The following is a 144179-nucleotide window of genomic DNA, read 5'->3' on the forward strand; positions in this document are numbered from 1 at the left end:
CAGGGGTATAATGAGACGTGCACCTGTGTAACATCACATGAACAGGGATATAATGAGCCGTGCATCTGTGTGACATCACATGATCAGGGATATTACCAGCTATGCACCTGTCTGATATCACATGATCAGAGATATAACGAGCTGTGCACCAGTGTGACATCACATGACTAGGGATACTACGAGCTGTGCACCTATATGACATTACATGAACAGGGATATAATGAGCCATGACCAGGGACAGATTTCTATCCACCAGAAGTAAACAATGTTGCTTCATACAAACAGCACGCGGAGTTCTAGAAAACTGTTAAGAATTTATATAAAGTATATAAGGAAATTGTATAACTTTTCATTACACAAACAAACTATCAGTTGCAGAAAGTGGACAACCCCTTTAAGCTACCAATAGTGAACAATCAGAGCAATAGTTTGTACAAAACTTTTTTGCATCCCACGGCCCGAACGCTGCACACGGGGAGTGAACTCAGCATGTCAGTTCAGTCCCGGTGTGCGGCGTTCGGGCCGTGCGTTCCCGGCAGCATGCGTTGCGAGTGTGATGCGAGTTCATCGCATCACACTCGCAAGTGTGGAACGGCCCTTATTCCATAATTTAAAGGCAATGCATGATAGTGCTAAATTCACATCTATGCTAGAGACTCTGTCCCATATTATCCTTTTTCATACAACAAAATAATGTACAGCACATAAGAAGCGTAGCGGATCGCGATTTAGTCAATGGCGCGGTTGAGTGTCCTTTATGTCCTCTGTTATAACCGCCATAATTTCTGCTGCTGTAACAGAGCGGAATAACAGTAGCCTCTGTCGGAGATGTGAACTAATCCCTCAGAGTTCAGAGAATCACCTGGTATTTCATGGTACAGGCAGGGATTATGTAGATCCTTCAGATACTTCGGTCTAAATATGTAAAGGGTAATGAGGTGTCTCTGATAGCTACATCATAACAAGTGCATTCTGTGGTTCCCAGTGCAAGGAACAATTTCAAATCTGAGAAAATGAAAAATGGTGAGTCGTGTGATAACATCTGGGTTAGGTAGGATGGCGGGGTCTTAAGAGTTAAATCTGTATGAAGGCAATCCCTTTTGGCAGGGTTCCCGGAAACAGCAGGTTTCCAGCAACAACATAAGGAAAATGGAAAGGCTGAAGCCATAAATGTGTTTATTCCTGAACTCTGCCTAGTGAATCGGAATCCCAGAGCAGGTCTGGCCCCTCTGACTAATGTTTGTATTATGCAGAGATAAGGCAAGAGGAGAGTATTTGCAATGGGAGAGCCCAAAGTGGGAGATCACACATTCCAATGGTGGAAAAAATGAAGGAGAGTTTTTATCCTACTCAACTGAATTACCCAAAGGGTGTTCAAGAGTTCTGTATGTTTACACAAATGACACCGGGGTAAGTGCAAAAATGTGAAAGAGCGCACTCTAATTACTTATGTGCGTGCATATATACAGTATATATAAGGTTTCCGAATTGTACACCCTGTATATATCCCACATCAATGGATTTTTTGTTGGATAACCTTTTATGCAGGTTGATGTTTGGTTGAATAAAAATACATTCCTGCCCACTGAAGAATGGATATATGCCCATAAATTTCATACTGTCAGGCATCCGGGTTCTAGTGTAGCCACTCGACCACTGCACATGATGACGTAAGCCGACACCTGGGAGCGGAGTCCAAGTGGCACCCAATTTTCACCAGAGCCCGTCGCAATACAGGTTGGACTTGCTGCGGCGCGGTACCACCAGGTTGCTCCATAGGCGCGACTTTGTCCGCGGTGCAGCTTAGGCGAGGTGCAGAATCGTTAGGCAGAGACAGAGTCGTGGACAGGCAGCAGGGAATCAAAGATGGGGACTAAGCAGAAAGTCAGGACAGGCAACATGGGATGGAAGTAAGGATCGGAATCGAGGTCACAATGGGAAATCACAATAAATGCAGAGAACATAGGGAACAAGCTTTCTCTATGGCACACGGCATGAAGATCCGGCAGGGGACACAGGAAGTGAGGCCGAGGCAGAGGCAGCCGTGACACATATTCTGTGCCCTGTACTGGGAATGTCAAAAAATTACAAATATGGTGGAATTGGCAAAACCAATGCAATTTCGCTTTTTTGATGAATTTTTTTTTTTTTTACAGATTTCACTTTGCAGTCCATGAGTCAGTACAATCATGATAGAAAATTTATATAGTTTTGTGTTAAAAAAATTTTAAAAATTTGCAAGAAAAAAAAAAGACAGAGCAGATGCACAGCAGTGCCATCTTGACCTTGACAAAACTAATGAAGACATGTGCCAGGATCTGGAAGATGATGCAGACAGATAAGTATTTTTTGTTTAAATGGCTACCACCCAAGTGATAAGTGCACTTTTTAAATTTTTCACTAATTGCATTTCAAGTCACTGGGCTACTTTGGGCTACAGAAGTTAAGGTAATTTTTGGAGATTTTATTGCTTAACTCTTACTGGGAGTGAACACATGTAATGCTTTTGTTTAGCAATGGACAATAAGTTGGAAAACTAAAGGACAGACATCAACAGTGCGCCCTACAGCTAGACCACCCCAGCTGTCCCTACCTACTTGCCTATCCTACCCTACATGATAGGTGATAACTAGTTGATGTCCCCTCACTGCACCAAAGTGAAAACACAGAGACAAAAACAGGACAAAATAAACACAAATACGGTTCAAAACCAAGAGGACAATGCGGTACTGAATCAAGTGACAAACAGATGATCAGAAGATCAAAAAATACGGAAGTCTAAGCAAGCTCCAAAGAAGATGTATGTACTGATTATATAGAGTATATGGAGTATATATCTGTGCGCCGGCATATGTTAGCTCTGCCACCGCATTTTCACAGCACAATACATCAAGAGGCTCCTGTATCTTGATGTATTGGGCAGGGTGCTGCGCAGCGCAGCGGAATAAACACAGCCGGCGACTTTTCACATGTGAAAATTCGCCAGCAGCAGCGAGTGCGCCGGCGCGGGGCAAGTAACGCGACACGCTGACCCACTCCTGACCGTCCGCACCCGCTGCTCGGCTGGTGGCACCCCCCCTTCATGCCCACGCCCTGACGTGGTGCAGAGGCCCTGATAAATATGCCCCTTTATGTGTATACATATATTATATATCTTATCAGACCTATTACAGCTCAACAGGTGGCTGCTGCCCCCCACAAGGCTATTGTATCCCCTTGTAAATGAGGTACAAAAGTTTACAATAAAAATTAAATACATAAAGAAGGTAAAAAAGGGTAGGTTCTTTAATAAAATACAAAAGCTGTATAAAATTAATCAAATCCTGTATCAATGGGGCCAGATATTTTCTGCATTCAGATACAGTCAAAGAAACTGTCCTTACACACTTAGGCTACCATTACACTAAAAAAAATCTATGCTTGGCATCAACAAGAGCCCATGATTCAGTCATTCCATTTCCTTTTTATTGTTTCGGCTAAATTTGAAAACAGGCCACAGCCCTCTGGATGTGATTGCAAATAGGACTGTGAATAATACCCCTTGCTGCCTTTCATTGTTAAGAAGCTCATGCTGTGATAAGTAAGGGTATGTTCACACATGGATAATACATGTTGGAAAATTCTGTTGTGTACTTTGCAGTAGAAACAGCTAATATTGAGTTTACATTAAAATAAGGTATTTTCTATGCTAATTCTGATGCAGAAAACACATTAAAATCAAATTATCCTACTCAACTAATCATCAATAATTAAAGCTTTATCATAATATCACCATTCCAGTAAGTAGGGTGCGATCCAGGCTGAATTGCACCCTACTTATTGGAATGGTGATATTACACTTTTAAGCCAACAGCCAGTGTATCATAAGGCACATGTAATATACTCCCACAATCGCTGTGTTTTATTAGCTGCCTGCAGGGTATACTGACAGCTATACTCAACGGAAATACTTAATGGAAATCTATCATGATAACCCAGGGACTCATAGATCCAGACACTGTGACTGTGATAATCGTTTTATATTTGTTATATGTTGCCTCCTTCTTTCTAAAATCAACTTTTAAAATTATGCCAATGAGCAGTTTTACAGGCTGTTATACTGTCCCACTATCTCTTCTGCTCCATCAGCACTTCCTGCTTGCTCACATAGTGGGAGGGGGAGCACTGCCAAACAGTGTAACAGCCTCTGAAGCTGCAGGAAGGATGGGCTCTGGTAATGCCCCCCGGAGCATTTCTGGCTCATTTTAGAAGGAAGAAGACAATGGATAAGAAATATAAGATTACCACAGTCATGGTGCAAGGGTCTATGAGTAAGAATGCCTGGGTTATCATGCTTGATGTAAATGAAATGTTAAAACAAAAAATAATTATTATTATTTTATTTATATAGCACCTACAGATTACGCAGCACTGCACAGAGCTGGCCAAATCAGTCTCTGTCTCCATGGAGGTCACAATCTAATCAACCTACCAGTATGTTTTGGAGTGTGGGAGGAAACTGGAGGACCCGGAGGAAACCCACACAAACATGGAGAGAACATACAACATCTTTGCAGATGTTGACCCTGGGACTTGAACCCAGGTCCTTAGCACTGCAAGGTTGTAATACTAACCACTAAGCCACCGTGCTGCCGCTGAAACACTCTTTTCATACTATTTGTGTCGGTCACATTATTTATTATCATGTTATGCATACCACATATTTTTTATGTTTACATTGTCTATCAAAAAAAAAGTTGCCTGTTTCTGAAAAGAAGATCATTAAACAAAAAATAAGTCGGAAAAAAAAGGCTTTGGCTCCTAAAATATGGCGACACAAAATTTGGAAGTATTTCTAATGTATAAAAGTAGTAATAAAAACATTATAAATACATGAAAGTATGAAAATTTGGGGATCACTGGGAGGAAAATTAAAAGATGATTTTCCTGATAATGGTCTTCATTCAGCTACAGTAGTGGTGACAATAGGGTTAATATATGATGTGTTGTACTTTGTATAAACAGAATGGCCCTGTGGGGAAAGCTGATTTACGGAACAATCATTACATCCATTGTGTGAGCTGTCCGAGGAACCACCATAACAATGAGATTAGCAGGGATGTGATCTCCGTCATATGGCTCCAGCTTCCTGCATCTTCTATTCAAAAATGTCCTTAGCATCTTGGATCAGTGAAGTTTTTGCACATCTGTGATTATTAGCAAGCCTTGTCTAGTTACTTGTGATAACCAGTCATGTTATTAATACCAAACCTGTCCTTTATATAATAAGTACCAACAAAGATACCCTCTGCAATTTACAACGATCCCTATACCAATCAAGAGATGAATACCAAAAAACAGTATACAAGATCCAAATAGTCAATAATTGTCAGGGGACAAGAATGTTATATGACTATGAAATCAGTTTAAACTTTATTATAACGAATCAACACTCCAAAGATATGTTAAAAACATGATAAAACCACAAAAACAACAAAAAACACAAAGGGTGGTGGTCACAAATACAATGCAGTACATTCCACAATGGGATGTCCTTTATATAGGTCCGTGATAACTTGTCAAGTCAAACGTTAAGCGCACAACTCTCTTCAATGAGAAGAACGCTATTAATAAATGGCTTTGCCCATGAAAAAAGCTCTCAAATGTTAATCCCATGATGATGTTTACCCAATGAAGATCATTTTTAACTCCATACTTTACAATTTTACTCAGTTTTATTGCTGTTTTAGCTCCTATCACTCAGTGATGGTCAGTGTAAGATCCGAGAGTGTGGTCGGGACTCTCTAAGCAGACACTGCATGATCCCTCTAGTGCTGTGTGATTCTGTGTGCTGACAATGTACTTAGATGATCAGGGTACAGAGTTTATCTACACTTTTATTTAGCTTCTGAACATTCACTGACACATAGAAAGAGAGATGAGACAGATCGAAGATGGGAGACGATGAGATCCATGAGATAGATATAACACACAATGACACTCTCAGCTCTGATAGCTCATCTATAACACACACAGTCATATCTGCTATATGCCTCCCTCCCGGATAAAGACCTTATCTGTCTGTAGCTTGTAAAGTAAGTCTCTGCCTGTGTCTGAGGTGGTTTTTTAATGCAGGAGGGAGGGGCAGGATGCAAAAAGCACTGCAGCTGACAAGAGAGAATCCAACCATAGTTAGAAGATTTAAGGTCATATCCAGGGGCAACCAAAATTGTATACACCAGGACTGATAGAGACAGGTTGGAATTATATCTGTGATATTCTGTATGTTTACTAATAACAGCGAATAAGAGAATGTGTTATTTTTCTATCCTGAATATATTTAAGAACCTTGTCTTTGTGGGAATACCCCATTAAGAAGACCAAAGATCTTGAATTTGGTCAATAGCTATCCTTGGCATAGTTTACACTAGAAAAAATTTCGTATTAGGAGGATCTGAAAACGGATAGGTGACTTGGACAAAGACAGTGGGTCCTGACACTAAACCCCCTTTCCAGCTGTCCCTGCCTGTTTGCCTCAAAAAATGGTTTTTTCGAATCCGAGTCAAAGCCAAGAGGCTAAACGCAGTACAAACTTATAAGCCAAAAGACCAGTCAGAACACAAGCAAAGGGTCAAAATACAGAATAACAGGATAACCAGGAGCTTAGCAACTGCTAGCCCTATAGCAGGCAAAGAACCTAGGGCAGGCAGACCTCTTACCTGACGTCAGGGTCCTGGCCCCAGGTAATGATTGGACCAGAACAGGCAGTAACAGCAAGTTAACTATTGATGAGCCGGAGAATGGCTGCAGGAGACTGATGGGTGTGGTAAAATTCAATTAATACTGTCAATGAATGGAATGCACCACTGTTCATATAACCAAAAATAACATTAACAAACTGACATATCAGCTCATCCTTTGTCGTACTCTATGGACAGAGAAACAGAGAATGACATAGGCACAGGTTCAATTTGCATATTTTTGCCCCACCCCTTTTCTGTGAAATCAGTACCCCTGATCTCATCTTAGGCATTTATGGCTCAGTTGCCACAAAAAATCAAAATACTTGATAGCTGCAGGTTCAACCTTTGGGACGCCTGTTCTCAGGAGAGGTACGAGATCTAGAGGTGGAACCTGCAACTATCAAGTGTTTATGGAATATTCTGTGCATATGTCTTATATATGGGAATAAGTTCTTAATAAACACAAGTTAAAAATGTTGACCAAGATACATAATGTGTTCTGAATACTTTTTCACCTCTTAGCAGAGATGGAAATTTTCATGGGAAGTAAGAGATCACACTTTCTACACAAGATGGAAAAATAACAAATTGATAGCTGGAAATTATGACTTTCGGTACTTTACACTAAAAAAGAAAGAGGCTTTGTAGGCAATCTCCGGCTAGGAGGTACTTAACATAATAGAGACCTGAATAAACAGAAACTTCCTAATAAGTTTGTGGATGATGAAATGTTGTAAAATATGTAAATGTCTTGAAAACCGAGTAGGGCTGGTAAATAAATACTTGACAGCAATCTGGTGCAGTTTAGAGTTGTCACATCCACCCGAAAAACAAGAGATAAGGATCCTTATCAATGCTTTGCCCATGCAGGGGCTGATAAGGATTTGAAGAGATAGGCTTTGGGAGTTAATTATTAATATTATATTTTATAGGGCTTCTTGTGCTTTGAGATGGGGAAAGGTGGAGTATAATCTATCTATAACTATGGTGAGCAGGGCTGTGGAGTCAAACTCAGGGAGTCCATTTTGGAGGATTTAGCGTAAATTGGAGCAACTCCAAAAATATATGATAAATTGTTAGAGTTAGTTCCCTGCAGTATGTGCTGAATATTTTTTTCAACAGATTTTGGGGAATTTATGGAATATCCTATAAATATCTATCCTATTCCTGATCTAAGGATGTAGGCTTCTAATTGAGATAAATATGGATGCACTTTTTGCTCATGTTTCGTAGTGAAGTGTCTACACTTATTTTAGAACTACTAGAGTGATCAGGAAAACTGGATGAAGGCAGGATTGTCCAGTGTATGTTCTCTCTGTATACAGCTTTATGTTTTAATTTGCAGTTCATGTTTACTATAGGTATAGAAGCCAAGCCTTCATAAAAGGGTACATTCAATCGGTCCCGCAATCATGATTTTCACATGACTTGCGACCAGATTACAGCCCCCATAGATTGCAATGGCCCCTGGTCATGGCGCGGTAAGCACACGGTGCATCACCGTGACTGTGTGCCGGTGGCCTTGACGTAGAGTATAGGACATGTCCTATATATGCGACGCAGCCGATCTTCTCCCCATGGAGGGAAGAGGGGTGACGAGGGCTCACCTTTCCCCCTCCAGGCCCTGTGTTCATCCGGTATACGGACCGGGTGAACACAGGGCCGTGTTAATGAGGCCTTATCTAGCTAGACTACTACTACTACTAGACTACTGTGCAGTGATGTGAAACACTGAGTAAGATGTTCCCAGAGAAAAGTCTGACATTGAAAGTTCAACTGTTCATTAAAAACTGACTGTTCATCAGGCCATACCTCTATATCCGGAAATTGTTAGAGATGTTGCCTGTGTGGTTACTGCATTGCCACCAACCCAAGCTAGTGTAGAGAGGCTGTTCTGTAGGTATAAAATAATTAGGTCAGACTGAGGTCATCTGTGAAGGAGGATCTGATGGAGGCAATACTGTTTCTTAGAATAAATTCATAGTCTCACTAAACAAATATTATACAGTATATTTTTGTTGAAAACAACATATAGGGGCACATTTTTTTCCCTGGTCCGTGGAGTTCACCGAAAGTGCGTTGTCCGACGTTAATGCACTAATTCACTAAGATCGCGTGCCCGATATCCTGCATGTGTCTCTTCCCCGCTCAGGTCTGACAGAGTTCACCGACTTCTTCCTGGTGCATGTAAGTGCATTGTCTTGCGAAACAATTTGAATTTTAAATCCTGCACTCAGTCCGAATCAGTCGGATCATCCGATGGCTCGCCCCTCAATTTGTGTCACATGGAAGCCAGCACAGCTGCAACAGCAAACGATCGCGTGTGACACAATCCCATAGCAGACATAGCGTGCAAACCCTGAAAACGGCGAACAGTCCGACAAAAGTGCATGCAAAGACCCTTAGTAAGTTAGCACCATAATGTTATAGTTCTAATGTTGTAGTCCAAAAATTTTTTTTTATGCTCCACCTAAATAACTTTATCATAATGGTGATGAAAAAAAACCTTATTATTACTGTAAATTTATCACTTAAACATGCCCCATGTATGTCGGAGCCCTCTCCATGCCCCCGCAGTCGACGCGTGACGTGCTATTACATCCTGGCTCGCGAAAAGGTTAAAGGAAACCTGTGATCATGATTTCACGTTCGAGAGGTTCCCATATGCTTGTTTAATATTAATTACAAAGCTTCTTTTATAATTCTATAATTCTTTTTATCATTCTTGTTTCCATTGAGTTTTTAAGAATACCTGGCTCACTGCCATCATAGAAGACCTAGTCATGGGGGCCATCTGTGCAAGGCAGTCAGTCCCTGTGTCAAATTGGAAATAAGTATTTAAAAACATATGGGGACCTGTCATTAGGTCAAAATATAAAATCCCAATGACAGGTTCCCTTTAAGCTCTGAGCATGGGAGAGCGAGGTGATGTTGCAAGAGCATGGGAGAGGGAGGTGGCGATGGCGGGCATCAATGGTGGATCTTCATATTGGCGGTATATAGGGCCGTTGGCTTCCGAGGGGCTCACGCCCACCCATACCTGGGGGCTATATGAAGACCCACCTTCAGTCTTAAAGAAAAACAATCTATGCTCACCTTCCGGCTTCTTCTTTCTGGGACCAAGGCTCTGTCTTCTCCTAGGGCGCATCACTATGAAGTGCCAGTGTCGTGGCCGTGTGACGTCATAGTGCATGTGCTGTGCAGGCAGTAGGAGGAGAAGATGGAGCCACGGGGCTGGGGAGAAGAAGCTGAGCATAGATGTTTTTTTTTTTGCAAGAGGGGCCTGCTGTGGACATTTCGGTAATAGGGGGGGATTTGGACATTTATGTAAAGAGGGCATCTTCTGTGGTCATTTTTTTAAAGCGGGCATCTGTGGTGGACATTTTATTTAAGGGGGGCATTTGTTGTGGACATTTTATTAAAGAGGGGCTCTGCTGGGGACATTTTATTAAAGGGGGTATCTGCTGTGAACATTTTATTAAAGGGGGGCTCTGCTGTGGACATTTTATTAAAGGGGCATCTGTTGTGGACATTTTATTGAAGGGGCTATCTGCTGTGGACATTTTATTAAAGGGGGGCTCTGTTGTGGACATTTATGTATAGGGGGCATCTGCCATGGACATTTTATTAAAGGGGTATCTGCTGTGAACATTTTATTAAAGATGAGCTCTGTTGTGGGCATTTTATTAAAGGGGGCATCTGCTGTGAACAATTCATTAAAGAGGGCCATCTTCTGTGGACATTTATTTTTAAAAGGGGGGATCTGCTGTGGACATTTTTGTGGTAGAATTAGAGGCCTCGGCTTACACACAAGTATTTAAAGTATGAGGGGGAGTTCAGCTGGGCACAAGGCTGGGTCAGCTATAGGTAGCAGTACAGATCTCCTGCACTGTCTGGGAGATCTGGTCTGGGCGGTAGTCTGTGTGGATTGTTTCATGTAGTTAGGGAATGTGATTTGCTTTCCTAAATAGATGGGTTATAAGAGTATGTCTGAAGTGCATCATTAAATTATTGTTAAGAACAGTTCAAGATTAAGGATATAGACGATATAGATTAGTCCCAATATACAGGCACATGTTGGTTTGGATGCTAGGGGGTCCCTAATAGTGTGGACAGCCCTGGCCCATTGGACACTTAATCCACCACTGGCATTCATAATTAGCAGCCTCGTAATTGTCCCCTCGCTCCGTGCTGCTTTGCTAGCAATGGGAGTGCCAGGATCAAGGCGAAGGGGCACGGAGAATTTATAGGGTGTTTTATGTTTTTTCAGTGATTGATTTCCATGTGTTCTAAATGAAACAAACTACACAGCAAGCCCTTAGCAGTGAGGATTGTGCTCCCATGTAGTATGTAGAGGAGATGTGTGACATTCCACTCCAGGGTTTGAAGACTAAACAAGTAAATATATCTTCAATGTTCATTAGTGGAAATCCCACGGCAAACACAGAACCAGCACAGGATCATCTGAAAATATTTTTATGGCTAATAATAATAATCGGTGTCACAGAGAACGGTCATAAACACCTTGCTGCAATGTTACTGCTACGTAACTGCTGCCTACCATTGTCGCTCATGTGTGATCTGTAGGGCTGCCACATGCAGTAGTGATGTCCTGCCAGCAGGGGAGACTAGAGACACAAAAAAAGAGAACATTAAAAGGAGAAAAGTGCCTGATATAGAAAAAAAAGACCAAACTAAATAAATATAAAATAAATTATATAGACTTATTTTTTTTAATTAATCTATCCCATTATCCCTTTATTGGAGGAGAGGATCGGAGGTGAATATTTCTTTTCTTCTTTCCTCCTGGCCACATGTTTTATTGAAATTAACATGGAGCTGTATTATTAAACTACATATCTGGCAGATTCTTATTAAACTATGGTGGGTGGGTTTTATATAATAAAACTATGAGGGGGCTGTATATTGGTGCTGCATTTTAATTTAAAAAAAATCTACCTTCAAAATCCATCATGTTAAACCAGAGACACTTACTCATAGATCCAAGCACCTTGACTGTGGTAATCTTCTTATATTTGTTATCTATGGCCTCCTTCCTTTTATAATCAGCTTTTAAAATTAGGATAATGAGCCTGAGGGTCTCACCCCCCCTTCCCCCTGCTCCCACAGCACTTGTGCAGTGAGCAAGAATTAGTCAATAGTGTATTGGCTTATCATCCTGAGACAGTAGGTAAAAGTGGGTTGTGCTCGTTGTTGGCTTTTCAATCCGGTATGCTAAAAGTTATTTTCTTACATTTTATTTTGTATAAAGAGTTAAATTAAAATATTCGCCTTCACTGAAATCTGTGCTATATACCTTATTTGCTATATATATGTTGCAACTGGTTTTGGTCATACGAACCTTGTCAAGCTGATCTTTATACGTTAGTCCTTTAGAGTTTGTAGGTGAGGCATTTTATCTAATGCAGCATCTAATGCAGCAAAAACACTAGAATCATCCCTGACAGGGACTAAGGGAGATTTATTAAATTTACCAAATTTTAGAGGGAGGAGCTGTACAGGAGCACAAAGGTGGGGGCCAAGATCTGAGGAGAGAGTAACACAGACAAGTCACATTTTTTTTAAATGCATCCAAACCAAAGTCCAACCCTGTGACTACCTCAGGATTTTGTCAGGATGCAAGAGTAAGTTATAACACACAATTATACTGTCATGCAAATGCTTAGAAAAGGCAGAGAGGCAGATTTGCACTACAGGTGTCATGGGCTTCTGCAGCCTGTCTTTAGAGAAAATGAGGTCCCTGGTGACAGGCTCCCTTTAATGATAAGTCCTCACCTATTATAATCCTCACCTGCTTTTAGCTTCAAAAACCTCATCTGAAAAACTGAACCTTTGGCTGCATAATAAATGCAGATAAATATTTATTTTTTTAAAACATTTCATTAATGTGATGTATGACAACCATAATTATCAAATAGGGCAATTGGACAACACCTTTAAGACCCTGGCCAATATCATCCCTATCATTTGCTTAAAACCTAATCGATGTCATTTCTCACAATCACTACAGCTCCTTCCCATTCCCATTTACAATATTCCACATTTTACACCGTCCGTCTACCCGGACGAGACTACGCCGCGAGCAGAGAGTGAGTCATGTGATCCCCGCCCTCCTCACTGCGGCATATTCCCTTCCCCCATAGCGCCGGGATAACAGGATCACGTGATCGCCAGATGGCGTCCTCAGCGGCCATCTTATTTATGGGCAGCTTAGTTTACATTATTACACGCAAGTAAAGTCAGAATAATGACGGCTTTTAGACGTAAGTAGAAGAAACCCGTGACTTCTTTCATTATACTAAATAGGAAAACGTCTTGAGGAGACGCTGGAGAAACGCAGCTTTCCCTGAACGCTCCTGGCGGTGACGTTTGGGTGACGTCACGGGGCCGAGCTCCTGGCAGAAGGAGGAGGAAGGGGCAGCTGATGCTGGGCTCTCATCTACAAGGTAAGGGGATCGTGGAATAAATGGAGGAAAATGGTGAATATTTGGGGAGATATGAGCGGGTTATATGTGTGGTGTTATATGGAGGCTGTTGTATAGATGTGTGAGGTGTTATATATAGATATACACGCAGGACTGGGACACACCTTCCCTGCTGTAATGTATAGTGACAGATAACAATGGTTACATGGTGTCATCATGTTTCTATGTTGTATCTTATTATACACGGGTTATGATGGATCCATCATACATATTTTATTTAGCATTTTTCTACATTAATCACTTATTTTATAGAATGTAGCGGCCATGATATTTATTCTTTAAGCACGGCAGATTCCTATAGGTGGGAGCTGAGACCCTTTTTTATGCTTCCTTATTGGACATCATTAGGATTCTCTCCTCCATCCATCCATCCATACATACATACACACACAGCAGTAGGGAGCATGGAATTTCATTAATCTTGTAGAAATAAGGGGCACTGCTTCATTCAAACTGGAAACCTAAGACCCTTGTTCTTAGACTACATGCACAGGAACATTGTTCATCTGTGTGCTCATCCATATCAATGGACCCTTGCACATGAACATGGTTTTGAAAGATCTGCCCGGAGATTGTAGAAAACTCAGATTAAGTCCTATTCCTGCCCATGTTTGCGGCTTGACCCTTCCCACAGGAAAAAGCCCGGATGCCACACGGATAACACACAGGTGTCATCTTCAAGTGCTTTGTACAAGCAAAACTATTTCCAGATAACACCTCATCTGTCCCTTTGGACAAGATAGTGACATCAATTTCTAGTCTCCGTTTTTTCCTTGCGGAACTGCAGAATTGTATGACATACGATTGACCTACAAACCGTTTTAGTGGATTACGCACTACTGGCCGCAACAACTGACCCTGGATCCATTGTTTCCAGCCCAATAACAGCACAAAATCTTCCAGTCACCTTATGATCAGCATGGATCTTCATTGGTTTTGCTCCAACAATTGAACGTTTAGCACTTATTTTATCTTCAGATGGTAAATTGTTTCAGGAGGGAAATCTATTTCAGACAGATAATTTCTGGTGTAAAGGGTTAGGCTGTACACAGTAGCAAATCAATAAAATAGCTGCCTTTCAATGGCGGACCTATAGCAGCAATCATCTTTAATCCTAAGGGCGCCGTCACACTATAGCATTTTGATTCCGTTAAGCCTTACCAAACACAGCACTTTACATTGCCATACAGGTCTCCACCACTTCAAGCAGCAGATGTTTGATGCTTGAAGTGTGGTTTATGATGTCACTAACCTCAGAGGGGGTTTTTCCTCAAGCTTCAATTCAGTGTTGAACTCTCTGCCTCCACGACTGGTCCATGAATAGATGATGTCACCACACTGGTCCATCAAAGAAATATAACCGGAAGATGTTAATCTGCTTCGTAACGTACGGAAAGTGGTTTAAAGGTTCCCTTTAAGGATAGGTCATCAATATTAAAATAATGTGCACATGTGTGACCTTCACTATACAGAAACTCATTGTGACCTCCCACCCTTCTAGAGATTGTGTGGGTCCCATTTGTTGGAGTCACAAGTGGGTCTTAAATTATTTCTGTAGATTTTCAGGGGATAAGTGAGAATGTACCATATTTACACAAGTAGAAGCCAAGTTTTTCAGGACAACTTTATAGCACCACTCGGTTTATACTCGGGTATATAAAAAAATAAACTCACTTTTCCGACGCCCCCACACAGGTCGTCCTCTTGATCCCTGCCTGCCGGCGGCACCAGGTCTGTGCGCAGACTATGACGTCCGCAAGCCGCTGACGTCATAGTCTGTGCCCCCCAGCGCACATGGACCTGTCATTGTCGGTGGGACTGGATCAAGAAGAGGACCTGCAGGGGGTGTTGGAAAGGGGAGTTATTATTATAATTTTTTATTTGCTGGGCAGGGGGCTGGCTGGCTGGCTATATACCGGTGGCTGGCTATATACAGGGGGGGGGGGAAGGGAGCTGGCTGGCTATATACTGGAGGCATGGGCTGGCTATATACTTGGGTACTGACTAGCTGTATCCTGGGGGCAGGGGGTTGGCTAGCTATATAACAGGGGGGAAGCTGTTACCAATGCATTTCTCACCCTAGGCTTATACTCAAATCAATAGGTTTTTGTGGTTAAAATTCGGGGTCTTGGCTTATATTCGGGACGGCTTATACTGGAGTATATAAGGTTAATCACCTTACATGCTCGCTTCTAGAGATACTTGCTCCATATAGATTATATATATTCTGTGACCTCCACGACCTTTTGATATGATGTGCCCTTGTAGATCGGGGAAATGGGACGCTTCAGTTGGTCCCAGATTAATAATGAAATGGTATAATAGCATAACGAAATAGTATATGGAATCTTTGAAGTCTTCCACAGAACAGTTTATCTGATAAATCTATGAGATCTTGTATTTAATTTTCTGGATACATGAAATTTACGGCCAAGCATTCAGCGACTGGTCCCCTCCTCCATGGAGAGGCTATAGGAGGGGTCATAAAGCATCTGTCATCTAGTGATCAGTACTGTAGCAATAGTAATGCATTAGTAGAGAGACTGCAGCAGAGGTAAGGTATAAGGTATAATTTTATATATAAAATTATATATAACTAAATGCACAGTATTAAGTTACTGGGTGAAGGAGGCCCATGAATAATTTGTGAGCCGGATACAATGACACCACCGGTAGGACACATATTGCTGCCGCTATTGTTACATTTTGCAAGCTTGTAAATCATTGCAGGTCAGGTCCACCATGATCCGACCCTTCTGTACTCAGGTCAAAGTATACTGTGCTGTAATTATTTCATGTGAGTTTAGGCTTTTAAGGAATAAAGATGAAGAAGAAATGTCCAGTTTGAGGGGAAAGAAAAAAACAAACAAACCGCCGTGTATGCACTTTGTATGCATTTATTTGGAGAGTTTTTCCTCATATCATATCAAGTCTTTTCAGCTATTGATTTATTAATAGACCATACAGGAAAATATATGGAAGACTGAATATCAGACTTTTATCCTTTACTTATTATTTTTCTTTTCTGTGACCTGACTCTTTAGGTAGTATGAAATTGACCTGTGCTGGGAAAAGAGGGATGGATGGGGTTTTTTTTTTTTTCCTTATGGGTCTCTAAAGGAATTGGAAAAAAACTTTTATGTGCCCCCGTAGCATGCCAATCCTAATCTAAGGCCATGACAGTGTATGATGTACCAAAGTATGATTGTATGTTCTAGTCACTCACATACATTTAGGCCACTTTTAAAAAAACTAGCAAATGAAGCACAAATGGGGGAAAATATTGGAAATTGTTGTGCCGAAATATTTCACTAAAAAAGAAAAGCTTTATTCCATAATACAAACTGAGTTTACGTGTTATGAAATGCAATAAAAAGAACATGAAATCTGGTTCGGCATAGATCATGTCTGTCATTATAAAGTCAATACTGGAGTATGTATTGTTTTAGTAACGCCAATGAAAATCAACGGATTTGTGCCAAAATATTTGACCTATTTGAGCTTGCGTTAGGCTTCTTTCACACGTGGTTGCTCAAATCGTCCAGAGTTTTACCACAGTTTGGACTGACAATTTTCCATCAGCTTTTCTGTCAGATTTTGGTCAATGTTTCAGTTTTTCAACCGTCTTTTTGACAAATTTTACTGCAATTTTTAGGCACGTGAATAATAAAATGGATGAGATCTATGTTTTTTACAGCAATGGATGAACGCATTGCACCTGCATATATCTTGGCACTCAATGGCCCACATTTATTGAAGTGTCTGCGCCAGTATCGCATTGTGGCTACACTGTGACCACCGCACCACAAAATTCTGCACCTAAAGGGGTGTTACGATGCCGAGTTGGACCGTGCACCACATTTATTACAACAATTCGACAGAATGGTTTTGCACGCTCTTTGTTAGTGCACATTTCCATAGCAGTGCAGGGGGCATCATATTCATAAGGAATGTGCGCCAGTATTCAATAATCTGCCGCACTCTGCACATAGTGTAGTTTTTGCTACTTTTCATAAATGTGGGCCAATAAGTTTTGATGTGTCTACATGGACTGGTATAGGGTCTTTTTAATGTGTGTCACTTGCAAAAGTAGAGCAGGTCATGAGTTTTACATGAGTTAAAACATGTCTGATAAAAGTCATTGGGGCTTATTTACTAAGGGATTGCACAGCTTGCACAGGTATTTAAGAAGTGTGTGCGCTGCGATCCTTTTGTGGCGCAGCTGGCTTCCATGTGACAGAAATGGGGGGGGGGGTCGTGCCATCGATCGACCCGACTGATTTGGACTGAGCGCAGGATTTAACTTTCAAATTGTGTTGCAAGCCCTAGCACTTACATGCACCACTAAAAAGATGGTGAACTCTGTCGGACCTGAGCGGGGAAACGACACATGCAGGATATCGGGCGCACAATCTTAGTGTATGGTGGAATGGTTGAACTCCAGGGGCAATGTAAGTAAATGTGCCCCTTTGACTATAATGGGTAAGTGATTAATGTGGGGCCAGCATGGCCCTTGGGAAAACCACCAGTGTGAATGTGTCATCAGGCTTAGTTCTCACATTGGAGGGGCTTTATCACGCTTTGGACACCTGAATACAGGGAATTCTAACTAATTCTCCTCCTACGCCACATGGGTGGGGAGGGAGCCATGTCAGGTTGGGAAGTGGGCCATGGTGGAAGCGTGCCGTGCCTACTCACCGGCTATAGCCTGCGCCAGCATACAGGGCATTTATCCTCCAGATTCTTCCCACCAATTCCTGCAAGATGCACCCATTTCCCCGAATATATATCAGGAAGCCGGAGTCTCAGGATATGTCTGGTGGTGCCGCCAGCACTAGATAAATCCGCCCTATATGTTTTCAGGATGGGTTTGCTTTCCCCTTTGTTATATTCTGCAAAGAATTTTTGTTATTTATTCAGGGGTAGTTTTATTTTTAGTGTGGCCCAAAAGTAGAGAAGTGGAAACTGAAGGATGTAAATTTTTGCTAATAATTTGACTTCTGTTGGACACCTTGCACCCTATTTGCAAGGATTTAGTGTATTTTGCCTCCGGTTCTTGCTGCTTATAACTTCTTATGCTGGATAGTAAGATACAGGGGGCAATGAATGACCTGTGACCACATCAGTCACTTTGAAGGCATAAGAAGAAGGGACAGTAATCTGGTGACTAACAGAATGACTATGACAAAGGTTAGAATTTTTACAAGTTTTATTTACGAGTGCTACAACTTGGTATACTCATGGTTGTATACGTGTAAGTTTTTGCTTTACTCTGTGAGTGGTGACTATGTAGATACCCAGGGAGGGGATGAGAAGGAAGTGGTTTATCTATAATGGTCCCTATTGTTTCCTGAGTTAATAGCATCTATCAGGTGCAGTTTGTTCTTTTGGGGAAGTCATGAGTCTAGCAAATTATACCTATTTGTTTAAGGGCTAATCCTCTTCTCTAATAACTATCATGAATTCTAGATTGTCTTTGTTAGTTCACCATTGAGAATGAATGGGACATAAAGGGACATTATGTGTATAATTATTATAAAAAGCTTGTCCTGTTGGTTTAGACTCCCTGTGATAGTTTTGCATTTAGTGTAATTTTATCATATGGTTAAGTCTGATGCAAAAACTTGTCAGTTTTGGATTTGCTATGAAATGCATTTAGAGAAGAGTTAAAGGAAATCAACCATCAAAATCACTTACTCATAGATCCAGGCACTGTGACTGTGGTGATCTTCTTATATTTAATATCCATGGCCCCTAACTTCCTAAAATCAACATTTTTATGCGGATGAGCCTGAAGGGCTCCTGGGGTACTACAAGAGCCCTTTTATGCTGCAGATTCATAGACTATTACACTGTGCAAGGAGCCCCCTTCCCACTGTGTGCTGAAACTTACTCTACTGCAGTGCGGTTGTATCAGGCAACGGCAGAGGAGGTAGTGCTGAGGGAGCAGAGGGGTAGCGTGGGACAGTGTAGGAGCCTGTGAAGCTACAGCACGTAGGGGCTCTGGTAACATCCCCAGGAGCCCAGTCCTCATATTCATGAAGACTAATCTGACCTTCAGAGACATTCCAGAGGTATAATCCGAGGCCTGTAGCATTATTGGAGCTATTGAACTGTAAGCTTCAAGAGCAATTAATCAGATAATAGCTTTCCCCTTTTCTCGGGGATCAGCTGCTCACCATGTGATGTTTGCAACCGTCCTGAACTTACTCTGCTATATCCATTTTCAGTAGTCACATTATTCTCAAGTGATGCTTAAAGAGACGTTCAGTATAAACTTTCCTATTGTATTCAGAATAGCCAGAAGCTTGTTCCGTGTAGTATTTGCACAGCTGTCATTGGACCCTTCTTGCTGGGCTTGTTGCCTGATCTCAAGAGAGGTTTACAGGCATATTATCTGCATCCTAATAAGAAAATGCAAAAAAATCCTAGGCAAGATATTTCCCCTTTGATCCATAAAATTCCCCTCTATCATTAGACAATAGTCATTGGCTCTCCTGGCTGACAGTTGGATTTGGTATCACTCAAAAGGCTCACAAATTATACCAAAAAGTTGGCAATCTTGGTTTGTGCCTTTTTTTTTCCTGCATTTTTGAAGTTTTGGATAATTCATAGAAAGATGCAGGGGGTCTTCTAAACTTATAAACTGTTACATATAAGTATTATTTTATACTCATATCATCCATTATTTTGTGCAGTTCTTGCTACACTATTTATTTTGAGTAGTAAAAAAAACAGCATGCGATGGGTGTCATATTCAATAGGTTGAATGTGATATTTCATTCAATGCCAGGAAAATGCCCTTGTGACCATATGTTTGTATAGTTCAGTGTTAGATCTGCACGGATTCATTTACACTATAAAGAGTCACTTTCTGATGTCCAAAGAATGGGGTAGACCCCTGGGTTACTACAGAGTTTGTTTATGGGGTCTTTAGATATTTAATATGTTTAGTTTGGAGTCTTAGTTCAGTGTATGGAACATTCCTGCTGAGAAGAAGTAGTTGAAAGGGGTTGTCAGTGAGCTGTCAGTATAATGTATTGGGTTGGTTCCTCTTGAACAAAACGGGCTTGTCACTACTATGTAGACATGCACTTGTTTCATTCACCTTTACAAGACCCCCCCCCCCCCCCAAAAAAAAATAAAAAAATTCAAAAACATACAAACTGCATTGCAATGCTCCAAAACTCATTTTGAGTTGAAAATAATTCCGTTTTTGAGTATACTCTTGTCATACAAGCCTCGATACAGTTGCAATTCTTGGTGCATGGCCACAAATTTACTATTTACTATGCCACCTCCCGACCAAATGGGCATAGAGTGGGCCGACACGCAAGAGGATGCCCCGCACTGGCAGAATATCTATAGCTAGCGCCAGGAACAGGGATGGGTTATAGCGCAATTCTACACCAGCTAGGGCCCGGCGTAGAAATGTCCAGCCGCACGGTAAGGTGTCGGGTATAGTAAGAGGCCGGTGCCTCTTGGTGTATCAGACGTCACCTAAGGCTCAGGGTTAACATCAAGCTCTAGTGCATGATAAATGATTTTGGGAGCAGAAACTTTGCTGCGTTATAATGTGGGAGACATGTCTGAGGTAAAATTGTTCTAGTTACCCATGCAAACCAATCAGAGCTCAGCTTTCATTTTATAAACTGCTGTGAAAAATTGAAAGCTGAGCTTAGATTGGAACAGTTCTGCTCTCTGACGCTTCTGATAAATCTTCCCCTATGATAAAGTTTGAATTTATTCTATTTACATAGACATGTGACTGAGAAGGTTCAAATGTTCACTTTAACAAGTTATACTTTGTATTCAATAAGGAGAATATGACATTTATTATTTTGTTGCGTTCTAAGGGTTCATACACATGCGGTATGCCCACTGTATGCTGGAGAGGAGGTGGCCCCTCCTCCCTCCATATAAAATAGTGGCGCACGGTGCCACATATGTACCGCCGCCGGGCCGCTATTGCCGTCTATGGAGAAGTATATGCGGCCGCATGTACGTCCCCATGAACGGCCTTGTGAATGAGCCCCAAGTACTTTTTTTTTAATTTTTTTTATAAGTTTAGATAGCTGGACAACCCCTTTAAGCAGGATGAAGTCTTTTTATGTATGTCCAATTTCCCATGGAAGTATTGTAGTCAGTATTTTGAAGCCAAAACTTAGAAATAGATCCGAAACACATTATTCATTATCCATTCTACTACTGCCATGTGTAACTTGCCTTAGGCAGAAGTTTTTGCAACAGAGTATCTGCTCCATATAATACGGTTGTTGTGACAACAGCCGCAGAAATATCTGTAACAAATCTGCTGCGTGTAAACATATCCTTAGGACTTGTAAATGTTGTAGATGTCACTATTCTATGAGCCACAGAAGAAATGGATTAAAGGGGTTATCCGGGTTTTAAAAACTAGTGAGGGCCGGGCTGGGGAGGGCTATTTAAAAATAATAAACATCCACTTACATCATCCGACGCCGCCGATGTCCTGCGCCGCGGTCCCTTCGATCTGTGTCCCTGTTTGTTTACAGGGGCACGGAAGCCGCGCACAGGGAGCTTCCGGTCCGCGATGTGGCCGGCTCCTCCCATCCGTCCCTATCTCTCAGCGTTGTAAGCGGCCGGAAGCTGCCTGTGCGCCCTTGTAATGAAACCGGCTCGCAGAGAAGACCGGCCGCGGCGCGGGACATCGGCAGTGCCGGACGAGGTGAGTACATGTTTATTATGTTTAAATAGCCCGCCCCAGCACTGCCCTCAATAATTTTTAAAACCTGGATAACCCCTTTAAGTAAGGCAAACTCTTGGCCTGGTGCATCTGATTTGTGCTTCGTGTGGTAGCACAGGCTCCATAATTATAATGATATTGGGTATTATACCCTAATATAACTTTTTTTTTCAACTATAAAATTTTTTCCCTTTTTGTTTTAGTGTTGCTCAATAACAGTCTCTAATAAAGTTGCATATTTTTATTATTTTCTAAATTGTTAGTTTTCTAACCTTCCTTATTTTTCTTTTTAGTTTTATTAGGATAAGCAGCAGGAAAATCCACAAAGATGGGGGAGCTCTTTCGCAGTGAAGAGATGACGCTGGCGCAGCTCTTTCTCCAGTCTGAAGCTGCGTACTGCTGTGTCAGTGAACTGGGAGAACTGGGAAAAGTTCAGTTCCGTGATGTAAGTTTACAAAATGCACAGATTCTCCCAGTGAGGTGCAGTGATTTGTTGGGTGACCTCAAGTTCAGTTTTTTATGAGCGAACATTTTATTGTGTAGTTAAGGTTAGTGGAATAGTTTTGTTATTATATTTCTATAAAATTTTCAACCTCAAAGCCAGCGCTTTGATTTTCTTAATGGCTCCCACAATATAAAGCAATTTATTTGTAATAAGGCCAGAGACATATGACCAGTTCCTGCACTGGCTGGATTTCATAAAGCAAGCACAGTTTATCCCCTCCCCCTCCCTGTACAATGACCTCTATATAGATAACACTGACCCATCATTACATCACTACTGACACTAGATGATGTCACAGCTTATCTCCTCCCCCTCCTGTACAATGACCTCTATATAGAAAACACTGACCCATCATTACATCACTACTGACAATAGATGATGTCACAGCTTATCCCCTCCCCTCCCTGTACAATGTCCTCTATATAAATAACACTGACCCATCATTACATCACTACTGACTATAGATGATGTCACAGCTTATCTCCTCCACCTCCCTGTACAATGACCTCTATATAGATAACACTGACCCATCATTACATCACTGCTGACAATAGATGATGTCACAGCTTATCTCCTCCCCCTCCCTGTACAATGACCTCTATATAGATAAAACTGACCCATCATTACATCACTACCGACAATAGATGATGTCACAGCTTATCTCCTCCCCTCCCTGTACAATGACCTCTATATAGATAACACTAACCCATTATTACATCACTACTGACAATAGATGATGTCATGGCTTATCTACTTGTCTCTCCCTGCACTTGTCTCTCCCTTGAGTCAGCTCCAGTCTCATAAGGCTGCTGTAAAGTATATTGTTTGATTCTGTTAGCAGATTCAAGATGGCAGCCTACAAAAACATGTACAGATAATATAATAGATTCATAATCTTATCTATAACCAGAAAATAAAAGAGGAAAACTGAAATACACGCTCCCCTCCTCTGTCTTGGCTCGGGGCACTGTAGGGCTGACTGTGACTGCTCCTCACTACAAATTAGTAGCCATTTTAGATAAGACCCAGTAAGGGAAGCCAAAGGGCAACAGCAACAGAATAGAGGACACCGGGTATGTAGACTTTACACACTTGGTGTGTAGTCAAATGTTGTCTACTGGGTGAAGGGTCACTTTAATAATCTTTTTCTTTAACCTCTTAGCGCTCAGCGTCCGATATATCGGACGCTGAGCAAAGTGCCTTAACGCTCAGCGTCCGATATATCGGACGCGAGCGCTACTCCATTTTCGGACGTCCCCCTGTCACGAGACAGGGTGACATGTCGGTGGGAGGTGTCGGCATCACTTGCCGACACCCCACCGATGACATCACAGGGCCAATTTGATTGGTCCTGTGATGTCGATCGCCGCCATTGGCCAATCCATCGCGATTGGCCAATGACAGCGATCCGTGACGCGGGCCGGTGACACGTCGGTGGGAGGTGTCGGCAACGCTTGCCGACACCCCACCGATGACATCACAGGACCAATTTGATTGGTCCTGTGACGTCGATCGCCGCCATTGGCCAATCGATTCAGATTGGCCAATGACAGCGATCTCTGACGCTGGGGGGCTGATCTACTCAGCACAACCCTCTCTAACAGCGCCATTTTGGTGTTGGAGTTGTTAGAGAGAGTTGTGCTAGAGAGCTGTCCCTGTACTGTACCCTAAAACACAAAATTACCCCCCCCCCTTGTACGTTTTCCCTATCCCCCACAACCGCACTTTTCAGTGCGATCCGTTAGGAGTTGGAGGAGTAGCGTTTAGGAGTAGCGTTTAGGAGTAGCGAGTAGGAGTAGCGAGTAGGAGTAGGAGTAGGAGTAGCGAGTAGGAGTAGCGAGTAGGAGTAGCGAGTAGGAGTAGCGAGTAGGAGTAGCGAGTAGCGAGTAGGAGTAGGAGTAGCGAGTAGGAGTAGCAGGCGTGTGGAGGAGAAGGCGTTGTGTGGAGGAGAAGGCGTTGTGTGGAGGAGAAGGCGTTGTGTGGAGGAGAAGGCGTTGTGTGGAGGAGAAGGCGTTGTGTGGAGGAGAAGGCGTTGTGTGGAGGAGAAGGCGTTGTGTGGAGGAGAAGGCGTTGTGTGGAGGAGAAGGCGTTGTGTGGAGGAGCAGGCGTTGTGTGGAGGAGAAGGCGTTGTGTGGTGGAGCAGGCGTTGTGAGGAGGAGAAGGCGTTGTGTGGAGGAGAAGGCGTTGTGTGGAGGAGAAGGCGTTGTGAGGAGGAGAAGGCGTTGTGAGGAGGAGAAGGCGTTGTGAGGAGGAGAAGGCGTTGTGAGGAGGAGAAGGCGTTGTGAGGAGGAGAAGGCGTTGTGAGGAGGAGAAGGCGTTGTGAGGAGGAGAAGGCGTTGTGAGGAGGAGAAGGCGTTGTGAGGAGGAGAAGGCGTTGTGTGGAGGAGAAGGCGTTGTGTGGAGGAGAAGGCGTTGTGTGGAGGAGAAGGCGTTGTGTGGAGGAGAAGGCGTTGTGTGGAGGAGAAGGCGTTGTGTGGAGGAGAAGGCGTTGTGTGGAGGAGAAGGCGTTGTGTGGAGGAGAAGGCGTTGTGTGGAGGAGAAGGCGTTGTGTGGAGGAGAAGGCGTTGTGTGGAGGAGAAGGCGTTGTGTGGAGGAGAAGGCGTTGTGTGGAGGAGAAGGCGTTGTGTGGAGGAGAAGGCGTTGTGTGGAGGAGAAGGCGTTGTGTGGAGGAGAAGGCGTTGTGAGGAGGAGAAGGCGTTGTGTGGTGTAGTGTAGTGTAGTGTAGGTTCTATACTATCTCCCCCATCATGTCACAAAAATCATATACTGATTTGGAGGTCTATAGTTTTATGGCCTCCGATACGGAGTCAGCAAGTGGGGACGAGTGTCCGTTTTATCTATCTACCTCGTCCTCAGAAAGCGACTCCGAAGAACCCCCGAGAAGGCGCTTACGCAGTAGTGCCAGAGTGCCCGGGACTTCTGCTGGAGTGCCCGGGACTTCTGCTGGAGTGCCCGGGACTTCTGCTGGAGTGCCCGGGACTTCTGCTGGAGTGCCCGGGACTTCTGCTGGAGTGCCCGGGACTTCTGCTGGAGTGCCCGGGACTTCTGCTGGAGTGCCCGGGACTTCTGCTGGAGTGCCCGGGACTTCTGCTGGAGTGCCCGGGACTTCTGCTGGAGTGCCCGGGACTTCTGCTGGAGTGCCCGGGACTTCTGCTGGAGTGCCCGGGACTTCTGCTGGAGTGCCCGGGACTTCTGCTGGAGTGCCCGGGACTTCTGCTGGAGTGCCCGGGACTTCTGCTGGAGTGCCCGGGACTTCTGCTGGAGTGCCCGGGACTTCTGCTGGAGTGCCCGGGACTTCTGCTGGAGTGCCCGGGACTTCTGCTGGAGTGCCCGGGACTTCTGCTGGAGTGCCCGGGACTTCTGCTGGAGTGCCCGGGACTTCTGCTGGAGTGCCCGGGACTTCTGCTGGAGTGCCCGGGACTTCTGCTGGAGTGCCCGGGACTTCTGCTGGAGTGCCCGGGACTTCTGCTGGAGTGCCCGGGACTTCTGCTGGAGTGCCCGGGACTTCTCCTGGAGTGCCCGGGACTTCTCCTGGAGTGCCCGGGACTTCTCCTGGAGTGCCCGGGACTTCTCCTGGAGTGCCCGGGACTTCTCCTGGAGTGCCCGGGACTTCTCCTGGAGTGCCCGGGACTTCTGACCCCACATGGGTGACCCCCAGTAATTATGCCCCTCAGGTCCCTGATTTTACGGCCAGTCCTGGGATACGCAGAGACACGGCAGGGCTCGGGCCAGTGGACTTTTTTAAGTTCTTTTTTAGTGAGGACCTAGTTGGTCTGATGGTGTCCCAGACTAATCTCTACGCTGCACAATACATTGCCCAAAACCCCACTTCTTTTTATTCACAACCCCACAGGTGGACCCCTGTTAGTGCAGCAGAGATGGAGAAGTATTGGGGCATAGTACTTCTTATGGGACTAGTAAAGAAGCCATCTATCAGGGATTATTGGAGCACAGACATTCTGTACCACACCCCGATGTTCCGCATGGCAATGAGTAGGATGCGCTTTGAAGCCATCCATAAGTTTCTGCATTTTGCCGACAATGCACAGTGCCCACCCAGAGGTGACCCCAGTTATGATAGGCTATATAAGGTCCGACCCATATTAGATTATCTAAATGCCCAATTTATGGAAGTGTATACTCCAGAGAGGCATTTATCGATAGACGAGTCCCTGGTACATTTCAAAGGGAGACTTCAGTTCCGCCAGTACCTGCCCAATAAGAGGGCAAGGTATGGTGTGAAGATGTATAAGCTGTGTGAGAGTGCATCAGGGTATTCTTATAAGTTCAGGATATATGAAGGCAAGGATTCCAAAATAGTGCCCCCTGAATGCCCCCCCTTCCTGGGAATTGCTGGGAAAGTAGTATGGGATTTAGTGCACCCACTACTGGACCAGGGCTACCACCTCTACCTGGATAATTTTTATACCAGTGTTACCCTGTTCAAGTGCCTCGCTTCCAGACAAACTGCGGCATGCGGCACTGTTAGAAGGAATAAGAGAGGTCTCCCGAAGTCGCTGCTAGGGGAAAAGCTCAGAAGGCATGAGAGCCGAGCACTAAGCAGCGACTCAGTATTGTGTGTTAGGTACAAGGACAAGAGGGATGTCCTTGTACTAACAACAATACATGGGCACACCACCACCACGAGGTACCAGTGCAGAAGCCCCCAAGCCAGACTGTATTCTGGATTACAATAAGTACATGGGAGGGGTGGATTTGTCGGACCAGGTACTACAGCCATATAACACCATGCGGAAATCGAGGGTGTGGTACAAAAAGCTGGCCGTGCACATCATGCAGATGGCATTGTATAATGCTTTCGTGCTACATCGATGTGCCGGCCAGAGGGGAACTTTCCTGGAATTTCAAGAGGTGGTAGTGAAGAAGTTGATTTTTAGAGACCAGGAAGGGGGGAGTGCTAGCACGTCTGGAAGCGAGGCCACATCACGGATTGTACCAGGGCAGCACTTTCCAGGAGTAGTTCCCCAAACAGCCAGCAAGGGAAGGTCACAGAAGAGATGCAGGGTGTGCTCAAAAAGGGGCATAAAAAAACAAACCATCTACCAGTGTGACACATGCCCCGAGAAACCAGAGTTATGCATGAAAGATTGTTTCCGCATATACCACACATCCCTGGATATGTAATTTTACCCTGATGCACACAGCTGACACAGCTTATACATCATGCCGCATGCCGCACCTTCCCTGCTGAGCTCTACCGTGTGCCCAGCCTGTAGATTATTGCCACATATGGGGTATTGCCGTACCCGGGAGAACCCACATCATGATTTTTGGGGTGTTTGTCTCCCGTGGCAGGAGCTGGGCACAAGATGACATAATGGATAATTTGTACTATGCTCTATCCATTATGCATCATCCTTGGGGTCCACCTGTGGGGTTAAAATGCTTACTACACTCCTAGATTTATTCATGGAGGGGTGTAGTTTTCAAATAGGATCAGTTTTCAGGGGTTTCTACTGTTCTGATCCCTAAGGGCATCTACAAATGTTTTATGATGTAAAAAAAAAATTAAATGTCTGTGCTCCAAATACCAGTCTCTTCCGAGCCCTGCCGTGTCTCCATCTTGTAGCCTATTGCCACACATGGGGTATTGCCATACCCGTAATAACCCGCAGAATGATTTTTGGGGTGTTTATCCACAGTGGCATGAGTTGGGCTGATTTCATTTGTCACTACAATGACACATTTGAAAAAAACAATGCAATTTTTACACTGACCCATTCACTTTGTATTACATTTGGGCCAGCATCTTAGGGGTTAAAATGCTCATACAACCCTAGAACAATACTTTGAGGGGTGCCCTTTCCTAAAATGGGGTCACTACTCGGGGGCTTCTAATGCACTGGTACCTCAGGGGCACCCCAACACCAGTCTAGTGAATAGGGTGCTCCAAAAGCTAAATTTTGCTTGTCCCTTCTCAACCCTGCCATTTCCCTAGCCTGTAGCCTATTGCCACACATGGGGTATTGCCATACCCGTAATAACCCGCAGAATGATTTTTGGGGTGTTTATCCACAGTGGCATGAGTTGGGCTGATTTCATTTGTCACTACAATGACACATTTGAAAAAAACAATGCAATTTTTACACTGACCCATTCACTTTGTATTACATTTGGGCCAGCATCTTAGGGGTTAAAATGCTCATACAACCCTAGAACAATACTTTGAGGGGTGCCCTTTCCTAAAATGGGGTCACTACTCGGGGGCTTCTAATGCACTGGTACCTCAGGGGCACCCCAACACCAGTCTAGTGAATAGGGTGCTCCAAAAGCTAAATTTTGCTTGTCCCTTCTCAACCCTGCCATTTCCCTAGCCTGTAGCCTATTGCCACACATGGGGTATTGCCATACCCGTAATAACCCGCAGAATGATTTTTGGGGTGTTTATCCACAGTGGCATGAGTTGGGCTGATTTCATTTGTCACTACAATGACACATTTGAAAAAAACAATGCAATTTTTACACTGACCCATTCACTTTGTATTACATTTGGGCCAGCATCTTAGGGGTTAAAATGCTCATACAACCTTAGAACAATACTTTGAGGGGTGCCCTTTCCTAAAATGGGGTCACTACTCGGGGGCTTCTAATGCACTGGTACCTCAGGGGCACCCCAACACCAGTCTAGTGAATAGGGTGCTCCAAAAGCTAAATTTTGCTTGTCCCTTCTCAACCCTGCCATTTCCCTAGCCTGTAGCCTATTGCCACACATGGGGTATTGCCATACCCGTAATAACCCGCAGAATGATTTTTGGGGTGTTTATCCACAGTGGCATGAGTTGGGCTGATTTCATTTGTCACTACAATGACACATTTGAAAAAAACAATGCAATTTTTACACTGACCCATTCACTTTGTATTACATTTGGGCCAGCATCTTAGGGGTTAAAATGCTCATACAACCCTAGAACAATACTTTGAGGGGTGCCCTTTCCTAAAATGGGGTCACTACTCGGGGGCTTCTAATGCACTGGTACGTCAGGGGCACCCCAACACCAGTCTAGTGAAAAGGGTGCTCCAAAAGCTAAATTTTGCTTGTCCCTTCTCAGGCCTGCCGTGTGCCCAGCCTGTCAATTATTGGCACATCTGTTATATTGCCGTACTCAGGACAACCCGCAGAATGATTTTTGGGGTGTTTGTCTAAATTGCCATGGGTTGGGCACAGTATATTAGGCACTAAAATGACATTTTTGCAAGTAAAACGCAATTTTTACTATGCACCATTTACTTTGCATTCAATTTTGACCTGCATGTTGGGGGTTAAAATTCTCACCACAACCCCAGATGAATTCTTTAAGGGGTCTAGTTTCCAAAATGGTATGATTTATCGGGGGTTTCTATTACACTGGCACCTCACGGGCCCTGCCAACATGACATGGCACTCCAAATCCAAACGTGTGAAAACGGAGCTGAAAAATCAAAATGTCACTCCTTCCCTTCTCAGGCCTGCCGTGTGCCCAGCCTGTCAATTATTGGCACATGTGTGATATTGCTGTACTCAGGACAACCCGCAGAATGATTTTTGGGGTGTTTGTCTAAATTGCCATGGGTTGGGCACAGTATACTGGGCACTAAAATGACATTTTTGCAAGAAAAACGCAATTTTTACTATGCACCATTTACTTTGCATTCAATTTTGACCTGCATGTTGGGGGTTAAAATTCTCACCACAACCCCAGATGAATTCTTTGAGGGGTCTAGTTTCCAAAATGGTATGATTTATCGGGGGTTTCTATTACACTGGCACCTCACGGGCCCTGCCAACATGACATGGCACTCCAAATCCAAACGTGTGAAAACGGAGCTGAAAAATCAAAATGTCACTCCTTCCCTTCTCAGGCCTGCCGTGTGCCCAGCCTGTCAATTATTGGCACATGTGTGATATTGCTGTACTCAGGACAACCCGCAGAATGATTTTTGGGGTGTTTGTCTAAATTGCCATGGGTTGGGCACAGTATATTAGGCACTAAAATGACATTTTTGCAAGAAAAACGCAATTTTTACTATGCACCATTTACTTTGCATTCAATTTTGACCTGCATGTTGGGGGTTAAAATGCTCACCACAACCCCAGACGAATTCTTTGAGGGGTCTAGTCTCCGAAATGGTGACATCTTTGGGGGTTTTTTACTGTACTGTTTCTTCAGGGGCTCTTCAAGTACACTGTGGCACCACAAAATATTTGAAGCCAAACTGGCCTTCCGAAAACCCAATAGAACTAACTCTGTTCTGGACATCGCTGTGCGACGAAACAGCAATTGACATCCACATATCTGGTATTGTCGTACTCGGAAGAAGCAGGGCAAAAATTTTGGGATGTATATTTGCCACAACTTCCTTCTGAATGTGTCCATTTTAGGGCTAAATGAGAAAAATCGTAATCAAAAATTTAAAATTTGAAATTTCCAATCCATTTTTGTATGCTTCCAGAAAAATATTTAAAGGGTTAATAGACTTCTCAAATGCTGATTTGAATAGGTTGAGATGTTAGGTTCATAAAATGGTGCTACTTGTGGGGGTATATAGTACAAAAGTCTCTGTAGGGCACTTCCAAACTGAATTGGTCACCAAACATTTTGCATTTTTCAAATTTCAAAAAAATCTGAGAAGTTGCTACTAAAACTTGAAACCTTCTCACATCCGTAAAGAAAATGGAAACGTAAAACAAATTATGGAAATAAAAAGCAGACCAATGGCAAAAGGTTTCTACCCCAAAAAAATTGTGGTGTGACTTTTTGTCTAAAAAGTAGAACATTTTAAATTTTGAAAATTGTAATTTTTTTCAAATTTTTCCTAAATTTTTGAATTTTTACCCCCCAAAAAAGGACCGGATAACCGAAATGATACTACCAACATAAACTACAATGTCTCACGAGAAAACAATCTCAAAATCACAGGGATATCTTAAATTGTTAAAAAGTTATTACCACAGGAAGAGACACTGGTCAAATTTCTAAAAAAAGGACCGAGCCTTAACCTACAAACAGGCTGTGTCCTTAAGGGGTTAATGACCATATGGAATTGTATAATTGTAAATTATAACTTAAAAGAAATCTACTATTTGATTTGATGCATTATGAACCTAACCTACTTTGAGAATGCTGTAGCTACACTGATGCAGAAACATATCTTGTTTAACCCCTGTGCTGAGTGGTTTCGATGAAAAAACAACTATAAAATTATGATGCTCTGGCGCTCGTGTGGCTGCCCTTGCGCTTCTACTCTTACCCTAATTATGCACTGCTGCAGCATAAGCTGAGTATACGTCATCACTGTGTTGTCCCTGATGGGCAGAATTAATCAATCACTGCACCATCCCCCCAACTGCGGTGTATGAGTCAGGTTGATTAGTCCTGTCTGGACAGTTCAGGCAGCTCCTTGAATGGGGAAGTAATGTGTTTACGTACGGCAGCCAGCCTGCACCCAGCTTTCTCAAGGTCCTAAATTTTATAATTGTTTTTTGAGCAAAGCCACTCGGATCGGGGATTAAACAAGATATGTATCTGCATCAGTGTAGCTACAGCATTCTCAAGGTATGTTTGGTTCACAATGCATAAAAACAAATGGTAGATTTCCTTTAAAGGGTTGAAGCAATTTCTCAATATAAAATATATTATCTTCAGTTATGTAACACTGGGTAAGGAGTTGCCTATAAGTCATGATGCTAAGCTTCAGTATTGTGACCCAGTTTACTTGGTATCTTAGTATGTCATGTTGTCGGATCTGGTTCTCTGCACTTCTAAAGAATTGTCTGTCTGCTGAATTGCAGTTTTAGTTCTTTAGAAAAGACAATATAAGGAAATTACAAAGGGAAATGGCTTCCTGTTACTGTGTTTCACATAGTATCATCAGGACAACCTGTCTGAATACTGTATGTGTATGTGATAAAAAAGTGACTCTTTGCCACTCAGGACTCCAAAATATTCTGTCTTAAAATATTATCTTTCTATTATTTTACTACATATTTTAGCATTTTGGAGTTTTATTATATGTGATAATAAAATTACCCTGTGTATTGACCTGCAGATGGGAAGAGTAGGGACCTAATCTCCATGTTTTTTTACTGTATATCGTTGCCATCCACTACTAGAATTTGTACTACAAATTTATTGGGAATTGATAAAGAGTTCAAAAACTCCAGATCTATTTCAATTTCTTTGGTATCAGGGGCAAACCTAGACTGCTGCCTAAGGCTACATTCACACGATGCATGTATGTAGTACGGCGGGCATACATCGGCGCCGCGGAGAGGGGCAGGGGATAAGCGCAGCTCACCCCCACCCCTCTCCATAGGAAGATACAGCGCACAACGCCGTATCACGGGAAAAGATAGGACATGTCCTATCTTTTCCCGGGCTACGGAGCGGTACGGTGCCGCACGTGTGCTGCACCGTACCGCTCCTGTACAGGGCCGTGAGCCCATAGAAGTGTATGGGGGACGTATATCGGCCGTATATACGTCCCCCATACATGTGTGTGAATGTAGCCTTAGTCGAACTATAAAATAGTGCCTCATCCTTTGCCCCATCCAATAGTAATATACCATAGGTCCTCCATTCAGTGCTTTAAACCCATGCTGACATTGCATGTGAAGAGACACCATTTTTAATTGTCAGGTCCTGCTTTGGTGCATGTGACCGAGCCCTGATAATGCACCCCCCCCCATCTTATTGCAGGGGGTGCTGCCTGAGGCAAAAGGCTTGTCTCGCCTCATAGATGGTGCACCCTTGTGTATGATGTATTGGAACAACAGAAGTAAATCATGCAGCACCTTCTTGGTGACAGATGCACATGGTACTTTTAGAGGTCTTGTGGAGTCAATATGTATGTGCGTTGGTCCAGTTTTTGAGGCGTGATGGAAGCCTGTCTCACAATAGGAGGAATAAATTCATAGTGGACAATATTTGAGTTTTACTCATAATTTATTTTACTTACAGTTAAATCCCGATGTCAACGTTTTCCAGAGGAAGTTTGTAAATGAGGTCAGAAGATGTGAGGAGATGGACCGCAAATTGAGTAAGTTTTTATAGATCTTTTTGGATGCCTCATTGATTTGTCATAATGTGAATCGAGATTTTGGTGTATTGGTTCAGGGCTCAGATAAGACCTCTACAGACCTAATGTGTTTACATAAGAGGTATTGTAGTAATAAAGCTACATCATTTTAATCATTTGCTTAAAGGAAACCTACCACTGCTGATGGTAGGTATTAGATGTAAACACCGGGCACCAGCTCAGGGTCCGTTCATCAAAATGTGTTTAAACCGCAATTTAGTGGTTTAAAACACTAGCAAAGGTAAGCTCCGGCACCAGCTCAGGGTGTTTACATCTAATACCTACCATCAGCAGTGGTAGGTTTCCTTTAATGATGCCCAATGTAAAGCACTGACATCTGTTGGCACAGATAGAATCCACCAAAACCTTAAAGGGAATTCCCACAAAAGGGTTTCCTTTACCCGTTCCTACTCTTTATATTTTCTATTGTTGCCAATATGGTGCTTAAAAGGGGTATTCTCCTCTGGGCATTTACATTCAGTTTCATTAATCTGCCATATATAAACATTTCTCCAAGTCCTTGGATACGACCACCTCTGCTGGAGGATTGCCCAAAGAAACAAAAGGTTTTTGTATATGAAATGTCCGGGAGTTACTGCAGGTCCTATAGCCGTCCTGTGGTAATGATCACTGAATCCAGGTGGTCAGGCAGGACTCAATAGCGCATGTTTGGCCACCGCTGCCAGAGTGTGAGGTGGTCGTATCTGAGGAAGCCATCTTGTTTCTAGGGGACAATATGACTACATTTAGTAATTATCTTCACACAGGAACAATTTTTTTTATAACATCCAATTGAAGAAATGTTTTCATATAGCAAATCAATTACCGTATATACTCGTGTATAAGCCGAGTTTTTCAGCACAAAAAAATGTGCTGAAAAACCTCATCTCGGCTTATACAACCTCATCTCGGGTTAATAAAAAAAAAAATAAATACACGAGTTAATAAAAAAAAAAATTAATACTCACCCTCCGGCTCCTGGTCCTCGGCGGCAGCTCCCGATCCTCTGTGGCGGCTTCTCTCTTCTATCTTCACGTGCCGGCAGTCGCGTCTATGCGACTTGCCGGCGGGCGCACAATATGATGGAGCGGTGTCGCCGCTGATGACGTCATCAGCGGTGACACCGCCGCATCGCATACTGAGGGCAGGCTGTATACTTTTTGGGGGCAGGCTGTATACTACAGGGGCTAGCTGGTTGTATACTACAGGGGGCTAGCTGGCTGTATACTACACCCTCGGCTTATACTCGAGTCAATAGGTTTTCCCATTTTTTTTAATTTTTTTTTAAATTTTTTTTTTTTGTGGTAAAATTAGGGGTCTCGGCTTATACTCGAGTATATACGGTAAATGAAATGTGAATGCCCAGATGGGAAAACCCCTTTAAGTTTCAAGCCACATCACAGCAGCGACCTGAGCTGTACAATCATATCCTGTCCTGTCTTCTACCCATAAGAGGGCACATACCTAGGATGGCAGCATTGCATCTCTTAGGGCAAGCATGTTTTCTCCCCTATTAAGCCACCTGGATACTGCTAGAAATGTCCAAGTGAGGCTAATGGTGCCTCGATATGAGAATTGGGCAGCTGGCCACCTCTTCCAAGTTATAAGATGTTGGACTGCTTCCCTTGTGGTTTTCTGGGTTATTAATTTTGATATGGCTTTTATCTTTCACTTATCTTTATTGTTTTACTAGCATTTATTGAAGGGTACAAAATAATACAGTTACCATCATGGTCAAATAGACGCTAGCGTCGTGAATAAATTAAATGTTTGATGACTCTCTTAAACCAGTGGTGGCAAACATATAGCACAGGTGCCAGAGACGGAACTCAGAGCCCTTTCGCAGGATACCCAGGCCATCACCCCAGCAAGGAGTTTAAAGCGTTTTGTCCATGAAAGAAAATTCTCAAATTTCAATCCCCTGGTTATATTTACACAAACTTACTTTACAATTTTACTTAGTTTTATTGCTGTTTTAGCTCAGTTATGGTCAGTGCAAAATCCCAGGGTGTGGGTGGGGACTTTCTAAGCAGACACTTCATGATTCCTGCTGTGTGCTGACAATGTGGTTAGATTATCATGGTGCAGGTTTATATACACTTTCATTTAGCTTCTGAACATTCACTAGTATCTGACACATTGAAAAAGAGAGATGAGATGATAAGATCCATGAGATGCATATAACATAGAATTACATTCTCAGCTCTGCAACATATCAACCACAACATACTGTCTGATTTGCTGTGCCTCCCTCCCCCTCCCCTGGTTAGAGACCTTTTCTGTCTGTAGCTTTTAGTAGCTTTACTCTCCTAGCTGCCAGCAGGAAGTCTGTGTGTGTGTGTGTGTGTGTGTGTGTGTGTGTGTGTGTGTGTGTGTGTGTGTGTGTGTGTGTGTGTGTGTGTGTGTGTGTGTGTGTGTGTGTGTGTGTGTGTGTGTGTGTGTGTGTGTGTGTGTGTGTGTGTGTGTGAGCTTGTCCAGGAATGTAAGGGTGGGGGGCTGGAGACAGAGAGCAGCTCAGTGCAGCGTCGGACAGGAGAACAATAATACCCAAACCTAATGTCAGAAGAGCCGGGGGAAACAGAAAGTGAGACCTCCTTAGCAGTTTGGAACTGAAGAGTGAGGTGTGAACAGAACTGATTGTCTTTGGAGGTCCTCCTGCTCGCCCCACAATTTTTCCTGTACAGAGAGACCCTAGAGAGAAGCTACAGTGATCATCTGAATTTGCTCTTCTTCTTTCTGTATTGGTGGCCTCAGGCGGCTGATAAGATTGAAAGTTATGGAAGAACAGGGAGCAAGTTCACTTGGCGATAAATATATAGGTTTTGGTTCGGTACTCAATCTCTAAAAGGCTTGTCTTTCTCCGGCATAGTGTATGTTTGTCTGACTTGCTGTTCTTCCATTACAGGATTTGTGGAGAAGGAGATCAAAAAAGCAAGTATCCCAATACTTGACACAGGAGAGAACCCAGAAGTGCCCTTTCCTAGGGACATGATAGACCTAGAGGTGAGACTGAAATCTCTTCTTTGATTTATTAGTTCTTAATGCATCCGTTCTTTGTGGGTTAAAACTGCCATACAGGATTTGTTGTGGTTGGTAGCTCTGGTTTTCCAGAAGTTGCCAGTATTGGCTAGTGCTTCCACATGGGTGATCATTTCTTTTACCTCTTGTGTCTTCCCCTCATCCTCATAGACTGTAAGCTCTTGTGTCACCCCCTCATCCTCATAGACTGTAAGCTCTTGTGTCACCCCTCATCCTCATAGACTGTAAGCTCTTGTGTCACCCCCTCATCCTCATAGACTGTAAGCTCTTGTGTCACCCTCTCATCCTCATAGACTGTAAGCTCTTGTGTCCCCCCCCTCATCCTCATAGACTGTAAGCTCTTGTGCCCCCCCCCCTCATCCTCATAGACTGTAAGCTCTTGTGTCCCCCCCTCATCCTCATAGACTGTAAGCTCTTGTGTCCCCCCCTCATCCTCATAGACTGTAAGCTCTTGTGTCACCCCCTCATCCTCATAGACTGTAACCTCTTGTGTCACCCCCTCATCCTCATAGACTGTAAGCTCTTGTGAGCAGGGCCCTCACTCCTATTGTTCCACATGACTGTTTGTACTCTGTAATGTAATATATTTGTATATGTCCCCTATGATTTGTAAAGCGCTGCAGAATTTGATGGCGCTATATAAATAAAGATTATTAAGTGATCAGGAGAACTTGGGTCGCTCATTTGAAGTGTGAGCAAGGGTGCGTATGCCAGACTATAGTGCCATTCACTTTGGTAGAATTAGAGACCACCATAGTGTACTAGTGGTCTGAAAATATCCTAGTGTCATGTATTGGTCATGGGGCACCATAGCCATTTCTGAAGCTGTCTTTTTTTAGGATATATGGTTGCTAACCCCCAGTATCAACAGTTATTAGGTATTGCCTGAAGTCTTTTTACCAGTCTATCAAGGAATATTGAGTGTGTTTGCACGAGAACCCATACAGGCGGTCCCCTACTTAAGAATACCAGACTTACAGACGACCCCTAGTTACAAACAGACCTCTGGATGTTGGTAATTTACTGTACTTTTGCCCCAGGCTACAATAATCAGCTATAACACTTATCAAATGTGTTTGTAATTAAGCTTTATTGTTAATCCTGGTTCTTATGACAACCCAACATTTTTAAAAATCCAAGTGTGACGGAGTCCAAAAAAATTCTGGCTGTTGTTACAATTATAAAAATTTACAGTTCCGACTTGCATACAAATTCAACTTGAGAACGAACCTACTGAACCTATCTTGTACATAACCCCGAGAATGCCTGTACTTGCTAAATACTTCTTGTCTTTGCTAATCATATAATATCTCTTACTAACAGGCCAATTTTGAGAAGATTGAGAACGAATTAAAAGAAATCAACACCAACCAGGAAGCATTAAAGAGGAACTTTCTGGAGCTGACAGAATTAAAATTTATCCTGCGCAAAACCCAACAATTTTTTGATGAGGTCAGCGTTTCTTTGTCTCCTAATTTCCGCTATTTTCTTTGTAGGTTTGTGTCCTACGATCATTGAGCTTTTGAATCTGGTGTAGTTGTGGGACTGACAGTGGCTGCTCTATGACCGCTCCTAGCTTGTTACCATGTCCTCACCTTTTAATAACTAGATTTATTTTGCAATGTTATACAGCAAGTAGTGTGCGATTGTGTTCAGAAAAGGTGAAGTATTGAATGCAAGGTTCTCTTTATTATGTGCATATGTGTCCTTTCTTATTTGCTTAGCTGCAATGTATGTTCTTTATCTTTGCAAATATCTTTTCCGTGAAAAAAACCCCTCCCTTTTGCTTTGCGCCATATCACATCTCTGAAAGGGTTTCAGTTGTTGTGAGCCAAAACAATGATCAGACGCGTTTTCTTTTGGCGTCAAATTGGAGATAATGGAAAGACTTGCACCCTACTGTATGTTCAGCCTCTCCTGATTTTGGCTCACAATAACTGAAGTAAATAACTGAAGACCTAATGGAGGTGTGGACTGTGTATTACTTTGCCTACCTAAATATTTTTTATTTTATTATTGCTGCTTTTGCTTTCTTCCATCATTTATCAGTCTCATTACTTTAAGTTTAACCCCGTCTCGTCTTGTCCTGTGTAGAGTTCTTTTTTTTGGAGACACCTTTCTTTAAGATCACTTTCCTGTTGTGTTTTCCATGGGCAATCCTCTGAATTCTGTTTTTTAAGGGTTTGCATGTAAATAGAAAAACAATTCTGCTTCCCACACCTTTATCTTACTCCCATCTTGCTACCATCCAGCATATCCTGTTTGACTCTTATATTGGTATCCACTACCTGCTTTTACTTCACTTCTTCACTCATACACACCTCTTCTCCTTTCTTGATTTCTACTTATACCCCCACCCTTTCTGATTCCTAAATTTTGTTACTCCAACTTTCCTCCTCGCTGACTCTCGCTTTCACGGCTCCCCTCCTCGCTGACTCTCGCTTTCACGGCTCCCCTCCTCGCTGACTCTCCCTTTCACGGCTCCCCTCCTCGCTGACTCTCGCTTTCACGGCTCCCCTCCTTGCTGACTCTCGCTTTCACGGCTCCCCTCCTTGCTGACTCTCGCTTCCACGGCTCCCCTCCTCGCTGACTCTCGCTTTCACGGCTCCCCTCCTCGCTGACTCTCGCTTCCACGGCTCCCCTCCTCGCTGACTCTCGCTTCCACGGCTCCCCTCCTCGCTGACTCTCGCTTCCACGGCTCCCCTCCTTGCTGACTCTCGCTTCCACGGCTCCCCTCCTTGCTGACTCTCGCTTCCACGGCTCCCCTCCTTGCTGACTCTCGCTTCCACGGCTCCCCTCCTTGCTGACTCTCGCTTCCACGGCTCCCCTCCTTGCTGACTCTCGCTTCCACGGCTCCCCTCCTTGCTGACTCTCGCTTCCACGGCTCCCCTCCTTGCTGACTCTCGCTTCCACGGCTCCCCTCCTTGCTGACTCTCGCTTCCACGGCTCCCCTCCTTGCTGACTCTCGCTTCCACGGCTCCCCTCCTTGCTGACTCTCGCTTCCACGGCTCCCCTCCTTGCTGACTCTCGCTTCCACGGCTCCCCTCCTTGCTGACTCTCGCTTTCACGGCTCCCCTCCTTGCTGGCTCTCGCTTCCACGGCTCCCCTCCTTGCTGGCTCTCGCTTCCACGGCTCCCCTCCTTGCTGGCTCTCGCTTCCACGGCTCCCCTCCTTGCTGGCTCTCGCTTCCACGGCTCCCCTCCTTGCTGGCTCTCGCTTCCACGGCTCCCCTCCTTGCTGACTCTCGCTTCCACGGCTCCCCTCCTTGCTGACTCTCGCTTCCACGGCTCCCCTCCTTGCTGACTCTCGCTTTCAATCTCCTTAGTCCCTCTTCTCTTTCCCTTTTAGAGCATGGATTCTGTGTCTTTTCTTGATATTCTTATACCTGATGCTTTCCATCTGTGCTCTTGGCTCTGCTTGCATTGTCTTCTTGTCGATATTTACTTTAACTTTCCATGGATTTGCTTGTCATTGCATTTTTTAATACATGCAGCTATTTCATGTCCAGCTCTTAAGCTCAGCGCAGGGATTTAACACTTTTTTGCTTTGACATAACAGGGAGTAACCAATATCTGAGCAGCAGTTGCTATTCTTAGTTGTGTTAAGGGGAGGTTAAAAGATGGTGGGTGTATATGTAAGGTAAGTGCAGAATGAGCACCCACCAACCCCACCCCCTCTTTTGGCTGTATTAGCTTACTTGAATGCTGCTTGATGCTAGGGTAATGTGTTATTTATGTGTAAATACTAGAATACAATGGTAAGATTGGCAACAGGCAGATGGCTATTATGATTGGTGCTCCGTCACCCAATCAAAATAGGTTTTGTTGCTTTTAAGGATGAGGTTATTGGCATGCAGGTGGTACCCTAGCTTGACCCTCCCTTTTAACACTTCATCTGTCTCCTGTGTGTTGTGTCTAGATTGCTGAATGTAATAGGGAGGCTGCATCCTAACCCTGTTACAGTCCTATATGTATACAGTATACCCCATATAAAATAGGAATGACTATAAGACACTATCTTGCATATGGATAAGATTTAAAGCCTCCTACATTTGGTGTGAGACTAACCTTGATGTAGCTAGAAGTCTAGGATGCAGCCACCTTATGTGATCTATCATAGTGTTTGAGTTTATTTTCCTTAAATGTAGTTTCCCTTGTATTTCATAGGCTGTATCCCTTCCTTGGTAATTAACATGTAGCTCTGATTTTAGCTACATTTAGGAAAAATGTTCAGATTATGATTTTATTAATTAGTTTATTAAAATCATTTCGATCTATTTAGCATGACTTAACAAAATATAATAATTGAAAAAAGTAAGGCATAATACTGACCTTAATGACCTCCCTACTTGTTGCTTACCTGGTCGTCCCTGCTCTTTATAACCTGGTCCCAATCACTGGCTACAACACTATAACGGCGACCTGTCGCAACTAGTGATTGGCTGAACAGCTATTTCCTGCGTGTGTGGAGTGGAAACAGGAAGTAGAGATCAGCCTGTTGGAACGGAGATGGTGATATTGTTAGTATAATGACTTTTCTGTTATTTTATTTTAATTTATTTTACAATGAGATTTTTAAACCACTCTACTTACTTAGCCAGTCACCTTAATTAAGAGATGAACCTCTTTACGCAGATGATAAGTACATTTGTGACAACTTACTTTAGACTTGCAGGCATTCGCTCTGGTGCATCTTATATTGTATAGATCTGATGTCTGTACATACAGAGAGAGAAATCTTTGTCACGACAAGTGGCAACCCCTACAATGTCTACAGCATGGGGTTGGGATACAGCTTTTTTTTTTATGTCCAATTTTGGTTTGGTGGAGTTTTGTTTTTCCATTGTTAGCATCAAGCTGTTGCTGTGGAAGTGCCCCCTTTTGGTTCACATTCTCTTCCCATTGTTCTATCCCCCTTTTGTCTTTCAAGCATTTAATATTAAGGTTTCCAGGCACATTATACAAATTTTCTAAATCCATTTCACGCAGATTCACAATTCTGTCTTTTCTACTTGACAGCCATTGTACTGTATACATGGTTCTGGTAGAGCCAAGCATGGACACATGAGTATATATGTAGTCATTTAAGTAAAATTTATTCGAGACCAATTATAATAGCGTGAAAGGTTTTTTTTTTTTATCCATGCTCGCTCTCATCTTGCTTTCAGCGTGATTCTTACTTGCACTAGGTTGGATATCTACTGCTGTACCTGTACTCTTCATAGATATGTTTTTTCCTGGATCCCTTAATAGTTTTTTGCTGTAATGTTATATGTGTCCTCTTCATTGTGTTTCAATTACTGTTTGAGCCCATGTTAGTGTTTTTTTATTTTTTTTATTTTTAATTTTTTTTTAAATTCAGGTTTAAGATATATTTGTATCTGTTTTTTCCACCCCTCCTGACCCTAAAATAGTACTTTCCGCTGTGTCGTGTTGATGTTGTTGCTTTATGAAGGTTTATGCTTCTTTTGAAAAAGCCAATTGCTGCTGCAAAATGGGTTTTTTACTTCATAAAGGATTCAGGGGAAGCGCTAGGCCTTATTTATCAAATCTGCCTGACAGGAAAACACTCACTTCAAATTTAAATGGGGTGACAGATTATACTAAACTTTAAGAGGGTAAGTACAAGTCCAAATAGGGTCACCCGTATTATATTTAATGTTTGATGGGAGCCACATGACCCCCATTCAATAGGACTCCAGACTTCTTGTGATATTCCTGCTCTGTTGGCCACTCCATACTCCAGAATCCAGCAGGATATGTAATGCCACAGGATGTCCCAAGTCCTGCTGACATGCAGCTCCTTGCAAATTTTCACAAGAATAATATTGGTGAACCTATTAGGGTCTTATACTTACCCTGTTAAAGTTCAGTGTAACTAGCATTGCCATTTTAGAAATGAGAGATGTGCTGTCATTGGTCACCTTGACCAACAAAGCTGGAATTTTGGTTAGACGGTTTTGATAAATAATGCCTTTCATGGAAAACTATACCCAAAATGTCAACGGAGTTAAAACGGCACCCACTACTCTATTTGGTTTTAGATTACTGACCATGTGAATGTGGCCTGCTGAAATAAAACATGTTAAGGTCCATTCCCTACCATAACAAGACATAATCGAAAAGGTATTATGTCTAATTATGGAAGAGAATGGACCTTATTCAATGGTTAGAAGATGGCACAGGGGTTTTGGATAGATACTCAATCAAAATGACCCATAATGAATGGCCCCCATTCTTCTGATGAGGGGCTGCTAAGAAGCAACTAACTAACTGGCCGAAGATCACCTATCATTTTTAATCTTCCAATACAGTTCATGACTACTCCAACCCCTAAATTCCAAGCTACAGTCTAGATCAACGTTAGTCATGTATTGAATAGTTAAAATAGTTTGAAGTGAGTTGCATTTCAGGTATGGCTCGAATGGTTAGTTCAGTCTTGTTCTACAATAACAATTTACCACCTATTCATAGGATAACATCCAAGTGTGTTTTCTGTGGATCCCACTGCTAGGTTCCCTGCCGAACTCAATAATGGGTTCCCAAGTATCCCATTAGAAAGGAGCAGCTGGGGCACATGGGTGCCGTTTCTCAATGAAAGGACCCCTGCACATGATTCTGCTCAGCCCGTAAAGATGGACCCATATGTGCACCTCAGATCCCATGGATCGAGCACAGTGCAGTGGTCGGAAGTCCTTGCGTCATTGTGAATTATAATGCAAGGAATCCCCTTCTAAACAGCAGTGCCGACACTGTTATAACTATTACTGTTCTAAGTCAGCCAAAACGCGTCAGCCAGTATGGATGGGAATACCAAACTGCTAGTTTTTGAGATGTATTAAAAAAATCAAGAATTTTAAATTGTGGTGCTGGGACCTTTCTCTGTTTTTTCATTCAAGATATTAAGGAAGGAAAGCCTGACTTTGTATTTGGCTTGGTCCAGCAGTCCACCACTTGGACAAGCACTGTGGGTCTTTTTGACCTGGGAAAGAAACCATATAAGTCTAATGCCACTAAACAGAGCTAAGTGGCACCTATCACAGGGTGATAGGTGGTTAGAGGTTAGATTGGTTGTTTGGTGCCCTACTCCTGAAATATCCCAATGATCCCAGGAAATGGGATCCAATGGAGCATTCCTCATTTTTGTGCGACCGCCCCCCTTTGCTGGTAAATTATAACAGTCTGCCATTACCCGTATAACTGGAAAAACTAAAGTTGTGAACTCTGACTCACATTTCATGGGTATAGTTTCCTCTGAACCCAGAATCCTTTGCTCTTACTTATTGATCTGCTATTTGTCTTTAATAAGTTCCCCTTTCAGGGTCTATGTATCAATGCACATGATATGTTTAATTCTGTAAAATAACTTGTAAATTATAGTCTTTTCAAGGTTTTGTGGAGGAAATGATCATCCCTCTCCACATGGTACATGTCGCTCTGAGCACAGACTCTATATAAAGAATTGATATCTGCAGCAATAAATGGAGCCACTGCCTTGATACATAGACCTCGGTTCTTGATCTGTGTCCCCTTCCACCTGGCTCTCATGCCCGCCCCACATGGCCCCTGCATGCCACTAACTGGTTTGATTAGTTATTAATTGGTTTGTGAATTCAGGCTCAATTGCATCATCATCAGCAGATGGCGGATCCTGATCTACTGGAGGAATCCTCTTCACTGCTGGAACCAAGCGAGATGGGAAGAGGAGCCCCACTGAGACTTGGGTATGTACAGCAACTCCGCAGCTACTGCTATATTATCCAGTATGTCTGGAATATTCATCCGTAATATGGAAAATCTCTTTGGGCAAGGTCAAGTGTGTCTGTAGGACTTAAAGGACACCTGTCATCAGGTCTCTGCCACTAGTCCTGTCACCTCTTCCTGTTGGAGCAGCTCACAAGGATCCCATCCCAGCCTTTATCTAGTTATTTCATACATTAATCATTGTAAAATCATCTATTCTTTATCATGTAAATGAGGCTGGTCACATGGTCAGAGGCAGTGATGTCACCCCTGTTCCCCCTCCCCTCTCCTCCCCCTGCTCATGTCTGTGTGTAATGTATAGTAAAACATGGCTAGTGTGTGTGCTGCATCTGCTGACATGCTGCATCCTCCTAATATACAGGTGGGAGACACAGACATCAGCTACACATGAATCAGACATGTTCTGCTGTAACATGGCTGCAGCCTGGAGCTGCTGTATCTCTCCTAAACACACACACACATGCACACACAGGCTGCAGGGGGCGTGGCCACCAGCACCAGGAAGCACATCATTATACAGCCTCACATCATTATACAGGCTGTCAGTCATGCACTGGGGGTGTGGCTGTGCCTCCCACTCATGAATAGAGTGGACAGCTTGAATATGCTAATGCTTCATTGGACATTTCACAGGTCATTTGCATACAGCTTTAGGACCTCATTGCTTAGGGTTACAGGCATGTAGAGGGACAATGAAGGGATAGATGCAATGCTCTCTAATGGCAGTTTATGAAAATATATTTAGTTTAGGGGGGTTATTTTGCATGACGGGTTCTCTTTAAAGCCACTCTATAGTCACCATAACCAAGTGGTGAATTTGAGTTATTTGGGCAACTTCAATCTTGGGGAAGAATAATTAAATTGAATCTTTCGACCTTCATAATAATAATAATTCCTTATATAGCGCACACAGATCACCTAGCACTATCAGATGTCAGTTTACTTTTTGGAGCATATGTCAGTGATAAAATAACACTGCGCTACTTTTTCAGAGCGGAGCACAGACTTTTATTCCGATGAATAACGCATCAGTTTTTTTCCCATTGATTTTAATGGCCTTGCAATAGTGTATCGTTATTTGAGTGGATAGTTATATAGATGGTTGCGTAGATAGAAGCAGACTGCTGAGCATTTTTTTTTTCATAATTATTGGAACACTGCTTTACCTCGTATTCTTTAAAGGAAATCTACTACAAGGATCAAGGGTTGTAAACCAAGCACACTTGGTACACTGTCTGGATGGATTTGCTCTTCTTTGTGCTTCTTATGCCCTTGTTTTTACAAAAAAGACTTTAAAGTTATGGAAATTAGCTTGAGGGGCTCCAGGTTTCATAGGTGTTAATTGAGCCTGGAGCCCCTTCAGGTTAATTCACATTGGGGCAGATTTACTCACCCGGTCCATTCGCGATCCAGCGGCGCGTTCTCTGCGCTGGATTCGGGTCTGTCCGGGATTTAATAAGGTAGTTCCTCCGGCGTCCACCAGGTGGCGCTGCTGCGCTGAAAAGCATCTGAACGCGCTGGAGTTCACTGGCTCGGGCTGAGTGAAGGTAAGTGCGTCCCGAGCGACACATTTTCCGTTCTTAAATGCGGCTTTTTTTCAGAATATGTCGGGTTTTCGTTCGGCCACGCCCCCCGATTTCCGTTGCGCGCATGCCGGCGCCGATGCGGGAAAAATTCGGGTAACACGTCGGGAAAATGCGAATGACCCCCAGTATTTTTTAAAATCGTTTTTTTGTATAAACCAAGACATAAGAGGCTTAAAGAAGATTGGATCCTGCCAGAGGGGGCACACACCAGTATGTCAGTGTGCTTGGTTTACAATCCTCCATCCTGGTGGTAGATTTCCTTGAAATAATTTTTTTGCAAAATGGATGGTCTTGATATGTATCAGTTTGTTTAATCTGATATCCGTCCTCTTTTTCCATACTGAATGAGCTCTGATTTTACAATACAGGGTTTCAATGCAACCTCTAGTGGCCAAAGCAGAGAAATAAAAAAAACAAAACCGATGGCTATAAAATACTGAAAAACAGAAGATAACACGCTAACAGATAGCAATCTACCCGTTTTCTTTTTTAAAACCGTTCTGTTAAAGGTCATCCATTAAAAAATTGGCCTATGCTACAACCTTTTATGTTGGTGTGACACATAGGTCGCAGACAGCCTGTGACGTGTATGAAGGCTGATATTTATCTGGCCCGTCTGCCTTGTATACAGACATTTCATCTAATTTTCTCAGAATACATAGACTTTATTGAAATGTATGTCAACGTCTCTGCTATCAATGGTTTCCGAAATTGTCTCTAACTATGTGTATGTTCTCAGGTTTGTGGCAGGTGTGATCAACCGGGAGAGGATTCCCACCTTTGAAAGGATGTTGTGGCGAGTTTGCCGTGGCAATGTCTTCCTCCGACAGGCGGAAATCGAAAACCCCTTGGAAGATCCAGTGACGGTAAGATGACTTGAACGACAGTTTTCTTTGCCAGTTGACATACTTATGTTTAAAGGGGTATTCCGTCTGGGCATTCACATTCTGTTTCATTAATCTGCCATATATAAACATTTCTTCAATTAGATGTTATTAAAAAAAAATTACCTGTGTGAAGATAATTTCTCATAAATGTAGTTGCATGGTCCCTTGTGTGCAATGACTCCAGCAGAGGTGTGTCCTTGGATACGGCCACCTCTGCTGGAGGGATTGCACAAAGAAACAAAAAGTTTTTGTATATGAAATGTCCGGGAGTTACTGCAGGTCCTACAGCCGTCCTGTGGTAATGATCGCTGAATCTACATAGTCAGGCAGGACTCCATAGCGCATGTCTGGCCACTGCTGCCAAAATGTGAGGTGATCGTATCCGAGGAAGCTATCTCGTTTCTAAGGGACAACATGGCCACATTTATGAGAAATTATCTTCACACAGGAAAAATTTTTTTTAATAACATCTAATTTTTTACATATTGTTTTCAAATTGTTTACATATGGAAAATGAATGAAATGTAAATGCCCAGATGGGATTAACCCTTTAAGTCATTTTGTAAGGTATTTTCGCGGCATGTTAATATTTTCAAACATTGCTGGTGCTTAGTGAGTGGTATTCCGTGAAATCTGCAGATCAGATTGCTACAAAACACAAATTAAAGCAAACAAATTAACCTTAAAAGAGTTCTCCAGTGACAAACAAGTTAGCACCTATTTTAGGATTGGGCTATTTTGCTGATCAGTTGGGGGTCTCGGTGACCCTACGACCCTGACAGAGATAGGTGAGCACTTGGGGATTATAGACTGACAGATTTTACACTGAATGGAAAATACATGCAGATTGCACAAGGTAATCTGTACAAAATGCAGGATAAATAGCCTGGCTTATAACAAGGTAAGCCTGACTTAGTACAAAGATACATTAAAGGGAACCTGTCACCAAGGACCTCATTTACATTAAAAACAGGTTAAAGAAGCCCATTATGGCTGCATTGCACATATGCCCTTCTGCCTTCTCTAAGCATTTGCATTAAAATATAATTGTGTGTTATTACTTACCTTGAACCCTGACAGAATCATCTGTGTAGTCCCAAGGGTTGGGCTTTGGTTTGGATGTATTTCAAATAACAACATGTGACTTGTCTGTGCTGCTCACTCCTCAGCTCTCAGCCCCCACCTTTGTGCTCCTTTACAGCTCCTCCCTCTCCCACTGATGTCAGCTCACCAGACTGTGAGCTCTGTGAAGGAGCAGGAGGGAGGAGATGTACAGCACAGACGAGTCACGTGTTGTTTTTTGAAATGCATCCAAACAAAAGCCCAACCCCTGGGACTACACAGAGGATTCTGTCAGGGTGCAAGGTAATTTATAACACACAATTATATTGTAATGCAAATGCTTAGAGAAGGCAGAAAGGCATATGTGCAATGCAGCTGTAATGGGGTTCTGTAACCGGTCTTTAGTGAAAATGAGGACCCTGGTGACCGGTTACCTTTAATGTCTTTCTATTGTCGGTTGTGTTACCATACTTCCTTACTGTGCTATGATTGTGCATTAAAGAGCCCCTCTGCTTTGCAGAATCTTCATGTATAGGATATAGTGTATTAGTTTTTTGTAGTGTACCATTCTACAGGAAAGATCCCTATCCTGAAATATCAAAATTTACTTCACAGAAGTCAGAATGTAAGTACGGTAATTTATTTGATGGTTGTTATACCAGCCGGGGCCTTTGTGTATGGTGAGTGTGTGGCTTGGCAATGTTTAGCTGTTCATTTCATACTTTGTATTGTACTGCCAAGGAAGTGCCTTCAGAATGAGCTCAGTCCCTGCAGATTAACAGATTGACTTCCTTACCCATATCTCAGTATTCAATATGCAAACACAGGAAGGTCTCCAGTCTATCTGCACTAAGACAGCTGCACCGGAGTGTCCCCTGCTTGCCTGTTCTCTCCATCTTGGGGCCAATCCAGGCTACTTCTTGTACGCTCTGATTTGAAGGCGGAAGTGTCCGTAATTGTTTTCCCATGTTCTCCATGTATTGCGTGAAACATGAATATTATACTTGCTCTGTACCCCCTCTAGTGTAGAGTGGATTATTACTGGAGAATTATACATTTAAAAGACATCTACCACCAGGATGAAGGATTGTAAACCAAGCAGACTGACATACTGGCGTGTGCCCCCTGTGGCAGGATTTGCTCTTCCTTTAGCTTCTTATGCTCTTGTAATTACCAAAACTGGCTTTAAAACTTATACAAATGTGCTCCTTTGTTCTTAGGCCTGTTACACACGAGCTTGTGCAGCCCATGTAAACGTGGCACCATACCACAAAGAGCAGAGGACAGGCGTCTCTGCATTATATAGCAGCCACGCCGGAGGGCGGCACGGTGGCTGAGTGGGCAGAACTTCTGCCTTGCAGCGCTGGGGTCCTAAGTTCTAATTCCACCCAGGTCAACATCTGCAAAGAGTTTGTATGTTCTCTCTGTTTGGGTGGGTTTCCTCTGGGTCCTCTGGTTTCCTCCCACACTCCAAAACATACTGTTAGTTTGTTTAGATTGTGAGGCCCATGGGGACAGGGACCAATTTGACATGCTTTGTGCAGCGATGCATAATCTGTAGGTGCTATATAAATAAAGAATTATTATTAACTATAACAGTTCCGCTGTGGCTGTTCGGCCGGCAGAGGGGACGTCCCTGCATTATATTTATATATTATGCAGGGACAACCATCACCAATCAACTACTTTGTGTGCAACCCGTGGGATTGTGCCACCATACGGCACGTATACACGTGCTTCACACGTTCATGTATAACCGGCCTCAATTGAGCCTGGAGCCCCTGAGACTCATTTGCATAATGTTTTTTTTTTAAACAAGGTTATAAGAAGATAAAAAAGAGGGGGACCTGCTAGACGGGGCCCTGCATGCAAGTGTGATTGGTTTACAATCCTAGATCCTGATAGCAGATGTTTTTAAGGCTGGGTATGTGTATTTGATAGGATTGTCCTCCTCTTACCCCCATGGCAGGTGTTGGAAAGCCACCATCAAGAGGTACTTCGCAGTGGTTTGCTTTTTGTTGACCATTGAGATCACATTTACATTAATCTTTGGCCTGTGTGCAAATGGGATGGTTGTGGGGTCATAAGAAGACGCTGTTGGCCAAACAAGGTCTGTAGATACCTACAGGGAATAAAAGTCAGGAGAAATCCTATAATAAGGGTGTCAAGCAAGTCACCAATCCTACTCTTGGTTTGAGTAAATGCTTCTTCCCGCAAGCGGATCCTTCTTTAATCCAATGTCTGCCATCCGCGAACAGTTGTATCCCCCCCCCCCCCCCCCATATACATGTCAGCCAAAACTGTTCGAGCTCAGATTACTTTCATGCATTGTTTGCGCCCAGCTTTAGTCTTGCAGATCTGATTGACTCCTGACCGTAGTATGGCCGCTATTAGGAGAGTAAAGCTCTTGGCCCGGCAAGAAAGACGAATGCTCTGGGCATGAGTCATTATTATTAGACTGCTTATCTGCGGAGAACATTTCATGGGCAGTGCCCGTAAGCCCGTGCCAGATGAAAGCTCCCTGTTAACCGCACTGGACATCCTGCAGCTGGAGATAAGATGTTCGGTGGCAGGATGCCAGGGTACCTTGCTTAGCTAGTGTATACGTATGTATACTGATTTTCATCTAACGGTCTCCATTGAGGTCATCATGGGGAGTAGTGAGAGGTCCTATCACAGATGCAGTTTCATGGATGTCATGTGAAATTCTAACCACATTGTCTGTCTATCCATCAAGTTATTAACATGAGGTCAAAATGAGACATTATACATTATTAGTCACTAGGATTGATAAACGGGAACCAAAGGTCAGCAGAGACTTAACCCCCCGTGATAACAACTTCACTTATTCCCAGCATTACTGCAAAATTAAATTAAAGGGAATTTTGCTTTTACATACTTCCTGCCATTGTTGGGTATGAGTCCTAGAGATCTGTGAAACCATTCCTTTGTGTGCTGTTAGCAGAAGCAAGACAGTGAAAAAAAATGCATTTGTATTCCAGGATTGTAGCTGAACATTGCAGCTCCTTCCCTCTGTTGTGAGTAAGAGTTGTAGCAGGCTTCTGGTTAGATATATCAGCAGGGAAGGGATTGAGGAGAAGTTTGAATGCAGGGGTCAAAGAACTCCCCAAGTCCAGCTACAATCCTAGAATATAAATACATTTTTTCACAGTCCAGCTGCTACTAACACCACACACAAAGAGATGATTTAAAAAATCTCCAGGACTAATAAAAAACACTGTCTGCACCTTTGTATGGTGAAAAACACTGACAGATCCCCTTTAATATCTTATTATTTTATTGTTTCATACCTTAGTCATTTTTGATCCCAGACTATCGCCTTAGTTTTTTATACAGTATTTGTGCAAGAAATCATATGGGTGGTACAGTGCCAAATAGGCATAGTCATGCACTCAAGCACTTTTCAGGCTTTCTTGGCAGAAGTGGAGCATAGACCAGCTGCTCACACATAGCAGCTGGAGCAGTGACATCACTGTCAACTGGTGAATTCCCAGAAACTCTGTTTGTCGTCATACAGGGTGTCCATTTAGACAAACGTTATGGGAACAGATATGTGATCCGCAAATGGTGTGGCTGGAAATCGGTCCCCATTGACGTCTATGGACACAGTGAGGTGACCGTGCCTGGAGAAATAGAGGACATGTCCTATGTTTTGCCGTGTTTTTGCGCTGGCAGCTTGCTTCTCTATGGAGAGGGGAGGGGTGAGCAGCGATGACTCCTCCTCTCTCCTGCACGCGGCTCTATAGACTCCCGAGCTATGGCCCAGATGAGCATACTGTTGTTTTTGTACAGTAACTGCTGGAAACTACATTTACAAAAATGAATAAATAAATGACATATGCTCTATAAAAGTGAAATTGTGACTTAGAAAATACATGCAACGTGATAAAGAGCAGAAAAAGCTCAGCAGATAAAAATATAACTTTTGGGGGAAAGATCCTTATTTATTGACATTGCTGCTTTTTCAACGTTGAGAATTCATTCGTTGACTGACGGCTATCTCTGCACAGTTACTGACGGGTCCACCTCCCTTGCTCCACATCATGTATCAGCACAGATAAACCAATATAACCCCAGCTATTCTGAATATTTCCTTATTATATATCTGCTCTATGACAAGCTGCCTGCATTTTTCTGCTCCAGCACCCAATGGTCCTGGCGGTACCATGCCATGTACATCACATATCAGTGATTGGCCGCAGTGGTAAATTGATTGTCATCACTACACAACAGCGTTAGCAGGGACCAGAGCACCAGTAAATGTAGGTCACAAAAGGGTATGACTTTTATTGTATCACTCCCCACCCTCTAACAATAAGTTAAAATCACACCCCACCCTGGTGGTGTTCTTCTAGCATCACTGTAGGTAGACTATATGTCTGCTATATTGTGCATTTTAGGGTAACCAGATATCTGCATAGCGGTCACTTGATCAGTTGAGTCGCAGATTAACCAATTTTCAGATTGGAAGTTGTGTGGACCTATCTGTCTCATAATGAAGTCTCCCTATAAAAGGTTATGTATGGTGACAACTGTGTCCGTTTTCCTTTGCATTACTGATGTGCTTACATTTCGCAGGGTGACAGTGTCCACAAGTCTGTATTCATCATATTCTTCCAAGGAGATCAGTTGAAGAACAGAGTAAAGAAGATCTGTGAGGGGTAGGAGAAACTTATTAATGAAAAATATATAATATTTCTAGCGTGAAAGGCAAACAATTCTGTCCAAGGATGGTGACTGGTAATGCATCCCCATTCAATATTCGGTGACCCTATAAGCCATGGGTGCCAAACAAGACCAGATTCAACTTGCGGTCTTGTGTTATCTGACCCGGCTCGGGCTCCCTGCCCCTATGCTGTTATAGTCGGGAGCTCAGCATAGGGGCACACGGATATTCACCTTTCCCTACTCCCCTGAAGCAGCAGTGTTCTTTAGTCCAGTGTGCGGCAACTGTACGCAACAGCCCTGAAGCCGCGACACATGATGATGTCATCACATCATCTCTGCCAGATTCAGAGTTCGCGCATACAGGACTAAAGAACTCTGCTGCTGCTTCGGGGAATAGGGGAAAGATGAGTAAATGTGTTTGTTTTTCCACAACCGGACATAGATTAGGGGAGAGGTGCCGCTGGCTGCTTTGGGGGGCGCTCTGCCTGTTGGTTACAGCAGGTGCACATACTTACTATGGCAGTGTCTCAGGTCATATAACAATATGTTCTGCTTAGTGGTTGTCCTCAAAGGGCTGAATGTAATGGTAATGCTGTATAATTGTAACTACTAAACAGCTCGAGTAGATACATTTATACAGTAACAGATGAATAAATAAATTACATTCGGCCCCTTTTAATCAAGCATGAGGCTGAAGCGACCCCTGGGGAAAATGAATTTGATACCCCTGCTATAAGCAGTGTGTATTGAATCTTTATGAAAATAACTTTAGGCAGCCATATTTGTTAACCATAATTTTTTTTAGTACATAAAAGGGTTTTTCTCAGTAACACAACCCTTCTCCATGTACCCTATTGTGTCAAAGGACAGGAGCTGGAACCAAGGCAGAGCCCAGCTTGTCCATTTTATGCTTGGTCATCAAGTTTCATACCTTCGATCTACATTTCTGGTGATTTTTGTTTGTTCTGCTGCTGATAAAGGTTATTTCTTTTTACAATTCATAAGCCATTTCTCTTATTGTATTGCAGGTTTCGAGCTTCTCTTTACCCTTGTCCTGAAACGCCACAAGAACGCAAAGAGATGGCGGCTGGAGTAAACACGAGGATCGATGATCTGCAGATGGTAAAACTTGACATGGGTCGTCCCTCCTGTCTGGTTTGGAATAGATATAACTACAACATTTATCAATGTGACTTTCCTCATTTCAGGTTCTGAACCAAACTGAAGATCATCGTCAGCGCGTCCTCCAAGCTGCTGCTAAGACTATTAGAGTCTGGTTTATTAAGGTCCGAAAAATGAAGGCCATCTACCATACCCTGAACCTGTGCAACATTGATGTCACCCAGAAGTGTCTGATAGCAGAAGTCTGGTGTCCAGTGGCTGATCTGGACTCCATCCAGTTTGCGTTAAGAAGAGGCACAGTAAGTATCGAACTGTTGAGAAAAACTAATCCTCACCACATCTCACCAGCTCCTAGTGGCAAACAAGCAGCGTACACATGTCCATTCCCCACAATGCAACAGGAAGGAGTATCCACTTGTACTGTAAAAACAGAGAAGAGCTCTTTCCTGGCACTTAAATAAAGATTAGAATTTTTAACTAAAGCGTGATTCTGACCATCATGAGATTAAACCACTGCCACGCCTGAGGCAAACAATTACCCTTAAACTTGGCCAAAATGAAGGGAAATGGATTGCATTAAAACTGTCAGCGGTTTCCTCTCATACTGGTTATAGTTATGTTTTAATGCATACACAGTGAACATTGTTTCTCAAGTACATTACTACAAGTCTGTAGCAACAGGTTCAATTCTTAAAGAGAATCCATCATCAGTTTTGACAGTAAAAAACTGCAGACAGTCCTAAGCATAGACTTTGGAGATCTCTGTGCAGGACCGAACCTTGAACTTTTAATCCAGGTTTTCAGCTCCTGCAGTGAACTGTTCCACAGCCCCTCCCCTCTACTCTTAATGGCTACTGTATCCATCCAAAATCCAGATACTGCTTCTACTCTTAGCAGAGGGGAGGAAATGTGTATAGTGCTGAGAGCAGAAAGCTCTTCATGCTGAAAGTCCCACCCAGATATTAGAAAGAACGGCAAACCTGGATTATAACTGCACTTTTCACAGTCCAGTCACTACTATCAACATACACAAAGCTATGATTACACAGATCTCTAGGGACTATAACACTGTCTACAGCTTTGTATGGTCCAAGCTGCTGATAGATTCCCTTTAAAGGAAACCTACCACTTGAAGTGGCAGGTATAAGAGGGAACTACCGAGCACCAGCTCAGGGAGAGCTGGTGCCGGAGCTTATTTTTGTTAGTGTTTTAAACCGCTGTATCACGGTTTAAAACACGTTTTAAACTTTATAGCTGAAGCTGCTTCGGTGCAGGGAGGTACGCGCTCGGTGCTTACCATACGCGCGGCTCTCCTTCACTTCCTATGTAGTTGCGCGCATGGTAAGCGCCGAGCGCATACCTCCCTGCGCCAAAGCAGCTTCAGCTATAAGGTTTAAAAAGTGTTTTAAACCGCGATACAGCTGGTGCTCGGTAGTTCCCTCTTATACCTGCCACTTCAAGTGGTAGGTTTCCTTTAAAGGCATCTCCCATCTAAATGATGATGATTCTGCAGCACTGGAATCTACACAGAAAATCTAGCTGAAAGGACAGCTCCATTCTCTGTGTAGTGGTAAATCTTAGCTCCTTATTTGAGGGGAAGCCAGAATCACCAGATTTAGGAGGGATTCTGGTGCGTCTGACCTCCAGCAATCTGATATTGATGACTCCTCCTGCGGAAAGGTTATTTAATGATGGAAAGATATTGCATTATGATTTCATACATTTATCAATATCCATGTAAAAAAATGTTTATTTTCAGGAGCATAGCGGATCTACTGTCCCTTCTATCCTGAATAGGATGCAAACCAACCAAACCCCTCCAACTTACAACAAGACCAACAAGTTCACATACGGTTTCCAGAATCTTGTTGATGCCTATGGCATTAGCAGTTACCGGGAGATAAATCCAGGTAAATCTTTCTCCTAAAGGTCTAAAAAGGTTTATTATACATATAACAGATAAATAACAAGTATGTTTTTTTCTTTTTATAGCTCCTTATACAATTATAACTTTCCCTTTCCTGTTTGCTGTGATGTTCGGTGACTTTGGCCATGGAATCCTGATGACCCTGTTTGCCGTTTGGATGGTCGTAAGGGAAAGCCGAATTCTTTCTCAGAAAACAGATAATGAGGCAAGTTAGTCTTATATGATTTGTAAAGCGCTGTGGAATTTGATGGAGCCATATAAATAAATTAATATTATTATTATTATATTATACAGAATATAATAATAGCTATAAAGTACCCAATTGATACAAGTTATTATAATGAATTTGTGTCTAAGAAATCTTGAATCTTATTGGGAATAACAGCTTATCCATGACATCAGATGTTGGGAATTGCTTTCACTGTTGCTATACTGGGGCCTCTGATATTGATCCTCTATATTAATAGGAAAATCCCACACCCCCACTAGTCAACTACAGTCAACCGTTTTCGGGATGACCACCAGACGTTTATTGAAAATTGATCTTTTAGGCCTAGGCTACTTGAAGAAATTGACCTCTCGACCTCCTTTCTTTCCAGCTCTTCAACATGGTGTTCAGTGGTCGGTACATCATCCTTCTGATGGGCATCTTCTCCGTCTACACTGGCCTTATCTACAATGACTGCTTTTCTAAGGCTCTCAATCTCTTTGGTTCGTCCTGGAGCGTTAGGCCAATGTTTACCAGCCCAAAGGCCAATTGGACGTGAGTATCAGACAGTACTCAGGAAGTGTGTGCCGTAATTCCATCACAATTTTTTTTTCCACATATCTAGAAATTCCAATATTTTATATAAATATAGGATAATTCTCAGGGTGACTCCTATATTGTGTGACTACTGCACTTATTAAAGGGGCTGGATCAATTATAAGTTATCCTTTATCCACAGGATAGGGATTAAAAGTCTGAATGGTGAGTGTCTGACTGCTGGTACCACCACAATCATTAGACCTGAGAGCTTCAGTCATATCCTCACCTCTCAGCTTCTTATTACCTATAATATGGATTGGGCTGAACTTACATAGTCGATACATTTAGTGTTAGTCCATCTGCGGCAACAATGCTAGTAGTACTAAAACATATGCAGCACGGTGGCTCAGTGGGTAGCACTGCAGCCTTGCAGTTCTGAGTTCAGTTCCCACCCAGGTCAACATCTGCAAAGAGTCTGTATATTCTCTCCGTGTATGTGTGGGTTTCCTCCTGGTCCTCCGGTTTCCTCCCACACTCCAAAACATACTGGTAGGCTGATTAGATTGTGAGCCCCATTGGAGACAGGGACTGATTTGTCAAGTTCTGTGCAGCGCTGTGTAATCCTTGTGCGCTATATAAATAAAGGAATTATTATTATTAAAGTATGACCATCTACTTCACAAAGGAAAAATATCTTCAGCTCCCTAGTATGTCTACTCTACCATTAATTTATTATTAACATACTTATCTAAAGTAGCTTATATAGAATGAATAAAATGCCATTGGTATCATCTATGCATTGCCCTAGGACTCGGTTCACACTGTAGTACCTTCTTGTGGAGAACACAAGGCACAGGCCTCTAGCAATGACATCGTCTGTTCTAAAATATAAATATTCTTATCATTTAGGGAAGAACTGCTTAAGACTGCACCTGTCCTGCAGCTGAATCCAGATGTTAATGGAGTGTTCAATGGACCTTATCCATTTGGAATTGATCCGGTAAGAAAACCTACCCATTGCTGAATGTTAATAAATGCCTTTTTATAGTCTGATGAAAGGTGAAAAAGGAACATTTTTTAATTTTTCTCCACAGATTTGGAGCATCGCAACTAACAAACTGACCTTCCTGAACTCCTTCAAAATGAAAATGTCTGTTGTCCTCGGGATCATACATATGCTTTTTGGGGTCACTCTCAGCCTTTTAAACCATATGTACGTATATATGCTACAGATGTTTGCTCTCTACACACACCCTGTCTATCATGGAATATGGTCCTCATTGTGGGGGTCCTCTACTTGGATTCCCTGTATTAGCAGCAGCTGTCTCTGTATTAGATCTGGTCCGCCTTGTATCATACATTTGAATGTCACATATCTATCTATGTTGGATCTAGAAATGCCTTCGTTGCATACCAAAGATATCATGAGTTTTTTGTTTCATTTCTAGATATTTCAAGAAGCCTCTGAACATTTATCTTGGGTTTATACCAGAAATGATCTTCATGGCGTCACTGTTTGGTTATTTGGTCATCCTTATACTTTTCAAGTGGTGTGCCTATGATGCCTCCACCTCAAGATTTGCTCCAAGTCTCCTCATTCACTTCATCAACATGTTCCTCTTTAACTACTCAGATACATCTCTTCCTATGCTTTATAGTGGACAGGTAAGTGCATTGTAGTGGATGTGGGGTTAAAAAATTGGGGGACTTGTTTTTATCCAAAACCATTTAAGGGAAACTGTCCTCTGTCTGGACCATAAAAAGCTGCAGACCGTATTAGCGAGCAGCCCAGGAGGTTTTTGTAACCATACCTGTATGGGCATAACTTGGTAGTAGCAATAGAAAATTGCATTTGTATTCCAGGATTGTAGCTGGATACAGAAGATTCTGGTGCACCGGTGTGTGAGATCTCTTCACTGTACTGCTGCCTCTCTCCTCTGATGTAGCAGCTTCTATTTGAATCATACAGTTACTCAGGGGTAGAGGCTGTGCTCTGTTCAGTGAAGAGATCTCACACATCGGTGCACCATAGTGCTCCAAGCCCAGCTACAAACCTGGAATATAAATGCCTATCTATTCCTTTTGTAGCACTTTTGTAGTTTTTACACAAAAGTATTTACGTCAGAATTTTGATTTTTCCTGGCTAACACGGTACTTCTACAATTTTCTCAACGTATTATAATTTCTATAGTAGAACAGTCCTGCTGCTACTAAAACCATACACAAAGGTATGGTTACACAGATTTCACAGGCCACTACCTAATACTGGCTTCAGTCTTGTTTGGTCAACACTGTTGACAGATTCCCTGTTATATTAAAATCTAAGAAATATTGGCACACAGCACCATTTTGATTTCCTGGTAGGAATAACTAAATTAGAAGAGTTCTAAGAAATAGTATCTAAATTATTGTAAGAGAAATACAAAAATTTACTAAAACGGACACATCTGTTATAGTGTTGGGTCTCTTTTAGAAGCAGAGCTATAGGTATCTGTATAAATGTTTACATGTGAGCGGCACTTACTGTCTGCTGGTGTATGTGATGGCATGGGTTACATGTCCTGGTATGTCTTGAGTGTTGTAAACTTGTGTCTTCCAGAAAGGACTGCAGTGTTTCCTAGTTGTATGTGCTTTCCTCTGTGTGCCTTGGATGCTGGTCCTTAAACCGCTCATGCTGCGCCAACAGTACCTCAGGAGGAAACACTTGGTGAGTACCGTGCACGAATAAACCCTTTTTGCTGTGCCAATACCTTACCACCGCTCCGTCACATGGGGTCTGCTTCTTAGTTATATAGCGTGACCCTGCAGGTGGCAAGGACTCTTGTCTTTCAAAATGTATACATGCACTGACACATCTGGCACCTAACCCGGTCTCATAGTCACATGATCAGGCCGTACAAGACATCTTCCAACAGGATGAAGGATTGTAAGCCAAGCACACTGACATACTGGTGTGCACCCCCTCTGCAAGGATCTGCTTGTCTTTATACTTGATATGCCCTTGTTTTTCATTTTATTTTAACAATTATGAAAATGAGCTCCAAATTATGCAACCAAGCTCCATAAAAGGGGTTATCCGGGTGTAAAAATGTACTTATGGCCGGGCTGGGGTGGGCTATTAAAAAATAATAAACGTGTACTTGCCACCTCAGCGCTGCTGATGTCCCGTGCTGCGGCCCGTCTCATCTGTGCGCCGGCCGGAAGCTCCTATCCGACACTATCTCCCAGCGCTTACAACACTGAGAGATGGGGACAGATGGGAGGAGCCAGCCACATCCCGGACCGGAAGCTCCCTTTGCGCGGCTTCTGTGCCCCTGTAAAAACGTTTATTATTTTTAAATAGCCCACCCCAGCCCGGCCCTAAGTAATTTTTTATAACCGGATAACCCCTTTAATGCCTAGATTAAAGCCTTTTTTTAATGTAAAAACCAGGGCATAAGAAGCTAAAATAACAGCAGATCCTGCCAGAGGGAGCACACACCAGTATGTCAGTGTGCTTGATGTACAATCCCTGATCCTGGTGGTAGATCTTCTTTAATATGATATGATTTATAAGTGATGTGTATGTATGTATATATCTATTCCTTTTGCTTCATCTAAATTAAGTTGAGTTTAAAACAGTGGTTACAATGGATATGTTAGTGAAGTGGAAGCTTTTATCATTACTCATTACTGAACAGCAGATCAGTGCAGGTCCCTCACCGAACACAGATTGATAGTCTAACCAGAGCATTGGCTGGGAATCCAAATCCATTGATAACCCCATATTTAAAGTGCTGCAGAATATGTAGTGTAATAGAAGAGGGTAAGTCTAGTTACATTTTTAGGCAAATAATTGTAACAATGTGTAAAGCACAGCTTAAATGGGTTGTCCAATGAAAAACATGACTGCTTTTTCCTGAAACAGCGCCACCCCTGCCCATGGTTTGTGCCAGTACTGCAGTCCAGCTGTATAGAGCTGAATAGACCTTTGTTGCAATTCCAAGGATTAACGATGGCCGTGTGTTTTTTTAATGCAGCCATGTTTTTCATCCTCTGGATATCCCCAAGAACCTAGAAATCAACACAATGTCAGTGGCCTCCAGGTCCCCTGCCACAAATGATGATGGGAGCACAGCTTTGAGCTAGGCAATTGTGCACTTCCAGAATCAATGCATCACTTAAGCTACCATTAAAGGGAACCTGTCCCTAGCTTTTACCCCATTAAACTACCAGCACCCTCAGGTAGGGTATGAAATGTCTGCACATCCCCCTTCATCAACCAGAAGCCAGCAGGACTCTATACAGGGGACTCACATGACCCACAAATCTCAACAAACTTTACTTAGGTAACTATGATTTGGGCGACCCTAATAATAATAATAATTCTTTATATAGCGCACACAGATTATGCAGCGCTGCACAAAGCATGTCAAATTGGTCTCTGTCCCCATGGAGCTCACAATCTAATCAACCTACCAGTATGTTTTGGAGTGTGGGAGGAAACCGGAGTACCCGGAGGAAACCCACACAAACAGGGAGAGAACATACAAACTCTTTGCAGATGTTGACCTAGGTGGGATTCGAACCCAGGACCCCAGCGCTGCAAGGCAGGAGTGCTACTCAGCCACCGTGCCGCCCTGTTATGGTCTGATAGTTACCCTGGTAAACCTTTGTATAATTGTCCAACCCTTTAACTAATTATTGCTATTGTGCTTGTCAAAAGGCCTCCCAGTCTTCCGATCCTCGGTGACAGGTTAGGGTAATAATGGATTTAGGACACACACCCAGGTAGTAACACCTACTGTAATTAGGAGGAATAACATGAAAAGAACTTTGCAGAGTTCTAAGAAACCTCCAGAATATCTGTTTTATAAGAAACGCTAGTATTTCCTGATCTGGATCAGGGGCGCTGACAGGTTCTCTCTAAACCTGCACACTTACAACTAGTCAGATACTTCTGGTAAATCTTTGTGACGTCTGTTTTAAACTTCTCTGTCCTGACTACTAGCTGTACTGTCTTGCTATATTCCAGCATGTTCTCTTTCCTAGAGGGTGGGTTAGTTTTTCCTGGTGTGTTTTATAAGTTAATAAGGTTAGTGCCACCACCATATTATGGGATAAGAGACGCAGACACGGCCTTCTTATTTTGCGTGTGGCAGCAGACCCCCTCTTATCGCGTAACTGGCAAGTAGCATTAGCGCTATTAAATTATAAATCAGGGTTTCTCTTTCAAAAACTGCTACTAATCTGGGGTTCAGACTATTCACAAGCTTGGATACGATTTGTGTAGAATAGCCAGTTGTTGGGAACTATTTGGGAGCTGGCTGAACTAATCCAATGGGTTTTTCTGATGCTATATGTGGGGTTGGAGGAAATAGAGCATGCTGATTGGCTGAGAGCCCTGACCCTGATTTATAAATACCCCTCCCCGCACCCACTAATCCAGGGTACGCATAACTTCGGAGGTATCCGCGTTGGTAACGGTCCCACAGAAGAAGATGCCGAAATTATTCAGCACGATCAGCTGTCCATGCACTCGGAAGAAGGCGAGGAGGTAATGCATTTTATGTTGTCATTTTTCTCCTTCGTTGTGAGTAGTTGCTGCAATACTTGAACGTGCTAAGTGTTGCAAAAGGAGCCGGAGCAATTTCCCGTAGACGTCATCCTCAGAACATTGCTTTGAAATGTCAGTCCCTCGTATACTGTGCAACTTTCTCCTTTACCCCCTGATGTGCTTACATAGGACCCTGCTACCATGTGCAAGACTCTTCTCCTCTAATGTGCATCATAACGTAACATGGCTTCAGCGATTCCTAAAATAAAAGCCTTGACTGATGGAAAAAGCAGTGTAAGAAAGAGTTATATATGGTAGTGTAAAAGTGGTAACGTTTTGGAGTCCGACTTGCGTCTGTGTGCTTTATTTTTTATCGCTTTTTTTTTTTTTTCAATGGACCTGTGAACCAGACTGGAGACTGTAGAAAACTCCGTCAGGTTCTGTCCCTGACTTTGTTTATAGCCCGAGCCCCCCCCCCCCCTCCTTCCCCCATAGAAGTCTGTAGAAATGTAAAAATACTGATGTCACAGCGGAATGAACCCTGTGCCATCCATATTTGTGAATCAGTTTATAAAATGCTGTGACCCTTCAAGAGGTTGGGACAAGCGAATGACATTTCTTTTGTGGGTGACATACGGACCATCTTTGTTGATATGCAACTCAACAACGGATTACACGCGGATGACTACTGCCCACGGATCTGTTGTTCACGGCCCAAGAACAGCTCCTGTGTTCAGGTAGCAATCTACAACTATGAGACCTACCTGGCATAGGTTGTGTTCACATCAGTGTCATGGTTTCTGTTAAAATTTAAAGGTAACCTACCATCAGAAATCTACCTTTTAAAGGGCATCTACCACCAGAATTAAGGACAGTATGCAAATGAGCCTGAGGGGCTCCAGGCTCCATAGGTATTAATGGAGCCAGGAGCCCCACAGGCTCATTTGCAGAGAGTCTTTCATCCTGGTGGTAGGTTCCTAACATTTTAGGCCCTAAACCAGTGATGGAGAACCTTTTAGGGCCTGAGTGCCCAAACTTACACCAAAAGCCGCTTATTTATTGTAAAGTGCCAGCGCAGCAATTTAAGCAGTAATTTATCTCTCCTTGTTCAATGACAACTTTAAATCGTCCAGCCTCCTAAAAACACCAACACAGTTGAAAAGGGGAGGGCAAATTCACCTATCATTGTAGGAAGATTCTGTAGGAAGATTCTTTCAGTCCTGCCTGGTGAACTTCATGCTGGGGTGATGGCCTGCGTGCCCACAGAGAGGGCTCCGAGTGCCGCCTCTGCCACTAGTGCCATAGGTTCGCCACCACTGCCCTAAACTATCCATAATCCTATAACACTTCATAATGTAATCTTTATATGAGGCTACTGTGGAGTGAAGTAGCCTATCTGTCCCTCCTTTCGCGTCGGCACGCTATTGATATACAGATATACAGCTTGTGCATGCGCTGCATTCATGCTGACAGGATTCTTTGAGCTCACGCATATATCTTCACAGCTGCTGCGCATGCGCAAACTGGAAGAAGCCGGCAGCATAAATACAGCATGTGTGTATGCACAATCTGTATATCATGAGCAGGATCATGAGGTTGGATACTGTGGCAAGGAGTAACCTTTGATCCGCATACCGGAGAGAGGCTACTACACGTCCCAGTTGTTTCTGACAAAAATTTGCACGTTAGTTAAAATCTGTTTCAGTTTAGCCAGTGTTATGGGATTAGGAAAAGACAGTTTAGAGCTTTCAATGTTATTATGAACCTTCCATTGGATCTAACTTTATAGGTAGATTCCTGACGGTAGGTTTCCTTTAATTCATGAAGCCGCTTCAGATCAATCACACCACTGGCCACGTACTACACGTGAGGATCCCCTACACTCAGCACGCAGCAAGTAACGATCTGTCATGATATCTCTCCGATTTGTTTGCAAATTAGATGAAATTTAGAGGAGAGGCTCTAGAAAGAGCCCACATGCAGGAGGAATGTAGTATTACATTCTGACTTTTCAACATCAAAAAATACACAAAAGGAATATTCCAATAGCTACTCAATGGTGATTGACCGTGGTTTCCACTGCCATATAAATGAGCCAAATACAAAACTCAGACAGGTCCTATGTGTGTCTGTGTTTGCGGCTCAGTTAGTCACCAATTGCATGAGCGGCTCTGTGTCTACAACAATGAAAACGTAACTTTTCATTGTTGTGATTTCATTGTTGTAGGCACAGAGCCGCCCCTGCAAGTGGTGACTAACTGAGCCGCAAACACAGACACACATAGGACCTGTCTGAGTTTTGTATTTGGCTCATTTATATGGCAGTGGAAACCACGTTCATGTGCAGGAGCCCCTAGATGTACATGGGAACGTAGTTTCAAGTGGTAGCACATGATCAAAAACTGTGGTCGTTGGCAGGAGCCTTAAAATTTAGAAAAAAATTAAGAATTCTTCTGTTTGTCCCTGGAGCTCAGCCATGTCTTCCTTCCTACTACCTACAGACCTGAGTCTGGCTGTAAAACAACTGGCTGCAGCAGGAGTGCCCCCCCCTCCCCCCTCTGCTTTGTCTGCAGGATAGAAAAAATTGTCAGGCTCCGCCCTTCTGTCAGATGCAGGGGATTAACCTATAAAATTCATTATTTCCCATGAAATTTCCTGCAGTAATTTACAATGATATTGCAAGTACTCCGAGTCCATAGACCACTTGTACATTTACTATTGGTAACCCTTTCAAGCACTGATTATTTTCCATTTTATAAACCATCAGCACAACATTCTAGAAGATGCATTGCACTTAACCAGCCTAACCTTCTATACATCCCTGTGATCAGTGTCATTTTACCTTCCATTCTAGGGCCATTTTAGAGGGACTGAAGTTTTAAAGTGATATTTTATGGCTAACCTGTACTTTTTTCTCTTTTAACCCTGTATTAAATCTGGATTTATATTATTCCAAGCCTGCCGTGGAGGAAGTGGTAAGACTGACGTCCATTGTGCATGCCCTCAATCAGCCAAGGATTCATGGAAATTTTTTTTTTTTTTTTTCAATTTCTGTTATTTTTATCATGATATTAATTTATCCATTACAGGGCTGATATGTCATTTGTGATTTCTATCATGTGCTTGGTGGGCTTTGCAAGGGGCTCCAGGAATCATCCATAGGCCATTGACATCCATCCTCATATCCCACCCTGACGCTCAGCTGCTTTGCTTTCTCTAATGGACTTAAAAGTGCAGTTTTCATGTCACAAATTTTGAAAATTCATGACTTTTAGTTTTTTTTAATTATTTTTTTTCGATTTGGTCCTATAGTAGATTGCTATTTATTATATTTAACATAATTTATACCAACAAAATGTGTTAGTTTTTACAACAAATATCACAGCAACTTCAAAAACTGCACTTTTAACACAACTGTGTCAAGTATAATATATAGATCTATATATAAAAAAAGTATGGTATCTAAAACCTGCATTTTATATATGTATAGGTAATCATATACATATATATCCAAGTGATTTGTATTTATTTTGTGTTATACAGAATATGTGTGTGTGTAGTTAGTGACTATTTGCTACTTCGTGGTATGTGTCACGTCTACCTGTGATGGAGATATGATATGTAGTAAATTTGTGTCTTTATTATTTTGTTACGTCTTTGTTATACGTTTTATCTTTGAAAAGCTTTGTGAGGTTGAAGTGAATTTTTATTCTAGGAAATGCGTTATAGTAATTTATTACAGAGACCTGTCCTGATCAAAATGTTTACAGGTGAAGGCTCCCTCCTCCTCCTCCTCCAAAATCGCCAGGAATGCCACCTTAAAGGGGTTGTCCAGCAATAGAATTATTTATATACATTCTGTCTAAAATTTTAAATAATTATAATATCTTCTACTGCTATCAAGTCATTGCTCCAGCAACTCCACTTCAGTCTTTGCTCAACACTGGAGAGAGTAGTTTTCACATGAAGGATCCAATCCTGCCTCAAGATAACAAATATGTAGCACTACTGACAGCAGGAGAAACTTGGGGCTAAAACACACCTCTGTAGTTGGTCCATGAATCACAGACCATGTAGTGTCCTATTTCACGATTGGAGTGTCCGGGACGGGATGTGTATTATAGTGATATATGCTAAACAGCAGCACAGTATAATAATCATTATTATAGTGCGGAGCTGCTGTTCTGCAGGGAAGCAGGGACTCCTGCTATGATACTCAGAGTCCCATCCTCCGCACTGTGGTCGGTCCATAAAATCTGTACATTATAGGTTAAGTTTTTCATAAGAACATGGCCTTAGACTTTTGAGCAATACAATACATTTTGGACAAAATGGATATCCGCTTATTTCATCCTGCTGGATATGACCTTTAACTAACAAATACCTTTTACTTGCAGTACTAGTGATACACATTATCAACAACAATTTGCCTAATGTCTTGAGGCAGTATACATTAGATCAGGACTGAAGTATAAGACTATATCTTTGCAGTAAATAAGCATCTTCTGTCTGAAGTCTGAAATACTTGAAGTCAATTATTGTCCGAATCTCCTTTACAAGTTGCAGTGTAAAAGAATCTGGAGTATTTGTTACCTGTACCAAGAGCCCCATCATGGTGAAAGTCTTGTGTTACAGTGTCATAGATATTGTGCTGTGGTGACATACATATACTACAGCAGTTTTATATAGAATGATACTCTTTCTCCATTCTATGTGTACGAAACAAGATTCATTTTAGTCCTAGCAGCAACCGATTCATCTCAGTCCTCAGTGGGACTCAAAAATACTCCAAAAAAGCCCATTACTCTCCTACTTTACTTTACGGTTTCTTGCTGGGTTTGGACTCTCTGCAGCAGTCTCTTGCAATTCATTCATGTCACCACTCGGAGCACTAAAGCCTATGAAAGTCTGCATTAGTGACGTGCATGCACGGCGCACTAAAGCCTATGAAAGTCTGCATTAGTGACTGCATGCTCAGCGCAGTAAGAAGAGGCCGCTCTGAGAACACCAAACCATGTCTGACAGCAGTAGGTTACGTATCTGTCTCTACCTACCTGTTCTGTCACATTCTTATTACTGGATGTCACCCCCTGTCTTCTGATGTCACCCCTCCATTCCCCAGCTTGCCTCCCAATTCTCCTATCAAGAAGACTCTGTAGTCATTTCTTCTGTGGAATTAGATAAGGATGAAAGTGAAGTTGTTACGGTAACATTGGAATCTGTAAGTACAAAGGTGTCGGGCACAGGAGCCACGGGTGCTGTTTTCTCACTGGTGAGGACTTGGTCACCATAACACAGAGGTCACCTTCTCTTGGTCAGGTCCACCATCTACCCGTCCTTGCTTTGGGTTGGATGGTTGTGTTTCTATCACTGGTGAACATGCAGCTGCTGGAGCACCCTTCACTTCCATCTTCACATGAAATCCATTGATCATCAAATCCAGTGCCTTACCAGCTTCCATGTCTTCTTATATTTACAGTTCAATTTTGGAGATGTTGTGGTCAACCAGGCCATTCATACAATAGAATACTGTTTGGGGTGCATTTCCAATACAGCCTCATATCTCCGACTCTGGGCCCTGAGTCTGGCACATGCCCGTAAGTATGGAGCTGGTTTTGGATTCAGAATTTTTAATCATATAAGTGCAGCAGGTTAGTTTCAGATATTATAACTTCAAGGGAACCTGTTAGGGTGATTTGGAACCCTAAACTACCCACAGTTCCTTATGGACCATTGGTTTAGTGTCCCAAATTGCCCCATACAATTTTTAAGTGATCCTCTTAAAAAAATAAACTTTGTACCTACCTAGTTCCCTTGGCGCCTGCACATTGCGGCAAGTGAAGCCAGTGTAGTACCCCCACGACTTCACTGTAGATACTATCCCGGCTTCACTGGTCGAAATGTGAAAGGGGAAGTTCCACTGGGGGATCTGAAGATACATATCAGACTCACATTTAGGTAAGTATTAAAGTTTATTTTTCACTAATGGAAAGAGGTAAATTTGGAACCCTAAACCACAGGTGCTTACGGACCTGTAGTTGGTTTAGGGTCCCAAATGGACCTGACAGGTCTTCATTAAAGGAGCACTCTGATGCTTTATGTCTAGTCCATGGCCCAAATGGATTCTGTGTCATGTTTCACTAGACATTGCATAGTTTCCAATATATTTCATTCATTTTATAATAATGAAACAATAACTTGGGTGTGATGTGACCAAGAGCCACAGAAACTTCTCACAGACCAAATATAAAACCGGTTGGAAAAAGAAAAATACAGTAAATGAAATATTATTAAAGAAAATGTAATATTGTTTTAACCCCTTCTGCATCTTATTTAAAATAAGAATTTCTGCTGGACATTACTTTTACTAATTTTCTAATATACTGAAAGGGCAGATAAGGTTAAATGCATCAAAGGGGTCTATTATCTTTCATAACGTGGAATCTGGAAAGGTATGGTTTAACTTTTGTAAATGATTCTAATTTGATGATGTGTTTCTCTGATTGTTTGGCAGAGCTCTCTGAGGTCCTGTGGACGATGGTGATGCACGTGGGTCTGAATGTGAAGAGCCTCGGGGGTGGCATTCTCCTGGTCTTTGTGTTTGCAGCATTTGCAACACTCACCATTGCCATCTTGCTTATCATGGAGGGTTTGTCTGCTTTCTTGCACGCCCTCCGTCTGCACTGGTAAGTAGGAAAAGCCAAGCACTTCTGTCTCTGATCTGTACACCATAACAAGGGGAAATGTCAGTATCTACAGGTTATTCCAGTTGATCAGGGAAAACTGCAAAATTGGTGGGGGTCTGAGTGCTTTGACCCTGACAGGGGTCATGAGGCTGTCACTGCTCGACTGAAATGGGGGACTTGAGACCCTCCTGCTGGTGATTGGTGGTTCCAGGGTATCTAATTTAGCCATAGGCTGGAGACTACGGGTTAAGGAAGTTCTGCTACTTTCTCCTAATGGTATTTGTCACGAACCCTCCACACCAGAGTCCAAACACAGGGTGCACCTATGCCAGGGAACATAGCAAATTAGCCCTTAAGCTCCGCCCACTCACACAAAACGGCGTCCTTATGCCAATTCCTACTCTCCTAGCACAAAGAACACCCAGTCAACTAAATTCTCATAATTTATGTCCATATTAATTTTCCTAAAACCATTTACACCAATACACACAAATGAAATATCGGACTGTCACATGGAAAAGATGGATATAGCATGCTCCGTGGTGGCGTGAGTCCTCAGTTATATAGCTGCTCTAATTTAAGCTAGGAATCTCAATGAAACGTGAGACTTTGTCACTTCTGTACATGTGGGACATACCTGTCATACCTCTGCCACATGGAAGAAACAAGCCTCCTGTGCCCTCTGTCCTGTATAATAATTATCACACCTGCCCTCTCTCGCCCGGATGATGAATGGGCGCACACATAATTTACTGGCAGAAGTTGCTGCTGCATTTTTAAAGAGTCACCTGCTACAAGGATGGAACTTATAGCCGACAGATGGCCCTATACTATATAAGTAGGGTTATGATATACATGGGCGTATTTAAAGGAAATCTAACATTTGTTTTTATGCATTATAAACCACACATATCTTGGGAATGCTGTAGATACACTGATTCAGAAATATCCTGTTTAATCCTCGATCCAAGTGGTTTTGCTCAAAAAACAATTATAAAAGTCAGGGCCTTGGGAAAGCTGGGTGAAGACTGCCAGCCATGCATAAGCACATTACACGTAGCTTCCTGAACTGTGCAGACAGGACTAATCAACCTGAGCTGGGTGACTCATACACAGCAGCTGGGGGATGGTACAGCGATTGATTACTTCAGCCTGTCAGGGACAACACAGTGATTACATCATTCATTGGAGCAGTGAATGCTTAATGTGAGAGGAGAAGCTCCAGAGCAGCCACAGGACCACCAGAGTCTCATTAGCATAATTTTATTATAGTTTTTTTCAGCAAAACCCCTTAGTTCAGGGATTAAACAAGATGTGTTTCTGCTTCAGTGTAGCTACAGCATTCTCAAAGTATGTTTGGTTCACAATGAAAAAAAAGCAAATGGTAGATTTTCTTTGACATCTTACAGGCAAATTGGCAGCAAAGAAGATTTTATCTCTCTTTTGTGGCATGGAGAACTCTACAAGTGCCAGCAGCAAATTTTACTACACATTTTACTATCATATGCACAGAACCAGTTGTACCACTTCATGTGCGACTCCTTTTGTTCTTCCTGCACCCAGTATGCACCACCTATGCTTATTACCCAATCTGGAGTTAGTACACAGTCCACTTTAAAGGAAATCTACCTACAAAATCCATCATGATAAACCAGAGACACTTACTCATAGATCCAGACACCGTGACCATGGTAATCTTCTTAGATTTGCTCTCCATGGCCTCCTTCCTTCTAATATCAACTTTTAAAATTATGCTAATGATCCTGGGGAGTGCCTCTCATGGACCACTTCTCCTATCCCACGGGGGGAGATTACATCAGGCAGAGAGAGGGGGGAGTGCTGTGGGGGAGATAGTGTAACAGCCTGTGAAGCTAGAGCATGGAGATGTTCTGGTAACACCACAAGGAAACCGTTTACTGACGGTAGCCTTTGTTACATTGGTGCCATGTTTCTGCAAGTCATTCACTAGGTTCCACCCATGTAGTGAGATGTTGTGTGGAGCTCCTGATCCAGGGACATTATCAGTGTCTTCCATTTTCTAATTATTGCTTCCACCGTTGATTTCTTCACACCAACCTGAGGTCTAGCTATGACCAATTACAGGATTGGTGGATGACTAAATACTTTTTCCCCCCACTATATGTAAGGCCCCTTCCACACTAGCGTTTTTCACGCGCGAGTTCTGCACGTGCTTTTGACGCGCAGAACTTGCATTGCACTCTGTCCCATTGTTTCCAATGGGCCTTTCCTCATTTGCGTTGTTTTTCACGCGCGTGCTTGCATTTGCTTTGATGCGCGTCAAAATCGCAGCATGCGCCCCATTCAAGTCTATGGAGACGCATCAAAAATGCATTGCACTCTCAAGCATTGCAAGTGCAATGCGAGTGCAATGCGTTTTAAATGGATGGGTTGCTAGGTGACATGAATAATTCCCCTGCTCGAGATCGAGCATTTAATTAAAAAAACACAATGAAGAACAGTGAAGAATAGAATAAAAACAGTGAACACAGTGAACACTGGATCATTTAAGTGAAAAACATAGTGAAAAACACAGTGAAGAATAGATTACAGATGTTCGGCACATCTGCTTACTTGTCGGAAGATACACGCGGAACGGTGCGGCCAAAATAGCATGTGAAGAACAATATATATGTGTGAAGAAGACATTGCAGATGTTTCCATACATCTGTAATCTATTCTTCACTGTGTTTTTCACTGTGTATTTCACTTGAATGATCCTGTGTTCACTGTTTTTATTCTATTCTTCACTGTTCTTCACATCTGCTAACTTGTCGGGAGATAATATACGCGCGGAACAGTGAAGAGTAGATTGCAGATGTTTGCATACATCTACTAACTTATCTGAAGACATTCTTTTTCAATTAAATAAAACATTTTATTCCCGAACCATGGTCCCTTTGAAAAATGCTCGGGTCTCCCATTGACTTAAAAAATGTGTGTGAAAAATGCACCGAAAACGCAAAAAAACGCGAACCCGCTAATGACTCCAAGGAAAAATGGAACAAAAACGCAGCCAAAAACGTCAGTTCACGCATTGCACCCTGACGTGAAATGTAACGCTAGTGTGGAAGGGGCCTAACAATGCACGCAACTTTAGAAAAGCAAAATTCTGATGGTTAGAAGACTGGGTCAGGGCGTGTCCACAACTTTAGGTGTTATGCAGTGTTAGTGCCTCCTAAAGGTGAAGAAAGGACAAACCATTGCCGGGTCATGGATGCACAAGGCTCACTAATGCACTATGGGTCCAAAGGCAGGTCCAGCAGGAATCTCATAATACTGCTGCACTTTACAGACGTCTAGGTAGTTGTGTGTTGCAAGATGCTCCATGTAAACTTTGGGTACTAGAATTTATGTAGATGCCACTTACCTAAACATTGTTACGCATCAACTACATGTCTTCCTGGTGACAGTAATCCCCTCTGTGTATGTTCTTCCTTGCAGTTTGTTGTGTTCATATTATACATTCCCTTTAATACGCCATTAATAAAGTTTCTCACTTACCAAATAATCGTCTGGAGCTCGGATCCAAAATCTATGTAAAAACCATCATAGTGATAAGGGGTTGGCGTCCAGCCCACAGTTGGAGCATGTGAACCCGGACACACAGGGGGTCCCAGGGACTATGGGGTATTAGACGCTCTTTACAATCTGTCACTGTAAAAAGCTCCTTATTCGGGACTTTCTTCAGCTCATCCTAACTAGAAGCAAATTGATTTATTCCCTTATTTGGATTGAGCCAGTGGAAGCCATGGCAGACCTCCAGCATTCCTGCCTCTGACTTCACAGATCTGTAGGAGAAACTAGTAGCTGATATGTCTGCAGATTAAATTTAATCCAAAACTTAAAGGAAAACTGCTATCAAAGCTGCTATCGAGTATGATGAACCAGGGACACTTACTCATGGATCCTCATGGATGTAGCAGGACTGTAGTTGAGCTTAAAGAGGTTTTCCCACGAGGAGAAGGGCCTAACTTGATGATAAGTGGGGTCTCAGTAGTGAGTTCCCCACAGATCACGAAAACAAGGCGTCCGTCAGACTAATGGACCGTTCTGCTACATTAATCTCTATGGAGCTGACGGAAATCGCCGAGCGCTGCGCTCACTGATCTCCGCCAGCTCCATAGAGATTAATAGAGCAGAACAGACATGCGCGGCCGTCTGCTCCATTAATCTGACGGAGCGACAAGGGCCCCTCATTTTTGTGATCTGTGGAGGTCTCAGCAAGTTAGACCCTATCCCATGTTATAAGTTATTGTCCACGAAGGCTTTACACAGCATTATAAGCAGGGGTAAAGTGCATCTCTCATGTAAATTCTGATGTCCAAGTTTAATCAGTGGTTACCACAGATCCAAGATTGCCTTCGATCCTTAAGATTGAGGTGCAGATTAAAGGGGTTGTCCACATTCGGCAAATAATTAAATTGTTAAAATAATTTCAATATGTAATAAAAGGTTACAGAATTTTCCAATATACTTCCTGTAACAATTGCCAGCATTTATTCTAGATCTCTGCTTGCTGTCCTTATACAGGCAGTCCCCGGGTTACATACAGGATCGGTTCCATAGGTTTATTCTTAAGTTGAATTTGCATGTAAGTGGGGACTGTATATTTTATAATTGTAGTTTCAAACTATTTTTTTTTCCCCCAATGACAATTTTGAAAAAAATGACTGGACACATGGGGTTATTTAACAACCTTCTATGTTCATAACATCTGTAGTCCGCTACCCTGAAATTATTTTAATCTGTGCCCAATTTCCAAAAACAAAAAAAGATGTGTTTCATGCCATTTCAGTATGACGAGTGCATGGACAATATGCTATGGCTTTTAATAAAGGACGTAGTGATCTGTGCTGGCAGATCCAGGGTTAATGCAGTCACGTTTCATTGGAACCTTTCCTTGCTATTTGTAGTGAATATTTTTTCCAATGACTTTTCCAAGACGCAGATTAGCAGCGCAGTGTGGAAAGTCACATAGGCCTGAGATATTAGCAGCAGGGTGAGAGTGTGTATATAGCACATAGCATCTGTATACTTGGGGTAATTGTGCCCCCTACTGCGCTCACTTCATATTACACCATGCACATGTTTTCATTGCTTGAGGGTAATAGGGGGTTCCATATATAATATAATATACAGTATATAAATCATATTAACTCTATCTCTATCTTTTCTCCACCAGGGTGGAATTCCAGAACAAGTTCTATGTCGGAACAGGTTTTAAGTTCATGCCGTTCTCATTTGAGACCATCAGAGAGGGCAGATTCGATGACTGAGAACAACCATCCAGAGTGCGCCCCTCCGTCTCCCCGTTGTCCTCTCTTGCTGTGGTGCGTTGATGTGAAACCTTGCCTATCCTTCACGCTTTCTAGGCCCCTGTAGTCTCATGATGGTCCATAGTCTGTGTGTTACACAGGATCCCCAGTCAGCAGCACTTCTAGAAGTGGAGGAGTGCCAGCCTTGGCCACTAGGGGTCACCCAAGTCCCTCTAAGTAGGATGAGATTCTCTCCTGTACAGAGCAGGAGGGTTCTGTGTTGGCTCGTATCCATCCGGTTTCTCCTCCCCGTCCACTACCTCATTATTTTGCTCAGTAAGGATATTTTATTTTATTAATTTTTTTGCATTGTATATTAAATTGCAGTAATTCACAAAACTGCATCCTTACTATTGGACTTAAAGATCAAATCTCATGTCTTACTTGGTTCTTTGGATCAACTTATCTCAATCAGCTCCTCCTTGGAGCACCTCCTGTTACACAGATTTTGTCTTCATAGATCTGGCCTCCAGGTTCAATTATAATAAAAGAATATACTCCAAGGGGCTCAACCTATTAACCCTTAGATCATCACAGTGGGCTCGTGTGAGATTTGCTAGGCATGCTTTTATGATTATTACTACAACATCACCGATCAGCAGGGGTGTGGGGGTCATTTTCCTATCACGGAGTGTCAGTGTCTCCTCTCCTATTCTGATTATTCGTAATATCCGTGCACATATAAGGATAACATGGAGGGCGGTTCTAGATAAAACGGTACGCTTTGTAAAAGGGGGACGCTACGAGATCTGTAGTGGGGTCCTAGAAAGTCTATTTCTTAACTTTTATTCCACTTTCATTACAGTAGTTGCAGTAACAGATATTCTATAAGTGGGTCTGTGACCCTTGACCCTATAGCGTGTCATGTCAGTATTGTCACAGGCACACAAGACCTCCAGGGCGTCTGGTTACATGGGAGTACTATGACCCTCTGGTAATACTGAGCAGCTTGAACACTGGGGCAGGAAGTGTTGTCACAGGGACACACGGAAATATGCTAATGAGGATACGAATGTAAATCTGTGATAATTTTGCACAGGGAAAAGATTTTGGGAGACAATACAACCTATTAATCACGATCCTAGGGTGACTTACTACAGAATCCATTGCTAGTGCCCCATTACAAGGCAGGTAAATGATCCAATCCACTCTTAGAGGCGGCTGAAGATTTAAAGTGCTCAGATAATGTCCCCGATCCGGCGGCTTGAGTAGGGGACATTAAGATTTATTACACACCATGTCCGGGAAAGAATAGGTTTTGCTACCCTGGCTTAATCTCCACAAGGTGGCGACAGACTGTGTGCACTTACTGTTCAGGCCCTGAGATCCTGATCCATCACCACCTTGTGGAGACTTACCTTTCAGGCCCTGAGATCCTGACCCATGGTCACTGTCCCATGTACATTAGTGATTCCTCATTGTCAGATTCCTATGATGTGACCCTGTTGTTGTTGCTGCTGCTGTGAATCGGTAAATGAAGTCTCCCTCCTCGTGATAATAAACCTTTATTTATGACAACCAGGATATGGCCTCCTGTCATGTTTTTAGTTGCTCTGATTCCGACCTAATAACTTAACATTGTTGGAAGAGGCTAAAACTTTAACACATTACACTGTATATATCCTCACTGTGCATGAAGATCTGAAATACATTTCTGAAAAACCAAAATTGGGAAAAAATATGGCTTTTTTTAACCCGTCTGTGCACAGGTTTGTGGTTTTGCATATCAGTCCTATTAACTTCCATGGATATGTGCTGCAATACCCAGACACAGCCCATTGTCAACAGTGTGGGGTTTGCAAGCAGGTATTCATGTTTACCTAACTCTGGACAACCCCTTTAAGGAGGCATAATACCTTTCTGGACATATATTCTTCAGAATGAAAGGATTGGGTATACTAAAATCCAACAAGCCTGATCATTCCTTTCAGATCCCACCATACAGCATACACTTTTCCTGCCAAAATTGTGGGATCCTGGCAAGATGAATGTGATTTGCGCGGCCACCATTGGAGACCTAAGAGCTATTGCAATACTGATCTGTAAAGCAATAGCGAATTTTAAGAGGGCTAATTTCCAAAAATTCAGGGCTGCAATACAGGATATAGACTGGGATCAGATACTGTCACATGGTGATACTAATGTTAAATGGGAGAAATTCAAATCTATCCTGGGTTTTTATACTTCTAAATTTATTCCAATAGGTAACAAGTATAGACGGGCTAGATTACACCCCGCGTGGCTTACAGCTACAGTTAAAAGGGCAATTAATGAGAAAAAGAGGGCATTTAAAAAATATAAATCTGACGGGTCACCTGAGGCTTTCAATGCTTACAAAAAACTTACCAAAATCTGTAAAAAAGAAATCAAATCAGCCAAAATACAAAATGAAAGACAGGTAGCTAAAGATAGCAAAACAAATCCCAAGAAATTTTTTAGGTATATCAATGCAAAAAAAAATGGGTCACAACAGGTTGGACCCCTTTATTCTGAAAATGGGGCATCGGTGACTGGAGACCAGGAGAAGGCAGAGATACTTAATAGGTTTTTTAGCTCCGTTTATACAATAGAAGAGAGAACTTCTGACTTGGGTGGTGCCAGTGCGGGTCATGGATCCTGTGATATACTAGGCTGGCTAAATGTAGACATTATCCAATCTAAGCTCAATAAAATCAATGTGTACAAAGCTCCTGGACCAGATGGGTTACACCCCAGAGTTCTTAAAGAACTCAGTTCTGTTATTGCTGTACCGCTGGCTAAAATCTTCAGGGATTCTGTAATGTCTGGTGTGGTGCCAAGTGACTGGCACAAGGCAAATGTGGTGCCAATATATAAAAAGGGCTCTAGAACTTCGCCTGGCAATTACAGGCCTGTAAGCTTAACTTCCATTGTGGGGAAAGTATTGGAAGGGTTAGTAAAAGACTACATACTGGAGTATGTCACATCAAATAGTATAATAAGTGATAACCAGCATGGGTTTACTAAGAATAGAAGTTGTCAAACTAACCTTATCTGCTTTTATGAAGAGGTGAGCAGATGCCTGGATGGAGGAGCAGCTGTGGATATTGTGTTCTTGGACTTTGCAAAGGCATTTGACACTGTCCCTCATAGACGCCTGATGGGTAAAATTAGGGCTATTGGTTTGGCAGAAATCATTTGCAATTGGATTGAAAACTGGCTGAAGGATCGTATCCAGAGAGTTGTGGTCAATGATTCCTACTCGGAATGGTCACCAGTTATGAGTGGTGTACCCCAGGGTTCTGTGCTTGGCCCACTACTATTTAATATATTTATTAATGATATAGAGGTAGGAATTAATAGCACTGTGTCTATTTTTGCAGATGACACCAAACTGTGTAGTGTAATACAGTCTATGGAGGATGTTCATAGGCTGCAGGGTGACTTGGACAAACTGAATGTTTGGTCATCCACTTGGCAAATGAGGTTTAATGTGGATAGATGTAAGGTTATGCACCTGGGGGCCAATAATCCAAAGGCAAAATATGTCCTTGGGGGAGTAAATCTGGGAGAGTCCCTTGTTGAGAAGGACCTGGGGGTACTAGTAGATCATAAATTAAATAACAGCATGCAATGTCAATCAGCTGCCTCTAAAGCCAGTAGGATCTTGTCATGTATCAAAAGTGGTATGGACTCTCGTGATAGGGATGTAATATTACCACTATACAAGGCACTGGTTCGGCCACACCTGGAATATGCTGTCCAGTTCTGGGCACCGGTCCATAAAAAGGATGCCCTGGAGCTGGAGAGGGTTCAACGTAGAGCCACAAAAATGATAAGGGGTATGGAGGGTCTCAGTTATGAGGAAAGATTAAAACAACTAGATTTATTTAGTCTGGAAAAGAGACGACTACGAGGGGACATGATTAATTTATTTAAATATATGAATGGTCCATACAAAAAATATGGTGGTAAGTTGTTTCAGATTAGATCAAATCAAAAGACGAGGGGGCACTGTCTCCGTCTGGAGAAATCCAGGTTTAATCACCGGAGGCGACAGGGCTTTTTTTACTATGAGAACGGTCAATCTGTGGAATAGCCTGCCTCAGGCGCTGGTCACAGCAGGGACAGCGGATAGCTTCAAGAAGGGTCTAGATGCCTTTTTACACCTAAATAACATTGATTGTTATGCTATATAGAATTGTTTCCCCTAAATCCCTTCCTCATCCAATCCCTTCCCTTCCTTGGTTGAACTTGATGGACAAGTGTCTTTTTTCAACCGTAGAAACTATGAAATACTATGACCTCTTGTGGCCAGATTAATTGCGCACCATAAAACTTACATGACTTGTAATTTAGAGGAGAGTATATAGATATATCAGGTACTGATAGGTGATCTTTAATAGGAAAACATTTTTGTATAATATTGTGGTGTTTATCTTTCAAAAGGAAGCACAAAGACTATTGCACTAAAAAAAAAAAAAATGCTTATTTACGTAGACACAATTTTGTGATACTACTGCTCATACCACTTTTTCATGAGAAATTACAACAATACAGCCAGTGACAGGTTCCCATAAAGCCCTTTTAACTAAATGACCCACTTCTTTTAGCTACAAAATGTTTCCCTTACATCCCTAAAAAATCAACTTTATTATCTTACCTGGCATACAGCTAGACCCTAAGTTCTCTCTGTGTTTGTGTGGGTTTCCTCCCACACTCCAAAAACATACTGGTAGGTTGATTAGATTGTGAGCCCCATTGGGGACAGGGACTGATTTATCAAACTGTGTGCAGCGCTGCGTAATCTGTGTGTGCTATATAAATAAAGGAATTATTGTTATTAAGTCAGATGGGGCGTGTCCTCATTCATTCCTACTCGTCCCGATATCTCATCATGGGAGCAGGGTGATGTCATCGAAGGTCCTTTACCGACTTACATTTGCAAAATCTACCCCATGTATGTATCTGATCACATGGAAGTATCATGGTAGCAGCATGCCTCCATGGACTTCTACTCCTTGTTTCTACCAGAACACTACATATAACCCAGAATGGGGACATTCAATACAGTTCATTTATTGTGACAGATCTAAAAAAAACTTTTTGCTGTTGAGATTTACCCATAGATGGCGCTGTGTAACTGGATATGTCATATGACAAGGTTCGCACAGGAATTATCAGGGACAGATAGAAATAAAGCAGCAGATGACATGTTAGACCACCAGGGAATTGACTCTTGTGCTGGCACAGGGATAGTGAGCTGTCATCCATCCAGACTCCTCACCAGTCTTCCCTTATACCCAGATGCCCCCCAGGACTTATGACAGAACAATGGCTGACTTCTGAGGTAGAGTTACAGTTCGATGTGCCCATGCAGGATTATTTACACTCCGTATATACACTCACCGGCCACTTTATTAGGTACACCTGTCCAACTGCTCGTTAACACTTAATTTCTAATCAGCCAATCACATGGCGGCAACTCAGTGCATTTAGGCATGTAGACATGGTCAAGACAATCTCCTGCAGTTCAAACCGAGCATCAGTATGGGGAAGAAAGGTGATTTGAGTGCCTCTGAACGTGGCATGGTTGTTGGTGCCAGAAGGGCTGGTCTGAGTATTTCAGAAACTGCTGATCTACTGGGATTTTCACGCACAACCATCTCTAGGGTTTACAGTGAATGGTCCGAAAAAGAAAAAACATCCAGTGAGCGGCAGTTCTGTGGGCGGAAATGCCTTGTTGATGCCAGAGGTCAGAGGAGAATGGGCAGACTGGTTCAAGCTGATAGAAAGGCAACAGTGACTCAAATCGCCACCGGTTACAACCAAGGTAGGCAGAAGAGCATCTCTGAACGCACAGTAGGTCGAACTTTGAGGCAGATGGGCTACAGCAGCAGAAGACCACACCGGGTGCCACTCCTTTCAGCTAAGAACAGGAAACTGAGGCTACAATTTGCACAAGCTCATTGAAATTGGACAGTAGAAGATTGGAAAAACGTTGCCTGGTCTGATGAGTCTCGATTTCTGCTGCGACATTCGGATGGTAGGGTCAGAATTTGGCGTCAAAAACATGAAAGCATGGATCCATCCTGCCTTGTATCAACGGTTCAGGCTGGTGGTGGTGGTGTCATGGTGTGGGGAATATTTTCTTGGCACTCTTTGGGCCCCTTCGTACCAATTGAGCATCGTTGCAACGCCACAGCCTACCTGAGTATTGTTGCTGACCATGTCCATCCCTTTATGACCACAATGTACCCAACATCTGATGGCTACATTCAGCAGGATAATGCGCCATGTCATAAAGCTGGAATCATCTCAGACTGGTTTCTTGAACATGACAATGAGTTCACTCTACTCAAATGGCCTCCACAGTCACCAGATCTCAATCCAATAGAGCATCTTTGGGATGTGGTGGAACGGGAGATTCGCATCATGGATGTGCAGCCGACAAATCTGCGGCAACTGTGTGATGCCATCATGTCAATATGTACCAAAATCTCTAAGGAATGCTTCCAGCACCTTGTTGAATCTATGCCACGAAGAATTGAGGCAGTTCTGAAGGCAAAAGGGGATCCAACCCGTTACTAGCATGGTGTACCTAATAAAGTGGCCGGTGAGTGTATAAGACTTGTGTCTCTAGCCTGTGTATCACAGGGATCAGTCCGGATACTAGTGTCAGGAATAGTGTCAATGACGAGTCTAATGTAGTACTAGCTCAGTGTCATTTTTGCCATAGGGGGCGCTATTGCATAGTCTAGTATTGTTTCAACACTCATGACTAACCTAGGGGAATCTAGGAATGTGTCCTAGTTCCCACACTCCTGTTCCCAGACCGGACACTATAATTATCACAGGGATACAAGACAAATACACTCATGTTTTAAGACTTCCATTTACAATTAAAGTCACCTTTCTTTCTTTATTGTAAGGGGCAGTAAAAGAGTAATGGGGGGGGGGGGGGAGTGGAAAAGTGGACTTAATAGTAGAAAAGTGAACTTAAAAGCCCTAATGAGGATGGGGACAGACGTCTTATGGCTTAGCACAAATGGATGGAGCTACTGAAGACTCGTTATCATCTGGGTTGTTGTTCTAGAACAATCCCAACATCAGAATAATTCGGCTGTTAGGGGTTTGTCTGGTATTGTAGTTATGTCTATTAGTGTGCAGCAATACCAGGCATAACTAACGGGTAATAGTGCCGCTGCTGAAAATTATTCAGTTTTAGCAGGATCTAGAAGCCAAAGCCAGAATTGATGGCCACAAGGTGCAGGTATATCTCTGAAATATATACTGCGTATCCCTATTCACTTTGTACAAAATTCTAATGGTTTTAAGTCTCTTAGAGAGGCGGTCCCAACTTTTCAAGTTATCCCCTATAAACCGTGTAGGGCACAAGAAGCCGATTGGTCTTGCTGTATTTCGAACTTCTATTCACGGGCAATGAGAGTTGCAGAAATACATGGGTGCTGTTCTCTACGATTTCACTCTTTCCCATATTATATGTATACATATATTATATTCTTTATTATATTATGGACGCATGCTCGCTTTGATACTCCACACATTAAGTGAGAATGGGACCCCAGTTTCGGATTCTTGGGGTACCTTCCTTGTGATCATGGAAGTTCCAGCAGTTGGACACTCGCCGATCACCTTGTTATCCCTTATCCTGCGGATAGGGAAAAACTTCCCAAGTTGGTAAATAAAATAGATGGTCTTGCTATGAATCTGGGAAGACTCAACAGAACAGGGTATTTTCAGGACTTGATCTATGTGTGACTCTTGAGGGTCCTATCTTGCCAATCATAGCAAAAAGGCTGTTATTCTCCAGCCTATTCAAGAAACACTCATCATACATGTGACTCACCATTGCAGCTCTTCCCCTTTGATCAAACCGGCTACATTGTGGCTGGTGACACGTGTTTTCTTGTGTTTTTTTTCAATGCGTTGAAAAACCCCATGCGTATACTGTTCCGTTGCATTTGCATTTACAAAACGCAATGCTCAATGTGCTTTCTTCTCCCCACTGCTGTTTGTGCATGTGATCGCATGCATATCCAAATGCAGACCACAAAAAGTAACCATTTTCAAAGAACGCAATCACTTTAAAAAAAAAACACACCTCACAAACGCAGACCTTGAAAAACGGAATGGAGAAGACGCCAACCAAAGACAGTCGATCAAGAATCCTACTTGAAAACCCAAGAAGCAAAACTGATGGGTTTTTTTTAATGAAAAAAAAAAACAAAAACATGTCACTGGCCTGATGGTTAATAATTTCTTTCTGGAACATGCCCCATCCATACCCAGGCTCGGACTTCCCCACCTGGGAAACCTAAGAACAGATTTTACTAGTGGGCTCTAGGAATCCCATTCCAACACTGTCAGTACACGTGTCCAGAAGGAAGCGGAGCTCCAGTACCGGTGACCAGTGAGGTTCCATGGGGTCAGAATTTACTCTCAGAAATCCCATTCAGCGCTGGAATGTAACAGTACTCTAGGGGGACATGAAGCTCACTGACCTGTCATAGCATCAGCCATCACCAGGGAATTGCCTTGGTTCTGACCCGTCACAGAAGCTTTTCAGCTACATCTCACAAGCTGTTTTAGGAATTTAGTTCTGTTATTTTTCCAAACAAAGTCCTGCTGGGAATTTGAGATTTCAGTTCATGAAGCCGAAGATTAAAATAGAAACTTCTGATTTGTCTCCAGCTCATGATGTGTGGGAAGACCACCATTGGGAAGTCACATACTGCTCCATCCCAACCCGCAGCCATAACTACAATCATCACAAAAACCATCATGGAAATATTTATATCTTTATTTACAAAACATATTAACAAAGTGACAAAATAGAATATTCCTATTATACAAAATAAGGGACATTTAGATCATTTTTTTTAATGTATGGCAGATACATTGACGAGGACACAAGCCACAATTGCTCAAAGACCTTAAAAAAAAAAAAAACTGAAACAAAAAAAAACAAAACTGAACTTTAGGTTTGCATTGTTGAAATATGGGTATTGTTTGAGCTGTAGGTCGCTTGGTATAGAAGTTTATGGAGCTGTATATATGAGGATTGTGAAGCCCCAGCCCATGTTATTACAGTTAGTAGAATATTTTGTATATGGGGGCTCTTGACCTCCTGATAACTGTGGTGACTTATTATATTTCATATCCATGGCCTCCTTCATTTTAAAATCAAATTTTAAAATTATGCTAATTAACTGGAAGGACCAGGGAGTGGTGGGGGTGTGTGTTACCAGAGCCCCTCAGTGCAGAAAGTGGTCATTGCACATTGTAGCAGCCTGCAGTACAGAAGGGCTCTAGAACACCTCGAGCATTAGCAGAATTATAAAAGTACATTTTCAGAAGGAAGGAGGCCATGGGTAACACATATAAGACAATTACTACAGTCACACGTGTCTCTGGTTTTTCATGCTTGGTTTTTATGGTAGATTTCTTTAAATCTGCAATATGGATAGAAGATTCCTATGTAATTTATTTTCATTTTACAAGAGTCAAGATTCATAGAATCCCAAGAAACTGAAAAGCAATTTACTGAAAAACTTAAAATTATTACCCTTTGATTATACAGAGCAGAAAAAAATAAAATATAGGGCATCTCTGGAAAAGCATGCCAAAAATGAACCCCCCGTTTCCAGAAAACAATAAAGCTTCAAACTAATGTGATTTAAAAAAAAAAATATATAAAATTCTTTCCTTGTACAGAATGGCGACTTTGTCTTACTGTACCGATCTGGAGTTTGTTGCTGGACTTTTATTTATAGATGGCAAATTCTAACACAACGTTATTATAATTTCATCCACTAGGTGGCGATCGCTCTTTGTAATTATATGATGTGTCCAGTTTAATATGAATAAAGTTTATTGAAACCTGAAGTCTGTCCAGTATCCGCTCTGTGGTCATTCATATCTATACACATAGACCAATCCAGAGGGTTTTTTTTACCCAAAATGAAAATTGTAGTTGTGTCCATCATCCCTTTAGAAAAATAAAATAAACCAAATTTATAAATATATCATATTTTACATAAAATATTTACACCTTAAAATATGTGGGTTACATTTCAATCTATTCAGTCTTTTGTGGGTCCTGGATATATTTTAGTCCATATTACTATCATACAGAGACATTGAGCCGTTCCTACTGAACTGAGTGAAGATTGCCATAGACCCCCCCATAAAGGTCCTGAGCTCAGTTTGGGAGATCCACACAGTCGTTCTATGGACATCGTAATGCCTCAGCAATAAGGCCACGTAAATCAAGACCCTATTGCTAAATGTGTCTCTTTTGGCCCAAATGTAACCAAAAAAAGGTCTACTGAACAGCCCATAAAACAGGGATGCCACGTCTTTAATAGTCTGTACAATTACATATGACACCCCATACCTGGGCATGGCAGTCCATAGGCTATATTCCGATTCCTCGTTTGTCATTCCCAATATTCCATCATTTTGGGGCTGTGCCATAGGAAATACATGTAGATCAGATATCCAAGATGGCAAAACATGGTGGCAATTGCAAGCCAAATATCTACTTCCCATCATACTACAGGTGAACACTAGAATTAAAGGGTTGTGGGAGCAAATGTGCCCCGACCTGGGTGTTTCTGGTAGGTTTTTGTGGGTGTTACTGGGTGACTCATTTTGTATACATCTGTGTTTGGAGCCAAGGTTTTGAGAAATTAGCTGGGGTTCTGGAATCAGCTTAAACTGGACCTAAACTTTCAGCAAACTTCGTAAAAATTGGCAGTCCGGTGATGTGCACATTAGAAATAACACTGTTCCTGGTCATTATGTCTCTTGTAATCTCCAGTATTCTCTCTGCGAATGAGGGGAGACCCAACTGCTGTGACTCACTGCTCCTCCTCCCCTTGAATGTCATTTGAAACCTCAGCGTGTTTCTGTCCATCTCACTAGCAAGACAAAATTCAGCAGAGAAAAACAGATAAAGCGGGAAGACTGGGTGATAAAGTAAATAGAGAACATCTTTGCTTTGATAAAGTTTCTTGACTCACTTGAACTATTGATTTATACAAAGTTGTGACCAAGTGTAAAACCTTAGTTTTTAGAGAAGTCTGCAATGGACTGAACCATCCTCTATCCAGTAGAATCTCATATTAAAGTCACAAAGCACATAGGCAAAGACTGAAGCATACAAACGGTTATCCACAGGCGATAAGGCAGCAACACAGTAATGCCTGGGGTGAAAAAAGTCCAAGGAAAAACTAAGCCTAGTTCAAAAAGATCCGTTTCATTCCTGACATGTAAGACACCTGGTGTTAGTACAAGACGAAGATCTTCTAATCCAGCCTTGACGGACAGAACCCACTTTGGTTTGAATCATAGATCCTCCAGATGTTAACACACAACCTCCGGCTGAATTTCCTTCAAGGCTGCAAACTGGTTCCTCACAACTTTGAGGTCGGTCTCTATAGTCTCTCGACATGGACAGTGAACAGTGTAGGAAGCCAAAAGGACAATGTCTCCTGAAGCTTCAGGAGTCTCTAGTTCACTTTCATTCTGCTCAAAAGTTATGGCCTTCAAGGGTGCCGGCTCCTGGTACGACGACAGCCATGCGTGTTTTAGGCATTGGTCAGCTCGAGCCCGTTTCCTGTTGAGAGAGGGTTGAGATTGTTTTACATCCACTTATGGAGGAGTTTGGACAACTGGTCCTCCTAAACTTAGAAACCAAGACCAAGTTTCAACATAAAGTAATAAACATCTACCAGATATCTCAGATCCAAATTTACTGCTCATGCAAAGCCCCATTTTTATGGTCAGACGCAACAGGCCTCCATTCCCAGGACTAAGGGAATTTGTTATGTAGGTAAATGAGGGAGAGTTCACAGGACAGTTTATACCCTACCTGAAGTTAAATGGAGCAAATCCTAGTGACTGTGTCCCTTTAACCGATTTCAGCTACTTAGGCACCTCCTTTACTAATACTACACCGTATACACCATAAGCTGTAAATCCTTACCTGGGGTTTTTAATAAGAAGAGACTTGATGAAGTTGATCGCCTCGTCAGAGATTCCCTCAAATTCTTCCTGGGAGTATTGAATATCGACTTGTGAAATGTTCAGAAACGTCTCCTGCTTGGTGTCTCCCAGGAATGGAGATATTCCAGTGAGCATGACGTATGTAAGCACTCCAATACTCCTAGCACACAAAATATAACAAGCTCTTTAGAGTTCTTTATGATCATCTAGAGCTATATGATATATAACTGGGGGTGACAGGTGAAGTCACAACTCCATATTTATGGACCACATGTTCTCATGATATGTACTTACCACATATCAGTCGCCGTGCTGATGGGTTCATAGCTCAACACCTCGGGGGCTGAAATAAAGTAGTAATATTATGTTAGTATTCTTCCCAGCCAAGTTAGATTTATCATTTTTTAAAATGTATTATATGTAGGAAAAAACGAACCACAGAGTAATTTTCTTATAAAATATCTTTGCTTTATATAATTCTTGTTAACACGTTAGTTACAAAAATACAGTACGTAGAAAAAAGTTTTTTTCTTTATAAATAACTTCTGAGGAAGGAGGCGTGACCTCCGAAACGTCACAGTAATCATGCGAGCGCCGTCTCTGCTAAGAAGTGACTGACGATAAGACCTGATCTTCTGCTGAATTAATACCTGTGAGATGTCTCTACAAGCCACGGTACAGTGAAACTCAGAAGTGGAAATTGCATCTTTGCAACCCGTTTAATAACAAAGGACTGCATCTAGAGGTATACCCTCAGAAGTTATATATAAGGAAAAACTTTTTTCTACGTACTGTATTTTTGTAACTAACGTGTTAACAAGAATTATATAAAGCAAAGATATTTTATAAGAAAATTACTCTGTGGTTTGTTTTTTCCTACATATTGATGTTTCTGGACTAATGAGGGAGTGTGTTCGACTATTTTTTCAAGTTTATGCCAAGGAATAGTTATTTAAAATGTATTATAAACATAAATTGGTGAGGGTCTGTGATAATCAATTTATGAAAAGATGTGGGCGGACTCAAAGTGTAGGTTTGGCGTTTGCCATGTTGCTCCAAACCCGGACAGACCCCAATCCAGCAAATTATTGCCCCTAACAACTAGCCATGGTTATGATTGGCAAGGGTGTTAGGGGCCTTAATTTGATGGATTGGCAATTTGTCAAATCAGCAATTAAGGGGTAGTACTATGGAGGGTTAAATTATTAAAATATAGCTTTTATTAAGTTTGATTAATAAAAGCTATATTTTAATAATTTAACCCTCCATAGTACTACCCCTTAATTGCTGATTTGACTTTTATACTGGAGGTTTGTGTATAATTTATATTGTATTTCTTCGGATTGGCAATTTGGCAGCTAATCCGTCAATATGTCCGGGTCGGGTGGAACATGCCTGAACACTGAACCCAAACCTACAATTTGGGTCCACTCATCTCTTCTGAACATACGGTATTTATTAAAGGGATAGTCTAGGATCAGAATCATAAAGAGACCTTTGTGATGTACAGTCATCCACATAACATTTCCATGACTTACCTACATACTCTGGAGTCCCGAGGATCTCTCGAACCTCTTTAATGTTGTCCACCTGCCGGGACAGACCAAAGTCTACAATGCGGATGTCTCCCAGTGGTTTACTGCTAGTAAGCAAGATATTCTGTGGCTGTAAAAGAAAAGATCAAGAAAAGCTAAATGACCAAGAGTGATTCCACACGTGGAATAGTCATCTGTCATAGATACACATGGGAAGGTCACATTGGGGAAGTCTTTGAACTCTGACCACCACTGAGTTTCAGAATGAAAGACCTTCATATATGTACATCTCATTTGTATGAGTTTAGGTGTACATAGAATATCATTATATTATTATGATGATCACAGCAGACTTCCCCAATGTGACCTTGTCACATATCAGATGATCATTGTGACCAAGTTCCCCCTTTTAGACTAATAATCTTATATTACATTATGCCTATGACATCCATACCTTTAGGTCCAGGTGGACAACATTATTTCTATGTAGGTACAGCACCCCCTGCAGGATCTGACATATAAGCCGTACGACATCCTTCTCTGTGAAAGCTTCGTCTTGGTCGGCCACACACTGATTGAAGATTTCCCCACCGGCCGCACTAGGAGATAGAGAATTATATTAGTATACAGGTCATGATGCCGAAAGATTGTGATCATATGTCATATATATTGTCTGGCCATTTCCAACCATAGGTTCTGACTTTAGGTGGGGGGTGGCAGGCCAATGCCTGAATAGGATGCAGAGCATGCAAGTGTAGCAGGACGTCAGGGGGGAGTTCTCAGAATTCTGACAAAGTCTTTCTAGAAGACAAAGTGGTTGCACTATATTAAAAAATATGTAGCCTCTGGCTATGGAGTTTGCTCACCTTCCTAAATGACATGTGACTGTTCAGGGAGAGTACGGAACAATCCGTATCCATGCGATTTGCAACCAACACAAACATACAAGTCGGAGCTTGTCATCAGGGCAGTCATAGGTGGTGAGCAACTCTGTGTCTACAGACAAAGTTACAGCCAGAAAAATCAGATTCTTCCAGATGATACTTATACTGTGAGTTTATGTTCCTATAAAGAGCTAGCTCACTAATGGGGGCAACAAAGAAACACTGTAGTCGCTCCCTGTGGCTATAAAGTTTATACAGGAGGAGCCGCAGGTGCTAGGAAGAGCACCGACTACAAGGCTCATCCAATGTGTCGTGACTATGTCAGGTTAACGGGAACAAGATGCCCCCTATTTAAAACCTGGGTAAGGGTTTGCTACTGGATGAGACAACACAAGGTTTGTTTGGCATGAATACACGTAAGCCGACATTAATGCAAAGTTTGTTGAAAAGTTTACATTTTTATCATTAGTATATGTGAACATAAAAAAAAAATCTTGATATTTGGATACACCACATCATAGCAAATTACTTCTTTCCCCACTTGTTTTGCTCCTCTCAGGCTTCTTCCATCCACTTCCTCCTGTTTAGGGGAGTCACAGCAGCTAGGTCTCCAAACACCATAACCTCCCAGAAACCCACAATGCATTAGTGATTTATGTGTTGAAAGGTTAGATACACTTGAAGGGGTTCAAAAGGGGCTCCGGGTTCAGCCCTTTACATCCCAGAACCTGCCTTAGTACCAGAGCCTTATAGCAAAGAACCAACATTTCCTCTCCATTAGGGTGTATGGTTAATGCGCCCACAATACAAAGGCCTTGTCTATTTTATCTCCGTAAAATCTTTTAACGCAAAGAGGAGCTCTGCATAGGTTTTCCCCTAGGGTGTGGGACCAATCCTGGACCATAGAGGATACATGGTGCGATTAGCTAGATCCATTAATTCAGTATCCCCTCTAGATCACCCAAATAGTGATACATTGTGTAAAACCCTATGGCCAGGGGCTACAGGTTACATTCTACTCTGTATAGCGCTGGCCACCTTCTTATTGGTCCCTGAAGGCCTCCCTGCCGTTTTCCTAGCAGCCTTTATGTATCCCCTGCACGGTGTAGAGAAGGGGTCTTGTGTTCTGGGTATGACCGCCGTTTCCTGCAGGGCATCTGCTGTAGTGATCGCTCCACAAAGTTACAGATCAACCAGAGGTTTCCACACTCCGAGTCCCAAATGTCAAACAAAAGGCTCTTCACGGAGTCAGATTATAGGAGGTAACTAGGTGCGATATAGCCAGAGGAGAACTACTTAACATGCCTGTGTCACCATGGAGAATGCAAATGACCGCTCGAGGAAAGGTGCTGCAAATATTAGCTTGTAATATCCTTCAAAGCTTGGGAACGGTCAGGTCTGAGCCTTTGTAGTTTGCTTATTTTTGTCTTTTTTTGAAGTTACTTTCGTAAGTAAAAGCTCCAGGCCTGTGTCATCCTCTGTACACACAACAAGTAACATACAGACACATGTTCTTGTCAACCGGTTATGGCGCTTTTACCTTTCCTGGTGAATGAGTTATGGCCGCCCTCTAAATAAAGGCAGGTCTCACGACATTTCAGTGTATTTGTAGATTTGGGACTTGGACTTAAACTACAGGCGGTCCCCTACTTAAGAACAACCGACCCCTAGTTACAAACGGACCTCTGGACATTGGTAATTTATTGTACTTTAGCCCTGGGCTACAATAATCAGCTGTAACAGTAATCACAGGTGTCTGTAATGAAGCTTTAGTGTTAGTCCTGGTTCTTATGACAACCCAACATTTTTAAATTCAATGGTCACAGAGACCAAATAAATTCATCTGGTGCTACAATTATTAAATATACAGTTCCAACTTATATCCAAATTCAACTTAAGAACAAAGCTACAGAACCTATCCTGTCTGTAACCCGAGGACTGCCTGTTCTTCCTCATCAGCATCTACTAAAACTCAGATGTACAGAGCGCTTATGTCTTGTATTAATATCTGTCCGGGAATAGTCAGGCCAAAGGTGGAAAAACTTTTCTGAAGGCCTACAGCTTGGATTCATATCCAACCAGAGACAACTTCTGCTTTTCTATATGCACCCCATATTTGGGTAGATTTCGGATCGATTTTTGTCCAACTCCCAAAATTCACTGATTAGTGTTTGAGGTTAAATAAACTGATGGTCACTGATACATGTGACCAGACCCTTACATAGAACCTGTAAGAAGCGTTGACCATGCAAAGCTGCAGCCACTGTTCGGTATTGTCCCAGAAAGAGGTTTATTCATATGTGTTAGTAGCAGCAGGGCTGTGAAAATGGGTTGAAGTCTTCTGTAGTATTAAAACAGAAGTTTTTTTTTATGAGTAGGAGGGACTGACAGTGGGGCAAAAGCTAAACACACCCCAGTGCAACTACACTATTGGAATATAAATGCATTTTTCACAGTCCTGCTGCTAATAACACACACACACAAAAGGTTTGGTTGCACAAATCTTATATTGTCTTTAGATTCCTTAGATGGCAACTATTTCTTTGGTGGCACAAAATGATGAAGACCAATGCTAAAACATAGGCGTGGTGTATTATTGGTATGACTGCAGTAAAACCTGTATGATTTGTGTCAACAGGGCCAAAAACCAAAGAATCTTCCATAATAGCTTTTTTTAACGGAACAAACTAAACCTTTTAAGCTTTTTTTTTATTTTAAGAAAAAAAAATAGTGCAGGTGGTAATAGTAAACTTTGTAATATACTTAAGTAAAGCAGTTTCTTTGCTGCCTTCTCCTGCAGTGAGCAGTGTATCTGAAAGCCTTCTGAGGTCCACCCACTTCAGACAGATAAGGAGGCTAATGATTAATTTTATCCATGCCAGGAGAATACTGTGGACCAAACTCGCTTGAGGTATTTCATGGGTCTCTTTACAGGATAATCCAGTTCTCATCCACTGGACCCTGGAATTTGATTCCATGACAAAATGCAGACCTACAGATAACTTCCGACTATCTAAAACTGGTTGCATGTACTTTGACACAAAACATATTTGACTTTTGCAGTCTTCCGCACATAATCCCCCAAAACGGCAAGAGCTGAATAGGTTAATCTCCTTGCTGGCTGCAATAAGTTGTTTTTATGAGAATTTATTGTCTCAGCGCATTCCATGTCCAGGGGCCTTGCAAGTCCCATTTACTGTCTACACGAGCGGCTAATGAGATCTCAAAGCACAAGGACGACTGACAAAGACATCATTAAAAATCATTATTTCCTCACGGTCGTCTCATCTCCAGCTGCTGGATATACGTCATGGAAAGAAAATAATCAAATAATAAGGCAGGAATACAGCGTTCAGCTAATCCGCCATAGAACATGCACAGCACCTGGCCCTCTATTTATAACATCAAGTCATCTGTGCAGGATACACTACTAGCCCATTCTGTGGTTAGTACAAGGAAAGTCATAATCCTATTTACCTTCTGCTTTCCTGTTGGTGGCAGTTTCCATACAACCTTCTTTATTAGGAAGCCTTTCCAAGCAAAGGAAAATCAGCTGGGAGAATTTCCCAAAGGGAATGTGTCACCAGACGCAAGTTTTTATGTTAAATTGTTTATTTTTGGAATTTTTGTTCATTTTGGGTGAAATCACATCACATTTTTTAAAGGACACGTTGGGAAGATTCCAAACGTGTCCTCATAACATATGGCCAGAAGTCTCCAACAGTATATCTATGCTGTGAGATGCATCGTCAGGAGCCATCGACACCGTCCTTTCATTTACATCACAGACAAGACAAAAAGGATTGCAATACAACTCCACTACATAAACCAAACATTACATCCCCCTCCCTGTACAATATCCTCTATATAGATAACACTGACCCATCATTACATCAATACTGACAATAGATGATGTCACAGCTCATCTCCTCCCCCTCCCTGTACAATGTCCTCTATATAGATAACACTGACCCATCATTACATCACTACTGACAATAGATGATGTCACAGCTCATCTCCTCCCCCTCCCTGTACAATGTCCTCTATATAGATAACACTGACCCATCATTACATCACTACTGACAATAGATGATGCCACAGCTTATCCCCTCCCCCTCCCTGTACAATGACCTCTATATAGATAACACTGACCCATCATTACATCACTACTGACAATAGATGATGTCACAGCTTATCTCCTCCCCCTCCCTGTACAATGTCCTCTATATAGATAACACTGACCCATCATTACATCACTACTGACAATAGATGATGCCACAGCTTATCCCCTCCCCCTCCCTGTACAATGTCCTCTATATAGATAACACTGACCCATCATTACATCACTACTGACAATAGATGATGTCACAGCTTATCTCCTCCCCCTCCCTGTACAATGTCCTCTATATAGATAACACTGACCCATCATTACATCACTACTGACAATAGATGATGCCACAGCTTATCCCCTCCCCCTCCCTGTACAATGTCCTCTATATAGATAACACTGACCCATCATTACATCACTACTGACAATAGATGATGTCACAGCTTATCTCCTCCCCCTCCCTGTACAATGACCTCTATATAGATAACACTGACCCAACATTACATCACTACTGACAATAGATGATGTCACAGCTCCCTGATCAGTTCAGCATTTCTGTATTGCAGGGAAGCAGGGACTCCTTATATTATATATTGCTATGATGCTCAGAGTCCCGTCCTCAGCACAAGCTGTGGTATTTACAGATTGACCAAGTTTGTCCTCAATAAGTACAGTAGCATCTGATTAATTCCAAAAGGATGACATCACTTTTCTCAGAGGACGATCTCCTTTAAAGATTATTGGATGCAGACAAGGACTTCTGGTGAAGAGGTTACTATATATATGTTTTGTTGTCAGGAAGCACATCCCAGGGGGCGAGACGACCACCGTAAATGGCAATGACAAGTGGTGGTCTTGGGTGGTGGTCGGGTGGTCTTCTTGTATTTTATAAACCTAATGGAATTTACTTGAATGCTCTCGGTTATAGATAAGATCTATAACAAATAAAAATTATGTCAGCAGAGGGGAAATCTTCTGCAACTTACATTTAAAGATGCAACCACAACCTTTTCATAGACACTTTCGTAGTCTCCATATTAGGTAAAACACCTCAACCTTAAGCGACTTTGTAGAAGCGGCTGTCTGCGAGCTGGTCAGGATGTGGTTACCTGCGTTCAGCTGACACGGACTTGTGTTTCTCAGAAAGATGCGACATAGTTTTAGAACAATGTGGTAATGATTTTCAGTACCTCAGTTTTGATATTATCATCACTGCATTTTGAGACAAGTTACCTACCTTAGGTGCTAGATAAGGTCTAGGTCTCAGGCCAGATGCACATGAAAGTGCTGAGCCCATGGAAACGGACCTATGTACTGTTTCCATCCCATGGAAATCAGAGGATGGGAGTCCTTGCGTCATACTGAAACATGATGCAAGGACTCCCTGTATGCTGGCCAAACTGTTACTGTTCTTACAATACCAGCACAGCAATTCGGACGTTCTAGCATCAAATTTTTGTAGGATGCAATTACTTCCGTCCTGTGTTATGTGTTCAGTCCATGGATCAGAAAAGCAAAGGGACCCATTTCCATGGGCTGAAGTAGTTTGTGTGCAGCCGGCCTTTATGAGAAATTCTATGCAATTCTATGGAATCCACCAACTGTATACAACCCGGGATCCCTTGTGTCAGATATTACTTACTATTCCATGACCAGGATGATTTCACTGCTTGTCTCGAAGACTTCATGTAGATCCACCACGTAGGGTGAGAACCGAGCCATTTCCAAGATGGCGATTTCATTGATGATATCACTGCGGCAGTCTTCTCCCTTTCGTCGCTTTCGCAGAAACTTTGCTGCATATTCCTTGCCGGTCAGTAACTCCACACATTTCTTAACCACAGCAAACTTTCCCCTAAGACAGATAAACAGAAATGGAGTCAGTTATCTATGTCTCTATGGTGGTCTTCGTTAGAACGGAGGATGCATTAGTCTAGGTCAGTGATGGCAAACCTTTTAGAGGCCGAGTGCCCAAACTACAACAAAGACCCGCTTATTTATCGCAAAGTGCCAACACAGAAATTTAATTTGTGATTTATACTCGCTTCTCTGTCACAGTTTTCATTGATACCGGCCCCTGAGGATCAATAAAGCAGAAAATAGTCCCAGGTACAGCTGTCACTTTAAAATATATAAAACACAAGTCCTGGGCTGTCTGGGACTGCAGGAAGATACCTGGTATCATCTCTGGTGATGGCCTGGGTGCCCACAGAAAGGGCTCTGAGTGCCGCCTCTGGCACCCGTGCCATAGGTTCGCCACCACTGGTCTAGGTGATGAGAGTCATACTGTATTGGACCAGTACGTAGAGCTCCATCACTTCAATGTACTGAAACACAGATATCTGCATTATACCTTCCATTTTGTGATGATGATGAGGATTGCTGTGCACGGACTAGCACTCATTGTACCAGACTGACACTTTACTGACTGGTGACGGGAGCTCAATACATGTCAATAGTGTCCAAATTACACCAAAATTGTGAGCCCCTTCATTAAAATAAATTGATTAGGCTGCATTGCTAAAAAGCAAAGACTCCTCTTTTTACTTTTGATGGTTCAAGTGTGAAAACTACCAACCCCAACCCCCTCCCCCCCCCCCGCACCAACTTGGAACTCACCCTATATCCCCCCCTTCAGCACCCGCCGATCATTGCAGCAGGAGCCCCATGTTGTACGACTAGGTGCAACAGAGCCCTAGGACTGAGACCTGGCAGCTAGACAGCACCAGTTATGGAGTAATCGGAGCACCTGAAATGTAAGTGATCACAACCAGTTTCTTACCGCAAGTCAGGAGGAACGCTGTACCAAGACTCCAGGCAGCTTTAGCGCCGGGAATAGGGAAAAGTGGAGCTACGGGCAGTGTCTCTACTACATCACTGTCTCACCACAATCACCATTGTCGCCCCCCCCTCTAGTAACTATAATATACCCTACATCTAGAACCTGTACAAGTCAGTCTATCCGGTGTTTATCCGTTTTGTCATTAATGTATTTTGTACCATAATCGATTCCCCATATGTAATCTAATATGGTCATGTAACCTGTATTGTGCTGTATCACAATGTCCTGTAACTATGTGTGTATGCAACCATGGGACTAGCAACATGTAAGAACGTGCCTTGCAGTGTATGTATGTAACTGTAATGTTAAGCCCATCTCCAACCGTGTAACAATTACCGGGACACTATGTACAGAATAATTTCCCCCCAGGGGGATCAATGAAACGTCTATTATCGTATACATATATCTCATGGGCAGATTTGGGACCCAGGAAGAGAGCGGGAAAGAAAAGCAAAACCCATCGAATAGTAAGTGGGAGGGATAGATGAACTGGTGGCATAAGCGGATGGAGGGGAACCCAACAACAGACCCTAACAATCTCCTCCTGACTTCTAGCACTGCCTCTGTGTGTATATTACACGACTGCTGGAAGCCATTATAGGACTTTCTCATCATGAAAGAGGAAGTCCTAGGGTCCTCAGTAGAGCGTGTCCTTCCACACATACTACATACATCTGCTAATGCATCATTTTGACTGCTTTGCGTTTCTCAGTAAACAGGAAATTCAAGAATAACAGAATTATAGAACTTTTAAAGTATTCAGAATGTCACAGCGCAAGCTCTAAGGAGGCTTCAAGGCTTAATACCAACCATCGAAGGGAACTGAAGCGGCTTCATTTACGTCACATTCTGAAATTGTGTTAGTACGATAAAGCATAAAGAACAATAAATGCTAGTCTGCATTCTGCACTGAAGAACAAGAATGGGAAATCTGCAGTTTATTGGGAATATCAAGAGATGACGTCACTCATTAAGCTGTATATACACACATGTAACGTAAGGCATTGTTACACTGGCCATCAAGTGCTGATTGCCCCTCAAACAAGGAGATTCCTGGGATTGTTCATCCCGCCCCCCCCCCCCCCATACAGTCCCATTGGCTGGATGAACCTGGATTCCTGGAGATCATGCACTTGGTGCATCTTGATGACTGGAGTTAATGGGGGACATTTATCAGGGCTTGTTCGGCAAGTGGGCGTAGAGAGGTGTGAAAACAGGTGCGGCTGGCGGTGGAGTTGGCCAACAGGGGGTGTTCCCGCACCGAACTATAGATTGCAACTAATAACGAGTGAACCTTTGCTGGCAATTCTGAACTGTACAATGGTGCAGGGAGTGCTTGCGTATGATAAATTACGCCCAATGTTTCCGCTGAAGAAATGTTTGTAACAAATACCCCAAGTGATGAAATAGTAAGTACACTCATGAGGGTAATGCTTCCTTATATGTCACGAAATAGAACTAAATACATCCAATGAAGCAGATAACTCGATGGCTGTCACGGACTTGCTAACCTCAGGACTAATGTACAGGACATCTTTTCCTAACTATTCCTAGTAATAATAGACCTGCACTTTGTTGTAATAATTTGCAGTCCTTATGTGCACCCCCCCCCCTGCCCAAAGTGTTCATTGATAGCATATCCTAACACGTGTCGGAATTTTATAGGAGCATGCTGGGAGCTGGAGCTACAGACCTTTGCCCTCTACAAGGTATGGCGATGGAAAATACTGGATTATACTAGATGTAATGTTTTTTAGTTACTCAGTGTTTTACCTGTAATCCTCCACTTCAAAGTGATTATGTTGGTTACCTGGCTGCAGACCAGGCGCTACTTACAGATAACCTTGAGATGTCCAGGCACGCTGCAGACTGACTCCACAGCCGAAAAGGACAGACCTTATCTATGTGTGGAGCCAGTGGGGTCGCGGAGTATTTACATACTGGTGCTAGAGGAGAGGCCAAAACGTTGTGTTCAGGTTCATTTTGAGAAGTGAAAAACCAAAATATATATTTTAAATACCCTTTTATTTTGTGATATCTTTAATATTATGATATCTACCCAAACAACTATGGGGGCTGCAATAGCCTTATAATCTAAATTGTGACATTTGGGGCTCACCCGATAATGTCATTCCAATACTCTGTTTCCAGCTGCTTAATGCTGGGTCATTTGAGTCAAACACATTTCTAGATTTCAATCACAGAAATTCAACAATGTCCGTTTTTTAAAAGGAACTGCTGCAAAAGACACCAATGTACGAACCCAGGCACTTTTCAGGTACTGCTCAGGCCCATATGGATGAACCTTAGAACTATGGGAGATCCAGGTATTGTGGTCCTAATACCTAATAATTAGGCCCGGAAGTCGGCAGAGCAAGGCACTCCTAGGCCTGGGAAGTGCAAGACCACAGCCCGGGACACAGGCTGAAGGAACAGACATGCGGAGAGGGGCAGGTAACCGCCACTGCTGTCTGAGCGTGTAAGGACTCTGGTGACGCCCCTAAAGCACTTTAGATTAATTAGCATATTTTAAAATGTTTTTTGGAGGTATAAGGAGAGCGGAAAAAGAGAAATTCAGCAAGAATCGCCGCAGGACTGACTGTAGTATCCATACGGTAGTTGTCCTTTTCATGCGCTTAGGTGATAAAAAAAATAAAAATCTACCATTACTCAAACCTTATACAATGACAGATGTCTTCAAAATGTTTGCAACAAAAGGACATTTAACTGAACAATTTAACCTTATGGGTGAAGAGGAGCGATCACATACTACCAGGAATCGCATGGAATTCTAACACTTGCTAATGTTTTCCACCTGTGCCCCCTAGGTGCCCACTCCAAGACCTTCATCTTCAAGGTCAGATACACAAGAATGCGGGAGAGCAGATTCATTCCAAACTTTACTATGCTTATTCCCAAGAGGTGCGCGGGCCTAATACCGCAGCTGTAATTCAATTACATTTCTCTTGAGGTAATGCCAATAATATTTATATTAGAATTATTCCATTCTTCTGCATAGCACAGCTCATAAATAACATCTGAACTAAGAAGGGAAGAAATATCAGCAGTTTTGATACTATGTTATTATATTGTCTTACATAGATATAGTAAATGTATTATGTCTGCAGTTAGAGCAAAAAAAAAAAAAAAAACCTATAAAAATACGCTAGTACTAAAACCATCCAGCGTCAACTTACCCTGCTACTTCAGAGTTCCACAATCCTTGATTTACAGGAATGAAATCAGGAAAATAGGTATTTGAAATAAAGTTTATAAAAATTAAAAAATTGTTTTTGCCCAAAAGTAACTTTAAATTAAATCTAACATCAAAATTAAACATGATAAAGCAAGGACACAGGGACTTATATTTGTTAGCAATAGCCTCCCTTCTTCGAAAATCAATTTTTAAAATCATACTTTTGAACCAGTAGGGCTCTTGAAGCATTACTAGAGCCCCTCATTGCTGCAGCTTCACTGGCTCTTACACCCTTCCCCACTTCTCCCTTAGCACTTTCCCCTTCCACCTGTCTGATTTCATCTCACCACAGAAGCAGAAGTTTCAGCACACAGTATGATGGGGAAGTGCTGAGGGTGAAGGAGGGAGGGCGAGACCGTATAATAGCCGGTGAAGTTGCAGGAAGGAGGGGTTATAGTAACAACCCCAAAAGACCTTCTGGTTTATTTGCATAATTTTACAAGTGGATTTTAGAAGGAAGGATGCCATAGAACATATAAGATTGATATATTCACGATGCCTGGATCTATGAGTAAGTGCCCCTGGTTTATTATGCTTGATTTTGATACTAGACTTCCTTTAAAGATGGTCATGGAAATGGCTCCTTCTAGTCAAATTTGGGCATGAGCCTAAACCCACCAGAGCTGGGATCATTGTGCCCCTATGGATAGGGGGCTATAGCCATTGTCCTGCAGCTATTCTCTTTAACCTTTCCAACCCAGTTTAGCTATCTACACACTCACAAAACAATATTGGACATGTTAAAATTCTACAAACCCAAGGAAATCAAATACACATTGAATATGTCAACCAATTCCAACAATACAGCCCACTTTTGACCTTGGTCTAAAGCACACAAAATATCAGTTTCCTAACATCTACACTGCTGATCAGCCGATCAGGACAGGCTCGATTTCACTAACCTCTAGGTATCATTTTGTACCAATTGGGGGACCACTGCTGGAAAATGTAGTGTTACGCAGCATCTACTCCATAATAGGACAACTCTGAGGTTGCCACCACAACAGCCACTCTTTGACCCTTGTTCATAAAAGTATTATTCTGTGGAAATATACAAAGAGGTTATCTTTATAGGACAATCCTTTTGTAAGTTTGCTTTAGTTACATTCCCACGTCACAAATTTTCCAGACTTTCTACTTTTCGTCCCCGGTGAGGGGCCTGGCTGTGTTAGCATTGGTCTGCCATCTGATCGTCAGGTTTAGCCGGGGTTAGGAGGTCATAATTTAGGTGATATTAGTAAATGTTTGCTCTCTCTAATGCATCAGAGGAGATAAGGAGCGTTTTAAACGTGTCATTTATCAATTGACCAAACAAAAGACTTTGTCCTCACATTCACTAAATGGATTAGCGACGCGTAGATCTTATTTAACGTCTGTTTATGGGGATAAACATAGACTCATTTTTTTCCCTTTGGCTTCAGAGTAACCTGACACAGGTCTGATTATGAGACAAGGACACGTCTCAATGATACCGAGTACCTGAACTAATCCCATGTTGTCTGACATGTTTGTCTAGGGGCCGTTTAAGGGGAAACATTTCTGTATAGATCCTGTGCCCTATAGCTTAATAGCAGCAATTGTCTTTAAGTAAATAGAAGAAAACGCAATTTATATTTTCAGTCAAACCTAAACCAAGGTCATATGACATCTGATATTGTGTATGGGCTTATGCCAATAACACATATAAATTGGCTGCTGTTACGATCGGTAGTAATCACCTATTAGGTTGTGTCCACATCTGTTTCTAAGCTTCTATTAGGAGCTTCTGTCCAGATTCCATCATAAATCACAGCCAAACCTAGAAAAAAAAAAAACTGACGGATCTATTGTCATGTCAGTTTTCCCTCTTCCTATAATACTTCTTATTGAAATACTTATGGAGGAGTGAAAACAACCGTAGAAATGCAATAAAAGCGCACAAAGACGGGCCTTGTCCCCTTTGCATATATATATGTCTTATATTTGAGCAATGCAAAACACCGGGTGCTTTTTACTGATCGCATGTGCTTTAATGTAAATGCATATGCAATCAGGCTGAGGCCAAACTTGCTCACCTCATGTAACTGCACCCTAAAGGTCAGGAGTCAGAGGAAATAGTGCTTTTTTCTATATACCATACCACAGTGGATCACTCCAATTGACTGCTTGTTAGTTCCTTGTTATGATCACTAATTAAACTTTAAACATTATACTTATCTGAGACTTCTTTCCCATCGTTAGTAGATCATACCAAAAATCATAAAATGGCCCAATAAGAGTCTAATCTCAGTGGTCACCTGACACGGACCATAGGATTAATTTATTAAAAGTCAGTCCCTAGGGAAGAGGCCAGGTGATATTTTTTGAGTCACACAAATATTTTCAAATTTAGGTTTTACCCAAATAGTCACCCAAGAGCCTGGAACACTAAACCCATCGAATATATCTTATCAAATACATAATGGTGTGGATATATTCTATCGGAACCCAATAGAAACAATGTTAAGTCAAAAAGACAAGAAAAAAAGGAAAGAGGTCATCTGACCACGTCTTCATGGGGGACCTCGACATAAGTGCTGTAGCAGAGGTCATGCAGGGTTTGTCCACGTCATAGACAGTTACTTTAATGATTTAAACGTAAAGGAAATCTACCATCTAGATCCATCATGATAAACCAGGGACACTTCAGATAGATCCAGACACTGTGACAGTGGTAATCTTCTCATTAAGAAAAATCCCTATTATTGACAAACTGCACATTAATTGTGGTTTATTTCTTTCAGCCGGAGGTTGTTGGAGTTATTTGAGCGCAATGAAGACCTTCATAAAGTTATAAGTAACCTTCCATGGAGTCATAGTGATCTCCAATGCATAGGTGGAGCATAGAAGAATAGGCTATATGAACTAGTTTGTGCTGAACCATAGAAGCCAATCAATAGTTAATGCCAGGGAAGTTCCTGGGTTTCAGCTATGACAAGGGGCACAGTACTATTATACAGCCCTTTGCATCCGTTTAGGAATTCCGCAATGTTGGGGAGGAAAGCAAACTTCAGACAAAGAAAAGTCTCCTAAGACAAGAGGCCCATTGTTAGAACGTGGAAGGTGGTCAGCCAGGGGGACAGTGAAGACGTACGCTACAAATAGGGAGGGATTCTTGGAATTCCATCCAGGCAGAGGTGGTGAGCCTAGAAAAATGCCTCAGACTAATGGGCTAAAATGTATTCTGAATCTAAGCCAAAATCCAAACAGAACAATTTTAGAACATGTATGAAAAGGTCACATCACAAAATATTTCTTATATCCCACAGATTTAGAAGATTCTTCTCCTGCTGCAGCCTTGGCCTGGAACACTATGGACTATGGAGCATTCCCACCACTGTTTGTACCTGGAACCGCAGTTATATAAGTGTCGTAATTCAATCAGGGCTTCAGGTTCTTTCCAGTTTGACAGATTTATTAGCGGGTGATGTAAACTCCGTTTCTAACACTGGCAGGGCACTTGTTTTCTAACCACAAGTAACATGCCAGGATTTATAGAGAGATTCACTACTACAGTCCATATGATAATGATTAACCGTACCCATAACTCCTGACAGCCTTGAAATGGAGCCAAACTAGAGAATGTGTTTGATATGGAACAGGGAAAGGACAAAAACCAAAGAACTGAACTTGTCAGGTTCTCACCAACTACTGTGCTGCTAATCTAGTGATACATGTTTTTGTCCCCCCCTTGTCTTCTCTTTGGTGAAGAGAAGGATACAACTGGTTGGATGTTTATTTAGGAAATTCTATAGTTTGCCTCTAAACTAAAGATATATGAATTCACATGCCTCTTCAGTAAACTCCTATAGCAAGTCTATAGGTATGAATATAACAGAAGGCAGGTTAGGTTGACTAATGGCGTGCACCACCAAGCTTGAAGACCTCATTGGACTAAATAGGGTCAGTAGTCCTTCATCCTGACAATAGATACAGGACTATTTTATCCAAGATTTTTAATGAAATATGTGAAAGAGACTTGTAGAAGAATTGCTGATAAAGGTGTGAACATAGCCTAAGGGGCGATTACTACCTACCAGAATAACTATTGTCACAAAGCAATCTTAGATGTCATGGTTGACGTAAACCCATACATAGATCAGAGGTCTAACAACCCAGCCTAATTCACTCCGACAGTCCGTATCACATCTATTTGAGACCTCTTGGTCTTTATACTGGAAAAAGCCAGGCTAATAACTGTGGAGCTAACTAAAGTATATCAGGCACGAGGGCAGGAACAAAGGCAATGGGAGCAGCAGGGACTGAAATGGATGAGTGAAGTTTCCTTTTAAAATATACTATCGCAATTCTTAGCTTAGGGCAACTTTTTAGTTATCTCAGAAAAACGATTGAGTACTAGCAGTGCAGACCGTATCAGCACGCCATGAGCTTATTTCATTATATATGGATTGCAGAGGAGAACATACATTAAGGCAGGAATGTATACATATCTGCAAATACTTTGAACTTTATGGTCTGACATATTTACGAGGTGTCACTGAGGAGGGATGTCCTGTTACAAGTATGGCCTCAAAGCTTTATTACATGCATAGATTTCAATGCAGCCCGTCTCCTGTTCCTATAAAGGGCATCAAGATTGCTACGATGGGCTATGAAGAATACCAACCTTTCTTAATCCTTGCCGAGGCAGACTGTCTTGTTGGCCCTTTTTTAGGACTCCCACCACCCATGGTAAGAACCATGACCTGGTATTCCAGCTTTATAAGTTCTATGAGCACCTCATGCCCGAGTGTGACCCAAATAACGGGAATATAAATTATTTTGTGTAGTAGTAGTAAAGTGTTTATTTTAGCCACTTGTAAGTAAAGCAGAAGAGGGCCAAGTGCTGACACTCCCCATGCCTCATCCAGTCTTTGATGTCCGTCTACATGATACACTGTGTATATACAGATGTTCCAAGCTGGTGATAAGGTAGATACTTTTCTGGGTCATGAAGGGTTTAGCCCACATATCTGTCACCCCCGACGTGCCCCTGTCCTGATAATGACTGGCCGAAGGCTCACAGCATTGAAGCTTCAATTATCTCTTTTCCCATTTCTTCCAGGTTTCTTTTTTTAGCTTTTTAAAGCTCAGTTTATAGTAACATTCTCGAAAGGAAATCAGCGAATTGTGAATGTGCGCGTGTTATTAGCAAAATGGGTCATTAACCTCCTAGACACAGCCGGCCGTCCAGTACAAGTGTAGCCTTGTGCCAAAAACACTACAGCCCTTTACATGCGGGCAACTTGGAGAATGGTGTACGCTTCAAGAAGAAAATATGAATCGTATTAATCACCATTCGCATGACCGTGATCTAACACTGAGCTTAAAGTGAAGTGACTCTTCCACATCTGATATTTGTATGGGGTACGTTTACTGTAATACTGTGTTGCATTACTTGATTAGAGAGGTTTTCTATGTAGCTGATGTAATGCACTCTGTTCAATTACAGACCCATAGCCCTATATATAGGAAGAGGTGGGGGAGGGGGGACCTTCATCTCCCCTATAGCTATGGGATAGGTCCACAGAAATGCTATATTAAATCAAGTTTATTATAATAGACAGTGCAGGCTAAACTGTGTTCCTCTATTTATGGTTTTTGTACATATTTGGGAGAAAACACAACATTCCAGCTTCAATAATATACAATGAGTGGCCTCATCTACATTGAAGCAGCTCATGCTCAATCCACATAATATCCTGAGCCTTCATTAGAGCCGAATGTCGAGTTGATTTGACAATTTACTGGCATACATGTCCCTAATAGGCTCCCTAAAAAGGAGAAGTACATTTTTAATTGTATGAAATAAAGTCAATAACACAACTATATTTCATGATTCAAAGCTATAGTCATGTATACAAACCTGACAGCAACCAAGACTCTTGTTTGGCTTCTGTCCGGCGAACAGAGACCTACAGATATGTTTGGCTTATAAAGTAAGGACTATGCCAGACATAGGGGGACATTTATCAGGACTTTTTGGTGTACAAGTCCTGTAATAAATCGCAGTAACTTTCCTGTAAGTCCGTTTTTTTCCCCATCTCGCTATCTCCATGCCAAGAAAGTTAAAAAAAAAAAAAAAAAAAATCTCATCAATTAGCTATAGATGCTCCAAAATGATGTACCTGAAAAATTCTGCAAAAAGTCCCAATGTGTCCACATTAGTCAGCCAGCCATTATTTGCCAGCCTACTGTATTTTATACGGATACGGTGACATACATGCACATACAGATGAAAATTTTCACGAATTCACAGATTCATACAGCACCGAAATACAGGACTGGAGAAATCACGTGACTATGCAAATCTGTTTGGGATGGCGCTCCTTCCATTCTATGCCTGGCTGCGTGCCCATACAGCAGTTTACAACCCACTTATGCGGTATTAGCAAACTCAGGAGAAATTGGGTATCAAACTGTCATTTAATCCATTGTGAATGTTACATTTTTGGGCTAAAATTAATGTATTGTGCAAAAAAAACCTCCAATTTCTAAATCGCATCTTCCTTTTGTTTTAACCCCTATAACAAACCTAAAGGGTTAACAAACTTCTTCAAAGTGGTGTTTCATACGTTCAGGGGTGTAGTTTCCAGAATGGGGTAATTTATGCTATTATTTAGGCCTTTCTTGAAAGCTGAGCAGGTGCCTCTAAATATAGATTATGGAGATTTTTTCAAAGAAATTAAGCCTCAAAAAATTCTAGAAAAATGAATGAATGCTTAAAAATTCTTTGCAACATAAAGCAGACTTTTAGGAAATGTATGTTATGAATTAATTTGGGTGGTATCACCATCCGCCTGAAAAGTAGAGAATTTAGATTTTTTCCATAACTAAACACAAAAGATATCAAAATTTTTAAACTAATTTGCAGCACAATATGTCACACGTAAACAATATCAATATTCCCTGGATATGTTAAAACGTTCCAAAGCTATAACCACTTCTAGTGACACAGGGCAGATTACAAAAATGGGGCCATATCCTTGAAGGGATTACTAGATTGTATGTAAACAAACAGATGTGCAGAACCTAAAAAATATACCCCATTGTAAAAAAAATAGTATAACAGTATAGAGCAGGGGGTGACAAGAAAATGCAACTAGTAATGGACTCTACAAGGAACTTTGAATAGGTCTTGTAAGCCTGAGTTAATTCTCCTATACAAAAACTATGTGAACACTGTAAATTACAGGGTTTCTCAATAAAACACATGTTTTTGCATTATAGGCACCATCAAAATAAAACAGAAGTGGCAAGTACTGGAAACATCATCTAGGGTTTAAGGGGAACTCCAAACTGTGTAAACTGGGAATCACTTTAGTATAACTTTTTATTTTTGTTCTATATATTGTTATATTTTGTTACATATTGTGCAGTGTTCTGACCCTTTGTTTCAGCAGTTGGCGGAACTTCTTGATATGCGTTTTGCTGAAGGGTGGACGTCGTCAAGTAGTCAACACCAAGTCTGGGATGAACTTTGATTTGGATTGGAATCTAAACATGAACCGTTGTGCCGCCACATCACTAAAGATAGCGGTATATATCATTTTATGGGAGTCGAGTGAAAACTTTTTTCCATCAACTCTATTGGGAGTTAAAAAAATGTTAAAACAGGGGAAGCGGCCCCAGGCCAAGAGAGTTTGCCGATGTAATTCTGTCAGGATAAGATTCTACATCTCTATAGGGAGTTGAAGTGAAGACAGGTTATGGACAGTGACAGACAGAAATGCAAAGTGCTCAGTATGATCTGTCGTCTTACAGGATCCCAAGACAATTACAGCCAAAACCGTAAGTAACAAGAAACAGGAGGCGCACACAACAGGTTACCACAGACGTAGAACCACCGCACTTGTGTCTCCCAGTTGTGGGATTTTGGTTAAATGTAAACTTGTCAGGAGATTTATTTGTGGTCTCATTTGAGAGCAGGAGGGAGAGAAGACTTGGAGCAGGATTTTCAAGTAAAAAGCTAAGTAAATCTTCTAGGAAAGAGTAGGAGTCCTGATCACACCCCCCACCACCACAAATTTGGACCCTCACGGTCTCTCCTAGGAGGCCTGCCAGGATTTGCTCTCTAGAAATCTTTGTAGGCCATAACCAAATTTGTATTCATCCCAGCAACGGAGTTGGTTAAAGGAAACCTACCACCACTGATCTACCTATTAAGGTAGATCCAGTGGCAGGTTCCTCTAATGTATAGTAGTTTAGCCCTTATTAGGGCTAATTCTTTCGTGGCCCAAAACTTTTATAAATTTTCATTTCCCCAATATGCAAATTTCCTAAAGAGGGGCATGGAGTAGCCAACACTGAGGCTACAAGGCGTGGCTATTCCACGCCCCAGTAGCCTCTTGCGTTTCCACCTATCTATGCATCTTCAGCGCGCAACTATGGGCAGCTGTGCGCACTCGTCTGCTAAGCTGGGCTTTGCTCATGCGCAGAACGCCGGCTGCACAGTCTCGGCTCTGAAGCCGGAGCTACTGCGAATGAGCAGAACCCAGCTTCGCAGACGAGTGTGCGCAGCACGCAAGAGGCTACTGGGGCGTGAAGTAGACGCACCTTGTAGCCTCAGCTGTGGCTACTCCACGCCCCAGTTGCCTATTTAGGAAATTTTCATATAGTGGGAATGAAAATTTATAAAAGTTCTGGGCCACTAAAGAATTAGCCCTATAAAGGGCTATACATTTGAAGAACTTAATAGGAAGGTAAGTTGGTAGGTTTCCTTTAAGTGGCTTAATTATAAATTACATTTCAGTAACATTCCAAATTTCTGTCACAAAAAGTAACCGTCTTTTGCAACACCCATTCACCTGACTACCCTTAAATATATAGGCTGTGTTGTCATGATGCACAGAAAACTATTAACTAAGTAACAGCAGGACTGCATTTGTTTTGTCTTGTAAGAGTAAAAGATAAATTTAACTGCTACTTAACCAGAGCCTAAAAAACAAGAAAGTCATGTGCTAATAGTAAATAGGAAGGCAGGTCGTGTAATCATTGTCTCCTGACCTGGCCGGGCTGCTTGGAATTCCAATGTGTCAGCTCACAGCTCTCCTATAAAGAGTCCAGGGTATCACCTCTCCTGTAAATGTATAGCTAGGGCTCCGGTACTACCAAAACACCTGACCATCCTCAGATCCCGTGCTAGCATTCCCAGACGGACAGTCACATTTTCTCATTGTGTGGTGTGGTAATAAATTCGATGTGGCTCCAGCAAAACCGCAGGGACCACAAAAAAGGAAGTTCTCTTCGGAGTTTCTGCATAATATGATCTCCAAAGAACTGATTTACATTGCTCAGAGCCATCATCACGTTCAAGTTGTTTCTATTTACATAGATTTATTTGGCGTTTTTTTTATAGAATACTATATATTCAATGGCATTGAACAAGGACTACATCCAGATCGAGACCTGTCCACAGAGGAAACATAAAAGTTGCTCGAATAAACCCATATGAACATACAAAGAACATGTAAGCGTCTCCCTGGCAATATCTAAACCCATGGCATGAATTTTGCCACCATGTGAATTTTCTCCTGGAAATTTTCACAAGCCTTGTGGGACAACAGCCATGTTGACAAATCGGTCACTTGACTGAGGTTCCAACCACAGACTGCTCACAGGATTTAGGTTTCTATCAAGACTAAAAGCTCCAATACACAGTCAAATGTAGCCCCAACCTGGTGATTATGGTGGGGCCATTCGACCCTGAAATGGGAGTGTGAGTTTGCACTTTAGGCAATTATCAAGGGAGAATTTCAACTACACCACTGCTTGGTTGTGGGAACTTAAGCCACCACCTGCAGAGTTTGGATAGTTACTACTCTTCTTACCAAGATAAAATATTCCGGGTTCTTCTCATACTCCTCTAATCTTAGCTGAGAAGCTAAGAACCTGTGCACATATGATTGGGTCTGAGCATAAGTGCGTAAATGAGTCAAGAGAGATGGCTGGCAGTAGTAATACGTATGGCCAGTCAAAGGCATGGATAAGTCATAGATCCTAACAGAATCTGTTGACTTTCTACCTACAGTACAGATAGGAAATTCTATGTGGATAGAGTAGATATCTGGTCCCCTTGGCACTTTATATACTAGTGCCCTTTCCACGAGGTAAGAGACCAGTATGTGGGTATCCAACCCCCAAACCATGCACTGATAATCTATGACCATCTATCTTTTTGGGTGCTTTTAAGCAATAAGACCTATTCAGTTGAAGTTCACTATACAGAACCTTCTGCTTTCAATTCTGACCACTCTAAAAAGTCTGATACCTTGAGGTTCTAATCATTGTTCGACCTTAATTGATCACAAACGGATAACCTCTTCTGAGGGTAAACTCAGAGGAAGGGGGGGAGCACTTGAAAGTCCAGAAAACCACCTTAGCAATAACCTTATGGTTTAAATCCAGCTCCTTCATGGCCGAAACTATATTACAGGTTAGTAAGCAATTACCTGTAGACATCCTCTTGTCTCAGGAAAGCATTATCCAACAGGTGGAAATCCTTTCAGGAATAGGAAAAGGTCTTATGTGTTAAGTGACTTTTCCACTACATTCTCCTCAACATTTAAGTCTTAAAAAGCTCCAACTTGTTACTCAGGGATTATTGATGCAGACCACAGCTTAAAGGACACCTGTCATCAGGTCTGTGTCACTAGTCCTGTCACCTCTACCTGTTGGAGCAGCTCACAAGGATCCATCCCAGCCTTTATCTAGTTATTTCATACATTATTCATTGTAAAATCATCTATTCTTTATCATGTAAATGAGGCTGGTCACATGGTCAGAGGCAGTGATGTCACCCCTGTTACCCCTCCCCTCTCCTCCCCTGCTCATGTCTGTGTGTAATGTATAGTAAAGCATTGCTAGTGTGTGTGCTGCATCTGCTGACATGCTGCATCCTCCTAATATACAGGTGAGACACAGACATCAGCTACACATGAATCTGACATGTTCTGCTATAACATGGCTGCCTGGAGCTGCTGTATCTCCTATACACACACACATACACACACAGGCTGCAGGGGGCGCCAGCACCAGGAAGCACATCATTATACAGCCTCACATCATTATACAGGCTGTCAGTCAAGCACTGGGGGTGTGGCTGTACCTCCCACTCATGAATAGAGTGGACAGCTTGAATATGCTAATGCTTCATTGGACATTTCACAGGTCATTTGCATACAGCTTTAGGACCTCATTGCTTAGGTTTACAGGCATGTAGAGGGACAATGAAGGGATAGAGGCAATGCTCTCTAATGGCAGTTTATGAAAATATATTTAGTTTAGGGGGGTTATTTTGCATGACGGGTTCTCTTTAAGAAAGAGTAATCTATACAGCACTTCAGCCATAAAGTACTTTGTGTAGAGAACTCTTAGTTCCTTCAAGAACACCAGATACGGACATCTTGTAACCAGAGCATCTCTAAAACACATGAAAAAAATATTACCAGAACAAACAAGGCATTCTAAATCCATACTTAAATTATGTATGTCAACCCTGAGATATCTCGGGGGGGAGTGACTAGGATTTTCCTTCAGGTCACTGGAATGCTCTCACAATTACGGCCTTTCAGGTGTAACCACAATGTGCTGATTAGGAAATGAAAATTAGAACTATCCCTTAGGTAAAGTAAGCCATGATAAGACGTTCTTCCTCCTTGTGTCCTGTGGTCAACATGACAAAGTTGCAAAACGACTCAAACACGTGACTATATGTAGACTTATTAATTTGGCCCTGAGACGTCTTGTGTGGTCTTGGGTGGACAAACTTGACTGACTGAAGCCAAAGATTGAATTTGTAGGGTTGGTGTTACTCATGAAGTCACCACCTACATTGAGAATAGCACAAGGGTGTGAATGAGCCATGATCTGAGTAATTAACCCATTGTGCCTTATCTCTTCCTTAGAGTGCCCTGGCTGTGCACCGATGATCAGTGACTTTAATGTTTTTATAGCAGCTACATGGGCTGTCATGTGGAAAGCAGTAAACATTGACCCTTTATACCTATAGTAATGGAATTGCCAACTGGCCACTTCACTGTCACATGATTATATTAGGCTAATGGTACATTTACGACCTTATAGATTAGATTTAGGTACAATAAAGATGAGTGCTTGGGGCTCTGGTCTTCGATTTCAAGATTTTTTCCGTTTTCCTGAAATACCACATACATATGGCCTGGGTAATCCTAAATTTAGGTTTGTCTGAAACCGGCAGTAATTCTTCTGTGAACATCAAATGCGAAACATCATACAACCAAAACAGTGAAGTGAATATTATTGATTATTTTGTGACAATGGGGCAGAGAGATACTTTAGGTAGCAGTCAGTTCTTAAAGTTGATGTGTTGGAAGATTGCTGTAGCTCCAGTATTCAATCGTTAGTAGCTACCAAAGGTGACTGAGTAAAGGACAACTGGTGAACCAGCAACAGGATTACTATGGCTGATGCATGTTTGGAAGTGATCCCACAGTGATTGCTTGCAAAAGAGGGTTCCTTCCATATATGTAATTAGGGTACAGAAAAATAGGTTTTCCAAGATGGGACATGGAAAACCACACTTCTTATCTACCTTGTAAGGCAGCACCTTACCATCAGCCATGACTTTCAGGAAGCCCAATGACATGGATTAAAGCCAAACCAATATAAATATATATTCCAACAAGAACAGATTTCCAACTGTGGACAGCGCTGTTTTGACCCGCTTGCGTCTCTAAGGAGAACTCTTACTCCCTGACCCTAGAGAACATGAACACAATCAAAAAGGATCCCTTGCATGGGTCTTCTCCTGTAGAAGGAACTGAGTGGCGTCCACTCTCGTTGTCCATGTAATAACTATTACTTTAAAAACTGTGAGGTCTGGAAGCAAAGAGCAGGACCATGAAACATTGTAAAAACGAATCAAATCAATTTAGACAAAGTATACAGGGGTTTGGACCTGTTCTCCAAGATGTACTAATTCAGAAAGGTTAATCTGGGCTTGAGAGCTTGTTTTTTGAAGCAGGGATTTAAAAGGCACACTTGGTAGGATATCTTATGCATCTGGTCTGACCCAACAGTTTAATGGTATCCTTCAACCCCCTAATACTCCAAAGGCCAAAGCCAACTATTTCAACTGGTTCGGCCAACCTAAATGTGTGACACTACTTCAACTCATGTGATACAATATTCGGTAGACAGAATTGGACAGAACTGTTCTTGGGACACAAGTTGCACTTTGAGTCAAGCCAATCATAGATTTCTATAAAGGAGTCTGTACAGACAGCGCTCAGTCTTATGAACGTTCAGCTGGTAGCTACATACAGTATGTGGATAGGAACCCCAAATTCAAAAATTTGATCCTTAGATGGCTGTTGGCCGAGTATGCATGGACCTGAAGGTGTCAGAGGAGAAAGCCTCTGCAAGACATTATATGGTCAGCCGGACCAATCAAAATCAGGAGGTTCGGCCAAATGTGTTCGTGAACGTCTCAAAAAAGGAACACTTTTGCCAGGAATGTTCCTTTAAGCCACTCAACTAAGTAAAACTAATAAAACTACCGTATAGTCAATACCACATTGAACAAACTCATGAGAAAAAGGGATGGATGTGTTAGGTAATGGGTAGGTTTGCCTATGTACGTCTTAATTATTGCAGATATTCTAGGTTACAATAGTATTATTACAGGATCTAGGGAAATATACATCTGTTTAAGCTACAATAGTAAAGGAATGCATGGGAAGAAAGCGCTACTATTATCTTAACCCATTTGAACAAAGGGTATCATTGGGCAGAGAGCTAAAGTCAACACCTTTAATGATGTGTTAGAAACAAATTCACAATAGGCATTTGATACCTCTCAAGCAAGACTCTATGCAGAAGACATGGTGACTCGTACGGCTGAGGTTGTTCTAGGTCAGTGACGGGGTTCCAAGGTCACTCGTATTCAATGGAGCCGACATGCCACTATGGTTGGACTGGTTACCAAATTTGTAGTGTGCTCATAGAGGATCTGAGTTTTCTAAAATGTCTAGTTGAATACATTGAATACGTTGACTACAAAAGAACAAATCTCTCAGTATAAAAGGGGAGTTCTGACACAATTCTTCTACAAGTCTTCAACAATTCTCAAAATAATGGTACCACCAAACCCTAAGGTCTAAGTAATCTGGCCCATGAAACCTCTTATGCCCATTTCTCATGAGTGTGGGCTTATCGGATTTCCTGGATGAATCTGGAAACACTGAACTAGGCAGGGTCCATTCAGTCCAGGGATTTGAGGCTCGGTCTGGGAAATCCGTACTCGGATCAAACTCGCTGCTGGGCAATGGGCATTAGCACCACCATAGTCTACCAAAGACTCTCTTACTAGATGCCAATTGTGTTTCAGGGATTATTTGGGTCATAACTGATTAATCCTCACCAAATTAACTGTCAAATTTGGGGTTTTTAGCAGCAAAGTCATAGAACATACTATAAACATCTGTCAGGTCGTGTTCCCACCATCTGTCACGAGAATGGGGGGGGGGCACTTGAACTTGGCCATTGCAATAGTATGACAGAAACAAGGAGAGCGCTAGATATGGATTAGCCCAATAATACTGTGTAAGTTACAACAAGTAAGATAAGTGATGAAAGAACAACTTTACAACCAATTGGTCAGGTGACCTTTAAGTGGTCAAAAAAAATAAACGTAGATTTGACATCCCTGTTCTTCATGGTGATCCTTGGGTATAGGAGACAGCTACTAGTCAATACCCAGAGATACAAAATATTAACAATCTCAAAAACATAAAAAAATACAAGTGGTGGATGTCTCAGCAGCATCAAAGGTTCCCTTAACTTTGGGAATCATAGTACCATCCTCAGATATAATAATAATAATAATAATAATAATAATAATAATAATACCTTTACTTATATAGCGCCATCATATTCCGCAGCGCTGCACACAGCTAGTTAGATAAAGTTATCGCTATATGGGGAGATACACCCCACTACTACAACCTTACCAGGGGTGCAGACACTGAGTACCCTATACAGGCAGTCCCCGGGTAAAGTACAAGATAGGTTCCTTGGGGTTGTACTTAAGTGGAATTTGTATGCAAGTAAGAACTGTATATTTTATCATTGCAGATCCAGACAAATTTTTTTGCCCCAGTGACAATTGGATTTTCAAAATTTTTTGCTGTAATGGGACCAAGGATTATCAATAAAGCTTCATTACAGCCACCTTACAGCTGACCATTGCATATATTACAGCATTGAGAGAGCTTCACCAGAGGTCACAGTGGTCAGAGGGGTCCGTCTGTAACTAGGGGTCGTCTGTAAGTCGGGTGTCCTTAAGTAGGGGACCGCCTGTATGCATACATATGTAACTAGGCATCACTCATACTGGGACATGTAGTTCCACAGAGTCTAGCAAACACCTGCAAAGTGTCAGATATGAGGGTATAATCCAGGCTGCTGCCATCTTACCTGCCCAGCTCCTTGCCCACCACACTGTAGTGGTCAGTGAAAGGCTCCGTCCTCAGGACAGTCTGAGTGTGAGTGACCAGGCTGCTCTTATCCATCATTCCAAGTGCAAGTGTCCTAAACTTGTGAGAAGTGGAGCAGAGACTACCCGCACAATGCAGTGTATGGGCAGAGCTCAGTGTCCTGTGCCGGCAGCGGCTGCCGGGGGCGCGGACATGATGCACGGCGTCTTGTAGGTTTCCTTCCTCCTCCACAGCTGCGGGCTGTCTGTATACACGGCGCTGCGTGCACAGCACTACACATCTGCCGGGCCAATCACAGCCGCCGCACAGCGCCCCCAGCGGCGGCACCGCCGAATCACAGCCTTGTGTACATAACGTAAGACATATGCTACATCCCAGCCTATAGTCACTTTCCCACAACATTAGGATTGGAGAGATACTACCCTCCCCATTGCTGTAACTGTGAGGCAGCCATTACTATATAGCATGTATATATATGGCTATACCCCAGACTCTTCTCACCAGTAAATTAGCAGGTGACCTGTGTACAACACAAATAGCATGTCATATAGATGTATATACATTGTAAGCTCTTGTAAACACGCACCCTCATTCCTATGAAGTGTTGCGCTTTCAAGACGCGTTCACATGGTGCTGTACTGCATGCCGTTCACTGTTGCTGTGGTGCTTATAGTCGCTGGGGCTGGTTTTTGGTCCTTGCTGGTTATGTGCTGCGGAGGACACATTTACTAAGGCTCTTGCGCCAGTTTTCTGTCGGACTTTGCACGTTCTTTGTGTTGCTGGGATTGCATCGCACATTATTGTTTTTGGCCGCAGCTGCGCTGATTTCCATACAACACAAATTGGGGGCATGCCATCAGACGATCTGACTGATTCAGAAGGTGGGTGTTCCGGTGCTCAGGGGGACCGTGCGCCACATTTATCATGCAAAGTCTGACAGAAATGTATCCCATGCCACATGTTAAAAAAAAAAACGTTGCTGCACTCTTTCTGGACAGCGAAGGGAGCAGCGGATTCATGAAGAATGGGCGCCAGAAATCCTGAATCTGGTGCCCCATGCACACTACACATAGTTCAGTTTGCACAGTTGTTAGTAAATGTGCCCCCATGTGTTGCCGCTTCCAAAAGCATAGGGACCCTTTAAAACAAATTTTGAAGACATAAGTGGACTCATGCACTTTCATCATATGTAACTAAGAACCTTGTATTTGATTTATCAATTGAGCCTAGCAACAATTAATCATTATACAATAGGTGAATGGTCGATTCGGATCTTTCACTCCACCTATTGCCATTGCTGTGTAAATTTTTTTTTTCTGTTTGTATATGTGCCACATGGGCACTAAAATGTTGCAGTACATGATAACCCTATTCAAATAAAAATGTATTACGATATTTTGTACATTTATGAAGTCAAAAAATCTCCATACTATACCAGAATAGAATCTCCATGAAAACAATGTAGCGTTCATGTCTGCAGTCTGTTTTGAAATATTCTTAGAAAAATAGTCTTAGAATAAGAGTTTTAATCCCGACAGATCTGTCAGATGACAGACACCAACATATCCAACAGATCCCATTGACAATAAATTGAATATATTTTCATGGTTCTAACAAGGTGTCTGTCATTTTACTGGTAAAAAAAATTACACAACATACTGCATTATTTGGTCTTTCATTTTTGAAGAACTCTGCTAATGCTGCTAATGTGGCTCTTAAAGGAAATATGAGCACAGCCTTATCTGATTTGTGAAGAACAGAGGTCAGTGATTAAGTGTGATGTGCCCATTGAGATGACAGTAAGATTCTACTTAACGGGGTACTCCTATGTTATGCTGTTTATAGGTTAGAGACCCATTCTAATATCTGAGACCCATGATAGTCATGAGAATGATAGGGACCAGAGAGTAAAGACTGATATGAGAGTTAGAGAGCCTAGGAATAGAGCATCCATAAAATGGTTATGAATTTTATCACATAGTCCTTTTATAGCAATACAGATGTTTGGAAATTGAATGAAAACCATAAGCAATAATAAAAATAATAGATCTTTATTTCTATAGTGCTTTACAGATCATGGGGTAAATTTACAAACAAGATATTGGGGGTCATTTCGGGACGTGTTACCCGAATATTTCCGATTTGCGCCGATTGTACCTGAATTGCCCCGGGATTTTGGCGCACGCGATCGGATTGTGGCGCATCGGCGCTGGCATGCACGCGACGGAAATCGGGGGGCTTGGCCGAAAGAAAACCCGACGGATTTGGAAAAACCGCCGCATTTAAGAAAAAAAATGTGTCGCGAAAATTACACTTACCTTCACCAGGTATAGGCCGGTGAATTTCAGGGCATTCCAGCGCGCCTCCGGGGAACTTCACCGCAGCAGCGCCACCTGGTGGACGGCGGAGGAACTACCTTAGTGAATCCCGGCCGGACCCGAATCCACCGCAGAGAACGCGCCGCTGGATCGCGAACGGACCGGGTAAGTAAATCTGCCCCATTGGGAATGAAGGCCCTATGGCGCACAGATATACAAATGTAGAATCAATCTTCACCAGTGCTGGCATAAAATTCCTAAATCCCATCCATAGAATAACATGAAAGTATAAGAGAGTATTTCAAGTCATTTAAGTTGTAAGTGAACAGCCGGATGCATGAAAACATTAATGTGCATGGCATTGTACAGTAACCACATAATAAAAAAGTAACCACAGCCCAACCCAGTTCTGAGCAACAGATGTGTAAATAAATATCACACCACAGTCATCTTTGTAACGTTCAGATAGATTGTTCCTGTAGGTATAGTCCATAGCCGAAACCTCATTTGTAGCTGTTGGGTTCCAATGCAAAATCTCTATAGGTCCCCTAAGCATTGATGTTTTCTTGTATGGAGAAGAGAACCCATATGAGCCCCCTATACCTCCTGGGCTCAGGTGTGAGTGCACCCTCAGAATCTCTTGGTCCCCAACTCCTTATATGAGAACCGAGCTGTGTGGAGCTATAATATACGGTAAGGTTGACTATATACATTAAATTCATATCGGAAGAACCAACATATGTTAGGAAAGATAAAGGTTGGGCAACTGGCTTTTGTTCTCCGAAATCAGATTCTCACCCTCTACACATTTAAGGACACATGGGCCAAGCATGCATGTAGTGAAGTACTGTATGGTCTACTTAATTGGTGGTGGTTGCTGGGAGTTATTGCTCTTAAGTTCAACCATTAACACAGCTAAAGGTCGTACAATGTGGGAAACTCTAAGATGGCATATAATGTCGTATATGCCATATAAGGATATTTCATTATAAATTGCACAAGTTAGATAGGTTTGGGTATATAGGCTCACACTTGTCATGTAGGGGAAAGGTGTTTAACCGCAAATAGGCTACTTCCCTCTACCGACCCCATAATAGCCTCATCCGTCTTTACAGCATGTACACCAAATTTGGAAAAATACACATATATGAACATTCTGTCCCCTCCAAAGCTACAAATTAAATATTTGACATTTGCTATTTAAAGACAAACCTTTTGATGATATGATCATAATGGCCACCAGACACAATGCCACATTATAGTCTTAATAGCCAAGTGTAATGTATTCTAAGTAAATTGATCCCAGACTTTCCTGTAGTAAATGCTTTTCCCCTGAAAAAAAAAGATTGTGTAAGACAAAGTGTTCATCTAATGGGGTGAGAGTCAGAGACATAAGTGGCTGCTGGGTCTCTGCGTGTCTTCTCATTGTATACAGAAAGGGGTCCAGACTGTGTCTATTCAGCACACTGGCCTATGTACAGCCCTCTTGGATTCTCCAGATTCCTTTGTATTTTCCATGGAAATTGCAGGAAACAATTAGAAAACAAAAGGGCCACTGCAGTCAGCGTCCCTAACATTAAGACCCCAGTTAAATCAAGACCCCAAAGGTGTGGATTATTTTTGTGGATACCTGACAAATTAAAGGTCCAGTACCTTGTCTTTGTGTCTAATATATAATGTATCTATAAAGGCTGTAGAGGAAGTATATGAACCCACACATCGGGGCACATTTACTTACCCGGTCCTGTCGCGATCCCCACTGTGCGTTGTCCGACAATCATGGACCCTGGCGAGATTCACTAAGATCGTGCGCCTGATTTCCTGCTTGTGTCGCTTCCTCGCTCAGTTCCCCCAGAGTTCACCTTCTTCTTCCCGGTGCATGTAAATTCATGTCTTGCGACACAATTTAAATGATAAATCCCATGCTCAGTCCAAATCCGTTGGATCGTCCGACGGCCCGCCCCACAATATCTGTCGCATGAAAGCCAGTGCCGATTCGCCAAAATCCGATTGCGTGTGACACAATCCCCTGCTTAATCCCTGTTCGGTGCGATCCCCGAAAAGTAGGAAAACCCAACGGAAATGCAGCCGCGGGACCCTTACTAAATGTGCCCCATTATCTTAAAGAGGACCTGTCAGGGCGATTTGGGACACTAAACCACCCATGGGTCCCTATGGTAGTTTAGTGTCCCAAATCGCCCTTTAGCAATAGCGCTCCCACTATTAAAATAAAGAATGTTTATATTTAGCTCGGTCCAGTGTTCCCTACGCCAATACTTGCGCAATAAAGCCAGGGTGTTTAGTTCCGGCTTCATTGACTACTGTGCAGTTGTGGGGAACACAGGAGATGGGTCTGATGCGTCTCATCGGACTTATCTCTAGGTAAGTATAAAGGTTTGAGATATAGCGCCCACAGAGGTACTTGTTAAACGGCGAGTTTTGAGTTACCTCTATTGAACTATGCCCATTCATGTACAATGATGAGAAGAATTCCCATAGACCAGTGACATCATTAGGTTCCTAATCCATCATCAGGAATTGGTTATGTGGACCCTAAAAAGCTATTTGTCCTAGTCCACCTGACCTCCGAATTTCAATGATGATGGTGTTGAGAGCATATAATTGTTGAACATGGGAGATAATGCAGCTAGGAGATGACTACTGACAGGTCATGTCATGAATCTGGGTGGTCATCATTCATACATACTTGTGTGTGGCCAGGCTGGAGGATCTTATCTTCTGATGATCCCCTCAAACATCAAAATCATATTTGGTATAACTAATATATGAAATATGAGCCTTCTACAATACATCAAAGAGAATCTGTAAGCTTCCTTGACACGTTTGCTTTAATGCAGTTTTATAATCTTCATAAAGAAAAAATATTGGCATAACATTGTGCAGAATAGACAGAATAGACAACAGTTCATAAGAATCTAGACAGAAATGTCAACACTCCGGCCTTCAGAACCTCCCATGTAGGATCCCATAACTTCTGGCACCAGTGGGAAGAAGAGTCGTATAATTAAGTTATTACACAATTACTATCTTACTATTTGTTATTGAGCTTTGGTGTGTCTGTAATAACAAAAACTATTGATAACCAGATATTGGTGAGTTACATAACAATAATGGTGAACTTCCCATGGCCTTAGGCTGAAAAAATATGTGATCACTGATCAGATGGAAATTTCACAAACTAATTAAAAAAAGTTAAGAGAGTGAAATATATTGAAAGGCTTTATACTTCTCACTTTTGGATATTTTCCCAGTTTGGAAAATGAATACTTACTAATGGCAAATATTTTCCCTTCAAGGGTTCTAGGTCTTCTTTATGGGCAGTTTTTGATGTAGCTTTATTGGACAAGTATTATTTCATTCTTATTTCATCAGAATTACCCAGTTGCATGATGTCATTGCTTCTGTTCTTAAAGGTTCATCTTTGGATATAATCTGCCAGAGAATAGAACTGAAAAGAAAACGAAGAGGATGAAGGAACGGCTTCATTCAACAGGAATATGAAAACGATCTTTATTAAACATACAAGTATAAAAAATGTGTCATAAAATAAAGTTCATCTCAAGAGGAGAAAGTAAATGCAGGCCAGGTAATAGGACCAAAAGTAAACGTACAGTACTATGATATAATAGTAATAAAGTACTGCAAGCCAAAAACACACGAAGAGTAATAAATAAGTACAAAAGTAAATAATAACATGAAGTGTGAATGGTAAAAAGAATAACGTGGCCCATAAAACTAGAACACAGAAAATGGGTAAAAGTGTGGGAGTCAGCAAAAAAGACAGCGGTAAATATATGCACATAAGTGAAATGAAAGGGGCTGAGAGGACTAGCTATTACCTGGCGTGCAACCCCGACGCGTATTTCAACAACAGCAGGTCTTTATCAAGGGATCAGGAGATTCTGTTGTTGAAGGCATCAAGGGATCCCTTGGAGGTGCACCTGGTGTTCTCCTAGGCACAGTCATCTCCACCATCGGGAGCTCTGTGAAAAACATGGGGTTCCCTTAGATATTGCCTTCTGAGGAGGTGGATTTCGGGGCACAGTGGGTTCACATCCCTTAGCACCACGACACATATACTGTGCAGACGGAGGCAAAAAGGATCCCTACATTTGCCAGTATGATGCTGGAAATGGAGGGTTAATAGGACGATGACTTATTCCCAGTCACTTATTTTGCCCTAATGTCAGAGGCAGCCTGACAGGGTGAAGTCACTGCTTGGCACATCATATAATTTGTTTGGCATATTAATGTGTGAGTCGGTTCGTCAGGTTGTAGCTTGCAGGATCTGAGCTGAGGTGACTTTCCCATTTTTCCCCTATGATACAACTGTGTGTCACTCAGGGAGGAAGAAGTCAGATGTCTGGTTAAGGCAGCTGCTATAACATTTAGCATCCATGTTCATGACCATAGAGAGGTTGTTGAGGAATTTTGACAGATAGCCTATCCTCGGGATAGGCGGGGTGAGGGTCTGACAGTTGGGCCCTGCACCAATCAGCTGCTTTAGCCTGGCAAAAATACAGAGTATGGAACTAAAAGCATTGGCTCAGTGCTCTGTGAAGTGGCCAAAACTTGTCTTTGCAGGTAAGTACTCACATTCACTTCAATGGAAGCCGCACCAGTACTTACCATCAATCAAAGCTCCTGGACAACCATAAACAGAAGGCAAAGGTTGTATAAATCTGCCAGTTTAGACAACACTATATGATTATGGGGACCTCCACCATTCCCCCAAAGCGAAGATTTTGTTCCTTAAAGATAAGCTGCCAAATGTTTCGGTCAGGGGGTTGCCACCTTCTGGTTGAGACACAGACATGCTCGGCTGAGTAAGAGTCAGGAGCATGGTTAATCCTAAGCTTTCTGCTGCCTGAGGTGAGCTACAGAACAGCATCTCCTCTACCCCATCAGTAGTAATATTTGGGGTTAGTTTTCATTAATATGTGGGTTCTACATGCAGTGTCTCACAGCCATGCTGACATCTGGTGTGAACAAAGGCTATTTTTAAAGGGCAAACCACTAGATTACCGGTGGTAGACTGTCCTAACGCTGCTCGTTGATGATGATGAAGCTTCTTTTTACTAAACCCTGAACCTCTGTTGCTGCAAAAAAAGAAGTTAATTCAAGTAGGTAAATAAGCCTGAGGCACTCTGGCACACGTCACCTAAGCGCCTCATGGCTATGCCGCTCTGTAATTTACATATTTGAATAAACTTCTTTTATCGCAACGACAGAGGATCAGGAATTAGTGAAAAGAAGTCTCATCATCCCCCTAGAGGAAACGAGCAGCCTTTTTAGGACAGTCTACCACCGGTAATCTGGTCGTAGATGTCCTTTAAGAGTCGAGATCTGTTTTGTAGCAGGTGACTTCATCCCTGACGCTGTCCCCCAGAGCTGCACCCCCCTGGTCAAAATGGATACCTGTCGGAGGAGTAAAGCACATCTTTCATGGAGTAGTAGAACATTGGTTTGGTAATTATATGATAGGGTGTGCATTATAGAAAAATCCTATCTCTTATAATAGCTCAGTGTGGTTCTTGATAATAAACACTATAGGTAGAAGTAATTAGACAGAGGTATCTTATGTCACAACCATAATACACCGGGATCTTCCCATGTCTATAGCATCTGATCAGTGAACTAACACATATCTTTCAGAATGCTAGTCCTTAGGTCTTTTGCCTTTTTTTACTTCTGCCTTTTGACCTATCTGGGTGTCAATGGAGAGTGTCAGTAGTAGGGTAGTGGTAGGTGTAAAGTAACTTAATTTCTTTTAAAGAGGGTGACGGACTGATTTCTCAACCCCTTTGCATATACCCATTATAGATGCATTGGTACCCTTAAATGTTCAAAAAGAGATTTTATTCTATGATGTAAAGTGACTGGAAAGGGCTGTGATTTGGTAATAACAAGCAATGTCAGGTTTTGACATGGTTTTTCTGACTCATTCTGGAGTAATAAGCTGTTATTGCATAATACATACTCATTTCCACACAAACATCTTTTTACTATAGGTGCCAATAATAGTAAGCCGTATTCCAAACCATATATTAGTACCAGAACAGTAGGAACTTCAACATATTTAATATCTAAAAAGTGCCAAAAATAGCTGTGTCATCTTTTTTTTTATAGAACTAAGTCAGGATTTGTCTTGAAGTCCCATACATTATGTAGTATCTGAGTTACCATGGTTATTGGTATATACCGTGTGTGGTTCCTGATGCTATTGTGTGAGTGACAGCAATACTGGCCTATCATTGAGACTTATACAATTGCTGATGCAGTGTCACACTGGCCCACCAAAATACCAGAGGATCCTCTGTATGGGGCCAGGCTCTTACCTAATGTACCCCATAGATATAGAAGAATACATCCTAATTTGGAGGCAGGTAAGGTCTCTTTCCTGGTGGATGACGAAGGGTGGACACCCGGGAAAATTTTATCTGGTCAAATTTTATCTGGTCAAGTATCCCCATTCCAACTCTGGGCTGAGTTTAGAGATTTTTATGATCATCTTGGGAGAAAGCTATTTTACAAATCCCTGTCTATAACCCATCCTTTTCCATATCCTGACCCAAAGGAAGTCTAAGTGTCTTGGTGATCTTCACAATTGACCTCTCTAGAACATTAACCTGCCTAGAACAACTGGTACATTGGCTTAAAGGGGTATTCTCGCCTGGGCATTCACATTCAGTTTCACTAATCTTCCATTTATGAACATTTCTTCAATCGTTCTTCAAACGAGATAGCTTCCTCGGTTACGACCACCTCACATTTTGGCAGCGGTGGCCAGACATGCGCTATTGAGTCCCGCCTGACTACCTGGATTCAGCAATCATTACCACAGGACGGCTGTAGGACCCGCAGCAACTCCCCGGACATTTCATATACAAAAACAATTTATTTCTTTGTGCAATCCCTCCAGCAGACGTGACCGTATCCGAGGAAGCTATCTCGTTTCTAAGGGACAAAATGACTACATTTATGAGAAATTATCTTCACACAGGAACATTTTTTTTTAATAACATCCAATTGAAGAAATGTTTATATATGGCAGATTTATCAAACTGAATGTGAATGCCCAGACGAGAATACCCCTTTAATGTCTACCTCTACTGCCTTCTAGCACTATAGATACAGGATCAAAGCTCGGGGGAAGCCTAGTTTTTAGGGTTCATGGCTGACACTGAGATGGCAGCACAGATAGAAGCTAAGACCATGTAGGCAATTGATCCCCACTCTCTGCCAAGTCCTTTGACTCTGAGGTCTGGCCAAGTTTTATGGTTGGGTCCATCACCAGAAGCCACTTGATATTTGGCACTACTGTGTACATTTTCTGTGTGGCAGAATGTACTTTTTTAAGACTTTTTAAAGCCAAGTAATGAATATTTTACCTATTATAAGCAAGGCCAATGTATCAAGAGTTTCTGGTCTTTTAGGGGATTGATCTTCTGGTATCTTGTCTATGTAACGTCCGTCTACTTAGGGTTCTGACATGGCTGTTAGAGTATTCTCAGCAGCAGATGCAGCCTGAGAGCTTTGTATGGTATTTATAGCATGTGGTCATTTTGACTGCATATATATGTACATGGTCAGAGATGAGTTATGCTAGGTGACTGCAGATGACTTTTTAAAGTCACTGGTAGAAATGCCTCAATGCCAGAGGGTCTGAAATAGTCAGTCATTGAAATGTTGAATGAGACCAAATATTGGACAAAAGCTCAAGTATCTGTCTCCTCTCTAGCTATCCTACTTGTTAAGAGTTTTTTTTCATTTGCTAGACCTCAAGCAATCACCTGTTATCTAGTGGGTTCCAGGGTCATAACTACAGTGACAGCCGCCGCTATGGGGCTCACAGTGTCAAGGGGCCCCGCCATCCGACCTGACACTTAAGAATGCAGGAGGTGCACCATTATATACATATTATGCTTCAAATTGTACAGAATTATATGTATATGTGATATATATGATGTATATGTGTGATGCGCATATGTTTTATATGTACACTCTATGTGTGTTTGTATGCTGTACATCTATATATGCTCTATATGTGTGCGTATACAAAGACAGTAATGCGCCTAATGTGTCTATGGGGTGCTGTGATGACCCATCATGGGATTGCTGACAATAAACAACGCTTCTTTAATATGGTTTTCCAACATCATTATATTGATGATTTATCCATAGACAGATCATCAATATCTTTTGTCTGCCAAGTGGAACTTACATGTGTATTGGGATCTTGGGTTAGTGGTAGAAGACCATGTAGAGCACTGTATATGGCCAGCTTGGAACACTGTAAGAGATTTACACTCTCTTTTATCATAGACATCCTTCAGTAGACTTAAAGTAATGCTCTAGAAGTATGTCACCTCTTACGTATGCCTCAATGTGAGTGACAAATTCCTCTTGCAGCTGTTTACGGTGATAGACAAGACCTCATGCCAGTACATTATCAGTTTAGATTAACAGCTCAGAAGTGAGATTTCATCAGCTCCTTTCATTCTTAGTAATGAGAAATGGAAATGTAACCCGACTAAAAGTTGGGCTCTTAATATTTCCATTAATTGTGGAATCTGTATGAATTACAAGGTGCTTGATGACACATTATAGAAGTTGGTCTACTGTTACAACTTTTAAGAGCCTTGGCTCCTACACAGTCTAAGGCTACATGCACACAATTTTTATGTGGACAGTATGTGTAGTCCGATCACTCAACAATGACAGTAGGAAGGACGACTCCAACTGCTAACATGCTCACCAATGGGACCAGCTCTGAATTTTGAGGCTCCAGCAGTCGGCTCATACACAGGACATGGAAACCACCACTGTGTGCGTGAACACAGAAATGAATTTGTTTGTGTTCTATCCATTGAATCAACAAATGGCACACAGACAAAAACAGCATTTGTGAGCATGAGCAGTAATGATAAAAAAGTGAGAATCAAATCCAATGATGTTGCAGTCAGGTCACAGACACAAGTGGTGCAGACACAATGGGGCAGATTTACTTACCCGGTCCATTCGCGATCCAGCGGCGCGTTCTCTGCGGAGGATTCGGGTCTTCCGCCGATTCACTAAGGTAGTTCCCCCGATGTCCACTAGGTGTCGCTGCTGCGCTGAAGTTTGTCGGAGTGCACTGAAGTTCACCGTCCTACCCTGGGTGCAGGTAAGCGCGTGTCAAGCAACACTTTTTTTTAAAAAAATGCGTTGGTTTTTCCAAATACGTTGGGTTTTCGTACGGCCACGCCCCCCGATTTCCGTTGTGTGCATGCCGGGGCTGATGCGCCACAATCCGATCGCATGCGCCAAAATCCTGGGGCAATTCAGGGAAAATCGGCACAAATCGGACATATTCAGATAGCCCGTCGGAAAAACGTGATTCGGGTCCTTAGTAAATGACCCCCAATAAAGTGGAGCTATGAGATGATATATAGAAAAGCCAACAATAAGAGGGGAACACAGTTGTTTCTAATAGAAAATAAAGTACACGGCTGAAACAGTCCAACCTAAAAATGCCAGGGTCACCAAGGAAACTTTTTTGTGCCTCAAGACTTTGTAATCCTGCCCTGATATAGGGGTATTTCTTATTGGGAACAAGAGATTATTTAAAAGCATTTTTATGACTTTCTGCAAAGTAAAAAGTTTACATATATGTCATTGATATTTGGTATCACATGAGTGTATAGAGGAGGTGTGTAACCGTAGTGAGGGGTTTGGCATTATATTGGACACAAATAACAAGATAAATGGGAACAGGTAGTAGTGGCAGAAGGGAACGACCCCATTGCATGGAACAGAATATATAGAAACATTAGAAAAAGCTCTTTAGGATGGAATCACAGACTAATTCAATACAGTATACTACACATGATATACTACTCTCCACTCCATCTATACAAAATGAAGCTAAAAGAGGATAATAAGTGTATGAGATGTGGAGCGGAGGAAGCGGACTTTTGTCATGTCATCTGGTATTGTTCAATAATTGGAAAATTTTGGCAAGAAATCTGTACCTACTTGTCAAGCTTGCTTAGCATAGAACTCCTTCCCATGATACAGGTAGTGATTTTGGGGGAGACTGAGGGATTGGGTGTAGATCAAGGAACTCAACAATTGATGTATAGAGTTACGTAAGTGGGACGGGGGTGTGTTGCAAGAAATTGGGGGAATTCAGTGGTTGTTTCCATATCTGGCTGGATAAACATGGTCAATAAGATTAAGCAGTATGAAAGGATATGGTTCATCAAGCAAGGTGGGGATAGTAAGGGGAAGTGGAAAAATATATAGGGAAAATGGAAATAGTATTTCAATCTATAACTGCTTTAAAATTCCAGGTTTGAAAATTGGAAAATGAATATAATTTTTTTTTCTCTCTTCCAGTCGGTACAGGGATGGGGGGGGGAGGGGTATAAAGAACCTTTGTGTTGAGGATTGAAACGATTTTGTCAGGTAAAGATGCAAGAGATAATAATGCGTATGTAATCTTCTTATACAAATAATTGAATAACTGCGCTGTTTATATTTTGTAAATTTTTGTAATATGGATGTTAATAAAGATTATTTAAAAAAAAAATACATACTCTTACTAGCTTTAGCCAGCATCTTCACTAGGTCTTTTGCTTTTGTTCTTGGGTTGATGCAGATTTCGGACCAAATAATGTTCTTCTCTGGGACAGAACCCGTCTCCTTCCTGAGTGGTATGATGGCTGGGCATTCCCATCTCATTTGTACTTGCACATAATTGTTTGTATAGATGAACAAGGCACCTTCAGGTTTCGGGAAATTGCAGCCAAGGATGAACCAGACATATGCAAGTCCACCATTTTTCTTGATACCTTAGTTGATTTCTTTAGACTTTTCCATGATGTTACACAAATAAGCACTAGTTGTGCCTTCAAATATATCCACAGGTGTGTCTCTAATTAACTCAGATGTTGCCAATAAATCAGAAACTTCCAAAGACAAACGATTCCTCATATGGGCTGTCCCAAATTATTCAAAGGCATGGTAATCTTAGTCTATATAAACTTTAGACTTTCCAGAAAGTCAAAAAATTGACTTAAAAATTCTCTTTCTCTCATTATTCAGAAATTACCAAATGTAAACAATTTTGGTAATCCTAATTGACCCAAATGTTCAATTAGATTTACTTTGATTTCATGTCAGATAGAAAAACATGCATATTTGTCTTTTTATATAATCTATGTAAACTAATGGCTTCAACTGTAAATTACTATTACGTACACTATTAGCATCATATAGTAGTAGTACATATGACGGGGTTCTTAAAGGGAAACATCTGTTATGACTGATTTGACTATATCATGTTTCAACACACCCTTTAATTGGTCTTCTATATGGGTAGCATTGACCTAGTTGGTATTTTACCTAGCGGCGGGTAATAATTCTATTTTGTCTCAGATCATGACAGCAGCAGGAAAGTGTCAGCTGTTGTGATCAGTAATATTCATATTTTTGGGATAATTATCTTGTAACCCCGGAGGAAGCTGTCACATTGTAACGAATCCTGACCGTGGGCCTAGCTGGGTCCTAGACTGGACTGACAAGTTTATAGAATGTGACCTCTGCAGACCAGGGGATAAGGACAGTTTACTTAGCACTCTATTACAGATTCCACCCCTGGGCTTTCTGCCATTTGTTTACTCTGTGCAGATCCGTGAAAAATGACATTCCTACCAGGTCTGGCCGCTCCACACACTAATGGATTTACTGAGAATATCTGGCCTTCTGCACAGAAACAACAATACAAAGCAGCAGTGGTTTAGGAACCTATATACTGCATCCACATTCCCTATAGTCTTATTATCTCAGATAAAAAGTTATATAGGTTTTTGGTTTGCATTAATAATTTATATGATTAATTTGTTTATAAAGCTGGGGGTAGTATGTGTAATTTCAGCATGAAATGCTGCCTTGCCCCTGAGTGTGACTTAAAGGGGTATTCCCATCTCTTCTGTATCAATTACTCATGGTTTTCTAGATCTCTGCTTGCTGTTCTTGTATAGAAAGCTTCTATGTTACTTCCAGTGGACAGAAATCTGACCATGGTCACACAGCTGCACGGCTCGTTATAACCCACAGCTCTGATTACTCACTGATACTAACGAGCTGTGCACCTGTGTGACCATGGACAGATTTCTATCTACTGGAAGTAAACAAAGAAGCTTTCTATAGAAGGACAGCAAGCAGAGATACAGAAAAGCATGAGGAATTGATACAAAAAGTATGATGGAAAATTTTATAACTATTCATCAAACAAACAATAGCATTTATTTGTTGAAATGGGAATACCACTTTAAATGTGACATATTCCCTTTCAGATGTATACCCCTTGCAGCCAGATTCAAAGCTCAGTTGGAGAGTAGGAAAAGCACAAAAGCAAGAATCACATATATTTATTTCTCATTCTGTATGATTAATTAGCTTCAAACATTTCTTATGATAAACTATGTCCCAATCGAGGCAAGTGACCATGTATTACTTGGTCACCCATTTATCCAAATTGATAGCCTCCCTTTAAATAGATCTCTTGTAGTGGACACCCCCTTTGCCAGCTACTCTTAAAGGGACGCTGTCAAGAACTAGTGTATTATTAAAAAATATATATTTTCTAGTATTCCTTCATTTATCTTAAAGCTTGCCCATTTTCCTATTAAAAAATCATGCCCAATGTCATTTATAAATAAGTTGAAAAGAGTCAATTCTAGAGGCTGGAGGGGGAACATCGCTTTAGACAACCCTATCTTTGGCTCTTTAGTACCTAGAATCATGTTTTAGGTGTCATGTTAAAGATGAGTTTGATATGAATGTTAGAGATGGATTTGTGAGCAACACAACTGCAGAATCAGGCAGTTAAAGACAGAGAGGAATGTGAGCTGCAGCTAATGATACGATTCCCACCTATGCCTTTAATTCCCTTTATCTCCGGTTCTGTGTCTTACAAAAGCTGTGCACTCCAGGTGCTGTGGAACCTAATATAGGGGCATCTGAGATTATATACCCCCCTCCCCCACCACCACCCCAAGCATCTAAAGCAGACTCATATCATGTAAAAAGTGACTCTTTTTAGCTCATTTGCATATGTTTGAAGGAATTTTTTTTGGAGGAAGATGGGTATGCTAGAAAGGACATTTCATACTTTAGGGTGATCTTTGTTTTGTGGTATAAAGTATGGTGATCGCGTCCCTTTCCGATTATTTCTGAATAAAGATGCGCACTAAGACATAAAAGATTACTGAATAACCATGCAAATATTGTGCAATAGAACTGGCACTTATTCTTGAAATCTAGATACAGTGGGGCACATTTACTAAGGGGCCGCACACCGCATTTCCATCGGGTTTCCCAACTATTTCCGATTTGCGCTGCATTTAACAGGGGTTTTTGGCGCACGCGATCGGATTTTTGGCCCAATTGCGCCGACTTTCATGCGACACAAATCAGGGGCGTGGCCGTCGGACAACCCGACTGATTCGGACTAAGCACGATATTTAAAATTTTAAAATTGTGTCGCAAGACAATGCACTCACATACACTGGGAAGAAGAAGGGGGCCTCAGCGGGGAAGCGTCACATGCAGGATATGGGGCGCACAATCTTAGTGAATCGCGCAGGACTTCATCCTCGTCGGACAACGCACCTCGGGGTACAGGACCGGGTAAGTAAATGTGCCCCAGTATATCCACTCCCGTAAATCCGGTAAAACCACTATAAATACATGTACTTCTAGCACTGTCAGACTGGTGCACCAGAGAATCCTCCGTTTGACCCAGGTTCTAACCTTATATTGGTCCCCAGTGATAGAGCAGAAGACAACCAGAAGGTCCCCAGTATAATTCTATCTGGTGGTCCCTAGGAACCCCAGTTCAACACTGGCAACCAGATATCACTAGTAAGTAAGCATAACTAATTCCCACCATTTTATTTTACTGCAGAATAGTTTAAGATAATTTACCATCAAAGTCCATCAAGGGGCACTTATTCATTGATTTAGGCACCATGGCTGTGGCACTCTTCTTTTTTTGTTATACTGCTTTCTAAACTCATTCTGAAACCATAAAAAAAAATTATTTTAAATTATGCTTTGCGCCAGAAGAACTCCGGAGGTGTTTCCAGAGCCCCTCAGTGCAGCATATTACAATATACAGAACATGTCTCACCCTTCCCCCTGCTTTCTCCCTCTGCCCTGTGTAATCTAGCATCAGGAGAGGGGCGACCTGCTCTGCTTATTATAACAGCCTGTGATGCTTCAGCACAGAGGGGCTTTGGGAACACCCACCAGAACACTCAGGCTCATTAGCATAATTGAAAAAGTTGATTCCCTTAATATCTCTTATTTCTCCTAGGACACATAATTTCTTGTTACGTTTCATTGTTCTGACCTCTTATTTCCACCTTAAAATGTTCTTTAAAAACCCTTTACGTCTATATTTATTAATTATACTCTAGGATTGAATTTAATAATGTTATTTTATTATACGTACAGTATGACCTATATAATTTTATAAGACTGTCTTAAAAGAAAAGCTACCTCTCAGCAGAGTCATGCTCTGATTTTAGGACGTGATTCATGAAATCAGATGAGAACTAGGTGTGACTCCTGGATGGCATCCAGCTTGGAGAAAGACATTGAAAACTGGAAATAATATATCCATACGTTTAGGTGTACGGGGGCAAGATGGGAAGTTTATATAAGGATATAATGGTTAAGGACAAGTTAAGACATCTTCATACAGTAGATTAAGATCCTCCTGAACTACTCCACCAAAAAGGACCTCTGTGCTGAAAAAGACCTATGACAACACAAGGAGAATACTTTCTCAGCCTAGGAAGGACATATGAAAGCTGATAGGAAGAAATGCCCATCTATTATGGCAGCATTGTAATTCTATCTGAAGTATGTGCTATCCTGAAATTTTAGAAGTGGAGCCATTACCTCATAGAAGAGAATCTTCTGACTCATACACTTTATGAAGAACTCATCTTCATTGACATAGCGGACTGCAGTTGGTCTTTGCCATCCGAAAAGTGTATGAAGAGTATACAGATAGTACCCGGTTTACATACAAGGTTCCCTTTAGGTTTGTACTTAAGTTGAATTTGTATGTAAGTCGGAACTGGTATATTTTATAATTGTCATCCAGGGGGAAAAAAATTTTTGTCCCTGTGACAACTGGATTTTCAAAATTTTATGGAGTCATGGGAACAAGGTTTATCAATGAAGCTTCTTTACAGACATCTTACTGCTGATCATTACAGCCTGGGACTGAAGTAAAGCATCCAGAGAGCTTCAACGGAGGTCACAGTGGGTAGAGAGGTCCGTCTGTAACTAGAGGTCATCTGTAAGTCAAGTTTCCTTAAGTCAGGGACTGTCTGTAATGTAAGTGTGGTCGTTTGCGCATGTTTAAGGGCATGTTTGAAGCTTTAGTAGTTAGGTTTTAGTCTAATAAATGTTAACAGAGCATTCCAGAGAATTAGTGCAGCTTGGGAGAAGTAGTGCAGATGGGATCTGAAAGACAAATCTGGCTTCTGCATTAAGTATAGGTTGTTGAGGAAAATGTTTAGTAAGTGGAAGACCAATTATTTTAGACCCTAAAACAATCCATGGCGATGGTCATGATCACCGAAATCCACACTTTGACAAGGCAAATCTAGCTTTTCAGCCCTTCTGGCTCTTTGTTGGTCCTCTATGCCTACCCTAAACCTCCTATTAGTATCAGAATCAGCAGGACATCACCAGACTTTGGTGTCTGTCCTGCTGTCCCTGGTGTTGGGAGGCATGTCCTGTATTTCAACTCTGGGATGTAGATGGAGTTGAGAATGCACTGTAGGGGTTTTCTATAGGTATGGGGACAAAGGATGGCAGCACTATAAAGTATGGGGACCAAAGGAATCTAGAATTGTGCTTCAAGGAGGACTAACAGGATAAGGATCATCAAGAGGAGCATGAAACAGTGTTGTGGTTACTAATAGGGGGCAATTGATGGTTTGGAGGGTGGTTAAGGGGGCATTATACTGTAGGAGCACACTAGGTGGTGTAGCTAGGGGCAGGTAAAGGATTCGGCTTAGGGCATTCAATATTTCTGTAATACACTACATACGATACAACTTCCACCACTGCTTAAAAATTCTGAAAGTTGGGAGGTATGCCTTTCCATACTCATTTTCTAAATACTCTTGGCCCTTGTGACCCTCACAAAAACTTGCCGATTGCTGACAGCCCACTCCCACACCTCTGTAAGTTCCTAACTTTACGGGGTGGATGGGGTGGTGTCTGTTCCACTAAGGAAAGGTAATGGACAGGTGTGATGTTAAGTGGCATGTTCATATAGCTAAATGTCACAATGATTTTTACATCTACACAGATATTGGGATTCATAAGAGACTGGCCCTGATAACAAGGTTGCAGTAGTAATTGAATCCCTGTCATGTTTGCTCCAGCTGGGAGCGGAAACAGGGTGAACGGGAACCAAGGTGAGTATATTGTACTATTTGATTTTACCTATGTCTTGGCCTTCTAGGGTTTGCTTTTGGTGAAGCATACTACATTAGGTGGAGAAATCCATCCAGAAAATTGTCTGTCAATGGCAATGCAATTATCCAGTTATAAAAACATGCACACAATAAAAAAGAAATAAAATGAGTACCAGCTCCATTGAAAAGTATATGTCACAACTGCCAATAAAGGAAATTCAAAGGAAGGGAAGGACTTGGCTCAGCTGCGAGATCCTGATTATCTCTGCTGGCAAACCTTATGATGATCAGTTCCAATAATTGTACATTACATGGCTTGCAATGTTCATAATTGTAGCTAATTTCCTGTGAATTAAGATTCTGTAGATAGAGATCTCCTGGAATTAAGGGATTGGCCCGGTTTGAACCAGCTGGAGGAAAACATTTTGGAAGCAGAACTGTGACTTTTGGCTTTTAGCATCAACAATCAAGAACCTGTGGAAAAGGAAGACATCTCCCCTCCTAGTTGACCCAGTGGTTCCCGACCTTGCACGTTACAAGAAGATTAGATTACAGAATTATTTCCTATATTTCCGTGTCTTTCAAGGTTAAATGTGCAAAAATTGACCTAGTTCCAAAAGGGAATTGGTACTGTATTTTCTTTCTATAACTTTTTGTGCATTTTCCTTTAAAAACTAAAAAGGAATATAGCTTTATTATAAGAGATTATTTTTAATGTAGGTTGGACTTTGATGACTATGCAGCATTGTACAAGTAGATACTACAGCGAAATTCATATTGGATAATTATTAATTATAATTATGGCTTATCCAGTATCAGGCATTAATGGTATATCTACACCTCTGGAATCAGCACCTCTTTCAAAAGGTTACCCCCCCCCCCCCCATCCTATAGGCCCAACTAAAGGAGGCTGTGTATGTGTAGATTGCTTTCTATGGGGGTTTTGAAATCAGTGTGCAAGAAGATCAGGAAAAAAAGATGTCTTTCAATAGAATTGATTATACTTCCAGGGTTTAGGCATTCATCTTTTCCATGCTCCTTTTTAATAAAAAGAGAGGGATGTAGTTGATAGATGTAATGCTGATGGTCCCTGGCCCCTATCTTACGTCTCTTTTGGGCAGTCATAGTGTAATGAGGACACTTGACTCAGGGACAACAGACAGGATAGAGAACCCCAAAACTCAAGCCCCCAACAGCCCTGCCTGATTGCCCCAGCATATCCTAGGTGATATGGAACAACTACAAAGACGTTCCCTCCCTGCGCCAAAGTGTGGACACATACAAAAGACAGACAAACAAAATAAATAACACCAAGTGGAGGTTGAAAATCTGGATCACAACACAGGAAGCTAATTAGGCACAAAATCACACATACAAAGAATAGTCAAGTATGAGAGCCAAATATTGGAGACCAGAAATACAAAAGTAGCTATTTGGATGATAGAACAAGCAAAGAACATCTTTAACCAAGAGGATAGCGCACATGGGGTATTTATCAGAGTATGATTTGCTCCGGATGAGATGTGAAGAGTTATGAGAGTGTGAGCATGTTAACCCTTGCTGGTTCAGAGCCAAGACTGCAGAGAGCTGGGCTAGGTAGATTGAATCAGTAGTCCAGCCAATACAGCACTGTGAAGAGTTATGAGAGTGTGAGCATGTTAACCCTTGCTGGTTCAGAGCCAAGACTGCAGAGAGCTGGGCTAGGTAGATTGAATCAGTAGTCCAGCCAATACAGCACTGTTCAGACTGCCGACTGAAAAGAACCAGATGAAATTCAGTGTCCTCTCAGCCTAACCATATAACTGCGGAAGACCCTAACACAGATGTAACACGTGGTTACTAGTTTTGTTTACTTGCTTTTTTTTGACCTTGCTACTTTTTACTCATCTTTATCTATTTTACTCTATTGTTGACGTCAGCTTCTCTCTGAGTTTCTGTGTTAATTACCATCTCCTAATGATTGGACTCTGCTTGCCTTGACCTCATTTAATAACTAACTACTTTGTGCCTTTACACTGGTGTCTGCAAGGCCTAAGCCGACTGTCAACTTCACAAGGACCACTTCAAGAGGCAGCGATCTAGTAGTCTCCCTGCCATAAAATCAAGGTCCCTGTTGAGGGGACAAAAACCTCTCTTAATAATAATAATTCTTTATTCATATAGCGCCTACAGATTACGCAGGGCTGCACAAAGCATGCCAAATCGGTCCCTGTCCCCATGTGTCCCAATGGGGCTCACAATCTAATCAACCTACCAGTATGTTTTTGGAGTATGAGAGGAAACCGGAGGACCTGGAGGAAAACCCACGCAAACACAGAGAGAACATACAAACTCTTTGCAGATGTTGACCTGTGTGGGACTCCAGCGCTGCAAGGCAGAAGTGCTACACACTCAGCCCCCATGCTGCCCTCTTGACTGCTCAGTTGCTCAGTATATAGAGCATGCGTCAGGGGCTATACCCTAGCTGTATACAGGCATTCTAGTGATTTAGTGGTCCATAACAGCCCTGCAGGGTCTCTAACTTTAAGGCCCTCCAGCTTGGTGGCATATTTTATGGTTCAGATTTAACTGTTAGAGCAGATTTTTGTTGATGTGAACCCATTAACGTTTGTTAACATACATACCCAGTTAATTATAAGATTAAATCAGCATGCTGTACACATCTTCCAAAAGTGCCGTCTTTGTTTCAATAGATGCATATTCACCAAGAAACTAAGATCTGCATTACAGTATAGGGATCCTTCCTTTGACATTATCATTTAACTCTTCCTGACTTTTCATGTTCGTTCTCTGACACACATCCCTTGTGCCTCTCCACTTCTGTCCACTCATCTGCTGCTTCATCATTCCTTTGATTAAGCTGGTTCTTCAAATGACAGCGCGGACAATTGGAACATTGAGCAGGCCTTGTGGTTTGGCGAAAGCCTAGACATAATTTGACAGCATGTTACATGAAGGACACTGAATTAATTCAGTCCCCATTTGGCCTTGTGCTATAAATACATTATCTCATGGAAGCATGAATGGGGCATTGTTGTAATGACGAGGAAATAAAATGATAATTCACTTGGTTGACCAATTAATTCTTGTCACAACAGAAGAGCTGATGATGAAGAAAGGTGAGGCACCTGACACAAGCAAAGAATTGTCACTCTGAAGGTATGTTCACGTGGTCAGGTTTGTTCATGCAGATTTTTTTCAGGGGAATAAAAATGTTAAATGACTGAACTTGAGCTACTAATATAACAAATCATTATCCCTTGCTAATACATCCAGATGCTGTCTGGGTATCAGTACAGTCCAGTACAGTCCTGATGACTCCATATATACAGGAAGTAGTTGGAGATGCTTGCTGCGTCTGGCTGAGCCAGCATCCGTGAGTATTTCCTCTGTGCCAGGAATTGGGAGACACAAAAAAGTGTAATTTTTCAATTACTTCAATAAGTTGAATTTTTTAATTCTCAACTTTTCTTTGGGAAATGAGTATTGGGAAAACCCATACATGATTGCAGTTATATGAAAAAAAGGTTTTTGGAGGGGTGGAAATATCTAATTTCTAGGTATGATGGTTCAGTTCAAATTTATTATTGATTGTTGAGGTTGTTATGGTCATATCATAAATTTATGCTACGTATTTTAATTTAATTAAACAATGTGATTATCTGATACTCAGTATACCAAGGTATTATTAATTATTAGAATAAACTGGCAGTCAGTCTATATGAATGTGTCTATATGAATAGGCTTTGAAAGACCTGCAACAGCCATCACTGTATAGTGGCCCCAATGGGAAGGAAGCTGCCCTCTTCCTTTTCCAAAAGCATAACTTTGACAGTGGTATCTAAGGGGTTAAGAAGCCAAGGTTAGTGATAAAACTGACTGTGGCTGTTAGGGGGAACCCAGTGGGTCAGGGTCCACAAGTCCATTCAATTGGATGGACCTGTAACTCTGTAAGTGGGTTAAAAGAAAGAAGTATATTATTGGAGACAGTCTCTACCTGAATGCAGTGAAGTCCAGGTCCTTCTCCTGGCTAATAAAACATTTTGCCAACTGGTACTAAGGATAATGTAATATTACATGAATATTATTCAGGTGGATGATTTACCTTATATTACAAACCCATCCAAACAATTGCTGCTAGTTGTGGCACTTGCATGCTACGCTGGAGGAAATAGCAGTCTATATAAAAATATGTGGATGCTATATTCTCCTGGGCATCAGGACCAGTGATGATGTAATAACAGATCCTGGAAGATGGTTTAGTGTCCTGCAAGAGCAGTGTCAGACAGGAGCAGACTCTACCTGGGGATCCTGGCAGTTTATGGAGGAAAAGGATATGTGGGCTGATGGTTCTTTGAGGAGAAATTGACCAGAGGATGCTGGTTCTGTGTGGAGAAGGAGAGGGACCTGGGGGTATAGGATGTGTAAGAAGGAGTACATGAGATTGCTGGCTATGGTAGGAGGAGCTCCTGCTTGTGTAAGCTGTATGAGGCTTTAAATTTTATGGTTTATAATAGGGGGGGGGCAGTTTTTCTAGTCTGCCTACGGTAACAATATGCCCGTCGTGACCCTGATTGGATCGAAAGTGGATAGAACTATTTCAGAATACTTCACCCCAAGAAAAAAATCTGCATAATACAGGATACCAGGATAGAGGCAAGAAATAGACCACAAGGACTTTGGCAGAAGATGTTAGAGTAGGACGGACTTGTTGAACAGGTCTCATCTGTGGTCACATTGTAGTATTCATTCCATCTATTACACCGCCTGCAATGCTGTTGGTTCTGGTTAATATCTGTTGATCAGGGGGATGAAAGGCCATGCGGATGACTATCACCTAGTTGCAAACCTCAGGAATTCAAAAATCCTTATTTTTAAACACTGCCACGGCCCAGACAGCAGGATCCCCAAACCACAGAGGGATAAACCTCATTCCTCTTTTGTTCTTACGTTCCTTCTCTGCCCGAGCCGCATACTTTTCACAGAAGGATCAAATGACTGGAAGTGTTTTTTCCTGAGTTAGACAAGTATTTCTGGATCTGTGTTGTCTCTTCTTTATAACATCGAGGCACGTGGTTCTCCGGTGGAAAGTTAAAGAGGATATAAAATGTGTTTGGGAAATACGACCCCATGTTAAATCCTTGGGGAGGAATAACTTTATGTAACAAGGATTCTAAAAGTTCTTCTGCCTGAAATAACTTTAAGATTTCATGAAAATATTTACATATTGATAACATTGATCACATATTGATTATATAACATGTTCTTCACCAATGACATGATCAATAGATCCATAGATTCTCATGACAAGAAGATAGCTTGCCCTTACCCAAGTCATTAGTCAGACCACACATGGAATATTAATTACATTTTTGATCATGGAAAATCATGGAAAAGGATGTTGCAGAAAAAAAAGCAGAATTAGATTCTCAGGATGGAACGTTGATCCAGGGATTTATTCTTCCAAATTTGAATTTGAATGGAAATTGTTTTCATCAATTAGTCTTATGGGGCTTGACCTTCCTCTGGATCAACACTGTAGGGTCATTGGTCGAACTTGATTGATCTGTGCTATGTACCACGATACTACAATGTTATGTTAATAGAATTTTGTCAAAGCTATTCTGAAAGGGGTTGACCAGGATTATTAATTTTGGGGGGTAGATGTATATTAACCTATGACCTCCACCCTTGTCCACTCAAGGCCTTAGGGACTTCAGTAATGCCCCCGAACCATTTCTTTTCGGAGGAATAAAGTATTGGGAGATTGAATCAAACGGTATCTCTGAAATAAGGATTTTAAGACAGAAGACGAGACATACGAGATAGGTTCCATTGGTTTGTTCTTAAATTTGTATGTAAGTCGAAATGGTATATTTTATAATTGTAGATGCAGACACATTTTTTTTTTGCCCCAGTGAGAATTGGAGTTTCAAAATTTTGCTGTAATTGGACCAAGGATTATCAATCAAGCTTCATTACAGACACCTTACAGCTGATCATTGCAGTCTAGGACTATAGTAACATCCAGAGAGCTTCACCAGAGGTCACAGTGGCCAGAGAAGTCTGTCTTTAACTAGGGGTTTTTAAGTAGGGGACCGCCTGTATAAGTAATCATAACAGCCTAACAACTTTAAAGGTTACAGAATCCCCAAATGGTAATGGAATGGCGGGCCTGTGACCCCAGCTGATACTCCATTCACGGTGGCAAAATGCTGGGCTCTCTGCCGTAACTCAACACTAAAGAGGTGCTCTAGTTACTGGAGAACCTTGATAATTGTAGCTGTCACTTACTTAAAGGCATGTGAAATGTAGGAAATGCAAGTCCTGTAACGTAATCAGCAAAATGGAGTTGCGTCAAGCCAAGTTTGTGCTTTAACATTATTTCTTTTACCTTGCATTTGACTTGGCTGATAACTTACATAAGCCATAGCTGAGAGAACAGTGGGCTTTTTCCAGGGGCGGACAATGGCACCTCCATACATAGGCTTGGACTGACCTAAATGGGAACAGGTGGACCTACTGGTGGACCCTGTTGGACCTTCAACAAAAGTTTGGTTTGGGTACCTGAAATCAAACACTCACCGGTAACACCCGTGATCACTGCTGGTACTGATCGTGGGCGTTAACCCTTTAAATGCCAGTGGCGCTGGGAACAGGTCCGCTTATAACTAGTTAACACTAACTAGTGCTGCCACAGATCACGGTGTCAATGCTGAGATAGGGCTGTAACTGGTAAGTGTGGAACCAAGCGCCAAGTCAGAACTTGTGGCTGAAGTCCGGGTTCAGTCTTGGAGACTGGAACCCCCAGTGAACATTGCAGTTCGGGTCTGCTTAACACTAATTATGACCTTGAAAAACTATCAAGAACATGATTTAAAAACATATAGGGTAAAATAATAAAATTAGATATAAAAATAAACACCAAATCAATTCCCAGTCTTTCCAGCCCCAATGTTTCCTGTTTCACCGGGCACCATCTCCTGGTCCAGTCCAGCAAGCTGGTTGTATAAAGCTGGAGAAGACTATCTGATGGTCTGGGATCTTTAAGTGTTATTCATAGTTAGTGTTATTCTTTAGGTTTAGCAAAGCACAGTGCATATATGAATTTTAATGAAGTGACATGACAAGCTCTCCAGGCTATAGACTTACTCCCTATAGACACTCCCTTGTCTTACTCATCAGATTGTAGGTACAGTAAGTACTGTACTTCTCTGTGCAGTCATGAGCACACAGATTTATTGTTCTTGGAGTCTTTTTAGACAATATTATTGCACTAATTATACAAGAATCATTTAGATTAAATACATAAATAACTATGACATTTATTGCCTGGTATAATGTTGGCAGTATAGTCAGTATTATGTATGTCCATTTGTCAATGAGCTTTTATTTAGGTTAAATTTGGATTAAGTTGAACACAAGTGTCACCATTTGCCCATAGTCATCCACATCTCCTTTGTTAGAGTTTGAAGTTGACAAATATATCCCTATTTTACACATTTATGAGATGTACACTGGCATTGCCACAAAGATCAAGTTTGCCTTTTCCATGAGTATCCTAGGTCTATGGGAGGTATGGAAGAGCTGAGCAGATTTTACTTTACTCTTTCCCTAATTAGGTTTTTCAGCGCCATAAAAACAGATGTAAAAGATCTTCACATTGATCCATTACCATGACAAAGGGCTACTCACCTCCCCAACTATCTACTGCTCGGGTCCACATGTTGCATGGCCATTGCATTGGGGCGATAGCTCAGGCACCCACTGACGCACGTCGCCGCTCCACCCAAGGATTGGCTTTGATAGTATTTTGGTGGGGAGACCAGAGAAAATGGAAAGCAATGGTGTAGTGGGGCACAAAGTAAGTAACTTATTGTTATGGTAATGACTCCCATTGACCTCAATGCATGTAGATACCTCTCCAGACTAAAGACTGAAGAAGGTTAGGAATCTTATGGAGAGTTTGTCAATGGGGGTCATCAGACCCCAATGATCAGGCATGTATGTGGCATGCTTCAGATGGAAATATAACATTAGACCAGCAAATGTATTTAAGAAATCACATCAGTATATCAGTGTTATATTGGACACCTATTGTCTACGGCCTAGATTATTCTCAGCCGTCTCTTAAGGGAATGTTTGATATCAGTCACGTCACTTTCCTTGCACGTTTATTGGATTTGAAACGGATATGATCTCCTAAATAGTCTATATTATTCATAGAGGACTATACAGTAACATATTAAAACTATTTACTATGAACAGTAAAAACACATTTGCCAGCTCTAAAGGTATTTTTGTGCATTTTACAGCCAGTAAGACACATGATCGGAACGACTGCCCCTTATTAAGTTCTTAATGAAGTCGCTGTAAACCAATGTAAGATGGCTATGTGCAATACGTGAGCTATGTGCCTACAGTCTTCTCTTGCATTTGCATGTTTTGAGCATCGTTTGCTGATTGCCAAAATAATTTGTTGGGAGAGTAGAGATGCAAGCAGATGAGACTTCATGAAAGTCCCCTTTTGCCTGTGTGAAAATGTCCCTGCCAAGTGTGTGGCCTCCTATGTAAGCTGCCAATCCCACTCTGTCCCATTCTTTATCCATTGAGAGCACCAAGCAGATTCTGTGAATGATGTCCGGGCGAGGAGGAGGAGGCATCGTAGACTGCCAGTGCTTGTGTTTTATCAGCTGGGAATGTCCTCCTCTCTATTCAGCAATGAATGGGACTCAGCCTTTTGTCTCGTTTAAATGTCAGCAGATGATCGAGGAGGTGACGGTTGTGATTTTACACTTGAACTGTAATGTCCCATTAACACTGTCATGCCAACAACATAGAAAGGGGCATATTAGAATACCATCCATTATTGCATTCCTGCCCTCCAATCTGTGGTCTGGACTCTAGAGATTGAACTTTTGCACCAAGGCAAGATTTGTAGAGCACATGGACTGAAATATGAAAAACATGGACCTTCATATTTATTTTTCTCCATTCCTTTCCCTTTCCTTGAGCAAGAAACCCACCTTCCTATATGGACAACCCTGATCACATAGAGCCTGAACCCCCATGCCAAGGTCTTTCAAGTTCTTTCATTTCAAACTAATCATATAAAGAGATAGAGGTGCAGCTCTCCTCATTATGTTCCAGAATATATGAATGCACAAGAGGAATGATAGTAGTCACCATGCATGTAATCTAATAGAAGAGGAGCACTAAGGATAGAATTGAGACCTATGTAGTGAAGTCATCATAAATGTTCTTTGGCATATGTATACCAGGCTTTCAGTGGGTATTAAGAACCACTGCATCTGTTCATTTGGCATATAAAAGGGCCCTGTGACAATATTTAGATTTCAAAGTGTCCTACTGCTAGGACCCCCATATATAACATGTGTGGAAAGATGGTAGCGATTGATTAGCCAATGCTCGTTGCTCTGATAACTATGGGGCAGATTTACTTACCGGGTCCTGTCGTGATCCCCGAGGTGTGTTCTCCGGCGAGGATGAAGTCCAGTGCGATTCTTCAAGATCGTGCGTCCATTTTCTGTCGCTTTCCCACTGAGGTCCGCCGGAGTTCACCTTCTTCTTTCCGGTGCATGTGAGTGCATTGTCTTGTGACTCAATTTGAATTGTAAATCACTCGCGCTTAGTCCGAATCAGTCGGGTTGTCTTTTGACCACGCCCCCCGATTTGTGTCGCATACAAGTCTTCGCGATTGCGCCAAAATCTGATCGTGTGCGCCAAAACCCCACTTAAATGCGGCGCAAATCGGAAATAGTCGGGAAACCGATGAAAATGTGCCGTGCGGCTTCTTAGCAAATGTGCCCCATTATCTCTTGCTTCTTTCATTCAAAATTGTCACGACTGAAAGTGTCATGATAGGAACCACTGAAAATGCTTTATCGCTCAAGAATAAAAGGAATGGTGATTGAATTCCAGATATCAGACACCAAGAGAATAAGGATGCTTTATAAACCTTAGATGGTCGGCCAAGCTAGATGAAGTCAAAGCATTCTGATGCTCTTTGTCTAATGTGCATGAAGGGGCGTGTCCACTTTCTGCAAATTATTGATATCGTTTGTGTAATGAAAAGTTATCAATTCCTTTATCAATCAATGGGTGTCATTTACTACGGACCCGATTCACGTTTTCTTGACGTGTTACCCGAATATTTCCGATTTGCGCCGATTTCCCCTGAATTGCCCCGGGATTTTGGCGCACGCGATCGGATTGTGGCGCAATGGCGCGTGGCCGAACAAAAACCCGACGGATTCGGAAAAACAGCTGCATTTAAAAGCTTGCACTTACCTTCACTCACCCCGGCTCGGTGAACTCCAGTGCGGAGGAACTACCTTAATGAATCCTGGCCGGACCCGAATCCAGCGCAGAGAATGCGCCGCTGGATCGCGAATGGACCGGGTAAGTAAATCTGCCCCAATATCTTTATCAATTCCTCACAGTTTTATAGATCTCCACTTGCTGTCATTCTTTATTGTTTACTTCCTGTGGATAGAAATCTGACCCTCGTCAAGTGATGTCCCACAGGTGCACGACTTGTTAGTATAACAATCAGTAATCAGAGTTGTGTAATCAGAACTGTGTGATGTAACGAGCCGCGCACCTTTGTGACATCACATGACCAGTAAACACTGAAGTTTCCTATACAACGACTGCAATGTCTGGAAAACTCTTGTACATTGGGAAATTTTAAAACTTTTCATTACACAAACCCAGTGGCGTGACATGAAGATGATGGACCCCAGTGCAAAGTCTGTTCCAGGCCCCCGACTTTAATGTATGGTTTGTAGTACTAGTCGTCTGGGATGCCTTATGGGCCCCTAAACCTCTTGGGCCCAATTGCAACTGCATCTTTTGCACCCCCTATAGTTACGTCCCTGCACAAACCATATCAATTATTTGCTGAAAATGTGGTGTGTTTAATGAAGGCCAAAAATGACATGTATGCTTTGTAACTGATCTCTGCTATGGCCAAGAGATGAGGTTCCCAAACAGGAGCTCCCCTTTATTAGTTCAAAGTTGTCGAATGTGGTAAATGGTAATACTTTTTGTAAACTTGAGAACCCCCAATCCATCTGTATTCTAGTTGCAACCCATTTTCATTTTACTTGGCAATCTTTAAACACTTTTGACCCCTCAAAACTAGAGGAAGGAGATCTCTGGTATCTGGACGAGAATGGGCAGCCACATGGGTACTTCTTCCACCAAGGGCAGTAAAATATTTTTTTTACAAATCCATCACCCAGTTATCGTTACACACCCATCGCTAAACGTGGTAACAGATTCTGTCAGGGATGTTGT

General features: G+C 42.0%; 2 protein-coding genes across 8 annotated transcripts; one reads left to right on the forward strand and one right to left on the reverse strand.

Moving 5' to 3' along the window:
• The first annotated feature begins 12985 nt into the window (after positions 1-12985).
• ATP6V0A1 (ATPase H+ transporting V0 subunit a1) lies at positions 12986-75439 on the forward strand. 7 transcript variants are annotated; one of them, XM_072111721.1, is made up of 22 exons: positions 12986-13189; positions 22247-22398; positions 33417-33495; positions 36440-36537; positions 37897-38025; positions 44190-44296; positions 46662-46788; positions 52471-52553; positions 53589-53682; positions 53769-53981; positions 55442-55592; positions 55675-55814; positions 56209-56372; positions 57267-57357; positions 57452-57570; positions 57806-58022; positions 58957-59064; positions 61786-61893; positions 67016-67114; positions 67373-67490; positions 68408-68579; positions 73783-75439. In XM_072111721.1, exons 2-22 carry the CDS (start codon positions 22282-22284, stop codon positions 73874-73876), a joined length of 2628 nt encoding a protein of 875 aa, XP_071967822.1. In that variant the 5' UTR covers positions 12986-13189; positions 22247-22281; the 3' UTR covers positions 73877-75439. The 7 variants fall into 7 exon arrangements, with proteins under 7 accessions (XP_071967822.1, XP_071967828.1, XP_071967823.1 ...); XM_072111722.1 differs by having other exon boundaries at positions 12988-13189; positions 44214-44296; XM_072111723.1 differs by lacking the exon at positions 67016-67114 and adding an exon at positions 64851-64868 and having other exon boundaries at positions 12989-13189.
• A 7244-nt stretch (positions 75440-82683) lies between these two features.
• Positions 82684-114288, reverse strand: LOC140064640 (serine/threonine-protein kinase 17A-like). The gene is made up of 7 exons (XM_072111728.1): positions 114006-114288; positions 94076-94288; positions 87896-88040; positions 87445-87571; positions 86201-86249; positions 85887-86066; positions 82684-85517 (listed from the first exon to the last, which is right to left on the reverse strand). The coding sequence occupies exons 1-7, from the start codon at positions 114101-114103 to the stop codon at positions 85265-85267; spliced, it is 1065 nt and encodes a 354-aa protein (XP_071967829.1). The 5' UTR covers positions 114104-114288; the 3' UTR covers positions 82684-85264.
• Positions 114289-144179: the final 29891 nt, after the last annotated feature.

Source organism: Engystomops pustulosus, chromosome 6, assembly GCF_040894005.1.
Source record: "Engystomops pustulosus chromosome 6, aEngPut4.maternal, whole genome shotgun sequence".
Taxonomy (NCBI): domain Eukaryota; kingdom Metazoa; phylum Chordata; class Amphibia; order Anura; family Leptodactylidae; genus Engystomops; species Engystomops pustulosus.

What these genes read in the sequence shown, in the direction of transcription:
- ATP6V0A1 (XM_072111721.1), top strand. Translation starts at nt 22,282, where the DNA reads ATGGGGGAGCTCTTTCGCAGTGAAGAGATGACGCTGGCGCAGCTCTTT. An exon ending in GGAGATGGACCGCAAATTGA is followed by an intron (nt 33,496 to 36,439) that starts GTAAGTTTTTAT and finishes CTTCCATTACAG; the next exon opens with GATTTGTGGAGAAGGAGATC. An exon ending in CTCAGAAAACAGATAATGAG is followed by an intron (nt 55,815 to 56,208) that starts GCAAGTTAGTCT and finishes CTTTCTTTCCAG; the next exon opens with CTCTTCAACATGGTGTTCAG.
- LOC140064640 (XM_072111728.1), bottom strand. Translation starts at nt 114,103, where the DNA reads ATGATGGATAAGAGCAGCCTGGTCACTCACACTCAGACTGTCCTGAGG. An exon ending in GTGGGCAAGGAGCTGGGCAG is followed by an intron (nt 94,289 to 114,005) that starts GTAAGATGGCAG and finishes TATCTGTCTTAG; the next exon opens with GGGAAAGTTTGCTGTGGTTA. An exon ending in AGCACGGCGACTGATATGTG is followed by an intron (nt 86,067 to 86,200) that starts GTAAGTACATAT and finishes TTTGTGTGCTAG; the next exon opens with GAGTATTGGAGTGCTTACAT.